Here is a 144,179-nt window from a genome sequence, read left to right on the forward strand (position 1 = left end):
TGTGTGTGACCTCCTGGAGGAGGAAGGTGCAGTGTGTGTGACCTCCTGGAGGAGAAGGTGCAGTGTGACCTCCTGGAGGAGGAAGGTGCAGTGTGACCTCCTGGAGGAGGAAGGTGCAGTGTGACCTCCTGGAGGAGGAAGGTGCAGTGTGTGTGACCTCCTGGAGGAGGAAGGTGCAGTGTGACCTCCTGGAGGAGGAAGGTGCAGTGTGGCCTCATGGAGGAGAGAAGTCAGGGAGCGTTCGTCAGTAACAAGTGCACTCCAGAGCCTCTGAGAGGGGAGCGGGACCGGCCTCCGCCTCTGGCATGTGCAGCCCTGAGAGCTGGACTTGAGGGAGGCGGCGGCCCCTCGGTGGCGGTGGCGGCAGCCACGCTGGCTCTGGGAAGTGCGCGGGGACAAGAGGAGGTCTATTCTGCCACGGCGGATCCCCCGGACCGGAGGAACAGCAAGTGCAGGATCAAATGAGTTTCACGTCCTCTAAAGTGCTCTGCTGACTGAAGATGTTTGAAGCAAAGGCCCAGAGGGCACATTTGTCAAGCTCTCAAAAAATAGAAACCAGGATCAAAGCAGAAGCACTTTCCAAATATAAACATTTGTCACCTACCTTCACTTTTGATGTGCCCCATTTTGAATACATTTCTCCTTTATAAGAAGGACAGCTTAATCTTTCCGTACACACACTTGGGGCCTTCAAACGGAGCCCAGGGACAGTTTGGGGTGGGTGGGGGAAGGTGGGAAAGGAAGTTCCAGCCAGGCAAAATAAAAGAGAGTGAAACAGGAAGGAAAAAAAGGAAATTAGCCCCTGGAATTTCATAGAATTCCAGGAAAGAGGGCATCATTACTCCCAATTGTAAAGGGTTTAATTCACATTTCTAAAATAGCTCAAGCTTGTGAGAGCAGAATCACAGGTCTTCCTAGCTGCCCCCAGTCCTTGCTGCCACCTGTCATAGGTGGTCAGCCAAAGAAAGGTAAGTGGCCTCAGGTTGGTGGAGGCCTGTTGGACACTCAGTGCCCACTGACATCTGGGTATCTGGAAACCATGTTAAGCCTGGAAGGCACCCCATGGTCCTCTAATCCCCCTCCTACCCAGCACCTGCTGCCCAGTTCCAGAAAGACAACACTTTATTTTTAATTTTTAAAAATCTTTATTGTTATATAATGAACCTAAAGCAGTCACATTTTAGTGCAAAAAAGTAAAATTTAAAAGCTATCAAGATTACAACATAAAATTTCCAAAAGCCTCCCAATATTTAAACCAAAAAAGGGGGGATAGTAGAAGAATATCATGTAAGGAAAAATATCCTGTAAATAAATTACATCTAGAAAATTTTTACTTTAGAAAATTAACTTTCACTTGTAATGCTAACAGCAAGACACCCAGGTAAAACATACATGCTGTCAAAACAAGCCAAAGGAAAATCGTTTGGGCAAAAAAATGAAAAAGGATCGCAAATCAAATTTATAGAAAATATTCCTTTATTAACTTTTGGTCGAGAATATGTTTGTATATTTTCAGAAAACAACTCCGAGACCATGTGGATTCCTGCAACAGAGAGGAATTGACAGGAATGCTCCAGCCATGAAGACAGAAGAGAAACAGTCCAGAGATGGAAGACGCTGACCATGCCTTGCCATACTAGCAGTCAGCAGATGTGCGTCACTGCAGATTGCCCAGGACCAAACCAGAGAGGGTCAGACCTGCATTACCACCATTTGTCCACCATCCAGAACTGAAATATCATTGCTGTTATGTACACATAAACAACTGTTGGACATAGAAATCGGGACTCAAAAGAACTGTTGGCCCAGAAAGAAACTCACTATAGACTGATTCATTTGCCTCTCAGCATAACCATTATTGCTTGTCTCATTTTCGGTTCCTATAAGTGTATTCCTAGTATCACATCAGCTCACTCATCTAGGGGAAATGATGAACAACATAGACTGAAGAACAAGAACAGCATTGATCAGACTGTCAGACCTCAGAGGGAAGGTAGGGGAGGGTGGGGACAAGGGAGATAGATCAACCAAAGAACTTGTGTGCTTGCATATGAGCCTAGCCAGTGATCACGGACAACAGGGGGATGGGGGCATGCATGTGGGGGGGTTTGGGATGGGAATGGGGGGGGGTTGATGACAAATATGTGATACCTTAATCAATAAAGTAATTTAAAAAATCTTTATTGTTGAAAGTATTACATATGCCCCCTTCCCCCCTCCCATTGACCCCTTCGAGGCTACCCCTATCCCTTGCCCCAGGCCTTCACCACGTATTGTCTATGTTCATGGGTTTGCAGATATGCATATAAGTTCCCTGGTTAGTCTCTTCCCACCCACCCACCCACCCACCCATGCCTTCCTTCTGAGATTCGACAGTCTGTTCCATGCTTCCATGTCTCTGGATCTACCTTGTTCATCAGTTTGTTTTGTTCATTAGATTCCACCTATGAGTGAGATCATGTGATACTTGCAGAAAGACAACATTTTAGCTCTACTTTTGAATCCTCCTAGCCCTGCCACATGTTTCTACAAATAGAGCAAAGGAGCTATTAAAATCTGCAAAATAAGCATGTACCTGCCATACGGATGACATGACATTTCTCCATCTAGAAGCCCCCCTCGTTGCCCATCTAAACCTATTGGCTCTTGAAGGCCCAGCTCAAGGATCAACCTTCTCCATAAAGCCTTTCAGACCATTTAGCACCCATGGACCACCCATGCTCATTTTGAATTCTGCTGTCTTGTATTTGTCCCCTAATGGTTTTAGCCCTTAGGATTGGTAAGCACCTTTGGGCAAGTAGAGGAGAGGGAACACAATTCAACATGGGAGGTAGGCCGTCCTCTGCTCAGACCAGGCCCTGTGGTTGGAAGCCACTGGGAGTTGGTATTTTAAGAAAGGACGAGCAAACAAGAGTAGAGGATGGGTGGTGAGGGGTCTGGCCTTCCCAGGAGTTCAGTGGAGTGACTACCAGTGACTGGCTTCTCCTACTGGCCCTGGCAAAGGAAGAAACTGATTTTCTCGATCATAAATCACAAACCTCGAGAGCTTCACTTCCTAAAAGAACTGGGCTCTTCAAGGAGGAATATGGCAGGGGGTGGGGGGTTGGGGGGCAGAGGCTGGGAGGAAGTTTCTTCCAACCTGTCTGTCTGGCCGGCACTGGCTCTGCTCACAGCCTTCCCCAAATGAGAAACCTTCCTCTCTTTGCTTCCCTCTAATTGGGAATCAGCCTGCAGATTCGTTTAAAGGCCAACCCAGAGAGATTTACACTCTCCTTGGTGATATATTCCTCTTAATGAGATTGTGAGATTCATAATTATAACAAGAGATCAGGTTTAATTTAGGAAATCTGGTCATTGTTGAGCATGGTTAATCATCTTTAAAGCAAACACACTTACAGTCTTTGAGATAAAGTCCATTCCCCTGTGATGAGGTCGTTTCATGGAATGCTACTAGTCCCGGGCAGGGTTTCAAAGCCGTTAAGTTTCCCTAGGTGAGATAGAGCTGCTGGGGTTTGTGGGAATGTTGGCACCCAGGTGACACGTTGGATAATCTTTAACAGAGGAAGTCTGTCTGGTGCCTGCTCTTTGTTCCAACTCCACTTTCCTATTTGAGAACTCTTGTGATACTCTTACTATTCACAGCCGCATTTTGGACGGTCACGAGCACGATCTGGCGTCGGATGCTGAGTACAGAAAGCACACACACCCCCGCCCGCCTGTGTCTCCCTCCCCGACAGCCAGCAAGCCAAGGGCAGAATTTGCTCTCCACCCAGTAATATTTTGCAGATGCAGCGGGACTTTCTAAAACATATTTCATATCACTTGCTTATTTGCTTAGGTAAAACAGAGTATGGTTGGGGCTCAGAACACGTTTTGCAAGTTTGCGTGCTGGTGTCACACAATGTGCCTTGTGAGGGGCAGTTTCTCCAGGAGGACATAAACCCTCATCCAGACAGTTTCCTGTGGATTGTTAGCAGAGAAGGATGCAGGAGACAAGTCGGTGTCTTCATGACCATTACAGGACCTTGGGAAAGACTGGGAAACACCAAGCAATTGGATTTGAAAGCTTTCAGTCTTCCTCTCTCCTGCAGGGATAAATTCTTAGAGATATGCGGAGTAAACACATGAATGGGTGGTTAAACCAAGAACAGATAGAGTAACCATTACTTTCCTCCTACAAGTTACCTCCTACCTGCTGGATCTTATTAATGGCAGAAACAATATCTGAGATGACACTGAGGCCCTTGACTTTCTGCCAATGCTCTTCTGGGGAAGATGAGGGCCTAGTCCCCATCCCGAGGCCACTGGTGGGCACCTCATGACTGAGCTGCTCTACTCTGTTGGTCATATTAGTTAACTGGAAGTCCTTGTAGAACAAGAGATGCATTTCCAGCACTTCTCTGGCACCCCTATTGTATGGGCTCACTGACTGCTTACTTAATAAATGATTGAAATGAAAGGCATGTGCTTTGTTTTTCTCACAGACTCAATGGCCATTTAGCAACAAACAGCTATTAAAGGACCACCCTGGGTTAAACACAGGGATGCAGAGATAAATGAGACACAGTTCCTGTCATCCAAGAGCTGGGGGCAGACAGACTGGGAAGCAGCTATGAAAGAATTGCTACAGAAAGTCCAGGCAAGGGACAGGGAGGATGGCTGAGCCCCTGTCCCTGGAGAGAGCACATGGCCCATTTCACTACTGGGTTCCTGAGCCTGAGGTGGGGGGTTGCTCCAGAGGATACACCGCCCCCCCTCACTCCCCTCCCTCTAGACAGCATAAACAGAGACTGAGGCCTGCGGCTGGGGCCAGTGGACAGAGCCAAATGCTGTCAGCAGCCACAGAGCCAAGTGGAGCAGGAGAAGTCAGACTGTCACACTGAGTGTGTGAGCCCTCAGACCTGTGCCCTCGGGACCCCTGCTGCACCACCGCCCCCTTTCTCACCACATGCTCACCTATTTGGGGGGCGGGGGGTGAGACTTTGGGAGATTAGGGGTCAGGGAGCAAAACCTAAAGATACAGATACCACTGAAGGACCAATAACACAGTAGAGTGAAAGCCAGCACAGCCCAATTTCACTAAACCTTAAACTAGATGCCTGGGGGGGAAATAACAACCCTCCCTATCAACGACTTCTCTATCAGCAAGTGACTTTGCTTCCAAAGAGAATAGAGGTCATTATGGCGATAACTTAAGGATTTGTTTCCTAAGGGGGTTCTCATTAGATCATCAGTTTGGTAGAAAAAGAAGTCTATTCCGTAAGGATCATGGTAGAGGTGACACAGTGTGTGATACACAGAGGTGACAGAGACTGACATTGCCGGAGTCGAGGCTTCGTGCTTCCTCAGACTGTCCACCTGCTGCGCGCAGAACCCTGATGTGTGAAATGAAGGATTGAACTGGGTGATCTCTGAGGTCTCACATTTAATGTATGAGCTTCTCTGCCCTAACAAATCGTTTCCCCAAAGTGCTCTATCAACAAAGCCCAACACTGGCTTTTCTTTCAATCACTATTTGTCTTCATCACTAAAGGCCTTTCTCAAAGGCAAAGAAAACTTATAGGAAAGGAAAAAGGGGAAAGACCCAGCAATCTCCTCACCCAGCTATGTATTCATCACAGTGCTTTATGTAGAGAGCGATTTTCCTGTTACATTTAGATTACAATCAAACTGCGAAAGAACTGTTATCTCCCTGTTCCTGCTTTTTACTTTAAACTCTGAGACCTTTGGCCTCCTATATTAGAGAAGCTGTAAATGCTACAAGAGAATGTTTACATTTTTAAACCCATTTTCCTTGATCATTTGTCGAAGTTAGAAAATAATCTTTGTACTAGCACACCAATTCATCGTGACTTTGTGAAACCTGTTCCCCACCGAACCCACACTGTGCTCAAAGTCACCTGAAGGCCGCCCTTCCATTCATCAGCATTTCCTTTCTCCCAGAGGCTACTCTCCCAGCCCGATAGCACTCTCCAAGGCGGGGAGGGGAAAGGCAGGACCTGCCCTTGTAAACTTGGGACAGACCTTGAAAAGAATGTGGGGCTTGGAAGTTAGTTGTGTTGTAAACATGTAATTAGTGTTAGCATGGAATTTCTAGCCTTTTAGAAAAATGGGTTTGGTAGTCTTTCTTGAGAATTGGAAAAAATCCCAACGTGGTGATCGAGAAACCTAATAGCAGCTCTCGCTGAGTCGCGGGGAAAGCAAACATCTTGCCAGAGAAGCCTCTGCTGGCCGGCAGGAGGTGAACTGAAAGACACACGGAGGATGGCCAGCGGAGATGTCTGGCAGGCGCGGGCAGGTGACGTTTGGCTGTCCCAGGATCAGAGTTGTGAAGGTCTGCACTAACTCTGCACTCGGCACACGCTCACAGCGGAACACTCCAGAGATTTTACACAGAGCACCAACCCTGTAGGAAACAACCACGTGCGAATCACACACCGTGAGTGGAGCCAGGGAAGGCAGGATGGCGGCAAAGTCATAACTCAGTTGCCAAACTACTCAGTGCCTCACTGCCGAGGAAGCATCTGAAGAAGGTGTTTCTTACCCATTATAAACCTAATTGGAAGAATTTGATGGTACCATGTGACAAGCCATAAAAATGGAGGCTTCCCTTCAGTCTAAAATCACTGCCCAACTCCCATAGATGTCATGACGTACAGATCATTGATAGGCCAGAAGAAACGTTGTGCCCAGTTTACATTACCAAGAATATTGTTAACACGACCCAATTCAGTCAACCACAGTATTGCATGTGACCCTATGAAAAGACCCTGTTCTTTGAGTGGAGAGCAGAGGAAAGAAAAAAAGACGAGTCAACCATGGCTCTCAAGAAGATAAAACAAAAATAATTGTAACATAGATTGAGACCATGGCTAAATGAGCCTGGAACATATTTCCTGCTCAACAAATATTTATAGAATGATGAGTGATTAAATGGTAAGAAAGTATTTTAGAAGCACAGAAGAGATAGGGGACGCCCAGAGGCTGACATCTGAATTTGACCTTGAATGGGGAGTGGGGTTTTCTCAGTGATAAGGTGAAATCCATTTTGGGTCAGGGAAGAATGTGAGGGAAGAATAGGGACTAAAGAATGTGCGCATTCATAGGAGAGTGGGTAGTGCTCTCTTGGGATGGAATACTTAACTTATAGGAAAGGAAAAAGGAAAAAAACTCCCAACAATCTCCTCACCCAGATATTTTTAAAATGACACCGAGGAGAGAAGCAGAGTGAAGTCCAAACTTTATCTTGGGCAGTGGGGGGTCAGCAAAGTTTTTAAAGAGGGAAATGACCTGATCAAGGTTTGTATTTTTAAAAAATGACTGTGTGAGGGGGGAAAATGACTGTGTGGTTTGGAGGATGGATGGAGAACTAGAGGGAGGGAGAGCAGAAGCCAGCCAGGGAGGAGAGAACTGGCAGCATCCACACACATCCATTCATTTGACCAATAGGGGTTAATTGAGCACTACGGCCCTGGATTCAGGGGTGGAGGGTGCATAAGACGGATGGGAACTACTTTTAGCAAGCATATATTTTGGAGGAAATTACTTAAAATATTAAACAAATGATTACACAAATAATTGATTACAATTATTATAAATGCTAGAAAGGAGAGGTACAGCATGCCAAAAAACGTAAAACATATAAGCAGGAAGACCCAGTCTGGTGTGGATCTTTCTTCGGTTAGAAAAGGCTTCCTAGGGAAGTGATATTTAAACTAAGACTAGAAGTTGGTTTGGCAAAAGTATGGGGGTGCAGAAGGAAGCAGAAGGGCCTGGGGATGAGGGGCAGTGAGGGCAGTGTTGTAGCAAAGAAAGCACATTGTACAAAAGACCTGGGGGAAAGGAGCCCAGGGCATGAGGGGCAAGTGGGCAAGATGAGTGTTGAAAGGGAGTTAAGAGCCTGATGGCAGGACCTCATGGGCATTTTTGAAATCTCTATATTTGTATTGATTTCAGAGAGGAAGAGAGGGAGAGATAGAAACATCAATGATGAGAGAGAAACATTGATTGGCTGCCTCCTGCACACATAAACACCCCACTGGGCATGTGCCCTAACCAGGAATCAATCTGTGACCTCTTGGTTCATGGGTTGACACTCAACCACTGAACCATACTGTCTGGGCTTCATGGGCATTTTTTATTTTTTTATTTTTTAAATATATTTTATTGAGTTTTTACAGAGAGGAAGGGAGAGGGATAGAGCTAGAAACATCAATGAGAGAGAAACATTGACAAGCTGCCTCCTGCACACCCTCTACTGGGAATGTGCCCGAAACCAGGGTACATGCCCTTGACGGGGATCGAACCTGGGACCCTTCAGTCCGCAGGGCAACGCTCTATCCACTGAGCCAAACAGAAAACAAAAACAAACAAAGGAGAGACTGAGACCTAGAAGCTAAGGGAAGAATGTTCATTGGGAAGTCAAGGTAAGATAGGGACAGAAAAGTATCCAATCGATTTTGCCCCATGCAGGCTGTAGGTGACCTTGGCCAGAACAGGTCCAAACTAGATTCCAGCAGTTTGAGGAGGAAATGGGAGTGAGGAAGCAAGACAATGAAAGGGATAAGGATGGTAAGGGAGGGCGGGTTTAAGAGATCAAAGGACTCGTAAGCATGCATATAAGCATAACCAATGGATACAGATAGTATGGGGTAAGGTTATGTGCTGAAGGTGGGAGCAGCCAGGGAGAGGTCAATGGGAGTGGGAGGGGGGAGAGAAAGGAGGCATATGTAACAGTTTCAACAATAAAGAATTTAAATTATTTTTAAAAGAATAAGGAGATTAGCGTGATGGCTCCTCTGAGGGTCAAGTGGGATAAGGCAATTGAAAGGGCCGAGGAAACTCTGGTGCTCGGAGACACACGTGTTCATTATTATTAGAGCACCGAGTGGTGTCCAGACCCACACCCACAGGCCCGCAGCCCTTCGTGCTTTACGTTCACCTGCTCCTGCTCCTTCATTCGTCACCACAGCCTTGTGCGAGCAGGACTGTTTTCCCACTTTATAAAAGGTAACACTGACGCTCAGAAGGCACTTGGTCAAGTCCTGGGTTAGAGTCAGGATTTAAGCCAGGTCTGTCAGCCCGCAGGTCTGTGCTCTCCATTTCCCCGAACTGCCTCTCTGTGCTGTGGAGGCGGCGTCAAGCAGATGCCTGAGCCCCTGAAGCCCCATGCGATTGTGGCTACAGTACCTGGACTCACTCTCTACTCCCTTAGGTTAGTGACGTTAGGCTGTGTGGTGTGATGTGCAGGAAATTTGGATTCAACCAGACCTGCCTTGATCATTTATTATCTGTAAACTTTAATTTTTTGTATTGGAGGTGGGGGGAGCCGATGAGAATTTTTTCTTTTAAATCTATAGGTGTTATGGAGAAAATGTAATCATGGGCTTAGTGGGGGGATGTTTGTAAAATGTTTGCCCACAATAAGCATTCAGCACATGGTAACTTTTTTTTTTAAATATATTTTTTTATTGATTTCAGAGGGTAAGAGAGAGGGAGAGAGAGAGATAGAAACATCAATGATGAGAGAGATTCATTGATGGGTTGCCTTCTGCATTCCCCCCCTGGGGATCAAGTCTGCAACCCAGGCACGTGCCCTGACTGGGAATCAAACCATGACCTTCTGGTTCATAGACAACGCTCAACCACTGAGCACACCAGCCGGGCCTTGGTAGCTATTAACATTTAAATTGTTCCACCACTTCTTCCCCAACACACGTCTGCATATGAACCAAAACCCAGACTTTCCCTCTGACAGCATAACTGATTAGAACAAAGTGCTGCTGTAGGTCCTGCCACACGTTAAACAGGAACTGTTTAGACTTGGACACACACTGACCACCTCATGGGTCATTTCAGGGAAGTCCCCTGATCAAGAGTCTCCTTAAGCATTGCCTTCCCCATTAGCAGGCCATGATGTTAGTTCTTGGAAAACCCTCCCCATCCTATTTAAATGCAGTGAAGGCAGGACAGTGACCTCTGATAGACAGGAAGCAGAGAAAAACAATGGTGTCACTGCTAATAATGCTAGACTTAAGGTCATGTACCCTAAGCCTACACTACCCCCATGACACAAGGCAATTCAGCACTCAAGCCACTCCCCAAAATATGTAAAATTGACAATTCCCTCTTTTGTATCCCATTCTCAGAAATGAACATAATCTTCCGTTTGATGTGTATGCTTCTCCTTCCAGACTTTTTTTTTAATAAATTTTTTAAAATATATTTTATTGATTTTTTTACAGAGAGGAAGGGAGAGAGATAGAGAGTTAGAAACATCGATGAGAGAGAAACATCGATCAGCTGCCTTCTGTACACCCCCTACCAAGGTACATGCCCTTGACCGGAATTGAACCTGGGACCCTTGAGTCCGCAGGCCAACGCTCTATCCACTGAGCTAAACCAGTTTCGGCAATAAATTTTTTTAAAATATATTTTTATTGATTTCAGAGAGAAAAGGAGAGGGAGAGTGGGGGAGAGAGATAGAAACATCAATGATGAGAGAGAATCATTGATCGGCTGCCTCCTGCACACCCCCCACTGTAAACTTTAATTTTTTATATTGGAGGTGGGGAAGCCAATGGAGCCCACAACCCGGGCATGTGCCCTTGACGGGAATACAACCTGGGACCTTTCAGTCTGCAGGCTGACGCTCTATCCACTGAGCTAAACCAGCTAAGGCCAGACTTTTTTTATACACAAAAAAAATTACACACAGATATTTGAGGATGATATTTTTCAAATTTTTCTCCAACTCACTTCCCTACCCAATACCATGGGTATCAACCATGTTGGAAACACAAATCTATTCCCTTTTTATTAATAGTTGTTACATCATTTTCTTTGGTGTAAATTTACCTGGGTCTTTTAATATATATATTTTTAATTGATTTCAGAGAGGAAGGGAGAAGGAGAGAGAGACTGAAATATCAATGATGAGAAGAGAATCATTGATCAGTTGCCTTCCGCACGCCTCCTGCTGGAATTGAGCCCGAAACCCAGGCATGTGCCCTTGGCCAGAATCAAACCCGGGACCCTTCAGCCCACAGGCCAATGCTCTATCCGCAAAGCCAAACCAACTAGGGCTTACCTGGGTCTTTTAACTATCAACTCCAATACATTGTTCTCAAGAAATGCATTTCTGTGACATAGAATACTAGAAGTAGAATTCTTTGGTGAAACTCATTTTGAAAAGCTGTTAGTTCACACAAGAGTGCCTTCTGAAAATGCTTTCCTATTCTTCCCAGGTCTGGAGCAGGAGGACTCCGGGCCCAGCGCCTTCTCCAAGACCCAACTGTAATCGAGCACAGTCTGTCTAGGAAAACAACAGAGCCAACCAAAAATGTTAAATATGGTTGAGAATACTGTTTAAGAAGGTGCATAATACATATCGGGAAGATTTCTATTTAAACGACTGAGCAAACAATTACTCTGCACCTGTATGTATCTTGCACCTCCGTAAGGTGCTGGGGATAGACAGATAGGACACCATGCCAGTTTTCATTTGTTCAGTCTGGGAGAAGGCAGACCTAGTCCCAGTGTAACACTCACATGGGAGCTGCAGGAAGGAGTGACTCAGCCAGAACCCACTTGAAGAAATTTGGCATGTCAGTGACAGGGGATAAGAAACAGAGAGAAAGGAAAGTGTCAGATCCTTAAGGACACTTTATATTTTCCCCAAAAACTATAAGAAATTACTAAAACCTTTTTCAGCTGGGCAATTACGTGGCAGACTTTCATTTTAGGAAATCCACTCTAGCTAAGGGATGGAGACTAGATTGAGGGAGGTCCGACTAGAGAGATGAGGAAGTTGGCTAAAATGTCACAGATTGTGCATACAGGGACCTGGGAAGGGACACTCCAACAAAACTGGACAGCTTTCAAGGCAGAAGAGTGGTGTGGATTTTGTGTCTTATTGGACTGGGAGGTGGGCAAGGGGTAGAAATGTGAGGGATAGTTTCTTAAAAGGGAACATTGGAGGTCACTGGGGAATATATTGATTTTAGTAATGTAGCAGATTGCCCTTGATGAAGCCTAATCAAAGAGGAGCAGTAATGGATCCCGTAGTCCCAGGAAAGAGAGTCTCCTAAGAATGTGATAGAGAGTACGCTCCAGGCAGAGCCCCGGGTGAGGATAGTCCTTGGAAGAAAGTGGATGGAGATTCAAATCTGACTAAGCTATTTGCCTTTGGGGAACTGGCCTTGGGTCCTCTCTGACCCGGGGCCCTACCTCCTGATCTAGCTGATGACTTCCCTTTACTCAATTTGTAATCCCTTTAGTAGGACAAAGGCCCTGAAATGCCCAAAGCATTTTTGGAAGGGGAACAAAAACCACAGCAAAACAACTGCTGAAGTTTTCAAACAATGAGGACATTGCTCGCTGAAGTTTTCAAACAATGAGGACATTGCTCCGATTAAAGTGATGTGATTTTGGAGAAAGATGTGTCTCAGCCCCACAGATTTCACTGTCCTATGTATGTTGGATGAACCCTTGGACCCCCAGTTTTCCAGGGACCCAACTCTAAAAAATACTGCCTTGGACACATCACAAGAAGACAATGGGCTTCTCAACAAATCTCATGCCTGAAGTTTCCCCTCTGCCCCAAACCTAGTCAGAAACTTGTTTTCTGAGGCCCAGGAATGAGCTCACCCTCCAGGGGTGTAATTCAGTATCACACCAACCAAGAAGGATCACAGGACACCCTCAAGCATTGGCCAAGCACTCCCAACACACTCTAGGGACTAACAGAGGCCAGCATTGTAGTTCCCATCCCCAGAAGACTCAATAGGAGCCAGTCAGCGTAAACAGATCCTCCTCTGCTCCGATGAAGCCACACAGGAGCATCTAAAGGAGCATTAACAACGCTGCTTTGTGAGGCTGCTGGCACAGCGCCACCTTGCTTCTCACTCCCAAGGGGCGGTGAACAGTGCCGGCTGCATTTTTGTGCATAAGCCTCACTGCACATTTGGGAAACGTCCACAAGCAATCTGAGTAGTTCGTTTTGGGCTGCAGGTTCACCCAGGCAGAGGCCCAAGTCCCACATCATGGCACGAGTATTTCACAGGGGCCACTCTCTTATACACGTGGGCCTATGTCTGGCCTCATCTGAATGAAGGGAAGCAAAAATAGATGAGCTGAGGCAGGGGGACTACCAGGTGGCATCATGTGTCCTTTTCTACCCTACAAGCCTGAGCCTCACACAAAGACCCTGCTTCAGGCAGCCAGTCTGTGCCAAGTCGGTTCTGTTTTCACACCTCTGTTTAGAGATAAGAGGTAATGCTTGGGGATCACATAACCAAGTTGCGAAATGAAACTGATCAGCTAAAATTGACCATTTTAGGTGCCAAAGTGGGAGCTAGCTTGGTAGGTCCTCAATGGGGCCCCTGTTTTCCCTCCTCCTCACCCAACAGCAGCACATTTCTATTAGCCTCCGGTGGCTGGCCCTCTCACTGGCTAAGGCTGGGACTTGTGCTCAGTCAAGCACACCGACGTTCACTCGCTGCCTTTTGGAAAGCACTGGTGTAGCGGACACCAGGAAGCCTGCCTCTGACCCCTCCAACAATGTAGGCAAATGCTCCGTTGGCAGGCAACACCTGTCAGGAACTCAATTACCTGGATGAAGGCTAGGTGTTGAAGGGCCCTTGGATCGCTGGTCTCCAGACTACTACGTGCTAGGACGCTCACAGTTCAAAAGAGCATGTGTAAGAATCTTGTACTCAGGACCCACGCTCAATTCATACTTGATTCATTCTCTGAAATAGGATTGGAGGTAGCCCATATCCACGTGTGTAAGCAGAAGCTATAGGGAGGTGCCCCTGGGAAACACCACTGTCTCAGTCTGACCCTGCCCAGACTGCTTCTTTGAATCTAGTCCTGGTTATAGACTTGCCTCCTCCTAGAGCCACAGCTGCCTGCCTACTCCAGCCTGGCTCCTCTCCTAGCCATTCGGGCTTAGGAGGTATCCAACCACCAGGCCAAACACCAGCTAGTTAAAGTTAACCACTGAAGTTACCAAGTGTCAGGGTCATCATCCCCATTACTGTCGTTGAGCTGGTATTGCAATGGTTAGGGAATTATCTGCTTTATAGAACTTGGGCTCAGAGATGGAGAGTCCTAAGTCCCCCCAACGCCTTATTTATTGAATGAATGGGTGGGAAAATGGACAGATGAAGAAAGAGTTGTTCCTATCATCAAAATCCAATGAGATTAAACACCAACTCCTGCACAGAGCTAACCTGAAGGTGCCTTCCCTGTGCTAGAGTGAGGTGGGGGCAGGAAAAGAGTGGTGGGTGTCAGGCTGCTTAGCGTGTCAAGTGACACTTCTTTGCAATCAGTGTAGATGACAAGTGTCACCACAAAGGACCTGACTTTCTTTAGCCTCTGCATCTTACCCCGGGTCAATACATTGATATTTGCCATTTGTAATATTAAAATGACTTCGAGAACTCACTATCCGCTCACCACCCACTCAATACTACCTAGCGATTCCAGGTTAGAATTAAAGACAATAAACTGAGCTCCTCTTAAAGGACTAAAGCTTTTGAAGCTGGCAGAATGGGAAGAATTCTTTTCTTCTGGTTTTCCAGAATAACAAAAGCTAATGCGCTCAAAGACAGATCTTGTGGAAAATCTCAACTCCCCGCCTCAGGGCTGACCCAACCAAGTTATTTTATATATCAGGCTACCTCCTCCCCATCCAACAAGTACTGAGTACTGGTTTGAGGAAGGGGGTGGGTCCCACAAAGTTGAACTCACTTCCCTCCTGTGTGCTCCCAAATGGCCTTCCTTTGCCCACCTCAAGTAAGAATTTGTGTCTCAGGTGGGGGTAGTTATGATAGCAGGGATATTAGCAACACTTAAGGCCCACTTATCTGGCCCTAACCTGCTTTCTGCGGGAGCTTACTCACCCCCCACCCCCCACCCACACACACTCTACTTATTTTGCAATCAATGATCTTGGGGGAAATCAAGGCCCAACGCTGGGGGTTAACTGTGGTGGTGGGGGGCGGATTAAAAACTTCCAGGGAGGGATGGGTGTAGCTTGAAAAGCATAGTTCATATGATAACTTTACACGTGGAAAATGAAAATAAATGCCTATTGCTGTTCCAATTAAATTACAAAAAGAAAATCTCCATAAAACCTTGGCTAATGGAGGTCACAGAAGATAACCAGGGACTAGCCAATTTTCAAGGTATAGATCAGTATCTCCAGCAGTGTGCATGCGTGTGTGCGTGTGTGTGTGTGTGTGTGTGTGTGTGTGTGTGTGTGCATGTGCGCATGTAGGGGGGAGGTATGAAATTCTTGTTTATCCAAAGTGGGCAGGGTTGAACAAGACCTCTTTCCCTGGCCAGGGGTCTACTCCTAGTCCCTGCCAGACCCTGCCTATCCCTCCCTCCCGCACTTACTCTGTTCATGCTTCCCTCCAGCCTCCACCCTTTCTACTAGCCCCCAAGCTATCTCAGTTCCCATCAGCCCAGTAAGACTTCTGCTCTTCTCTGAACACGGTTGGCCCTCAGCAAGTATGCACTTGCCACCTGGTGCCATCCCTCCCGCTTGCATTGAGGGTGTTGCGGAACATGGTTACAGAAGTGTTCATAGCTGGCCACCTCGATTTGACTTTATTCAATACCTTAGACATTTCTAAAGTCTTAACAATAAGCTCTAGAATACATTCAGAACTTTAAAAATGATCTCATAGCACCCTGTATCTTTTCCTTTGTGGCACTAATTTCGATAATTAAACTCTTTTGTACACCTGTTTGTCTCAGGTTATTTCTTCCACCAAACCACAGAGGCCGTCTTTGTTTTGATCACCAGTACAGTAGAGTTAGTAGTTACTATTTACCACGTGTTTGTTAGATACACTCTGGCTCAAGTACTGCATTCAAGGAGCTTTGCATATAGTGTTCACATCCACCCTACGAATTAGGTGCTATTTCCACTTTGCAGCCTAGGAAATTCAGTCTTCAGAGAGGTTACCCAAAGCAACGCAGCAGATGTACATGGAACTAGGTTTGGGACTCTAGTCTCCCTGACCCCGGAGCCCTTGCTCTTTCCCCTGTGCCACCTGCCTCTCATCCCTTGGCCATGAACCCTGCATTTGTTAGGTGAATGAGTGAGTGAATAAACAAGTGACATGGCATTTAACCATTTACCATCCACATTCCCAACAAGGACCATGTCACTTCCAGATTGTGTTTTTCTCCTCTCTTTTTAATTAATTTTGTTTTAGATTCTCATTCCCAATCTTCTCCCCTTCATAGGTACCCCAAGAATACTTAACTTTGTAAAATACATTGTGTTGTTTTGTGTACATATTTTTAAATTACCTTAATGGTAGCAGGACTAGAGACCTTGTCCTGTTTCTTGCCATTTCAAACACCACTATGCATTTTATTTTTTTTAAATATGCTTTTATTGATTTTAGAGAGAGGGACAGAGAGATGAAAATATCAATGAGAGAGAAACATCTATAGGCTACCTTCTGCACATGGCCCACTGGGGACCAAGCCTGCAACCCGGTCATGTGCCCTTACCGGGAATGGAACCAAGGATCTCTTGGTTCATGGGTCAATGTTCAACCACTGAGCACACTGGCCAGGCACCACTATGCATTTTAAATACATGTTGGTGCATCTACATCAAATTCCTTATTTCTGCCCTAACCGGTTTGGCTCAGTGGATAGAGCATCAGCCTGCAGACTAAAGGGTCCCAGGTTCGATTCCAGTCAAGGGCATGTACCGGTAGAGAGGAACCAAACATTTTTCCTTCTCCCCTAAGAAGGGACTGCATCCATTACTCTCAGATCTAGTGAGGACAACTTATCTAAACATAACCTGTGAACCAGGTAGCTGAGGCTGAGTAGACCAGGCAGCCATATTGAAAATTGCTCTTGGTATATCAGGTTCTGTGTCAGAAATCTGGTGGAAACCTTGACCTTTCTACCTACTAGTTGAAACTAGAAAGGGTGGAGGAGGAACCAAGATGGCGGCATAGTTAAACAACTAATCTGCTGCCTCACACAACAATTTCAAAAATACAACTAAAAGACAAAAACGTCTACCACCCAGAACCACGGGAAAGCTGGCTGAGTGGAAGATTTACAACTAAGAAGAGAAAGAAGCACAATCGCTGAAAAGCTGAGGTACGGAGGCACGCGAATCGGGCCGGCAGCGGGCGGCTGGGTGCGCGGCTTTTCTTCAACCCGCAGGGAGACAAGCTCCCGATCACTCTGAAATCCAGTTTCTGGGGACACTCGGGGGACCCAGGCACCTACGGGGAGAAGCTGGACTCTCGGCCATTGGGTCGGAAAGTGAGAGTGACTTTTTTGCAGAGGTGCGCCCAGCAATCATTGTTTACTGCGCTGGAGCACGGGGCGCAGGGACTTGGAAACGTGGAAAGGCAGAGACGGCTGACGGCAGCCATTGCCGTTGGCCACGCCCCAGCCTAGTGACGCCCTGAGACCCCGCCCTGCCCTGAGGCCCCGCCCCGCACATTCTACAAACCCGCCCAGGCTCCACACAGCAGCTTTTGCATATAAATGGCCTGTTCTGGGGCAGCTTAACCAACTGCAGCTCCAGTCAGACTGCTCCAAAACCGCCCAAGCAAAGGAGGAGAAAACTAGCCCTTGCTGTAGCTCCTGCTGGGGGACACACAGTACACAAGGGTACACCAAGAGTGTCCACCTCAAGTAACTGGGAGGCTGACCCGTTGAACCAATAGGACACCGAGTACACAAAGCTACCCTACCAACTCAGGGAAGCAGAGAATATGAGAAGGCAAGGAAACAGATCACAAACCAAAGAAATGGAGGAGAACAAGCGACTGGACATAGAGTTCAAAACCACGGTTATAAGGTTTTTCAAGAATTTCATGGAAAAGGCCGATAAATTCAATGAGGTCCAACTAGAAATTAAACATACACTGACTGAGATAAAAAATATTATACAGAGACCCAAAAGCAGACTAGAGGATTGCAAGAATCAACTCAAAGATTTGGAATACAAAGAGGCCAAGGACACTCCTCCAGAGAAGCATGAAGAGAAGAGAATTCAGAAAGTTGAAGATAGTGTAAGAAGCCTCTGGGACAACTTCAAGCGAACCAACATCAGAATTATGGGGGTACCAGAAGAAGAGAGAGAGCAAGATGCTGAAAACCTATTTGAAGAAATAATGAACGAAAACTTCCCCCACCTGATGAAAGAAATAGACTTACAAGTCCAGGAAGCGCACAGAACTCCAAACAAGAGGAATCCAAAGAGGACCACACCAAGACACATCATAATTAAAACACCAAGAGCAAAAGACAAAGAGAGAATCTTACAAGCAGCAAGAGAAAAACAGTTAGTTACCTACAAGGGAGCTCCCATACGATTGTCAGCTAATTTCTCAACAGAAACCATGCAGGCCAGACGGGAGTGGCAAGAAATATTCAAAGTGATGAATAGCAGGAACCTACAACCAAGACTACTCTACCCAGCAAAGTTATCATTCAGAATTGAAGGGCAGATAAAGAGCTTCACAGATAAGAAAAAGCTAAAGGAGTTCATCACCACCAAACCAGCATTATATGAAATGCTGAAAGGTATTCTTTAAAAAGAGGAAAAAGAAGAAGAAAGATAAAAATTATGAACAACAAATACATATCTATCAACAAGTGAATCTAAAAGTCAAGTGAATTAAAAATCTGAGGAACAGAATAAACTGGTGAACTTAATAGAATCAGGCATAGAATGGGAGTGGATTGATAATTCTCAGAGGGAAAGGGGTGTATATGTGGGGAGTATGGGAAGAGACTGGACAAAAATCATACACCTATGGATAAGGACAGCGGGGCGGGGGAAGGTAAGGGAAGAGGGGGGGGTTGGAACTGGGTGGTGGGGAGATATGTGGGGAAAAAGGAGAAACAATTGTAATCTGAACAATAAAGATTCATTAAAAAAAAAAAAAGGGGGCATGTACCTTGGTTGTGGGCACATCCCCAGTGGGGAGTGTGCAGGAGGCACACTGATCAATGTTTCCCTTTCATCGATGTTTTTAACTCTCTATCCCTCCCCCTTCCTCTCTGTAAAAAATCAATAAAATATATTTTTTTAAAAATTCCTTATTTCTTTTTTTAAAAATATGTTTTTATTGATTCTTAGAGAGAGAGAGAGAAACGTGGATGATGAGAGGGAAACATCAGTCAGCTGCCTCCTGCACGTCCTCCACTAGGGATTGAGCCTGCAACCGGGGCATGTGCCCTGATCTGGAATCAAACCAGTGACCTCTCAGTGCATGGGACAACATTTAACCAACTGAGCAACACCAGACAGTGCTCAAATGTCTTATTTCTAAATGCTGGGGAAATTCCATAGTTTATATCCACCAGCGTTCTTACGTCGTCCCTCAGTGTTTGACACCTCAGTTGCCTCTACTTCCACCACACACACAGCACCCAGTGCACTTCTAGTCCCATTTGAAGCAGGCTTCCTTCCTCCATGGGCATGTCAGGGGCTTCCAGCTGGGGATATGGTCTGAATGTCCTTCTGATATCTTGGACTATAACAGTCAAGATAAGAAATGGCCTATTAATCCCTTTGGCTTCATGCCCTCAGAATATCAATCTCCAAGGATACTTTCAAAATAATTTTTATTACATGGTTTGATTTTTGATTTTTTCTGCCTATGAACCTGCCCTATATACATTTAAGAGTCACTGCATCTTAATAGTTAAGTGGGCAGATTCTGAAGACATACAACCTGGTTTCAAATTCCAACTTCACTACTTACCAGCTCTAATGAATATCTCTTTGCCTCAGTTTTTCCGTCTGCAAAATGGGGATGCAATAATAATAGTGCCGCCCTAGCTGGTTTTGCTCAGTGGATAGAGCATCTGCAGACTGAAGGGTCCCGGGTTTGATTCCGGTCAAGGGCACATGCTGGGGTTGCAAGCTCGATCCCCAGTAGGGGGCATGCAGGAGGCAACCGGTCGATGATTCTCTCTCATTACTGATGTTTCTATCTCTCTCTTCCTCTACCTTCCTCTCTGAAATCAATAAAAATATTTAAAAAATTTTAAATAGTAATAATAATAATAGTACCTACCACATAGGGTTGTTGCATTTAGAACAGGGCCCTAAAATTTTTTAAATAGTAATAATAATAATAGTACCTACCACATAGGATTGTTGCATTTAGAACAGGGCCCTCACAGTTGTAAGCACTTAATACATGTTGGCCCTCATTGTTTAAAATACATATAGGGTCTGAGCACACAAAAACACATACATAGCTTCTGTTAATCCAGAATAGAAAAGTTAAGACATTTAAAAGAAAATAAAGAGAAACAGAAAATGAGTCTGGCTACACCAAAGTAGTTCTGTTTGTAATCTCTAATGACAAGGCCTTTACAGGGCCATTTTGGTCTTCTAAGACCAAACACTTAAGTATAAACAACCCCAAAGAAATCTGCTCCCTTCCCTCCGTCTGGCTCTGAGAGTTTTACAACTCACGAGTTCTGGCTCCAGAAAGATCCCGCTCCCTAGTTTGTAAAGGTGTCCTTGGCTGTCACCAGTGGTTTTCTACTTCTTTGTCACTTCCCGATACTGGAACCCTTGAGAGTTTAAGCTGGATTTGGAAGAGACGGGATGAGCCTCGGGGAGCGGGAGGGCTGACACTGGCTGTAAGGAAGAGCCCCTGTCTTTCATGTTGTGTGATTGGGAGTGGCTCCGTCCTGGCAGCGCTGACTTGGGCCGTATTTAGGAAGCCGCTCTGGTGGGGCTCAAGCCTGAAATTTATGGCTTGTTTGTCTCAGACCCATGCAATATTTTTTCTCGCCTTGAAGATGAAAGGGTTACTATTCCTCACACTCCCCCCTTCCCTCCCCCGCCCCCAGGTGCATTTGTCACATGTAGGCTTCTGCAGTGTCCCTTTTATTTATCTGGAGAATTAACTTCTAAAGAACCAGCTCATCTCCCTAACCAGCCATAGCTGAGGGTCCTGAAATACACCCTCCGTAGACAGTTGGGTGGCTTTCTGAGAAACGCCCTCACATTCACTCTGTCGTGGTTCTTCCCACTTATGACTATTATGTGTACTATAACCTCCATGGAAAGACCTTCAGTGGACAAAGAGAAGCCAATCCTTCCACAAAGTTATAAATTCCCTGAGAGAAGGGCTCGCCTCTTGTATTTCTTTGATCCCCTACAGCACCTAGCACAGTGTCTTGTACATAGTAGATACTCAAATATTTGTTGATTGATAAGGTTCCAAGGCTTAGATCGAAGTGAATGGACAACATTTGTCTAAGGAAAAATAAAGGGTTTCGTATACAAGACCTCTTAATTCTCCTTATCAGGAGCAGCCAAAATTTTAATTTACACTAAAATATTTAAGTGCAAAAATTGTAATGTCTGTAAGATACTTTGTACGTTTGGGGATCTGCCTAGTGAGGTGAATTTGATTGTTTGTTTGTTTGTTTGTTTCTTGACAGACATCAAGTTCCCCTACGTGTCAGACACTATGCTGGGTATCAGAGAATCAAAGAGTTTTTGCCCTAAGCTCACAGAGTGGAGACTGCAGGTCAGTAAGCCATTAAAAGATTATAAGGTAAGCACTCTGAATAGGGCCTCAGTAGATTTACCGAGAGAGGGGAGTGGAGGTTCTGAGGCTCAGAAGCTGGTCCAGCATTGACTTGGTATCGTGTACAGTTAAAACACCTCATTGTTGGCCCCTGAGCTGGGACTGAGAGCTGGGGTCCACACTGGACTGACTCGGAGCAACTGCAAACTTTGGGGAAGCCACTAAAACTTCAAATTGCAATTTGCTCATTTTAAAATTATAATGACAACACTAAGATTACTAATTTACTGACAGAATTAAAATTGCAGTTTGAACGTTGTAAAGCATGAATAACTTCTCTGAAAAAGATTAACAGGTTAACAATTCTCCCTCGAAGAATTGTCGTAAGGATACATTTATTTCATGCATGGGAGAGTGCTTAAACACCTGAAGGGCTACACAAATGTTGGTACAATTTCAAAATTAATTAACGGCCTACCTTCTCCTTGGTTAAAGCCAAAAGTCAAGGATGAAAAGTTGGACAACATGACTTTCAAAGTGCCTTATTTTTGCACAGGACAGTGTGATCCAGAGTTTGGCCAAATCTCAGGGAGATTTTGATGTGGCTGACTTTGGATGAATTGACAGCAGCTCTCATTAATATATGTAATCTGCTCATAATCCACGACGATAAAAAAATGTATGAACTATCTCAATGCCAATCAAGCTGGTTGGAATTTCATTTGACACAGGATGATTATTTGGCATATGCAGGAATCTACAAAAATAAAACAAGATAGCAAAGCAGAAAATGGCTTTAGATTCCAAGCTCACAGCTGTGAGTCAAAGTGACATACATTTTTTTCTCTGGATTGAGATTAAAAGAGTCCTTAGGGAAAGTGTTTTTTCCTAACCAGGGTCTTTCTTGTTATTCGGGCCACCTCCAAAGTGATTCTTTATTCACGTTTCTTTAGTATCATGACTGAAAGGATGAGCCCCTTAAAAGTAAGTTAGACATTAGCCAGCCAGAAATAGAGAAACTTAAACACAGGCAGGGAAGCCAATGAATTGTTTGTGCTCTCCACCCTAACCAGTTAAGAACAGAAAAGGATGAAAGGAAATGGACTTAAATTAAATCAAATGGGCTTGCTAACATGCCCCCATTTTCTCCATTTCCTAATCCTCTTATAAATTCCATTGAGGTGAGATTTGCTTTTAGACTGATTATGTGACTTAAAAATCAGCATAATGACAAGATATTTGTTGAAAGGAAGTTCCTCATCTTGTCTGTTTGGTTTCCTTTCCAGTATTGAATGGTGGATGACCTGGCTGCAACAGGGTCCATCTGGAACCTTCCCCACCTCAGAGGTAAAGAGAACCTTCCCGATAACCTTAAATGAGGAAACCAGGACCCAAAAGAAAGCAGATGATTTTCCCAGCAACTCAGTGGCAAAGCCAAGAAGGAGATTCCTGGGTGGTTTTTTTTGTTTGTTTTTTTTTGTGTGTGTGTGTGTGTGTGTGTGTGTGTGTGTGTGTGTTTTAATGAGTTCATTTACTAATTAATTATTGTTCATGTAAAGCTAGAAAATGGGATCTTGAAAAAACTAAGTTGAAAACTACAGAGCCAATTTTTCAACAGTAACATGAATCAGGTAAAAAATAGCTCCCTTTGATCAAGAATGGGGCTCTTGACCAAAGAATTTTTTGGATAGGGGAAGCACAGGCTTCCTCCTTATCGCCACCTCTCTTTTGGCCTCAGCGTGGATCTTCTGGGATGTTCCAGGCCAGGATTTTTCTTGGTGTTTTCTTTGGTCCTCCAAAAATGTTCCAGGGTTTTTAGCATCAATCATCTTTATATTATCAACAACTATCACTTGCTGATTATCATAAATGACCGTTGTAGGGGCCTGAATGAGGGGTGAGGTAAAGTTCCTGCTTTTCCAGAGCTTCAGTCTGGATAACATGATCTGAGATTAGGGGAAACATTTATAATAGTAACAATAATAATAATAATAATAATAATAATAAAATGTTATTGAGCCAAGTGTTAAGAGCTTTACTTGTTTGTCCTTTCTAGTCCTCATATTATACCTCACACCCATTTTACAGATGAGGAAACTGAGACTTGCTCAAAGTATTGAATGGTGGATATACATGTGTATCCACTCCAATCAGACCTTGATTGATGACACACGTGTATCTCACTCCAAAGCTCATGCACTTAAACACTAAATGTTCCCATGGGAGAATGGATGTGGGAGAGTGGGAATCCCTGAGAAAAAGGAATAAGGGCTCATTCCTCAAGGAGGAAAGTATATTTTATAGTTATGATTATAATTATAGTCTCATACCCCAGAAAAGCCCCTTTTCACAATACCCCTTCAAGTTAACTGGATATTTTAATGTATATATTAATGTTCCCTCTGTGTACACAGATTCATCAATTATTTTTTTTTAATATATTTTATTGATTTTTTACAGAGAGGAAGGGAGAGGGATAGAAAGCTAGAAACATCGATGAGAGAGAAACATCGACCAGCTGCCTCCTGCACGCCCCCTACCGGGGATGTGCCCGCAACCAATGTACATGCCCTTGACCGGAATCGAACCTGGGACCTTTCAGTCCACAGACCGATGCTCTATCCACAGAGCCAAACCGGTTTTGGCTCATCAATTATTTTTTTAATTTCTTCTTATTGTTAATTAATTTATTGGATACTTACAACATTTCTGAGTACCAAGCATACTTCTAATCATATAACTCTCACAATAACCCAAAGAGGAAGGTATTATTATTATTTCCATTTCACAGATGAATAAACTGAGACACAGAGTGGTTAGACAACTTGCCCAAAGTTACACAGCTCGTAAGCCATGATCCCAGATTCAAACCCAGGCAGGCAGGCTCTGAGTCCAGATGATAACCACTGGAAGATGTTGCCTCATACACACAGCACAGCGGCCTGGGAAATGTGAGATGCTAACCCATGCCTGTGGGAAATCAAATTGCTTTGCTTTACAGAATTGTGTAGCGTTGTGAGACTGCTTGTGAAAGTGGCATACAGGGGCTGTTTCCTAATCTCACTCCTGGCCCCTTATAGACTTTGGGTGTCTAGTTGGTTCTTTTTTTTTTTTTTAAGACACATTTAATCAGCGTCATGATCAGACTATTGCATTTATCGATCAACTCAACAGGATGTGTGCAAAACAAACAAAAAAAATCGACATTAGAACCCTTTGTTGGAATGCTTTACCCTTTTCATTGAATAGAAATGAAAATAACCTGTGATACAATTAGTCACAAATACAGTCCTCGAGGTTTTGGCTCATTCACATGAGTATTGTCTAACACATGTCTTTGTAGCAGAGAGGCCTGCCACCGCTGTGCTTGGCTGAGTTCACAAATCTGCTGTAACCTGTAGCTTCCCTGTCACTTCTCTGGCTCTCCTCTCCTGCTAAGCTTTGTTTCCTGGCAGTAATTAAAACCTTGTGCCACTGCTACTGATGCTGCTGGATGCACCATAGCCACCTTGATTTCATGGTTTGGCAAAGTATTGGCCTCCACCATCGCAGGGGCCAGAGCTTCTGCCTCCAGTTTCCTCTTTTTATGGGTCCAAGATTTGAAGATGGATAGTTGTAATTTCTAAAATCACTGTAGCTTCTACCTCCAAAATTGTGTTCGTCTTTACCAAATCCATTATAGCCATCCCCACTGCCACCATATCCACTGCCACAGCTGCCACCAAAGCCACCTCGACCACTGAGGTTCCCTCCTCGACCAAAGTTGTCATTCCCACCAAACTGCCTCCATGACCACCTCCGAAGTTTCCAGAACCACTCTGACCTCTTTGGTAGGACGAAGCACTAGCCACCTCCTGCTTGGATAGGGCTTTCCTTACTTCACAGTTGTGGGCCTTCACAGGGTGGTGTTTCTGAATGACAACCTTATCTACAGAGTCATGGTCATTAAAGGTTACAAAAGCAAAAGCTCTCTTCTTGCCACTGCCTCAGTCAGTCATGATTTCAATCACTTCGATTTTCTCATACTGTTCAAAACAATCTCTTAGGTGATGCTCTCCAGTGTCTTCTTTAACACCACCGACAAAAGTCTTCTTCAGAGTGAAGTGGGCACCAGGTCTTTGAGAATCTTCTCTTGAGACAGCCCTCTCAGGTTCTACAACTCTTCCAACCACTGGTGTGGCCCTGCATTCATGGCTGCATCCACCTCCTCCACAGTGGCATCGTGACAAACCCAAAGCCTTGGAGAACTTGGTGCTTGGATCTCTCACCACACAGTCTGTGAGCATTTCCATTGTGCAGCGTGGCTCCTCAAACCCTCATGGGTTGTTCAAAGCTCAAACCTCCCATAAATAGCTTCCGTAGCTGTCCGGGCCCTTTGGGAAACTCTGACTTAGACATGATGACCGTGGGAGGGGAGACTTTAGCGATGCTTTACTGGGCCGGTCCACCAGCAGAAAGGTTGTCCATTTGGTCCTTACCACAGTGAAGCTGAGCTGAGTTAAAATGTTTGTCAAGGTCAAAGTCAAAAGAGGTGTCCTTCAGTGTTTCCTTTTGCTTGCTTCTTCTGGGAGTAAACAGATGTTTGGATCACAAGAAAACATCTGGGGCCGGGCTGGCTTGGCTCAGTGGTTGAGCATTGACCTATGAATGGAGGTCAGGGTTGATTCCTGGTCAGGGCACATGGTTTCGGGCTCAATCTCCAGTATGGGGCATGCAGGAGACAGCCAATCAATGATTCTCTCTCATTACTGATGTTTCCATCTCTCTCTCCTTGTCCCTTCCTCTCTGAAATCAATATGTATGTGTATGTGTGTGTGTGTGTATATATATATATATATATATATATATATATATATATATATATATTTTAAGCAGCTGGGAATGTGGACCAAGAACAGTTAGGGTGCATAGAGAAACTCAGCATTATTGAGAAGGTTTGGGTTGAAAGTATTTGGGTTTTTTTTTTTTTAGGAAAATTACAAAATAGCTTAATCTATGGTCAAACGGGACAACGTTTTCGTTATTCCCTTGGAATGCTCCAAATTTCCCAGTTGATTTCTGATAACTTCTAAAGGTTTGAAATAATTTCATCCTTATGGAATAGGATTTTTTTTTATCAACATTTTAAATCATCACGACTAATGTATTCTTACACCTTCAGAAAATGGCTCCACAGTGCAAGCCAACTTTAATTACAACTGGTTGATTGAGCAATTTTGCAATTATGTCAGAATACCTATGAAACATTGAAGGAACAACTCAATATAGCATTTTATTCACATTCTAATTTGAGATGCACAGTGGGGATTCAGGTATGGCTGCTTTTCTTTCTTTTTTTAAAAATATATTTTATTGATTTTTTACAGAGAGCAAGGGAGAGGGATAGAGAGCTAGAAACATCGATGAGAGAGAAACATCGATCAGCTGCCTCCTGCACACCCACTACTGGGGATGTGCCCGCAACCAAGGTACATGCCCTTGACCGGAATCGAACCTGGGACCCTTGAGTCCGCAGGCCGATGCTCTATCCACTGAGCCAAACCGGTTTCAGCTGGCTGATTGTCTTTCTAACTAAGCCGCAGACTCGGCAGTATGTCAGGGCTAATAATTCTTACCTACTCCCCGCTTTATTCCCAGGATGCTGGAAATGACTAAGACATCAGACAGTAAACTATAATACCCAGGAAGTTAAACAGTGACTTGTGTATGGAGAGTCTCATGAAAAATGGACAGAAGCATCTGGGAAAATTTACTACAGCAAGGCCCCACCTTTTTATTGGCTTTTCGTGAGAAACGTGTGGAATGAGGAGAGACACGGGGGTTTGGCTTTAAGTTGATGCCTGAATACTTTGAGCCTAGCCAACCAATGGGGAATTGAGTAAGGAGGTGGGAGTGAAAGAAGCTCAGACAACGGTGTCCAATTTAATAAATATGAGGAGAAATAATATTTTCTCCACTATTCTGCACCATTCTACCCTAAACATATACTATGATGTTTTTTATTATGTACCAGTGGAACCTCATCCAATTCCCAGACTTCAAGCTTAATGCCCTAATGGGATGAGTCTTTGGGGGATAAGTGTGTTTTTTTAGAGAGAAGGGATGTGACTGATTATGGCAGAGGTGGACTTTGTAGATTATTTGGGGGGAAAAAATGGACACAATGGTTCCCTTTGTGGTAGGACGTGGCTGTGTTTCCCCCACAAGAGGTAGAGCCTACTTACCCGCATGTGGAATCTGAAGAGGACTTTAGTAGGCTGTGGCAGAAGTGCAACATCCCAGGCTAGGCTTTTAGGAGGCCTTGCAGCTTCTGCTCTTGCCTTCTTGGAATGCTGCCACCTTGGGAAGAGGCCCTGCTAGCCTCCCTGAGGATGAGAGAGCACATGAAGAGAGAGGCCTAGCCAACAGCCAGCACCAATTGCTGTACAAGTGAATGAAGCCATCTAAGACCCCTTGTTCCAGCTGACCCATCAGTGGACCAAGGCAAGACCAGCTGAACAGCCCAACTGAGCCTAATGCAAATTGCTGATCACACAGTGATGAGCAAAGAAAAATGCTTATTGCTTTAGGCCACTTGAGGTTGATTTATTACACAATCTATATATATAAAAGCCTAAGCAACTGTTATGACCAAATGATTGGAACGACCGATGGACCAGTCGCTATGATGCACACTGACCACCAGGGGGCAGATGCTCAATGCAGGAGCTGCCCCCTGGTGGTCAGCGTGTTCCCACAGCCAACATCCCATGCCCTCCCCCTCCCCGCTGGCCAACCTCCTGTGGCCCCTCCCCACCACCAGCCGGCCAATCTCCTGTGGCCCCTCCTCCCAGCTGGCTGGCCAACCTCCCGGGGTCTCTCCCCCCGGATGACCAGCCTCCTGATAGGCCTTGATCGCTGGTCAGGCTGAGGGACCCCAATCGTGCACGAATTCATGCACCGGGCCTCTAGTAGTAAATAACCAATATAAGGGAGAAATGGCTACCACATCAGTAAAAGACTTTTCTCACCTTCCTTCAGAAAAGTTCCTGGTTCACTATGAAGTGGGCAAAGTCAGGAGGGGCTCCAGCCTGGGCAGCAGGGCAATCACCGTGGTGTGTGTGGTTTGAGGTTCTCTGACTCTCCCTGGAGTAGGGAGGAACATGTGCACCTATAGCTCTCCATTAACTTACTTTGGACTCGGGACTTCCTCAGTAGTGAGTACTGATAATAACCATCTGAGCACTCACTGGTGTCAGACACAGCACCAAGCGTTTTCCTTGGGCCATCTACTTTAACAACAGGTCCTATTGTACCTATTTTTGATGGAAGTAACTGAGCCTTAGAAAAGTTATTTTGCTGGAATTCAAATCTAGTCTCACCCCACTGTGCTAAAGCTTTGCTGGGACATGGACATAAGCGTAAAGGCAGATAGGAAATAGTGATTGGTGTAGGGTGCAGAGGTGCTGAAGGTTTAATATGGAAAAGAAATGTTCAGATGGTTCTTAACTTAGTTCACCTCTTTTCTCCATACTACCAACCTGGCTGTTTTGCCAGTTTTCTGCAGCTGGGACATCTTTTGCAAATTACTCCTAAAGCTTCACTTTAAATATAGAAACTCTGGGGATCCCTATCATAACCACAAGGTAAAGAGAATTAAAATTAGCCTGAATTGTGGAAGAAACACAACTGCTCATATATTTCTCCAACACAACTCCCTGTCACACTTTTGGTTCTTTTGCTCCTTGCCAACTTATCAACAAGTAGAATGACAGCCACCTCTATTCGATTAACAACCATTAAAGTCATGATGTGAACTCAGAATTCAGAACAAAAGCAGAGACATGGGCACATGTACTACAGTGAACTCCACAAGTCTCTCATGCTGGCAGGCTTTGTTTTAAAGAAACATGATAAGAGTATAGATGATGCTTCTGGCTGTGCGCTGGGTCAAGTTCAAATTCTCTGACTTACAGCTCCAAGAGAGAGTAGCAAGAGAAAAGTGAATTGGAGGGAGGAAGTTTAATAGCAGAATTAGGAGAAAGAGAGAAAAAGTAAAATTTAGAAAATAGAAAAAAGGGAGATGATGGGGAAAATATCTAAGAAGATGGGAGCAGAAAGGATTCATTTTAGAACAAAAAGTGAAATAAAGAAATGAATGACATATGGAACACAAGAAAAATTGGGCTTCAGTAATGTGACAAGTAATACATTTTTTAAAAGAAGTCATGGTGACAATAATTAATAGTACTTTTATATTTGAAAAGTTGCTAAGAGAGTAGATCTTAAAATTTTTTTCATGAAAAAGAATTTTGTAACTATGTGTGATGATGGACATCAGTAGACTTATTGTGGTGAATATATATATATAATCATTATGCTCTACACTAAAAACCAATATGTCAATTATATCTAAATTTTAAAAATATTTTTAAAAACTGTTCTCCTCGCCGTGGCCGGTTTGGCATAGTGGATAGAGCATCAGCCTGAGTACTGAAGGGTCCCAAGTTTGATTCCTGTCAAGGGCATGTACCTCAGTTGCAGGTTGATACCCATCCCCAGTAGGGGCCCTTGTGGGAGGCAACCAATGGATGTGTCTCTCTCACATCGATGTTTCTCTCTCTGTGTCTCTCCCCCTCCCTTCCACTTTCTCTAAAAATCAATAGAAAAATAACCTCAGGTGAGGATTAACAAAAATAAAATAAAACAAACAAAAAAGCAAAACTGTTCTCATTTCTCTCTCCCAACACAAGGCACAAGACTAAGTGGAAATATACATCTCTGTAGACTCTTCCACTATCAACACACACACACACACACACACACACACACACACACCCCACATGCACCACACCACAACACATACACACATCAAACACCATACACCAAACACCACACACATGCCAAATAAACCACACACATCACACACACACCACACCACAAAATACACCATACATAAAACACACATACTACACCACAAACACATATTACACACAACAGACATACCCCATAACTACACACACCACAAACATACCACACACATAACACATAACTCACATACCACACACACTACAAATCACACATACGCCACACATGCCATACCACATCACACATACACACCAAGCACACATAGCACACATAGCACATACATGTCATATACACCACACATACACACATGCATGCCATACACACCACACACACATACACACACCACACACACACCATACTCACCATACCACACATATAACACACACACCACATACATCATACACACCACACCATACCCACATACCACATACACACCACACAAATCGCACACACACCGTATCACACACTAAACTCACCACACCACACACACCATACATACCATACCATACACACACACCACACTATACACACACTATACCACACACATACACCATACACACCTTACACATAACACACCACAAATCATACATACACAGTACACATACCACACCACACATACACACCAAGCACACATAGCAACACATCACACACACATCATACACACCACATACTACACACATACCATATACACAGCACACACACCCTACACACAAACCACACACTACATGCACACCACACAAAACACACACACAGTGCTAGGAAGGGGTCAGGGAGTCTGGGTTCTTGGCAAGCATATTTTGTGGCCTGTAATTCCCTGGCGTTCCCTTCCTCCCCAAGAGACCTATAGCCTTCTAGTCTCCTTAGCAAAAAGCAGACATGCTTGTCTCTGCTGAGCCATTTGATGTTGTCATCTTCCAAACATTTTCATAAGATAGCAAGCTAGAGACCAGTATGTTCAAAGGGAGGATTTAGTCTATTTACAGATTCATATCAGTGGGTGGCCAACTTAGTTTGAATCTTGATATAGGACAAGAAAACAAGAGGCTGGCTTGCTTAATCAAAGGTTTTCAAATATCCATTTGGAAAATATGTGTTTTGAGGAAAATCCCAAACATGTTTTCAGAGGAGTCTGCTCCTCCATCCTAATTTCCACACGGCCCACAATTAACACTGTGCATCCCTCAGATCTTCTGAGGCTTGGAACAAATGAGAAAAGATCCTACAATAGCTACAAATAAACTTTTAGTAATTTTTTTGGTAGTTTTAAAAAGCTATTTTTTTTTTTTTTTTTTTTTTTGCCCTGGACAGTGTGGTTTAGTTGGCTGGAGCATTGTCCTGTACACCGAAAGATGGCAGTTCGATTCCTGGTCAGAGCACATACCTAGGTTGCGAGTTAGATCCCAGTTGGGGCACATAGGAGAGGCAATGGATCTCTCTCTCTCTCTCTCTCTCTCTCTCTCTCTCTCTCTCCCTCTTTCTAAAATCAATTTTAAAAATAATTTTAAATCTATTTTTGTATTTTCTCCTTTAAAAAATGAATTTCCCAAAACTTAATAAAAAAGAAATACAAAGAGTTATAAACTAAATCAGAGCTAAATACAGTGCCTTCATCTTCTGATTTTTAATGTTGGCAAAGTTTATATACTTTAAAAAATATTTGTTATTGATTTTAGAGAGGAAGGGAGCAGGAAAGAGAGATAGAAACATCAATGATGAGAGAGAATCATTGATCAGCTGCCCCCTGCACACCCCCAATGGGGATTAAACTAGCAACCCAGGCATGTGCTCTGACCAAGTATCAAACCATGACCTCCTAGAAGATAGAGAAACCAAGATGGTGGCATAGGTAAACACTTGAACTTGCTGCCTCGTACAACCACTTCAAAACTACAAATAAAGACAAAACGGACATCATCCAGGACCAAAGGAAGGCTGGCTGAGTGGAAATTCTAGAACTAGAAGGAAAGAGAAAAGCACACTGAAATTCAGAGGAGGTGCGGAAGTAAAGTGCAGAGGTACGGAGGCGAACACGGAAAGGGCTGGCAACTGAGTACACAGCTGTCTTTCTCAATTCGGAGGGAGACACAAGCTCCCGACTGCTCTGAACTCCAGTTCCAGGCGAGACTCTGGGGACCCAGACTCGTATGGGGAGAAACTGGACTGTCTGGCATCAGGCGGAACTCAAGGGAGGCTTTCTCTCAGAGGTGCTTGCAATGATTACCAAGGGACACTGAGACCCGGGAGCCTCTTAGGGCAGGGCTGACAGAAAGCCATTGCTGTTTGCTCCACCCTGAGACCCCGCCCCACCCAAGCTGTGCGCAGAGGCTTTTGCATATGAATGGCCTGGTCCTTTGAAATCTAAAATTACCTAACAAACTGCAGCTGAGTCAGAGAGACTCAGAACATCCAAAAGAAGGCCCAAGGCCCCACAGCAGCTTGCATTGCTTCACAGCTGGGCCTCATCTGGGCACCTCCAAACCCCAAACAAAGAAGAGGAATCTGCAGATCTCTCTGTAGCTCCTGCTGGGTGGCCTCAGGGAGAGGCTAAAGTAGCACCTCCTTGGAGACCCAAGAGCCAGTGTACCCAGTGGTCAGAGTGGGACCATCCAGATTACAATGCCTCAGATCCATAAGGGACACACTCAGGGGGCAGACTCAGTGAGCACCAAAGTCCCACTGAAGCAAGTCTTGCCCCATAAGGGTGTCTCCAGCACAGAAGTTCTCCCATCGTAGACACAGCTGATCCTCACAGCCAATTGGCCTGGAGGTCAATTCCTCCCAGTGATACCAACAACAATCAAGGCTTAACTACAAGAAGACTGTGCATACAGCCCACAAAGGTGTGCACCAAGAGTGTCCACCTCAGGTAACTGGGTAGGCTGAGCCACTGGGCCCAATAGGAGACCTAGCACACAAAGTCACTCTATCAACTCAGAGAAGCAGCCAAAATGCGAAGACAAAGAAACAGGTCACAAATGAAAGAAATGGAGGAAAGCAAACGACTGGATATAGAGTTCAAAACCATGGTTATAAGGTTTTTTAAGAATTTTCTAGAAACCGCCGATAAATTTAGTGAGACCCTTGAGGATATGAAAAAGGACCAACTAGAAATTAAGCATTTCACTGACTAAAGTAAAGAATAATATACAGAGATCCAACAGCAGACTAGAGGATCGCAAGAATCAAGTCAAAGATTTGAAATACAAAGGAGTAAAAAACACCCAACCGGAAAAGAAAAAAGAATCCAAAAATATGAAGATAGTGTAAGGAGCCTCTGGGACAACTTCAAGCATACCAACATCTGAATTATGGGGTTCCCAGAAGAAGAGAGAGAGCAAGATATTGAAAACCTATTTGAAGAGCCAAAACCGGTTTGGCTCAGTGGATAGAGCATCGGCCTGCGGACTCAAGGGTCCCAGGTTCGATTCCGGTCAAGGGCATGTACCTTGGTTGCGGGCACATCCCCAGTAGGGGGTGTGCAAGAGGCAGCTGATCGATGTTTCTCTCTCATCAATGTTTCTAACTCTCTATCCCTCTCTCTTCCTCTCTGTAAAAAATCAATAAAATATATTTTTAAAAAAAAAAAGAAAACCTATTTGAAGAAATAATGACAGAAAACTTCCCCCACCTGGTGAAAGAAATAGACTTACAAGTCCAGGAAGCGCAGAGAATCCCAAACAAAAGGAATCCAAGAGGACCACACCAAGACATATAATTAAAATGACAAGAGCAAAAGACAAAGAAAGAATATTAAAAGCAGCAAGAGAAAAACAGTTAGTTACCTACAAGGGAGCACCCATACAATTGTCAGCTGTTTTCTCAACAGAAACTATGCAGGCCAGAAGGGAGTGGCAAGAAATATTCAAAGTGATGAATAGCAAGAACCTACAACCAAGAGTATTCTACCCAGCAAAGCTATCATTCAGAATTGAAGGGCAGCTAAAGAGCTTCACAGATAAGAAAAAGCTAAAGGAGTTCATCACCGCCAAACCAGTATTATATAAAATGCTGAAAGGTATTCTTTAAGAAGAGGAAGAAGAAGAAAAAGCTAAAGATAAAAATTATGAACAACAAATACATATCTATCAACAAGTGAATCTAAAAATCAAGTGAATAAAAAAATCTGATGAACAGAATAAACTGATGAATATAATAGAATCAGGGGCATAGAAAGGAAGTGGAATGAAAATCCTTGGGGGGAAAGGGGTGTGGGGGGGTGCGGGAAGAGACTGGACAAAAATCATGCCGAAACCGGTTTAGCTCAGTGGATAGAGCGTCGGTCTGCGGACTGAAAGGTCCCAGGTTCAATTCCGGTCAAGGGCATGTACCTTGGTTGCGGGCACATCCCCAGTATGGGGTGTGCAGGAGGCAGCTGGTTGATGTTTCTCTCTCATCGATGTTTCTAACTCTCTATCCCTCTCCCTTGCTCTCTGTAAAAAATCAATAAAATATATTTTAAAAATAAATAAATAAAATGACTCCCCCTCACCCCAGTGTTATCTCCACCCTGTTCTGTTAAAAAAAAAAACAACACAAAAATCATACATCTATGGCTGAGGACAGTGAGGGGCGGGGGGTAAGGGATGGGTGGGGTGGGAACCGAGTGAAGGGGAGCTATGGGGGGAAAAAAGAGGAACAACTGTAATAACCTGAACAATAAAGATTTATTTAAAAAAAACCATGACCTCCTGGTTCATAGGTCGACGCTCAACCACTGAGTCATGCCAGTCAGGCTAATCAAAGGGTAGGTTGATACCAAAGTTACATAAAGTTTTTAAACAAAATAAGAAATACCATTGTCCCCCACCTCCATCTCTAATCCGGGCTTCACTAGAGTAGACAAAGAGAGGGGTCTGGGTGGTGAGTGAGATTCTGCCTTTGTAATCAGAGCAAATAAAGAAACACCAGCACCATCTGGATTCTACCCAGAGTCATAACTTGAGGTGCTTGTGTGATGTCTAGGTTCCCATTGGCCTTCAGCAAACACCACCTACTCATTACCATGCTCCTGTGAGCAAAGGGGAAAGAACCGTGAGGATCCCTTTTCCATAGGTGGTAAGGAGCTGTGTCAAAGTCACACACACTGTTGGAAGCCCAAACAGGTGGTATTGGCAGTGAAACCTATGGGTCTGGAACCCCAGGGCACCTGGCACTGAAATGAGCAGTTGCTAGAAGCATCAAGGTCTCCTGTTACCTTATGACAAGTCCACACCTTGGGCCTCAGTGCTTGTTCCATCTCCTCAATGGTAAGGCAGTGTGACTTCAGAGTGTCCTTTAACTCAAAAGTACAAAAACAAATGGAGTGAAGGAGGGGGGAAGAAGGGAGGGAGGGAGGACATTGGCATTTTTCGGCAAGGCTTTCCAACTCTCCCCTGCCATCTGAAGCAAACGTCTTGTGTACTTTTCCAGTGGCCTTGACTAAAGATGTTATGTAATTTAATATAACTATAGCTTGGAGAAATTAAAGGCCATGCCAGGCTTATCAAATGTTTGGGCCCAGCTAGAGATACAGAAATATTAAGCACTCAAGACATGGCCTTTATGTGGAGTCTGTTCCTTCAGGGTCTCCCCTCCTTTGCCTGGTATACAATGCCTTTTATAACTTTCCCCGATCTATCTTCCTCACCATTCAGCCACTGCCTGCTGGCACACATCATTCACTCCAGCCAGCCTGCTGGTGCAAGCTCACCACAAAGCTTCTGTGCAGCCTTCCCACCCATTCCCAGCTCTCTCTCTCTCTCTCTCTCTCTCTCACTCACACACACACACACACACACACACACACACACACACATTCCCTGCTTATCTGAATCTGGCTGCTTCTTCAGAATCCAGTGGACACACCCATTCTTGTAGAAGTTTTCTGCACCACCCCAGTCCTCTGACTCTACACATTTGTCTCAGTCCACGTCAGTCCCTTGACACAGCAATAGATTCAGGCAGCACCCTCTTGCCTGGATGTGTCCTTGACCTCCGTGAGCCCCTTCTTCTATAACATGAAGTCACGATACCCCCCTCAATGGAGTCCACATAAAGTGCTAGCACAGTGTCTAGAACACAGGTAACCCTCCTCCCCCAACACATTTTCCCGTCCCCTGTGCCAGGCAGCAAGGGGATGAGTTCTCAGTATGTGCCCCACACTGCAGATGGGCAATGAGCAGAGTCCTGACTTTGAGCATGCTTTTTTCATTCCTCATCTTGAAATTGGGGAGTTTTACTTGAAATAGTCAGTTAGTCATATCTATAATGCAGATGTGGGCAGAGAGAATGTTGTGGTGAACAAGACAGATGTGGTTTCTGTCTTCATGGAGTGAGTAGAAGATAAGACACAAATATATTTGTTCTACAATACAACTCATTTGGCATTTGACATATGTTATCTTGAGTTGTTAGTTATCTATTTACATGTATGTCTTGTCTCCTATCAAGATGGTAAATTTATTGAGGGAGGAGGGCCTGGATCCAATTCTGCGGCATCCCTGGGCTGCACAGAGTGTCATGTACATGGCAGACATTCAATAATATTTATTGCTAATTACCTAAAAGATTGATCTTTCTCCCGCAATAAAAACTTTATTATGAAGATCCTATTCATCAATGAGGATCTATGGCTCTTCTCGGTGTGTTCAAAGCAATGGGTGGAAAATAAACACCTAACCACTGTCCTGTGGACATCAGCGCCTCCAGGTCCTCCTACCTGTAATTCATTGCCATTTGGTTGACAAGCATGGAGCTCAGACACCATCAATCTACAGCCAAGTTGACCATTGATCCTCCTCCTGAATTGCCCTTTCCAGTGAAGTAACAATAGCAACACATTATCACACTGATCCCTGAAATTGCTGTTCAGCAGGCCTGCACCATCCACACTTTATAGGTGGGCAAACCGAGGCTGAGAGACCTGAAGTTAATTTACTCAAACCACAAGCTGAGATTTGAACCCAGGAAGTCTGGCACACGGCAGGGAGCACACAACACTCTCCAGACTGTCTTACCTGGTGACAAAAAGGTAGCTTGGCCTCCTCTAACAAGAGGTAATGGCAAAGAAGAACCAATAACAGGCCACAGCCCCCCCTGCTAGTCCCCAGCAGAAGATCTTTATGGCAGAGACCTCTTTCCTCACAGCCATGGTGAGAAAGATAGCCTGTACCCACAGGTGGCCATTTTCTCATGGCCACATGGCAACTGGGCATCTTGTGCCTGTCTGAGAACATTGGCTCAGCCTCTCGCCCTGGGCCTTCCCCAAGGGCCCCCAAACTAAGGTCTCTTATCCAGTGTCCTCTACCCCTGGCCCCCACCCAAGGCCCTCATCCAAGGCCCTTCACCCAGGGCCTTCACCCAGTGCCTTTATCCAGGGCCTTTATTAAGGGTCCCTACCCAGAGTCCCCTATCCAGGACCCCTCACCCAGTGTGCCCCACCCAGGGCCTCTGCCCAGGAACCCCACCAAGGGCCCTCTGGAGCAAAGACCCTGACCCACTTCTTCCTTCCTTCCCCTTGCCCTGTATCTTGTTGGTGATTTTTTTTTTTTAAATTTATGATTTTCAGCCCAGCCGGTTGTTAGCCTGCTGTGTTTGGAAATGGTAGATGATTAAACCTCCTGGCCAGGTGTAAATGCAACCTTTGTCATCTGGAAGCTGAGAGAATTACCTTGTTGGGCTGCAACTCCCTCTGGCTTCGAACTTTCTGCTCCAGCAGACCCTCTTACAGGCCTCCCAGGTCTAAGCCCAGCCTAAAAGCCAGAAATTTCAGATGTACCGACATAGCCACAAAAACACTGGACAGATTCTAAAATTTAGAGGAAACATCAGCGCTCTCTCTCTCTCTCTCTCTTTCTCTCTGAAAGGAATTTTTACCAGGTAAATAATAAAAATATATAATCATTGACTAGGCTTTAAAACTGAACCAAAAATATGTTTTTATTTCTGTGTTGTTTTTTTCTGTTGACAATAAATATCCCCCCACCCTAGTTTCTTACTTTGCCTCAGTAGCCACCTTGTGGCCCTCAGAGTCCACTTGTCCACTCATCCACTCAGACATGGCTTGTGGGTTCAACCCTAGGGAGCTACAGCCAGGTAGAGGGGTGAGAACCAGCCCCAAGGCGGCAGCTGGAGGAGGCCACTTCTAGAAATGGGCTTCCCAGCGCCCTTCCTCAAGGAAGTCCCTACAGTTAGCACCAAGCCCTGACCAGACCCCGGCCTGTGAGAGGGAGAGGCGAGCCAGGATGCCCTGCGCTAGGAAATTGCTGGAGCTGGGACAGAAGCTCTGGATCAGCGCTCAGAGCCCCAGCAGCCCAGTGCTCCCTCAGAAGCAGCCAGAAACCTTCTGTTGACTTTTTCAGGCCGAGTTCTCACCAGCAGACGTGTGCTTCAGGAAGGGTATTGCTGAACAAACAGCATGCAGCAAGTGTGTTTTCCGTGCCTATTCCCAGCGTGCCGAGCTTGGCTGCTGCTCAAGGTGAGCTGAAGGCAGCGAAACCTGTTCTCCGGCTGCTTGAGGTTGTCCCAGTCCTCCTTCCGGGCTGGGTGCCTCTCACTGAATGTCAGTGTCCTTTGGGCAGACAAGTAAAAGTCTACTTGGGAGTTCTCTGTAGGCAGTAAATAAACGTTTTTCCGAAGACAGAATGAATAAATCAACAAATCAATACACAGGTGGTCAGTGAGCATCACCCTGAGCCCCCCTGAGTAACACTCTCTGAGAGTCTGATGACCCTCTGTGAATTTTACCCAGCAAAGGGTGGTGGTATTCCACCGCGGTGATGGGCACCTTCAATATACAAGCAAAGAAGGAGATCTGAGAATGGGCTGGATGGCTCATTAATGGATGGTAGAGTGCAGATACGCAGAGGGGAGACCCCAGCAGGGAGGTGGGGAGGGAGGCTGCCTGAGGCTGGAGGCAGCTTCAGAAGCTGCCGTAGAAGGTTTCTGTCAGGTTGGAGGAAGACACCAGTGTGTAGAGGAGGGAGGAAGTGCACCTGAAGGGCCTTGAGGATGCTGACGTTTCTTTAACTGGGAAGGGGCATCGTTCAAGATGTGCGTTTGGAGGACTGTACCGTGGCCATATGCTGAACAGATTGTAGAGGAGAGAGATCAGGAGGACGTAAAGGGATGGGGTGGAAAAGAAAGGGTCAATCTTAGAGATATTTTGAGGAAGACAGGTTGGTGAGAGAATGGGTGACAGGAAGATAGTGGTGAGGGGAAAGGAGATGGCACACTGAGAGATGGGGTGGGGGGGGACAGTAAGCAGGGTGGGAACTTCACTAGAGATCTATTGAAACCTTGGTCCCTGGGGTCCCCTAAGCAGTCAGTAGGACTCCCTAGTCTTGCTTTCCCTTATTTTTGGCCTCAGGATCTCCTTTCTCCTGGTTCTCAAATTAGCCCAATTTTACCCCAGAATACTGTTCTACTCAGGCTTTCCTCCTCTTCAAATGCCTGTTTATTTATTTTTGAGGAAGAAATGATATTGCTCAAAAAAAGAAATAGCTCTTGAGATTTGTTCTCAACATGGAAACCATGGATACCATGGGGAGGTTGATCTCTAATAGGTTCAACGATCTGTCTCCAAAAGGCCGCCCCTCAGAGCACACCAGATGTTCATACAGGAGAAATCCGAATAAAAGGACGGACAGGGTATTCTAGGGAGGAAAGAAGGGGGAACGAAACAACCTGAGGAGATGTTCAAGGAGGAATGGGGACACTGAGCAAGAGAAGGCCTGAGACATTAGGCTGGGACGGCCCCCAGAAATAATTTTTGTCCGTAAAGTTCCTGTATTGAGAGGAAGTAGGTTAAGAAACACAGACACCAGCCTGGTAGTGGCTGACTGAGTGGATGGATGAACGGATGGAGTGAAAGAGGTAGTGGCTTTAACACTAACATTTACACATTCAGTTATATTTGTGCCAAGCACTGTGCTAGGGTGGGTGGCACCTATCAAGAAAAAAACAACACAGTTCTTGTTCTTTGTGGACCCACAGTTTATGTGAAGAAACACCAAGACAGATAACCCCAACAATGTGAACTGTCCTGAAGGAGATGCGAAAATTCCATGGATGAGGAGACATTTAAGCAGGATCAAGGAGGGTAAATACACGTACACACAGACACATATGCACACCAATACACACATATACACACACATAATCCCACACACAGATGCACAACAGAGATGCACACACATGCATACAAACATAAACACACATGCACACATAAACACACACGCAACCAAGATGTAGAACACACCAATTATGGACTCACATTTCCGGCCATAAGCTTGGCACGTACAAAAGCAGGAAGGTATGTCAGTGTCTGTGGTGCTCTCAGAGAACTCAGAGAAGTCCTGAGAGGCTGGGACATTGAGTGTGATGAGAGGAAGCCAGGTAGGAGACTGATGGTCCCGTTGCCATTAACTGCTAATGGGAACAGTAGGGAAGCAACCTGGATGGGGCAGGGAGATGGTGGCAAAATGATGAATTACGTTTGAAATAGGCTTTCCCCAAAACAGCCTGGAAGAATCCCCCAAAGCTTTGTCACTCAAGATATCTCATTTTCCAGAGAGCAAAATAGATAATTGAGCATGACACAGGATTAATCTCACTGGAGAGTTTCAGATGCCAGCATTTTCATTTACAGCCATCCTTCACTTTGGAAAATGATTCCAAAGCAGTCAGTATTCTGTACTGACCTAAGGCGGCAGTTAAAATTGTTACTAGACTCTGGCAAAGGGACAACATGGCATTCTAATGTCTGCTATAAATTGGACAAGGGATGGTGGACATTAAACAAATGTTTGTCAAATGAATGACTGCAATGACTTCATGCCAGGCCCTGTGCGATAGGCCACAGCAAGCAAAATACGGGCCCTGCCCTCCAGCTCTTAGCAGTCTAGTGAGGAAGACAGGTGTGTAAACAAATTGTTACAGTGAGATTGCTGTCATAGAGGAGAAAAGCAGGCATAGAAGACCTTCTTTATTGCTAAAGTACAAGGGGCAAGGGGGCATGTGGCCTGGGCCACACAGGGACCAGCGTGCCAAGCTGAAGAGTCTGATCTTTATCTGGGAGGTGACACGGAGCCACGACGAGTTTTAGGCTGAGGAGTGACATTATCAAGACTGCATTCTGGAAGGATCACTTTGGCTGTGCAGGCAATAGCTCAGTTAAAGAAGATTGGGGAGAAGGTGGGCCAGCTGGGAGGACATTTCAAACGCGCAGATGATAGATGTTGACTTTCTGCACGGAGGGAGGACAGGGAGGGGCCGCAGCGGAAGGCACACATTTAAGAGGTGTTCGGAAGGTGTTTGAGCCTGGTGACTGATCTGGTACAGGAGGTGAAGGGCGAGGGCGTGTCTAGGGGCTCCCCTGGTTTCTTGTTTGGGTAACAGGGAGCTTGGTGAAACATTACCAAGAGCAGAGACCCAAGCCGAAAAGCAGTTTGAAAGGAGGAGGTGAAGGGCAGGAGGGAGAAGAAAAAATTGTGATTTGGACACGATGAATTCGAGGAGCTAAGAGCTAGTCACCCTGAGGCGGGTCAGAGCCCCTTCTCTTGGAAGGGACCTGAGACCAGCTGGGGAAAGAGGCCTCCAGAGTCACGGTGTCCGTGCCTGACTTCTGTGCAGAAGGATGTGGGCAAGGTCATCTCCATTCAAAAAATACCAAATCCATCAATTCAGGAGAATTCCTTTCTGACCAAAGATTCCAGCACAGATTCACAGTAGAGCTCCAGGGCCAGAGCAGCCTTCAAGACATTGAGATTGGCCCGTGGGATTAATGACTTCAAGAAGCGTTTGCCAGGAACTCTTCAAAGCTGGAAACAGAAGCCCTGGAGCATTAAATATAAATAAATACTTAGTCGATTGGTTTCTTCCTCGCTTTTCAAAGGGCAATTTACTTCCTGGATTATCATTACAGTAGTCTGCTCTCCGGAAACCAGGATTATTCAAGTGCCACAGCACAGGGTTGGGGCAAGAAAAAAAAAAAAAAATCTAAAGATCACCTTGTTCTGTAGATCCACTTCCTCCTGCTTAGCCTGCATCTGGAAGGGCAGAAGCAAAAGGCTTATTGTTGTGTGTCCCCACCGAAGGTATGTTGTTTTCCACTGCAGACCTGTATTTTTTTCCCTTTGAGGTATATTCATTCCATTTGAGAGGGAAAAAAAAAAGGAGGGGGGGCCAGTTTCTGTTAACAAGAAAGCATCTGTCCATATGGTGGTGTTTCAATTCAACAAATACTTAATGAGCTTCTAGAATGTCTGGGCCAGAAACTGTGTTGAGGCTGGGGGGATACCAAGATGATTTTAAATTGGTGCCCATCATCAAAATTTTTTCAATCCATTGTGCAAACATGAACAGTACGAGGCAGAGAAAATGGTTGTCACAGCAGCATGGGGTGTTAACTAAAACCAACAGATGGGCCCCTAGTCTGTGACCTGCAGACTTTGTTGGCAAAATTTGCATGTGTGTGCCTGGAGGTCTGCTCGGAGGAGAGGGCCCACAGGTTCCTAGGTTTTCAAAGTACAGTGGGACCTACGAGGTAAGCAACTATGGGAATAAAGGGTAGGGAAATGCATTCTGACACCACCCTTGCCTCTTACAGCATCTTGGTGGTAGAGTGAAGAATCACAAGGCAGGAGCGTGGAGTGGGTACTGTTCAATTCCATCACAGGAAGAGCACTTCTATGTTCTGACATTTGTCCCTGCATTATCACCTCCTCATGGGCTGTCTCAGAGCTGGCAACATTAGTTAGGTCTTGCCCTCCCCTGTTGATGATGAAAGACTGTGGAGAAAGTTTTTGTTGTTGTTGTTGTTGTTGTTTTTTAATATATTTTATTGATTTTTTTTCAGAGAGGAAGGGAGAGGGATAGAGAGCCAGAAATATCGATGAGAAACACCAATCAGCTGCCTCCTGCATACCCCACACTGGGGATGTGCCTGCAACCAAGGTACATGCCTTTGACCAGAATCGAACCTGGGACCCTTGAGTCCGCAGGCCGATGCACTATCCACTGAGCCAAACCGGTTAGGGCTGTGGGGAAGTTTTTAGAAGGTGTTCCACACTCCTCTGGCAACATCACTGCTGCTGTGAGAGGAAGGTGGCTAAGATCCTGGGAGTCTGCAGACTCAGCCTAGTAGAGAGCTTTTCATTTGTTTGAATTCTGTTCACTCCAATTGAATCTGTCCTTGCCATTATGTGCCCTGCTTAAAGCTCAAAAGGATGTTATGAAACTTAGAGACCTACAAGTTCATCCCATGCCCCAGGATTCTACATTCCCTGCTCTACCTTTTGCCATTTTCCACAGCAAGTATCTCTTTCTGGCATACTACGTAACTTCCTTATTCATTATGTTATTATTGTCTGTCTTCCCTTGCTAGCTTATCACCTCCATGAAGGCAGGAATCTTGGTTGGTTTTTTGTTGGGGGCGGGGGGTGTTCAATCCTCACCAGAGGATATTTTCCCCCCATTGATTTTAGAAAGAATGGGAGGGAGGGTTGGGGAGGAGAGAGAGAGAGAGAGAGAGAGAGAGAGAGAGAGAGAGAGAGAGAGAAGGAAACATTGATATGACACATTGATTGGTTGCCTCTGGCAAGTGCCCCAACCACAGCAGGGGATCGAACCATAACTGAGGTACACACCCTTGACTGGGAATCAAACCCAGGACCTTTGTCTAAGGGCCAATGCTCCAACCACTGAACCAAACCAGCCAGGGCTCTTGGTTGGTTTTATTCACTTATGGATCCTAAGTGGCTGCAATAGCATCTGACACATAGTAGGTACTCAATATATAAATTATAGATATATATATATATATGTTATATATGCTAATCTAGGGAAGACAGACAGGGATTCTGCCCGTCAATTGCACTAGCTCTCCCTTTCAGCAGAATTGAAAAATATGCCTTCCATATTTTCACTCAAATTGCTAATTAAGGTGTTGGAAAGCATAGAGCTGCTGGTATACTGATGCATGTGCTCCAAGAAGTATGTACAAGTATATGGTCACAAGGTTGGCCACAGTAAAAGGTTATAGAGGACTGGTACATTCATGTAATAGACTGTCATGCAGTCATTGTTTAAAAGAAGTGAGGCAGCACTGGCCAGGTGATTCAGTTGGTTGGAGTATCATCCCGTACATGTGCCCTGCAGATCCAATTCCGGGCACATACCTAGGTTTTGGGTTCAATCCACAGTCAGAGCGCATATGGAAGACAACCAATTGATTTCTCTCTCTCTCTCTCTCTCTTTCTCTCTCTCTCTCTCTCTCTCTCTCTCTTCTCTCTCTCTCTCTTTCTTAATTCAATAAAAATATATACTTGGATGAGGATTTTTAAAATAAAAGAAGTGAGGCAGATGTATAGGCACTAATACAATCTGATTACCAAGATGTTTTATTAGAGTGAAAATGAATTTCCCATAAAAAAAAAAAGAATAAAATCTTACATTTGTGACAGCATGGATGGACCTAGAGGGTATTATGCTAATTGGCATAAGTCATTCAGAAAAAGACAAATACCTTGTGATTTCATTTATATGTGGAATCTAAAGAATAATATAAACGAACAAGCAAGCAGAAATAGACTCTTAGATACAGAGAACAGACTGGACTGATAGTTGCCAGAGGGGAGAAGTGTTGGGGGCTGGGTGAAAAAAGTAAAGGGATTGAAAAGTACAGATCGGTAGTTACAGAATAGTCTTGGGATTTAAAGTACAGCATTGGAAATATAGTCAATAATGTTGTAATAACTATGAATGGTGCTAGATGGCTACTGGAAATATCAGGGGGAACCCTTTGTAAAGTATATGGTTGTCTAACCGCTATGCTTTACACCTAATACAAAAAAAAAAATACTGAATATAAACTGTAATTGAAAAAAAGAAAAAATGGATTTCCTTTTTTATATGGCTTATAAAATGCTGCCCTTTGCAACAACATGGATGGACCTTGAGGGCATTATGCTAAGAGAAGTAAGTCAGACAGAAAAGCAAATACAGGATGATTTCACTTCTCTGTGGAATCTAAAAGAGTAGAACTCACAGAAACAGAGAGTAGAGTGATGGTTACCAGGGGCTGGGGGTGGGGGCAGAGGGAACGGGAAGGAGCTGGTCAAAGGGTACAAACTTCCAGTTACAAGATGAATAAGTTCTGGGGATCTAACGCACAGCGTGGTGACTGTAGCTAAGAATACTGCATTATATACTCTAAAGTTGCTAAGAAAGTAGACCTTAAATGTTCGCACCACAAAATAAAAAAACAAAGGTAATTATGTGAAGTGAAGGAGATGTTAACTCACCTTATGGTGGTGATCTTTTCACAATATATACATGTATCAAATCATCATGTTCTATACCTTGAACTTAAGGTATAATGTTAGTAGGCATTATTATCACATGATGGTATATGTCAATTATATCTTAATAAAGCTGGGATGAAAATGGAAAGTACGTGACAGCATTTTTATGCTTTCGTGTGTGTTTTAAGAAGGAATTTCTACATCAGCCTTGCCCCTGCTTTTTCTTTTTGCTTTGATTTGGCTTTGGTGGTTGCAACAATATTAATTTAATGGTTGTTTTTTTGTTTGTTTGTTTTTTAGGAATAATTGAACAACCAAATATTCATTAAATACCAAGCAAGTGCTAGAACCTTTAAATACACTATTTCCTTTAACCCTCAGACATGGTGGTCACTTTTCCTATTTCACAGCTGAAGAAATTGAGACTCGGTGACTTGCCCAGAATCACACAACTCCTGGATTCACAGCGGCTTTACCCTCCATCCCAGCCCCTCTTGTCAAGGGCAGAGTTTGCCCCGGCATTTCTCTGTCTCCTGCTGGCACACAGACCATGCCAAGGGCCACTGCACTGGAGCCCCATGGACTTCAAGGTGCTCTGGCTTCGAGGGGCCTGGTCAGCTCATCCTTCTCCCCTGCAGAGGTGTGGAATGACGGGGTGTTGCCACAGCCTTGTCAGGGAGCTGGCGTCTGTCTGTCACCTGCCCAGGAAACAGAACCTTGCAGACGCGCACATCTGCCTGCCCAGGGGAGACAACTGCCACCAGCCTTGAGATGGCATGCAGGAGACCTGGTGCTGGCGGTGCCACGAGCCCCCCAGCAGCTGGGTTTCCCCTCAGACTTCAGGGCTGCAGGGAGGAGACATACCTCATTCTACCATGGCAGCCCCAATATCAAGGCGAGCTCTGTTATGTCTAAGGCAGAAGGCCGAAATTAAGTTAATTTTATCATTTTAGGTGATTCCACTGTTTAGTCAAAAGAGGAGACCTTGGGCTGGTGGCGTCACAGATAAGGAATGTGGACAGCGGCAGCAGATGGGTGACCTTGTTCTGCTTATTAACTCCTTTCCTTCCCCTCTGCCCCTCCACACCCCCTCCCTTGATTTCATTTTCAAGTCCAAGGTTTTAACACCAGGAGGGGAAGGAATAATTAGCACAGCCAAGCCTTGGGAAAATGCTGCTTCAGGGCAATCCACATGTGCTCAGCCGATCAGCGGCCTTCAAGCAGGGCCCGGCTGAACACTCTCCAGTGCCAGGCTAGGCATCACAGGAGGAAGAGTCTGCCAGCCTGCCCACCCCCTCCCCCCCCCCAACCTCACCCCGCCTCCAGGGTCGGAGGATAAGGCCATCTGCAAGGCCAGGCCTGCTGTCTAGGCTAAGGCACTCCAGGCAGTATGAACCCAGGTGGCTCAGGAAGTGAGGGAGCGATGCTAATTCTCAGCCATGCTAATCCAATCCCATCCAACAAACATTTATTGAGTGTCTAAGCTAGGAACTGGGGATTGGAAGGCTGTGGCAATACCTCATCATTCCACACCTCTGAAAAACCAATCTGTGAATGTTTGGGTTGACAGAGCCAACGGGTGACCAGCTTAGGGACCAGAAGGAAATTATTAGAATAAACTAAGAGAAAGAAATTAACCCAAGAAGCCAAATTAGAGGGACCACTTGGCGCTCAGAAACCCAAGGCCTGTCTGCTCAGATAATAGGGAAAGAGCTATACCAGGTGAGGACGTGGAGTTTTGGAGGGTCTAAGGAAGTTCTATATTATACATATTATATCCCTTTATCCCCTTGTGGACATCTATATTTCTCATCAGATAGGTCCTAATTTCCGGTTTGAAAACATTTTTTCCTGAGATAAATATCATGTGACAGGGTGTGTGTATTGTTAATATGCTTGAAAGCATACTGCCTCTAACCAGCTCCATCTCTGACTTACACCCCAAGAAGATTATTCACCACACACTTCCATCAATTCTAGCCATCGAATTGGAAACCTGCTGTGGGAAATGTTGAGAGTTCTGTACCTGACATTCTTAAAACACGAGACAACGTCATTGGCTTCTATGTATGATGATTATGATGTACTCTACATATATTTTTCTAAAAAACAATTATATCCCACAGGTAAGTAATTTTTCAAGTTGTCATTGGGGTAAATCCCTGCAAATTTTCAAATAAAGGAGTTTCATTACTTTGGCATTACTGGTTTACAATCTGTTCCACACAAATGCCTGCACAAAAACTTTGTTTTAGCTATATAGTGCCTTCTAAAATAGAGTGAGTAAAATAGTGTGCTGAACATTACCTCGGCAACTCAGGGTGGAATTAATTATACAATGATTGCACTTCAACATTGCACAATATGATGCCTCCACGTGCTATTAAAGTGCACCAAGTTGCTTTCCTTCACACTGACACTGAATTCATTATTTTTTAATTTTGTGCTTATGTGTTTTTTTAATATATTTTTATTGATTTCAGAGAGGAAGGGAGAGGGAAAGAGAAATAGAAAAGCAACGATGGGAGAGAATCATTGGTCGGCTGCCTCCTGCACACCCCACACAGGGGATCGAGCTTGCAACCCCAGCATGTGCCCCAACAGGTAATTGAACCGTGACCTCCTGGTTCATAGGTCAATGCTCAACCACTGAGCCACGCCCGCAGGGCTGTATTTATGTTTTTTACAGTTTTTTTGCCTCTTTCCCTCAATGCCAGGCTGTAACTTTTAAAAATTGCTTTGAGAATTCTAATTTATAGCATCTACTTTTCTGCTGATATTAATAATAACAATAATTCTTGTAGTAATAGCTATTTAACTGGCAGTTACCATGCACCTGGCACTGTGCTAAGAACATCAGGAATATTTTTTCACTTAGTCCTTATAAGCCCCCTTTGAAGCAGGTATGCTTATTATCCTCCATCTACAGATGAGGGCACAGAGGCTTAGAGAGAGAAATTAACGTGTCCTTCTTCACCCAGCTGGAGGCAAGAGGGGAAGTCCTGTGTCCGGATTCAGAGCTCATGCTGTTAACCGCTCTCCTGTACTGACTCCTGCTCTGGCCTGGCCTACCAGACAATCAAAATCAATTACAAATGTTTCTAAACTGAGTTCCTAGGGTCCACGTGAGAATCTATGAAGCGCTCCAATCTATAAAGTCCCTGAGCTTTTTTTTTATTATTATTATTTAATTTAGAGAGAGGAAGGGAAAGGGAGAGATAGAAACATCAATGATGAGAGAGAATCATTGATCGGCTGCCTCCTGCACACCCCTTACTGGGGATGGAGCCTGCAATCTGGGCATGTACCCCAACCAGGAATTGAACACAGGTCAAAGCTCAACCACTGAGCCACAGTAGCCGGGCAAGTCCCTGAGGTTTAGTGGATGTTTTTCTTTTCTGAATTCTTTGTTCTCATAGAAGTCATAGTTCAAATAGCTAAGATTGCTTTAAAAAGGGAAACTGGTTAATTAAGGTGTTTTGTTTTTCTAGAATAATACCTTGCTTTTATATATCATCTATCCTAGAATTTGTTCAGAAACATACATATCAAGCACCATATTTATCTTTATAATGTCTCGGTGATACGTTCTTGTTAGTAGGCATTATTATCACAGTTTTATAATGTTTTAAATGAAGTTGGAGAAACCAAATGCCATGAGAATGCGCATGGATGCTCGTGCTGACCCCAGCCTTTCCTTGACCCCTTGTCCTGTCCCAGACTTTAGGACCACTCAGAAGCCTAAGATCTGTTCAGATACCAGTAGACAAATGTTTGCTCTTTTTCTGTGTGTGTGTGTGTTTGTGTGTGTGTGTGTGTGTGTTTCACTTTTTCCCATTGCTTCCACTTTGCCTGCTAACAACGTGTGAGGCCCTGTGACAGGTGCCAAAGGCCACTTTCTTCCCTTCCACTCCATGAGCATAGCTACGGTAGAGTCAGAAGGGGGTGCAGACTTGGTGCATGAGATGACTGTGTATCTTCCCCTTTTCGGCAAATGGCTAGTCCATTCTTCCAGTTTCTCAAGCCAAGCCCTTGAAGTCGTTTCTGACTCCTCTTTTTGTCTTATGAACCACATCCAATCCACCAGAAAATTCTGCCAATCCTACCCTTCAAAATATAGCCAGAATCAGATGCCTTCTACCACATCCACGGCCACCACGTGGTCCAAGCCACCATCCCTCCCTACATTATGGCAATAGCCTCCCAGAGGGCTCCCTGCTCCCATTCACTACCTCCACCTCCAGTGTATTCTCCAACAACAGCCAGAGTAGCTCTTTTAAAGGTTAAGTCAGACTAAGTCACGCCTCTGCTCCAAACCTTCCCATGGAACCCAGTTCCTGCAGAACAAAAGACAAAGGCCTTCTGAATGCCTGCACCTCCCTCACCCTCAGGTTTTTGGGGTTTTTCTTTTTTTAATATCAAGCTTTTGATATGAAAATGGACACTGGGAAACTGTACAGAGCTGCCGGAGGTCCTCAGAGGCCTTGGCAGTGCTTGGCTTTCCTTAGACACCCAGCAAGGGGGTCGGACTGCCCCCCACCCGGGGTATTGGAGGGCTTGATCCTTCACAGGTGTGCTCGCCCAGCCAGGGCCCGCCCCTCCCCTGCAGGCCACAGCAAACATTGGTGGCGACAGTAAGGACACACTTTTTCTTTTTCTATTTGCTGTAGGTGGCAGAATGCCCAGGGTCAGCCCAGCACTGGCATTTTGGGGAGAAATTATAGGCTGAAGAGACACCTAGAGAAAAAAAGGAGCATGGAAATCCCTATGGGCTTGAACAGTTATCCTTTGAAGCAGGCTGAAAAAGGTGAGGTTAATAGCAGGCCTTGAGGGATAGTCAGGCCGAAACAAAGCCAAATCAAAAAACAAGAGCCAAGCATCTGGCTGGGGTCTCCTTCAAGGACAGCCCCCACCCCCTGGGTGCCCAGGCAGCTTTCTGCCTGGCAAGGCCAAGTTCCTTCTCCTGCCTCGACAGTTCTCAGTGTCCAGGGTTAGGAAGGGGTTGGTGGGCCAGCAGACCAGGTGTTCTCCAGTTTTGTAAACTGGCCACAACACGCAGCACCTGGCACACAGTAGCTGTTCCATGTGTGCCTGCTTGCGAAAGGGGTGAGTTAAAGCTGGCCCCATTTCCTGCCTCCCTAATCTAACCCCCTTCTCTTTTGATTAGGAACCCTGGGGACACACTCCCTCTGTGTTCTCAAAGCCCATTCCTCTGCCTATGCAAACGACCACTTCCCCTTCTTGCCTTCCTGTCCTTTTGGAGGGACAAAGGGGCCCTGCTCCCAGAAACACTGTTTCCTGGAGTCAGGAGAATTCCTGGAATGGGCAGGGACCTCGGCTGAAAAAGAGAAAGGAGAACTCTAGGTGAAGGCAGAGGAGAGCAGGAGCAGATCAAAGAGAGCCCGGACAGGGTCAGGAGTAGGGAGTGCTGGCAGGGAGACAAATGAGTCTCCCCGAGGGGTCAGCCGAGGGACAGGCGTGCCTACACTCAGATGCACAGTGACAGCGCAGGAGCGCCATTGGTCATTGCAAAGAGACAATAGATGGAAAAGATAAGGGAAGGTGTAAATTAATGGAGAAAAGGAGTCCTAGAGATAAGGGTGTCTCCCTGTAATTAAAAACGTACAGCCTGCCATCTCCAAGGTTGCTGGTGTCCCAGACTGTCCTGTGTCTGAGCTGGGGTGGGAGCTGAGGCGCACAGAGGCAGAAATCGGGCCGGTTAATGATTAGCTCCCAGCTGAAGGTTTAGAAGCTGACTCATCTTCATCCCAATCCCTGGCAGGAGGTGTGCATGAGCCAAAGTTACAGGAGATGAGGTGAGTGACCGGCCCAACTCAAAATGAGCCAATCCAGCTTTTGACAAGGATCCTCACTTTGAGGCCAGCCAGGGTAGGCCCCTTCCCATGTTCAGGCTTTTGTTGTTGTTTGGTTATTGGTGATGTTAATGGTGGTGATTGTTTTTCATTTTGGTTCTAAAATTCTAAGCTCTGTCTCAAATACTGATTGTATTTGAACTTGATCTTACTGGTTTCACAAACAAAAAGGTGGCTTGATGGCAGTTTCTAGCAAGATTCATCTGCTGACAGTCAGAGCTCATTAGAAAGAAGAATGGGAAAGACAATAGATCCTAGAGTTGGGCTGGCTGGGGTCATGTCCTACCTTGTCCATTTGCTACCTGTGTGACTTAAGACATGATACTTCATCTTTCATAGGGTTAGGGTTAGGGTTAGGGTTAGGGTTAGGGTTACGGTTAGGGTTCCTGACTCTATGCTTGGACATGTGGTTTGCTTTGGCCAATGGAACAAACATAATAATTGGTAAACATAATATAAGCAGAGGCTTGAAAGGTGCTTGTGCATTGAGACTTGCACCCTCTCTTTTGCTCCTCTTGGAACATAGTTACATATGGATAAGCCCAGGATAGCCTGCTGGAGGTACATGACTCAGTATGCAACTAGCACTAACCATGTGACATGTGAGTGAGGCTATCTTAGACAATCTAGCTCTAGCCAAGTTGATGAGTCATAGTGGGGGAGATCAGCAGAAGAACAGCCCTTTTGGACTCAGCAAAAAATTGTTGATGCACAGAATTGTGAGTAAATAAAATTATGGTCATTTTATGCCAATAAATTTGGCTGGTTAGTTGTGCCACAAGAGTTAACTGATACAAGTGGGATGATCTGACTATCACAGGAACCTAACAACATGTCTTTGGAGCCCCATCTTTTCTCTTAGAAGATTCCTCATACAAACTGAGCTATATGTGACTTCCTCAGCAATTTTATAGCAGCTTCAAATCCTCTTAACTGGTTTCAAACTATCCTTCTTCAGTGCATAACATGATCTGAATAGCAGGACTTGGTCTCTGACTTTTAAATCTCTTTAAGGTTTCATTTTAATTTTTGAATGGGTAATGTATGAACATGTTGAAAATCTCACAGTTCTGTATTAGGGTTCAATCAGAGAAGCAGAACCATTGGGGGATACATGCATGCATGCATGTGTGCGCACAGACACACACACACACACACACACACATATATACACATATATATATCTACACTAATAAAAGAGAAATATGCAAATTGACTTACTTTCACGACACCCACCAGCCAATCAGGAGTGAGTATGCAAATTAACCCAACAAATATGTTGGGTTAATTTGCATATGCAGGCGCCGAGTGGTTGGGGGTGGGGTGGGATGCCTGCGTCGTCGCCATGGTGACAACACAGTTGTCCCACCCCACCCCAGTCGCTCCGGGCCTCTGCGCAGCGGAAAGGCGGCTTTGGGCCAGAGCAAAGGTGGTGCTGGCAGCCAGGGGAAGGAAGGTCCATTCTTGCACGAATCTTCATGCATTGGGCCTCTAGTATATATATATATATATATATATATATATATATATATATATATATATATTGAATATATATATATATATATATATATATATAAGGGATTTGTTATGTGCAATTGCAGGAGCTAGTTATATAGTCTCTATAGTTATATAGTCACATCTGTTGTTGGAACTTGAAGTTGACAGGAAGATGGATGTAAAGTGGGGAAAGCAAGGACAAGTAGGAACCCACAAATATATGCTAGAACACATGAGAATGAACTGAAACATGTGTCAATCCTCATTGTCTCTGATGTTGGTGTCCTACGGGAGAAACCATGCCCTCATCATGCAGCTAAATACAGGATTCAGAGTTGGCCAAGAAATTTTTTTTAAACGCTGAAAAAGGAACTAAAGTTGCTGCCCTGTGCCAACAAGGACAACTAGATAAGCAACAACATGCTGAATTACAAAATAGCATCTACCCTCCAAAGCTCACATAGTAATCTCTTTGGAGGCCTACTGAAACAGACAGGAAAGGGAATTCTGGGAAATTTAGTTCAGCCTCCCCAAGTTGACACATGACAAAGCTGCCACCCAATCATAAAGGTTCTCACTGAAAAATGTCTCCCTACTCCCCTACTTTCTCAATTTTCCTCCCCTGAACAATCAGGTATCAGCATCAGTTTCTTGTGTTTTCTTTCTGAAATATTCTATGCACACATAAGTATACATAAAAATCTAGTACTTGGCATATTTTTCACAGATCACATATTAAATCCATTCATTAATATTTTGCTTTTTGTGTAACTAAACAGTATATCTTGAAAATGTTTTCATATCAATATAGAAATATTTGCTTTTTTTCTTTAGCAACTGCATAATATTTCACTATGTGGATTTACCATGATCTGTTTAACTAGACCCTTATCAATGGACATCTAGTTTTGTTCCTAAATTATCTGAAAAAAAAAAATAACCTTGTGCATTCATAAATGTTCTTATAATTAATGCTCATCAATCTGGTATGGTATCAACCAAAGCAGGCCAGAATGAGAGACTAATGATTTCAATCAGGGCACGTGGGCTGCAGTTGCAATGAAATGCGTTTCAGATACTCAGTCCACTTTAGTGTCTATCATCTGTAAATTCATTTTACACCTTCTGTGCATTCGTGCCTTTTTCCATCTCTGTCCTTGGTCATGGGCTGCATCTGAGACTGTTGTATGAAATCCTGGTAAAGTCATTTAACCAGTAATTTAATCTTTATGGGTTCACCATCTAAACTGTTCATCAATAAAAATTTTCTTAATGATATTGATGTAATTATCAAACACAAAGCAATGTAAAAATCTATTGACATATACAACAAGTGGTTGACAAAGCTGAAAAATAATTTATGGTTCTTCCATCTTTATGTTACATTTTGTAATGCAGACCTTGCAACTATCCGATGGAAGACAAGCTGTTTGAGCAAAGAAACGTGAGACCCACAAAGACAGATTGGCCAGTTTCTCTTCCTAAGAATATTTTCATTGATTTTTCCATTATTGAGTGTTGTTTAAAGACCCTTTCACCCAAGGGTTTTATTAATATCACATTTGCTTCATTCATACTTTAAAGATCTGGCATTCTCTGGAGAGGAAATATTTTTTAAGAGTCATTGTTTTAAAATATAAGCATAGAATGTCTTGACTCATAGCACAATGGTAGGGAGAAAAAGACACGTACACAAAAAAGAAAACACAGGGTTACTCATAACAGTACATTCCAAAGCAGTTTGTTGTGTTTGCCTAAGAAAATCCCTCACAGAGCAGTGAGAGACTTGATGAGGGTGACCTCACTGACCTAGAGCATTCACCTGACCTCCTTGAGCCTATTCTGATCCTCCAGGTTCCTTCTGTCTCCAGTAGCCTGTGGCTTGAAAAGGTTCAGATCCAGAGAGTCAAGAATTGGAGCCGAAAAGGAGAGAAGTCAAGAAATAGTATGAAGCCCCTTTTGGCCAGAAAAAAATATATAGAAGCATGAAAATAGGAAGAACTGGGGTGGAGTTGGGTTAGAAAGACCCTGAAATGCCAGATTTGTGAGACAAGAATATGGTTACTCCACACGCATAGTCCCCAAAGAGTGGCTCAGTAAGAAAATGCCTCATTAGGGACCTTGGGAAGGAACTAATATTAACAACCATTTTATAAATGATACACTTAAATCTGGATAAGGAATATTAGAATTAGTACTTGAGAGTGGCTGATTTCCAGGTCTCTGCTTAAGTGAGTTAGTGAGCTAAGCTACTTACAGAGCTCAAAGATTTACAAACACATTAGGAAGGCTCGGCAGAGCCAAAAGCCAGTGGTGCTGCCCAGTCCCAGGCTCAGACTCCTTCACAGGAAGGCCAAAGCAAAACTGAACCATTGGCCCCTGGCCATGTATTGAATCAACTAGAATGACAATGCTTCATGAGCAGGATCCAAACAAGCTCCCATCGGGGCCTACCCACCAGCTCTTAATTAATAGGCTCTTGGCCCACAAGTAAGAGTAAAAATGTTTGCAAAAGGAAGACAGTGATCACAATAGGGGAGGGGGATAACGAAGAAAGCAGAGGGAAAATTATGATGGGAAGATGGATCCAGGCCTAAAGTTAGCTGGCTGGGCAATAACTCATACCTTTATTTATTTGTTCAAGTTCAGATGTAGACACCTACATAAATTTGATTCCTAGTTTCAAAATTCAGTCTGCACAACAGAATATGAGAAAACAACAGTGCTGATAGAGTTCAAAAAGACAGACAAATCTCTGTCAAGTAATGTTTTGTGAGTGCCAGCCTGCCACACTACTATGCAGGGACTGGGAGCGTTCACTCAGAGGCTGGGGGGGGTGGGGGAGGAGCCATCAAATAGATTGAGAAGTAAGAAGTCATGTCACAACAAGATGGTTTCTGAGCTCCTGGAACACTAAGATTTCTAATGCCCAGGGCTTGTAGAAAATCTTTTCTCTTCTCACTTTTAGAGGATGCATGCCCACAGATCAGAGAAGACTTGGAGTTGGTGTTTAACGTGCTGATAGATTACAAGAGAGGAGAAGACAAGAGACTAATTTAGAATAATAAGGAACAAGACTTCAGAAAGTTTGGAATTCATTTGTGTTTTTTTGTTTTGTTTTTTAGTTTTTTTTTATTGATTTCAGAGAGGAAGGGAGAGAGAGATAGAAACATCAATGATGAGAGAGAATCATTGATTGGCTGACTCCTGCATGCCTCTTACTGGGGATCGAGCCCGAAACCCAGGCACGTGCCTTTGATGGGAATTGAACCCGGGACCCTTCAGTCCGAAGGCCGACGCTCTATCCACTGAGCCAAACCAGCTAGGGCAGAATCCATTTGTTTTTACATTTGATATGTTTTCCTGTTGCCCATCTTTAGAATAAATTGTAGCTAACCTCCAGCCCGAGAATACCCTTGCATACCAGAGAAATTTGTAATAAGAAATGTTAAGTCTTCAGAGACAGCAGGACAGCCTTCCGTCAACAAATGGTTGCTGATCTTAAAAGGTGTAAAGTTGGCTTTTTGGAACCTATAACACCTCTTGTAATAGAAACTGTTACAAATGGAGATTGGGTTCCTGCACTAGCTCATAAGTCCTGTTTAATAATGTTTCTAAATATTGTGTGTGCATTTGCAGTGAAAAAATACATAATATTGGAAATGACTTTTTGGCAAATGATGGGTTATACTTGAAGTGAAATTACAGAGGCTACCCTGGGAAATTAACTTGTGAAAGTGTTTTCAAGGTGAAAGGTGTTCTGAATTCCATCTTAGAACTTGAAACTTGGGAGAAAGTTACACACACCATGTGCTGCAGCAGAACACGCCCTTTCAGGGAACACTTCTTGTTCTGGGGAACTCCAGCGGGAGAGGAAAGCTGGTAGTTCTCATGTGTATGATGTTTCTAAGTCAGGGAGTTTTAATTTGGAATAAGAGCCTATTTAATTTCTTAAAGGGTAAAGGAACATTTCATTCAAATTCATAGCTGTCTTACATTTCCCCCTAAATTTTATATCATTGTCATATCATTCAGGCCGACCCATTAGGAAGGATGCGGGAACCCTGCCCCTTGGAGAGCAGGGTCCTACTTCCAGTTCAGTTGTGTGACTTTGGACGGGCGCCCTCACTGCCCTGCCTTCATTTACTCACATTAAAAACGAGGACAGTAACACCTGATGTGTCATCCTCACAGAGTTGTGCTAAGCACCAAGTGAAATAATACTACTGCCTTCTTTTTGTGTAATACTTTGGCTTTTTAAATGTGCTCACACGTTTTATTCTCTTGCCAACTCTGGAGGAAAACTAACTCTTTGGACTTCAACATCCTCGATGAGGCCAAAACAGAAGAAACTATATGAGTTGGAAGGTGCTTGGCACCTCACACAGCCACGACCACCACACCTCTGCCTGCTCCCACCCCTGGTTGCCCTAATACCAGCTGGTACCAGGAAAAACACTATTTTGTCTTTGTTCTTCATTCCTAGTGAAAGTTCACAAAGGAGCCCAAAGTTTTGATTGTGGAGAGAATTAAGCAGAATATTATCCTCACTCAAACACTTTTACAGATAAGCTTTCCTCCATCTCCAGTGTGTTCAATTGGTTTCTGTCAAATCAAAGGGCCCCTCTCCCTTCACCCAGGGACAACACGCAGGGCTGCCCTAACGCCCAGGCTTCGGTAATTGCTTGCCTGACTTTCTGTGTGGTCAACTCTACCCCTCGATGGGGACACGCCAACCACCACACAAAGGAGCCGTGACTCAAACAGCGGTCATTGAGACCAACCTCAACAGTGCAGCCACTTAGTTAATCATAAATCATCTTTATTCTCTCCTACTCTTTAAGACCAGAGTTCGCCCTTCCCAGAGCAAGTCCACGTCCTCGCTTTGAGTAATGGGTTTGAAAACCCCAACTCAAACACAAGCCTGCCCGGGGCACAGACTTATCAGGCTGCGTGGAAGGGACGGTGGAAGGGGCAGAGCCAGAGAACAATGGCACCCTGGCTGGAGGGGTGGCTTATCGGGCTGCCATCGGAACAGGGCCGGCTCTTGTTTTCCTTTCTGTTGAGTGCGAGCTGGTTCCAGTGTACAGTACCAGGCGGTGTAAAAGGCTGCTGTTGGGCCCCTCTGTTTGTGAGGGCTGTTGACACAAGGTGGAGTCCAGGTGATGCAGGCTGATTCCCACCCTATTTTTTCTGATAGCCACAAATGAGAGAAACTCTGAGGCGGGACCCTTCGCCCAGAACTTGGGAGTGGCATCTTTTGGGAGATGGAGGCTTTGTGCATCCTGGGAAGAGCTGTTCTTTCCCCTATCAGGTCACTGGAGAGAGCACCTTATGAAGAAAAGGTGTTTTAGTGCAGCATCACAGACAACTGGTACCAAAGAGAAAAGGAAGTAAGGACTTAAGAATTGCTACAGAACTTGAGGCCTGTGACTCACTCTCCAACCAAACTCTCACCTTGTCATGAGACCTGACAGCCTAACTCCCAACCTAGACTTTATCTTTCAGGCTAGAATATGCCTTGAAATATCCCCAATTTCCTACAGTCATTCACATGACCCGGGGATTTTGGGAAAGATCCCACAGGAAGCTGCTTGGATTTTTCTGCTGATAGTCCCTCTGGAAGCAATAATCCAGGACAATTAACGATGCCGTAAAGCCCACCCCACTTGATTCAGGGCCTTTTGACATATATTTTAGTGACTATCATTATTTCTAGCCTAAACTTCTCTTTCCTACCTCAATTCTCCATGTTCTGTTCAGTTGTGTATTTGTAAGCTACTTGTAATTCTTATTGAAAAGGGGTGAGCCGCCCTAACCGGTTTGGCTCAGTGGATAGAGTGTCAGCCTGTGGACTGAAGGGTCCCATGTTCGATTCTGGTCAAGGGCATGTATCTTGGTTGCGGGCACATCCCCAGTAGGGGTTGTTCAGGAGGCAGCTGATCGATGTTTCTCTCTCATCGATGTTTCTATCTCTCTATCTCTCTCCCTTCCTCTCTGTAAAAAAAATCAATAAAATATATTTTTAAAAAGAGAGAGAGAAAAGGAAAGGAAAGGAAAGGAAAGGAAAGGAAAGGAAAGGAGAGGAAAGGAAAGGAAAGGAAAGGAAAGGAAAGGAAAGGAAAGGAAAGGAAAGGAAAGGAGAGGAAAGGGGTGAGCCATGGTGAAAAATAAAATACTTAGAGAAGGGAGATATATGTGCCCTCCGGGATGAGATTTCAGACAAATCTATCTCTCTCTCCTTCTCCCTTCCTCTCTGAAGTCAATAAAAATATATTTTTAAAAAGAACAAAATGTTCTTTCCTTTTGGTGACAACATATGTGCTACATGTTTTCTGGCCTGATTCTATGATATATTTTAATATATTTTAATTGATTTCAGAGAGGAAGGGAGAGGTAGAGAGAGAAAGAGAAATATCAATGGTGAGAGAGAATCACTGAGTGGCTGCCTCCTGCATGCCCCACAGTGAGGATCAAGCTCGCAACCTCCTGGTTCATAGGTGGACACTCAAATCACTGAGCAACACCATCTGGGCACTGGTAGTAGTATTGATAATGATTTTCTCCTCTCTATCTTCTGTGAGTCATTACCAGTGGTAAAAGTATGTTATTATTTAATTGGGATCAGGCCTGTGCTAGGTACTTTCCATGCGTTACCTCATTGAGTCCTCAGAACAACTTATGAACGCAGGTACTTTTATTTTCCCATTTCATAGCCGAGAAAGAAAGGTTTAGTGAGAGAAGATTTAACTAGATCACACTGTAAGTGGCAGATATGAGAAGTCCTAAAACTAGCTGGGTTTCAGGAACCAAAAGGATTAGGACAACGATAATCCTTAAATTTTTCTTCCAGCTTCAACATCTATTATTCTAAACTGATCATAATTTTGCTTTATTACCATCTGCTGTGTATGAAAATATACTATATTGGATCAAATCTAATGTATAAAAAGCTATTGTGGCTTTTTTAAAAAGATTTTGCTCTAGTAAATTCTAAGTAAATAGACTCATTTTTGTCTATAGTTGTTCCCAAAGCTTTCAAAGAACTCTTCCTCCATCTCAGGTACCCTACCCATTCTCATACCCTTCCCACCTTTCCAACTTCTCCCTCCTGCCAGCAATCCACAATTTCCCCTCCTCCCTCCATCATACCCACTCCCACACCCGCCTCACATTCCTTCTGCCACCAAGTCCTAATGGCTATCTCTGAACATTATCAAGACCCAATTCCAACCAGTAACACCTCTCTGAGTCCACAGTCACTTTAAAAAGGCTGAAAAGAACTTTACAGATGCAAGTTACTGCTCTTATCCTCCCCACCTAGATCCATGCATCCTCCCCCCTTATCTGAGGGGAGACATTCCAAGACGCCCAGTGAATGCCTGAAACCATGGATAGTATCAAATCTTATATATACTATGTTTTCTCCTATATGTACATACCCATTTCAAAGTCTAATTAATAAATCAAGCATAGTAAGAGATTAAGAACAGTAACTAATAATAAAATAGAACAATTAAACCATATACTGTAATAAATGTTCACCCGGCTGGTGTGGCTTGGTGGTTGAGCATCAACCTGTGAACCAGGAGGTCAAGGTTCAATTCCTGGTCAGGGCACATACCAGGGTGAGAGGACCCAAGGTCCCAGATCAAGTGGGGTGTGCGGAAGGCAGCCGATCAATAATTCTTTTTCATCATTGATGTTTGTATCTCTCTCTCCCTCTCCTTTCCTCTCTGAAGCCAATAAAAATATATTTGAAAAATAAATAAATATTTTTTTAAAAAGCTACTAGTATGTTCTCTCTCAATATCTTATTGTACTGTATATACAGTGTGCATACTCTGGGCAAAGGGATGATTCACATCCCAGCTGGGATGGAGAAGGACAGGGTGATGTTTTAGCATGTTACTCAGAAAGGCATGCAATTTAAAACTTATGAATTGTGTATTTCTGGAATGTTCCATTTAATATATTTGACCTCCATTGACCACATGTCATTGAAAACAAAGAAAGTGAAACTGCAGATAAGGATAATTATTGTATTCCTTGGGAATCTTTGAGGACAGAGATTCTAAACTGTAAACATTGCATGCAAATTATCTGGGAATCTTGTTAAATGCAGATCCTATTAAATGCAGATTCTGATTCCTGACTCTGGGGTGGGACCTGAGATTCTGCATTTCTATAAGCTCCCTGGGGATGCTGCTGGTCCCTGCTGGTCCCTGACCACACACTTTATCTCAATCAGCCTCTCTGCATCCCTTCCAGGAAGGGGTATTGTTCACAACTTACAGATGAGAAATGGGCGAAGTGAGGTTAAGAGAGGACCCAAGGTCCCAGATCAAGTGAATAACAGGAGTGATCTGAAATTAGCGGGATCATTCTGACTCCATACAACAAAAAAGAAAAAAGAGTGTGTATGTGGGGTGTGTGTGTGTGTGTGTGTGTGTGTATGTAAAGATATTTAAGATAGTTATTGCCCATCTCATTTCAATAACATGAACACTCACAAATGACAGGAGAAAACTTTCAGTCCTGCACATTGTCAGCACTTAATAAACAATAAATCTGTAGGTGTGAGTAGGAATGTATGAGGACCTGTTACATGGGAGGCCTGTTCCTTTCATTATGAGCGGGCCACATGGAGGCCTTTCCAGAAGTTTCTCCTTGGAACTCCACATTTTACTTATGTTACTGATTAAACTTATTGACTCTAACACCTTTTTTCCTCTAGCAACCCAGTCCCATAGGGAACCTCACAAAGTCAGGCATTTCATAATTAATTTGATTAAGAAAGTAATAGTGTGAATAATAGAAATCATGAATGGTGAGTCACTGCCATCTCACAGAGTAGGAATGGGATGTTATGTCAGCAAAAAGGGGACAGAGCCTTTGCTTCTCCAAGGGAGAAACCTCTGCAGCAGCCATAAGCCAGTCTGGTGCTAGATGCCTTTTAGGGGCCCTGTAGTCTAGTTGGAATATGTGTGTCAGTTGGGAGGGAGGAACAAGAAGATACACAACCTATATAATAAAACCCTAATATGCAAATCGACCGAACAGCAGAACACTATGATGTGCACTGACCTACAGGGGGCAGATGCTCAATGCAGGAGCTGCACCCTGGTGGTCAGTGCACTCCCACAGGAGGAACACTGCTCAGCCAGAAGCCGGGCTCACAGCTGGCGAGAGCCTCTCCCGCCTCTGCTTCAGGCAGGTGGTAAGGAGTGAGGGGTCCCGGACTGCGAGAGGGTGCAGGCCGAGCTGAGAGACCCCCCACACACACCCCGCAGTGCACGAATTTCGTGCACTGGGCCTCTAGTTAAACAGAAAACACAGAGAATAAAGCAGCAAATACACAAGATTTCAATGGGCAGCACTCCTGTGAGGCCACAAAAGCCCAAAGGAGCAGCTCTTAGGAGCAAGCAGGATTCAGCTGGACTTGAAGGAAGAACGGGATTTGGGGGGAACAGCATTCCAGACAAAGGCCCAGGGACAAGCGAGTGACCCAGGTATTCTCAGGCAGAAGAGGAGAGGAAGGAGGAATCCCTGCCAGGAAACGGGGCAGAGAAATGGGAGTAGGGGGGACCCTGGAGGGAGGGGAGTGACTAAGGAGAGTCAACAGGCAGGCTAATAAATGGTAGACAGGCATCTAAAGTCAGCGGCTTGAAACCCAGGCTTCACCATTTACTAGGTAAAAAATGGGAAGAATCACACCTGTTTGAGCCTTAAATACCATCTTCTGTAACGTGGGCATAACAATTGTTTCTCATAGTATTCTTTCTGAAGGCCCTGGTTTATGTTTTTAAGGCCCTAGTTTATAAAAATAATAATAATAAATAAAAGAACTAGGTGAAGGGGATGGCACAGAGAAAGGGTGGGGAGATGGGAGGCTCTGACACGTAGGTCATTTTCAATTTGGCGACTCACGTCCTGGTCCAAGAACTGGTCAAGGGGCCACTCGGTCAGCTGCCCCTGCCTGACACTAGAGGGGAAGGAACCAAGTCCAACCAGACCTGAAGATGCCCTCTCCCCAGGCACCTGCCCACTCCCTGCCCAGCACCTTTCAGAGGGTCCAGAGAGGAACAAGGACAGGCCAAGCAACCAGCCACTGCAGGCAGGATACTTGTCTTTGTGGGTCCTGAGGCTGAGGTCCAGGAAGGGCAGTTTGTGTTTTTGCTAATAGATTAGGTGAACAAATAGCACAAGGCCTCTCAGAACAATGGGCCTAAGAAAGGGCCGGGCCAGAAAGGACACGAGTCTGGGGTTCCTGCTCCTAAAGCACAGGGACCAAAGGCCGCCGGGGTGGAAGGTCTGTGGCCGGGCTGGGAGTGACCTGGCAGCTCAGGCCTGCTCCTTTGCTCCCGGCTCCAGGTTCAGAGGACTGTACGCCTTCAATGACTCATTATTCAGTAAGAAGTCAGATTCTATTTAGAAAACAAACATTTCCTGCACATCCATCCAAGTGGGACACATTTGCATAATGACTCTGCTTATCACCACAGCAACCCTTTTACTTAGGTGTTTTTAATCCCCATTTTACAAATGAAGACATTATCCTTCAGAGAATTGACTCCTAGTTCCAGGATTCAACCACCAATTTCCTTCGTGCCCATCCCACCATTTTCACCAAGAGCTCCTGCTTCCCTTTTTTCATAGCCATAAACAAAGGTTGGGAACTTGTCCTAACATGTCCCTCTAACTGGGTTTGTCCGTCATGACGTACCTACCGTTACTTCTTTAGACTGTCCCCTCTGCTAGTCCCGAGGAGGAACAGTACTACCATTACCAATTTTACCAATAAAAATGGCTTTCATTTGTGAGTATATGGTGTGTGCTCAGCACATGAGTTTATAAATACAGTTGACCTTTGAACAGTGTACATAGCTTTGGACTCCCCCAAAATGTAATTTATACAACAGAATAACTTAAATGGTAGATTAACACGTATTTTGTCTGTTAAAAGTATTACAACCCTGCCTGGTTTGGCTCAGAGGCAGCTGAGGACCAAATGGTTGTGGGTTCAATTCCTGGTCAAGAGCACGCACCTTGGTTGCAGATTCCATCCCTGTGAGCAGGAGGCAACCATTGAGGTGTCTCTCTCACAACGATGTTTCTCTCTCTCTCTCTCTCTCTCTCTCTCTCTCTCTCTCTCTCTCCTCTCCCCACCTCTCTCCCTTCCACTCTTTCTAAAAATCAATGCAAAAATATATTCAGGTGAGGATTTTAAAAAAAGGTATTACATACTGTATTCTTACAACAAAATAAGCTAGAGAAAAGAAAACGTTATTAAGAAAATCATAAGAGAAAATACATTTACAGTATTGTACATACTTATTGAAAAAAAATCCATATGTAAGTGGATCCTCAAAGTTCAAATGCATGTTGTTTAAGGATCAACTGTATGCAATCTTCCTTAATTTTATAATTATATGTAAATTATATATGAGGAGACTGAAACACAGGAAGATAAATCCACTTGCCCAAGCTCACACAGAAAGAAAATGGTAAAGCTGGGATTGGCATTTAAACTCATGAACTTAGAGTCCAGAGCATGCAATTTCAAGCGTAGGACTTACACATAACACTCCAACCTGTCTTCCCTATTTTAGAAATGCTCAGAAATGACAGAAGAATGACATTTTGGAAATAATCAAAACACAGGGGAAATGTGACAAATAAACGTGTCCCAGGGCCTTTCTGTGACAAATGGCATCACCATCTACCCAGTTGTTGCAGCTGATACCTGAGTCATCTTGATTCAGTATGTTTTCATGTACTGATAATTATGAGACCGAGTCTTACTTAAACTAACCCATAATTATTCTATGCAACAGAATTTGAATCCAGTAAAATGGTGATTCTTTTTCCTGAGCTGCAGACATTAGTCTCTATTCGGTCTTTAGCCACAGAACACATTATTACACATCATGCTAAAACTAATTCTCTGCCCACGAGCTCTGTCCCTCCTCGAACAAGTGAGCTATCCAGCCTAAAATAAATAGCAACTTTTATGACTAGCCATATTGTTTTCACTCCTAAACAAACCTTCAGGGAAGAACGCCCATTACCAACGTATTTGTCAATTGTAAATTGCCATCATTAAAACAAACACAATTTAAACCTTTCAAGTGCTTGGCGTTTAGAATTTGGGGAATTGGGAAAAGGGTTGCAGGAGGAGGTAGCATCTTTAAAAAGAGTAGGGAAGGAACATCCATCTAATCGAAGAAAAATATCCTAACATTTAAAGGATCCATGTATACCTTAGAGAGAGAACAGCAAAATGCAAAATAGGTGAACTTATGTGTATGTGTGTGTGTGTGTGTGTGTGTGTGTGTGTATAAATTCATGCAAGAGTAGGCCTTCCTTCCCCTGGCTGCTGGCACCCACCTGCTTCCCTCTGGCACCCAGGACCCGGGCTTCCCTCTGGCCGCCAGCCCTGGCTTCATCCAGAAGGACATCCAGTTTAATTAGCATATTATGCTTTTATATATATATATATATATATATATATATATATATATATAATTTATCCACTTGACATTTTCTCAAGGGGAAATGAAATAGAAACCCTGGCTCCCTGATCACCAGCTCAGATCCCCAGCGTGGCCAGAGGGAGGTGCACTCCCAGTATCTATGTGATCTCCATGGCATGGCTTGAAGCTAGCAGTGTCCACCCAACAGCAGCTCATGTCCTCTTAGGTCCCCAAGACTCGCCCTCTACATCCTCTATGAACTGTACAGATGGATAAAAAGAAACTGTCTGGCTCTCCAGCACTCTACCACCAGCCTTGCAGTGTTTGCTTTTATCCGCATTGTAAATATGCCCTTGACTCAGCAGAGACCTTCCATTTTAAAGTGTTTGGAGCCAGGCAGCCGTCCAGTGCCACAGACCTGAAGTGCTCGAAGAAGCTACCAGCTTTCTCTGAAACAAGCGTGGTCACGGTCTGATTTTGAAAAGCTCTTGGGCTCATAGCGTGAGAAGCCCTCAGAGCCTAGGAGAATGGAGTTGCCAAATGGAATATAAAAACAGTGACTGTTCTGTGCTGTCACTGTGTGCTTTGGGGTTCACTGTGCTCATGAAATGACACCCGTCACCCAGAGCAGCAAAAGGAGCCAACTCTAAAGCCTGCACAAAACTGAGCTGCTCAGGAAGTACATAAAGCCCTTTTCTCGGAAAGCCATGTTTTACGGAGTCATCAAAATACTCGTGAATTTTTTAAACTTTGCAAAGCTTTTTTCACATGACAGAGATGGTCATGTTAACATCGAAAGAGTAGTGTACCCTGTAAATTGTTGCCCCATTAAACCTCTTACAAAATAGTTGACTATAACTGTATTTTAAGGACATAAAAGGGGCAATCTCAAGCACCATAGATATCTTAAAATAAATATGAGAAACACCCTCTCTACAATCAGAAAATCAGTAGGTTTTACGGATATTAGCATTTCTATCCTTTCCTTAATGCTTGTTTATTTAGCTGAAGGCCTATTTGTGGTGTTTCATTAGCATTTCAAAAGAGGATTGTTTGTTTTTTAGGTTGCACGTTGATGAAGCCCACATTTTCATTATTTTGAGTGGGGGTAGTTTGAGTACCAAATAGTGGAAAGAGGAAGAGTCTTGAAAACAGAGGAGGATCTTAATTGAAATTCAGATTTGATGATTTCGCTCTTTGTGGTCTGGGCTAGTTAATTCCACCCCTCTGAGCCACATTCTATTTTTCTACAAATCGCAGGTTTGTATTGGCAATAAAATAAAACACCGTTCGTTGGGGCCTGGCATGCAATGGAGCCCCATACTTTTGCGCATTCTTCCTTGTGGTTAAGCATCCCTAATTAGTAGTCACACCTGGTTTCGGAGTCTCCCATCACGTGAGGCCTGATCACTCAGGGCGGCACTGGCCAGGCCCAGCATTGCCGAGATTCCTCCTGCTATTCCCAAATTCTTCTCATTTTTAAACACTCTCTGTCCTTTTCCCCAGGTCAAAGGAAAGGGAATGATCTCTACAATAAAAAACAGACTTATTTTTTCCATCAACCTGTTGAATATTTTCTAATTACCCCTCTGTGTCCTGAGCAATGATGTAAGCACTCCGAAGGAATTTCTCACCCAGCATTCTTACCTTTCCTTGCTGAAACCTAGACTGGTCATTGCTACTATTTTTTGCGGGATTTTTAAAAACAAACAAGTATCTCTGTGTTTTTGCTGTCCTTGAATTGTTCTGTATGGTTAAAAAGAGAGCGTTGATTTTAAGTTACATAGTCCTCGTATCCTATCAACCCCTAAGTCTAGCTTTGATATTTTATAGACTCCAGGGCCTGACCTATTGGCCAGGTCCTGATGTGCCCACAGTCAAGCCTGAAGGGCCGACCTTCCCACTGGTTTGCAATCAGGAAGCTGACAACCTCCCAGCCAGCCACCCGTCAAAGTTCCTGCTGGTGACTCTCTCCCCCAGCAAGCCGTCTCCCTTCCCCCACTTTCCCAAACATCTTGGACATCTCAAATAATCCCAATTACACTCAGGTTGTTTAAACAAACAGCAGCACAATTCCCCAGCCCTGAGCCCCAGCTGAGCGATCCCCTGGGCCCATTCTCACCATCACCACCACCCCACTCCCCACCCCAAGCCACTTTCAGGCAAGAGCAGCCCCAGCAGAGACAATGGCTCTGCGTTCACAGTGGGCAGTTTTCCGTGTCTAAATGTTTGCAGACACTTGGTAAAGTGTCCCAGGCCAAGTTTCCAAAGGACAATACCTCCACGCTGCGTTTGTTTAAGCAGGCAATCCCAGATAAGAGGGTGGCTGCCTCCCTCCTTCAAAAGCCAAGAATGCAAGACGGGCTGGAGGCAATGCTGTTGGGAGATTGGGGCAAATTCCACTGGAACCGGAATACCTGAGTCCCTCTCTCCACTTCAAAGACTGGATTTACCCTATGGAAAATCTGAAATCAGGGAATTGGTGGGGTTTTCAAGAATCTCTGAAATAAGATAATGGAGCAGGAAAAGGTTCCGTTTTCAATTCTGTAGCTGGGTTGGACATAGGAGACAAGACCACAGGGCCCTGCAGAAGGACTGACTACACCTTCCCCATGGGGCAGCCCACGTCTTGTGAAATCCCAGTCAGCATCCAGCACCTTACATTTTCTGCTGGCATGTTAAAAAGAAAAGGAACCCATTTTTCTGACCTCTGGGTCTCTTCAGGCCATTTCTGCAAGGGCTGCCACCAAACCTGTAAGGGTCAACAGTTTGATGGGCACCATCCACAATTCATTTATGCACCCAACAAATATTTATAGGTTATCTACTTAGACCAAACCCATAATAGTACAGGGGTTGGGAACCATGTTGAAGTCAAGACTCTCACATATGATAGAAAGTGATAAGCATCTTAAGCGGAGCAAAGACACTGGGAGTTCAGAGAAGAAATGACTTCTGGTGGGTGGAGGAAAGCTGATGGGAGTAAGCATCTCAAGAGGAGCTATTTGAGTCAGTCCTTGAACAGCTGCCATCAGCAGAGATGGGAACAAGCTCTGAAGTCAGGCTATGGATGGGCTCTTCCCCACATATTTCTAGTTCTCGCTACTTCTGCCTGATTCTGCATCCATTAAGATAGAAGTACTTACATTTTCTGAGTCACAGACTTAAGAGAATCTCTTGACTCTCTCTCCAGAAAAATGTAGGTCACCAAAATATGGCACGCAATTGCAGAGCATTTGGGCATCCTCATTCAGGAATCTCAGTTAAAAATCCTTAAGTTTGGCCCTGACTGGGTAGCTCAGTTGGTTAGAGCATCATCCTGATACGCCAAGTTTGTGAGTTCCATCCTTAGGACACATATAAGAATCAACCCAATGAATGCATAAATAAGTGGAGTGACAAATTGATGTCTCTCTCTCTCTCTCTCTCTCTCTCTCTCTCTCTCTCTCTCTCTCAAAACAAATAAATAAATTTAAAAATAAAAGAGAATCCTTGGGCCTTAACTGGTTTGGCTCAGTGAATAGAGTGTGAGCCTGAAGACTGAAAGGTCCCTAGTTAGATTCTGGTCAAGGGCACAAGCCAGGTTGCAGGCTCAATCCCCAGTAGGGGGCGTGCATGAGACAGCCAACCAATGATTCTCTCTCATTATTGTCTCTCTCTCTCTCCCTCTCCCTTCTTCTATGAAATAAATAATAATAAAAAAACTATTAAAAAAAATCCTTGGGTTTGAATGTTGGTGTCAGCAGACCCATTTTTATAGCATTGAAAGAAAAACAAAATTTCCATTTACCTATCCTTTACATTTTCATCCATATTTTTTGAGTTAAATAATATATGTGGTCTACAAACCCTAAAGGAGAAAAGGAGGGTTTCTTCACTTTTCATGTCATTTGAAAAACCCATTTACCTAAAGAGCAATACCTTGTACCGCCACCCAGGTACAAGGCTGTCATATTTCACCTACGATAGCCTGTCTGACCTACTGTACCTTGTTTGGGTTGCAACTTTTGAAGCAGGTCTTTCAAAAGCCCCAAAACTGACACTCTGAAGTGTCTTTCACAAAGGAATCTAAATCAGACTTCAGCATTTCCTTCTACAATCCCTGAGAGCCATGAATCCAGGTGGAGGGATTCTGACTTAATGTCATTCCACCAAGATGGGACAGAGTGTGTTTCTGAGCTTTGCACAAGTCTGCACACCATACCTGCTGTGTGAATGAAAAAAGAAAAAAAAAAAAAGAATGATTGAGGGAGTAAATGAGAGGTTTTATAATAGAACAGATGGGGCAAATATACATGGGGTTTTGGTGAGAGCAAAATTTAGGTCACTTTATAATATTGTTCATTCCAGAACACTGTGTCCAAATAAAATAGATATTTTAAAATTAATATGATTAGCTCATAATTTAAGAATATTAGGCTACAAATCCTAAAAATACAGAAACGTATTTCAATTTGACATTTAAGATCATTGTAAATTCACCTGCAGTTGTAAGAAAAAAGACAAAAAGATCCTATGTACCTTCTACCCAGTTTACCTGAATGACAACATCTTGCAAAAACGATAGCGCAATATACAACCAGAATATTGACAACATTACAGTGAAGATACAGAATAGACCCACCCCACAAGGGGAACTCCTGTTGTCCTTTTAGAGCCACAACCATCTCCCCTCTACCCCATCACCTCCTTCATGCCTGGTAATTACTAATTTGTTCATTTCTATAATTTTGTCACTTTAAGAATGTTATATAAATGGAATCATATAGTATGTATATGTATATTGAGGGGGGGGTTGGCTTTTTTTCCTACTCAAGATAATGCCTTTGAGATTCATCCAAGTTGTTGCATGTATCAATCAACTGTGTAGGGTGTTGTTGTTGTTTTTGTTACTGCTAAGTACCATTCCATGGTGTAACCATTGTTCAATCATTCACCCATTAAAGGACATTGGAGTTGTGTCCAGTTTGGGACTATTAGAAGTAAAGCTGCTATAAACATCCATGTACAGGCTTTTGTTGAGCATGAGTTTTCATTCCTCTGAGATACATACCCAGGGGTGTAATTGCTGGGTCACATCATAGTTGCATATTTAGTTTTTTAGGAAACTGACAAACTGTTTTCCAGAGTGACTGTAACCATATTACATTCCTGCCAGCAATGTAGGCTGGTCTTCTGCCATCTCCACAAGCAGAAATAGTGTTGTCACTACTTCGCTTACTTAGCCATTCTGACAGGTAGCTAGTGATATCTCATTGTGGTTTTAATTTGCACATCCTTACTAGCTAATGATATTGACCACCTTTTCATGTGCTGATTTGCCATATGTATATTCTCTTCAGTGGAATGTCTTTTTTTTTTTTGCCCATTTTCTGATTGGATTGTTTATTTTTACTGTGGGGTTTTGAGGGTTCTTTATATAATCTAGATACCAGTCCTTTGTCAGACATATACATTGCAAATATTTTGTCCCAGTATTTTTTTAAAATATGTTTTTATTGATTTCAGAGAGGAAGGGAGAGATAGAAACATCAATGAGAGAGAATCATTGATTGGCTGCCTCCTGCATGCCCCCTACTGGGGATAGAGCCCCCAACCTGAGCATGTGCCCTTGACTGGAATCAAACCTGGGACCCTTCAGTCCGCAGCTTGACACTTTATCCATTGAGCCAAACCAGCTAGGGCTGGTGTCAGGGTAATATTAGCTCATAAAATAACTTGGGAAGTGTTTCCTCTTCTATTTTCTGGGAAAATTATGTAGAATTGGTGAGAATTCTTGTTTAAACATTTGATAGAATTCTCCTCTGAAATCATCTAAGCCTAAAGATTTCTTTTTGTAGGAGGATTAATTATTAATTCAATTTCCTTAATAATTATAGGACTATTTAAATTATTTATTTCCTATTGGATGAGTTGTGATAGTTTGTGTTTTTCAAAGAATTAGTCATTTCACCTAAGTTATTGCAAATCTAAATTTATGGGTTGATTATAGTGTTTCCTATTGTCCTTTTGATATCTTTAGGGTATATAGTGATAGGCCCTATTTACTCCTGATATTGAAAATTTGTGTCGCCCAGCCAGCGTAGCTCAGTGGTTAAGCGTTGACCTATGAACCAGGAGGTCAGGGTTTGATTCCCTGTCAGGGCACATGACCAGGTTGTAAGCTCAATCCCCAGTGTGGGGTGTGTAGGAAGCAGCCTATCAATAAATCTCTCTCATCATTGATGTTTCTATCTCTCTCTCCCTCTCCCTTTCTCTCTGAAACCAATAAAAACATATTTAAAAAAAAAAAAAAAAACTTGTGTCTTCTCTCTTCTTTGTCTCTCTTGCTAGTCATTTGTCAATGTTATTGATTATTTTAAAGAACCAGCTCTTTGGTCCATTGATTTTTCTCTATTGCAGTTTTGTTTTCCATTGCATTGTTTTCTGCTCTTTATTATTTCCTTTCTTCTGCTTGTCATGGGTTTATTTTCTCTTCTTGTTCTAGTTTCTTGAGGTGGGAACTTAGCTTATTAATCTCAGACTTTCCTTTTTTTCTAATGTAAGCATTTAATGCTACAAATTTCCTTCTCAGCACTGCTTTGGCTGTATCCCACAAATTTTCATTTATATATATTTTCACCTTGAGACTTAAGTGTTTAGCTTCTCTTTGTGTTTAGTTTCCGAATGTTTGGAGATTCTCCTGTTACCTTTCAGGATTGATTCCTGGTTTGATTCCATTGTTGTCATAGACACTAAGTAGATTTTCAGTTCTTCTAATGATATCTATATATGCTTTCTTCATGTATGTATAAATGCATCTTTACACATACCTATGATTGCAACTGTAATGTATTATATATTTTGTAAATCGAATTTGTTTAAAATTGGTCTGCCAATATCCCCAAGAACTTATTTGAGACACTAGCTTTCTGTTTATCTGAAGACACTAGCCCCTTTAGTCTTTCTATTAAATAAGGCTATTTTTCAGAGCAAGTAAGTGAATCTTGCATTAAAAAGTCTTTTTTTTTTATCAGTAATCTTGAAACAAAAAATACCAGCAGCTCTAAATGTCCATTATTTGATGTCACACCTTCCTGAATCGGACTGTCTTCCAAATGAGAGAGACATGGGAGGTGGATAAAAAGAAGGTCCATGGGAAGATGAAGGTCTTTATTTTGCTAAATATCAATTAAGGAGGTCGATAACACATACCCTACTTTTACCTCTCTATCAAATTTAAAGAGCCGTGTGTAGAATAAAAGAAAGTTTAGGATCATTCTCCCAAAAAAAGCCCCTAGTTGATAAGGAATGTAAAACTGAGGAAGTAACTGGTAAGATAAAAAAAAAAGGATAGGACAGGAAAAGTTTTCCATTCCTTCAATTGGCTTTTCTAATTTTGACTGCCACAATTTTATAATAATAATCTATTAAATCACTCTGGGCTCTGAAAATCCCTTGATTGAGTCTGCACCCCAAGGGAGCCAGCCCCTCATACCTGATAATCTATATTTTTAGAAGAATTTGTTTATTAACACCAATAAAAAACATAAGCCTGCGCCCATACCCTTTACTGGATTACTCAGAGTGGGATGGGTGCTGATTCACTTCCAAAGGCTCTGATGAGCAGGCCAGGAAGGTTTTCCCAGTAGAGACCTGCCCCTTCTTCCCAGGATAAACACAAAGCAGAGACTAAGCTCCCAGCGGGATGACCTATAAGTGACCCTTGGACTGACCTAACACTCTGGTCACTCTCACCGACAGATTTGTTTATCTTGGAACCTTGGAGCCTCTGCACCCAAAAGCTTCAGCTCTAGACTCCTGGTCCTCCCAAGTGAGCTGTCAGTCACAGCTTAAGTGCGTGTGGGACAGTTGCATGATAGCCTGAGTTTATTTACCAAAACCTGATGTTTATGCTGTCCAGCAACAAGTAGGGGCCACGGGCTGCTGATTTAGCAATTGGGGAGCCAACTAACTGTCTCCATCAGGCATTAGCTTTCACACTACAGAATTATCAGCGGTCCCTGCTGGCACATCTCTCCCTTAGAAATTAAACGTCCTGGGTGATCCGGATTTGACATCTCCAAAGGTGGGGTCTGTGGCCAGGCCATTCCTCTAGAGCTTATGTTTCTGAATGAAACATCAGGGGCACAGCCACCACTGATGCGAAGGGGAAGCTTGGTTTTCTAATCCAAGCCCATCACATTGTGGCTCATCTAAGAAGACTACCGTTTCTTCGTTTACACGTGATAGTGATATCTTGATATTTACAAAAAGAAAAATATAGATGCTGTCCCTAGTTTGGGCCCTGAATGAAGTGATGATCAAAATATCAACAAAAAAAGACAACGATGAATGTAAAAATTTTACTAAATTATTTTTTTAATAGATTTTATTTTCTCAGACACTATCACTTAAGGAACCTCAGCTGCCACATAGAATTCTGTACTCAAAATATGAGTAGTAACCCCAAGGGGCTTAAGCCGATTCAGAGGATTGAATTCATTCTTACTCAGACCCATCCCTATAGTTTCTTTAAGGAGGCTGTTTCCAATGGCTAAGTAAGGCAAACAAGGACATTTAGATAAATGAGGCCAAACCAAGAAAGATGACAAGGTTGATTACAGAAATGGGCTTTATTCCCCCCTCCGAGCAGAAGATTTCAAATAGATCTGAATCTTTAAGGAATGCTTTTATTTGGCAGTCCAGATGAGGAGAGTGAGAACTGTCCCTTCAGAGGGCAGTGTAGAAAGAGGGCTGTCCTCCCCTTTCATCCTATTAAAGACCTGCTGGTTAGTGACTGAGAAGGCCCCTCTATTATCAGCCATGGCTTAAATAAACCTTCTGCCTCTGCACCCAGCCGCCCCTCCAAGCTGCAGGCTCATCCATCACTGTCACCTTTGCAGAGTGGCTGCCATGACAGTTCATGATCATTAACCAGCCCTGGTGTGCTTTGTGTTAAAGTTAAGACACATCAAACGCAGAAACTCCATAGTTTCTTAAAGTTACTGGAGACAGGGATGCGCTAGGGCCAGCGTCGGCCAAACTTGACACACAGCTTTGACAAAAGGTGAAAAATGAGCCCTGGGTAAAGGTGCCTCAGTGTCTCTTCTAACCCCATCCCCCAACTCCACTCTCAGGGGTTAGACACCGAGTGGAAAGGAGCAGTGTGAGAACTGGGCCACAGAGCCACGCCAAAGGGAATGTGAGCCCAGGACACAGCAACACTGCTTCTTACACCGCCCTCCCCGGGCCTTCCCCATGATGTTCCCTACCCACCCCCCCCACCACCACCCCCGCCCCAGAGCCTTGCTTCTAAAGTGTGACCACCCTCAAGAGAGCATATAGTCTTAACTATCCTGTAATGCAATCACCTCCTGGCTTTCTCTCACCTTCCTATAATTCTTTCCTCCTTAATTTCAAAGGCATTAAAGAAACTGCAAAACCGTAATTCTCCTGAACATTTAAGATCTTTTTTTAAAATTATTTTATTAATTTTTTTACAGAGAGGAAGGGAGAGAGATAGAGAGTTAGAAACATTGATCAGCTGCCTCCTGCACACCCCCTACTGGGGATCAAGTCAGAAACCCGGACATGTGCCTTGACCGTGGAATCAAACTGGTGACCTCTCGGTGCATGGGACAATGCTCAACCAACTGAGCCACACTGGCCAGGACTCGACAAAAATCTCTTTAATCTTTCCGACAGCCGTATGAGTTTTGTACCTTCATTTTTCAAATGAGAAACTGAAGGCCTGGCAGAGTTTACTGTGCCTACAGCACACAGCTGGTAAGCAGCAGGAAAGAGGAAGCTTTCAAGGGGTTAGTGCATCTGGCAGTTCCCAGGGTTGGAGCATTTGATGTGGAGCTAGAAGGGTAGGGAAGGAAGCAAGAAAGAGGAGAGTAAAGCGGCTTCACTCAATATGTTTATATGTGTTTGTTGTCTACAAAATCAAACAACATAAAGGAATAGAGTGACATGTAAGGATCCCTCCATCCAGACCCTTGCCACCATTTTCTTGGTTTCCCTGAGAGGTACTCAAGACGTAACAAGTATATAAATATATAAAATATATATGTTATATATTTTATAAATTATATTATATTATAATCTACTAGTATATTTATGTTATACACACACACATACAATCGCCCATCTTGTACAGATCATCTGACTCCTTTTTCAACCACTTTATAGGTGGGACTAGTAAGATTTTGCTGAAAAAAGGATTCCTCTGCTTTAAAAACAATTGATTTCAGAGAGGAAGGGAGAGAGAGAGATAGAGAATTATTGACTGGCTGCCTCCTGCACGCTCCCTTCTGGGGATCGAGCCCAAAACCTAGGTATATGCCCTTGGCCAGAATCGAACCCAGAATCCTTCAGTCCGCAGGCCAACACTCTATCCACTGAGCCAAACTGGCGAGGGCTGTGCCCAAATCTTAATAAAAAGTCTAAGAGAGAAAAACTCCATGATTGGTGTAATATATGGGCCTTGATGAAACTGGTGAAAGGTGGCACAAAGGGAAATATCCTTTTCTTTTCTTTTGTGACATTGCAAACAGGCCGAACAAATGAACGTGGGCTTTGGGTGAAAAGACTTGAAAGCAAAGTCTTGGGAAGTCTGAATCCCAAAGGAGAGCTGTCAAGTTTCTGAGTGAGTGACATGGTTTCTATCGGCATTGTGACATTCTGTGTTGTGTGCCATTATTGATGGAGTTGTACTTTTAAGTGCAGACTTATGTATGGTTGTACCTTTCCTTCTACAGGGATTTTCACAAATCCTAAGAGCACCCCCCTGAGGCGGTGGGGAGAAGTGCTCTTACCCTATCCCAGCATTAAGGCTCTGTGGCTAGCAGGGGCAGTGTGGAGGCACAGGGGAGACAGTTCCCCTACTGTGGCCAAAGGGAAGCACCCCACCTCTGCTTATCAACTAGGACGCAGAGGGGAGAGGTGAAAGGTCAGGATGTGAACAATACCCCCACCCCCGCTCACAGAACCATTCCTCCTACCGGGCTAACTCAAGTAAATGAAGGACGCCGTGAAAAGGTGGCTTACGTACATAGCCAATCACATCCACTGTGACACATTTCTGGTGGGTCTGAAAACAGGCATAACCATTTTGGAGGCAATTTGGCAGTGACTACCAAAATGTAAATACAGATGCTCCTCAGCTTATGATGGGGTTCTGTCCTGAAAAACCCATGATCAGTTGAAAATGCCTTTAATACACCTAACCTACTAAACATCATGGCTTAGCCTCGCCTACCTTAAACATGCTCAGAACACTTACTTTAGCCCTCAATTGGGCAAAATCATCTAATACAAAGCCCGTTTTATAATAAAGTGTTGAATACCTGATGTAATTTATTGAATACAGTCTCCAAAATTCACTGGCAACACAGTGCACTGTGGAGCATGGGTTGTTTGCTCTCGTGATCACGCGGCTGACTGGGAGCTGAGGTTCACCACCGCTGCCCAGCATCCTGAGAGGGTATCTTAGCGCCGATCACCAGCCGGGAAAAGATCAAAATGCACAGGACCGTTTCTACTGAATGCATATCGCTTTCGCACCATCGTAAAGTCCTAAGTTGAACCATCGTTTAAGTCGGAGACCGTCTGTATGTATTTCTTCGGACTCAGCAACTCCAGGAATTCACTCTTCCAGCGTACTCACCTAAATGTATAAGACTATTCCCTCCAACGTGTTTATAGTTATTGAACATCTTTTTGTAAAAGCAAACACTAGGAACAATCTAAATGTCTATCAATAAAAGATTCGTGTTAAATAAACTATGGTGCAGATAAATCTGCCACTGTGACAGGAATGGAATAAATCTAGAGAGAAAGACATGGAGGGATAGTTGAGCTTGTTCTAAAAACACAGTCAAGATTCATAAAACATACTCTGCTACTCCTGTAGTTACACTATTTGCATGTTAATAGAGGCAAGGATGCCTGAAGCAAAAAGAATCGAATTTTGATGCATGGAATTTGCAGATATCCTCAGGCAATAGGAGAGGCTTTAGGGAGGGTAAGACACTCCCAAGGGAGACAGAAACCGCCTGGTAGAGGGAACCCCTGTACTGCTGGCCCTAAGTGAGGCTTCTTTGGTTTCCTGGGGATTTGAGGGTAAAGGGACATCAGGAGCATAGTATCAGATTATAAATGAATTAAAACCTTGCTTCATCTGCACATGCACCTGTTGTTATTTGGTTAGTTATTTTTTAAAAATATATTTTTATTGATTTCAGAGAGGAAGGGAGAGGGAGAGAGAGAAGAAACATCAATGATGGGAGAGAATCATTGATTGGCTGCCTCCTGCATGCCCCCTACTGGGGATAGAGCCCCAGCCCGAAACCCAGGCATGTGCCCTTGACCGGAATTGAACCCGGGACCCTTCAGTTCACAGGCCGATGCTCTATCCGCTGAGTCAAACCAGCCAGGGCTGGTTAGTTTTTTTAACAATGTAATAAGGACCACCCAAAATAAAAACCAAAGGACAATAAACCTTATTTAACTATCTGACCTCATCCTGGCCCCCTTCTTGCCCACCTGAATCCCCTGTTCCCCATGCTCTCACTCTCCTTTAAAAACAGTTGATTGACTCTATGTGTATATATATATATATATTTTTTTTAATTTAAATTCTTTATTGTTTAAAGTATTCCATAAGTCTCCTTTTTCCCCCATTGACCTCTCCCTGGCCACCCCCCCTCCATGTGTATATTTTAAAGTATATTTTTATTTTGGTTGTTTTCATTATAAAAGGGGTATTATGCTGTTTGTAATCTTTTAGAACTTATTTCTTCACTACACACATGTTAAGATTCATTTACATTGTTATAGTTTAGTTTGTAATGTTAGTTTGGTTTATGGTTGATATTGCTTATTTCATACATTTGCCTGCTTTATTTATTTATTTATTTATTTGTTTATTCATTCATTTATTTATTTAATATTTATTCATCCACTCTCCAGGTGTCTCCAGGCTTTTGCTATTGTGAACAGTACTGTTTGATCGTTCTTGAGCATGCCTTTTATTGTATTACTAGAGGCCCAGTGCATGAAACGTGTGTGTGTGTGTGTGTGGGGGGGTGTTCCTCAGCCTGGCCTGCACCCTCTCCAATCTGGACCCCTTGGGGGATGTCCGACTGCCGGTTTAGGCCCGATCCCTATGGGCCTACGGGATCGGGTCTAAACCGGCAGTCAGACATCCCTCTAGCAATCCAGGACCACTGGCTCCTGACCACTCACCTGCCTGCCTGCTTGATTGCCCCTAAACACTCTGCTGGCCTGATCGCCCCTAACTGCCTCTGCCTACTGGCCTGATCGCCCCTAACCACCCTCCTCTGCTGGCCTGATTGCCCCTAACCACCTCTGCCTCAGCCCCCGCCACCATGGCTTTGTCCAGAAGGAGGACCAGATGACCAGAAGATGTCTGGTTGACCCGGTCTAATTAGCATATTACCCTTTTATTAGTATAGATTATTATTATGCAAGAACCACTTTATATACCATGGAGTGGAACTGCTTGGTCATAAAGTTTGTAAATGTTCCACTTGAGGAAATAATGTCAGTCAACTTTTAACATGGTTGTCCCAAATCACACTCCCAGTGGTCACATGTTAGAGATATTTCTTTAGATCTGCACCGTGTCCAACATTCGGTATTGCCAGACTTTTATGTTTACCAATTGAAAGGATGTGAGCTGTGGACTTGATTTGCATTTTGCTGACCACTGAGAACAGTGGGTATCTCTTTACCTCTGAATTGACCACAGGTATTTTCTTTTTTGTGACATACCTGCTTGTGTCTTTTGCATACTCCTCTGTCCTGCTGTTTGTAGCCAAGTAAGTCTTGGTGCCTGAAATGGAAATTCCAGGGAAACATTTTTAAATGCAACTCATTTTCACCTGCCAGGAGATGGGGCCGGAGGGACGCAGAATCTTAAGAGTTTCATTTTAATAGAGTTCAGCAAATGTGTGAGCATGACATCCTAAGCAGTCAGAGACTCCAGGAGGTGAGTGGGGCAGGGGGTGGGTGTGGGGGTGGGAGGCTGGAAGGTTAGACCAGCCATGTCAAATTCTTCCCCTTGCCTGCACCTACAGCAGCGGCAAATTCCCAGTACCGTGTGCCAGGTGCTTCCCTGCACTTTCCACAGCACCCTGCCAGCAGCCCTCAGCACCTACACGTTTGGTGTTCCTTCCGCTGAGAGCAGAACAGCGAGTTCAGATTTCTACCCAAATAATTTGGCAGTTGAAATGATAACTTCAGCTCTGTTCTCCAGCCCTTAGAAAACGAATGCCCAGAAGTTTCTGAGTGGTGAAGGAAGAACAACATACTCAAGACACCAATTTTCCAGTTCATACACAGAAAACATCAGGCTCAGTAGATTGACATTCAGGAGGAGATAAATAAATAGGAAGCATGGAGTGCATTGCTCCCAGGAATGGCCACTTCCACCTCTGCTCTAGACCAAACCATTAAAGGCATCACAAATCACCCCCTCGCCTCATTATGAAGCTGCAGCTTATTCATGCTTCCAGGAACCACGCACAGCCTCCCAGAGCAGCCCTCATCCACTTCCTGTCCTTCCCAAGATCTCCTGCAGTCATGTCTACCAGCTGTCACCTTTCTTTAATTACCAATTAATTTCTTCCTTATGACTGTGTAGGTCTTTCTCCCATCTCAGCACCACAGATTCCCATTCTCATTCCTCCCCGTTTTGGCAACACCTGACATCAGCTTGCTTTCTCTGGCCACAGGCGAGGTGAGGTCAAGCTGACCTGCTCTTAGTTCCTGTGCTCTGGGTCAAAGACAGCCCAGGAGAGACACAAGCCACTGAGAGGCAAAGGAAAGGTGACCAATGAAGTCTTTGGTTTTCCTAACTTTAAATGGAAATCATAAAAGAAAATGCTTTGAGTGGTGATGGTGGTGGTGGTGGTGGTGGTGGTGGTGGTGGTGGTGGTGGTGGTGTGTGCATACTCTTTTTTATTATGGTAAAATATGCATAACACAAAATTTACCATTTTAACCATTTTTAAGTGTACAGTTCAGTGGCATTAAGTACCTTCACATTGTTGCAACTATCACAACCATTCATCTCCAGAAATTTTTCATCATCCCAAACTGAAACTCTGTCCCCATTAATGAACAATTCCCCATCCCCACCCCTCCCCACCTCCAGTCCCTAGCAATCACCATTCCACTTCCTGTCTCTGTGAATTTGACTACTTTAGGTACCTCATATAAGTGGAATCATTTAATATCTGTCCTTTTGTGCCTGGCTTATTTCACTCAGTAAAATGTTTCCCAGATTCATCTATGTTGTCGCACATATCAGAATTTCATCCCTTTTTAAGGTGGAATGATACTCCACTGTGCATCTATACCACATCTTGTTTATCCATTTATCTGTCGATGGACATTTGGGTTGTTGCCATCTTCTGGCTATTTTGCACAATGCTGCTATGAACCTGGATGTACAAATATGTTTGATGAGTACTGTTTTAAAACATTTAAAATTATGTTTTCTTCCAATATACAAACTACCCTGTGCCTAACTGAAAAGCTAGTAAGAACTGATTAACAGGATAGTCACCCCATTATAATGAGGTCAGTTTCAGCATAGGAGCCAATGAATGTGCATTTTGGGGGTTCTGCACATACATGCAATAAATATGGACTGTTGGCGACACAGGCAACGCATATCACATGAGTACCTGTCAAAGCCAGACCCCACAAAGGGCCAGTGAGGCCCAGGTTATCAGTTCTTGCCATAGCCCAGTCTTATCAAAGGGTTATTTAGCCCTCATTTTGATTAGCCAAGTACTTTATAATCATTAACTAATAGATCTTTTCCATCATCAACAGCCATCACCCCATATGTGGAAATGGAGTATTTGGTTAGGGAGGGAGCCAATTTCATGTGGGATTTATGTGCAAATATGGGTGCAATCATAGAGACCAAACTTGCTTTGCTATTAGGAAATAATGTTTCAATTTAGCTAAGCAAGAATACTAAATTTGATGTTCTGTTAGTGAAGCCATTGTCCTGAGGCTGGCATGAGGCTGTGCCTAACTATCCAAAAGGATGGCGTTAAGAGCCATGACCTGCGCTGACTTCTCCCCATGCCCTCCCCTGACCTCCTTAGAGCTTAGAGCTTGTAGTGGTAAGAGGACAATGCAGTGAGAACATGACCCAGAACGGCTGATCTCCAACAAGGTGAACCCAGGTGATATAGCTATTGAGCAATCTGCCACAATAACCTCATAATACTACCCTATTATTCAATAATGCAACACATGGGGCTTTCAAATCCCATTCCAAGCTGCAATTTTTATAGTTTTTTAGAGACCCTTGGCATGTGGGATTATACGGACCTTTAAATCCCATTTTGTAAACTGAGATTATGTTATACAGTGGAATCTTAATTCATTCTGGAAGGCTGGTCTAGAAGCGATTTGTTAAAAAACTGAATCATTTTTTCCCATTAGAAATAATGTAAGTTGGTGAAAGTGGGTCTTCTGTATTCATCAAATATCCTTTCTAAAGGGAATCAAATATATGGTAACAGAAGGACACTTGACTTTGGGTGGTGAACACATAATGCAATATACAGATGATGTATTATAGAATTTTACACTTGAAACAAATTATCTTATTAACCAGTGTCACCCCAATAAATTTATTAAAATTAAATATATATATATATATACATATATATATATACACACACACACATATATATATACACATATACACACATGTCCTTTGTTAGACTCTACCTCAGGCATGTATGTCTCTTCCTAGGGACCATAGCAGTACCTCATGAGGTACAAAGAGATTAACTCTGGATCTATACTGTCCAATACCATAGCCACCAACCACATATGGCTATTGTGTGCTGGACATGTGGCTAGTCCAAATTGAGATGTACACACCAGATTTCAAGGATTTTTTTATTTTTTTTTTATTTTTTTTTTTATTTTTATTTTTTTTTATTTTTAAATTTCTTTATTGATTAAGGTGTCACATATTTGTCCTCATCCCCCCATTCCCATCCCACCCCTCTCCCCACGCATGCCCCAATCCCCTGTTGAATTTAACCGTTGGATAGGCTTATATGCATGCATACAGGTCCTTTGGTTGAACTCTCCCCCTCCCCCCACCCTCCCCCCACCCTCCCCCTACCCTCCCCTATCCTCCCTCTGAGGCCCAATAGTCCGATCGATGCCTCCTTGCTTCTGGTTCTGTTCTTGTTCCTCAGTCTATGTTGTTCATCATTTCCCCTAGATGAGCGAGATCATATGTCACTAGATATATACTAATAAGAACTGAATGTGAGACGAGCAATAATAGTTATGCTGACAGGCAAATGAATCAATCTGTAGCGAGCTTCCCCCTGGACCAACAGTTCTTTTGAGACCCAATTTCAATGTCCAGTAGTTCCTTATGTGTACATGTCAGCACTGACCCCTCAGCTCTGGATGGTGGACAAATGGTGGTAATGGAGGTCCGACTCCCTCTGGTTTGGTCTTGGCCGAACCCAGGGGCACGGCGTCACCCGGACTAAGGGGCACGTGGCCTCACCCATACCCAAGGGGCGCGTGGTCTCACCCGGGCCTGGGACCCAGCCTCACCCGGATGGATCCAGGGGCGCATGGCCTCACCCGAACCCAGGATCTGGCTTCACCCGTACCCAGGGACGCTTGGCCTCTCCCAGACCCAGGGGCACGTGGCCTCACCCGGGCCTAGGTGCACGAGGCCTCATCCGGATCCAGGGACACATGGTCACACCCGGACCCAGGGACGCTTGGCCTCTCCAAGACCCAGGGCCACTTGTGCTCACCCGGGCCTAGGTGTACGAGGCCTCACCCGGATCCAGGGACACATGGTCTCACCCGGACCCAGGGACGCTTGGCCTCTCCCAGACCCAGGGCCACTTGGGCTCACCCGGGCCTAGGTGCACGAGGCCTCAACCGGCTCCAGGGACACATGGTCGCACCCGGACCCAGGGACGCTTGGCCTCTCCCAGACCCAGGGCCACTTGGGCTCACCCGGGCCTAGGTGCACGCGGCCTCACCCGGATCCAGGGACACATGGTCTCACCCGGACCCAGGTACGTTTGGCCTCTCCCAGACCCAGGGCCACTTGGGCTCACCCGGGCCTAGGTGCACGAGGCCTCACCCGGATCCAGGGACACATGGTCTCACCCGGACCGAGGGACGCTTGGCCTCTCCCAGACCCAGGGCCACTTGGGCTCACCCGGGCCTAGGTGCACGAGGCCTCATCCGGATCCAGGGACACATGGTCGCACCCGGACCCAGGGACGCTTGGCCTCTCCCAGACCCAGGGCCACTTGGGCTCACCCGGGCCTAGGTGCACGCGGCCTCACCCGGATCCAGGGACACATGGTCTCACCCGGACCCAGGGATGCTTGGCCTCTCCCAGACCCAGGGCCACTTGGGCTCACCCGGGCCTAGGTGCACGAGGCCTCACCCGGATCCAGGGACACATGGTCTCACCCGGACCGAGGGATGCTTGGCCTCTCCCAGACCCAGGGCCACTTGGGCTCACCCGGGCCTAGGTGCACGAGGCCTCACCCGGATCCAGGGACACATGGTCTCACCTGGACCGAGGGACGCTTGGCCTCTCCCAGACCCAGGGCCACTTGGGCTCACCCGGGCCTAGGTGCACGAGGCCTCACCCGGATCCTGGGACGCTTGGCCTCTCCCAGACCCAGGGCCACTTGGGCTCACCCGGGCCTAGGTGCACGAGGCCTCACCCGGATCCAGGGACACATGGTCTCACCCGGATCCAGGGACGCTTGGCCTCTCCCAGACCCAGGGCCACTTGGGCTCACCCGGGCCTAGGTGCACGAGGCCTCATCCGGATCCAGGGACGCATGGTCTCACCCGGACCCAGGGACGCTTGGCCTCTCCCAGACCCAGGGGCACGTGGCCTCACCCGGGCCTAGGTGCACGAGGCCTCATCCGGCTCCAGGGACACATGGTCGCACCCGGACCCAGGGACGCTTGGCCTCTCCCAGACCCAGGGCCACTTGGGCTCACCCGGGCCTAGGTGCACGCGGCCTCACCCGGATCCAGGGACACATGGTCTCACCCGGACCCAGGGACGTTTGGCCTCTCCCAGACCCAGGGCCACTTGGGCTCACCCGGGCCTAGGTGCACGAGGCCTCACCCGGATCCAGGGACACATGGTCTCACCCGGACCCAGGGACGCTTGGCCTCTCCCAGACCCAGGGCCACTTGGGCTCACCCGGGCCTAGGTGCACGAGGCCTCATCCGGATCCAGGGACACATGGTCGCACCCGGACCCAGGGACGCTTGGCCTCTCCCAGACCCAGGGCCACTTGGGCTCACCCGGGCCTAGGTGCACGCGGCCTCACCCGGATCCAGGGACACATGGTCTCACCCGGACCCAGGGATGCTTGGCCTCTCCCAGACCCAGGGCCACTTGGGCTCACCCGGGCCTAGGTGCACGAGGACTCACCCGGATCCAGGGACACATGGTCTCACCCGGACCGAGGGATGCTTGGCCTCTCCCAGACCCAGGGCCACTTGGGCTCACCCGGGCCTAGGTGCACGAGGCCTCACCCGGATCCAGGGACACATGGTCTCACCCGGACCGAGGGACGCTTGGCCTCTCCCAGACCCAGGGCCACTTGGGCTCACCCGGGCCTAGGTGCACGAGGCCTCACCCGGATCCTGGGACGCTTGGCCTCTCCCAGACCCAGGGCCACTTGGGCTCACCCGGGCCTAGGTGCACGAGGCCTCACCCGGATCCAGGGACACATGGTCTCACCCGGATCCAGGGACGCTTGGCCTCTCCCAGACCCAGGGCCACTTGGGCTCACCCGGGCCTAGGTGCACGAGGCCTCATCCGGATCCAGGGACGCATGGTCTCACCCGGACCCAGGGACGCTTGGCCTCTCCCAGACCCAGGGGCACGTGGCCTCACCCGGGCCTAGGTGCACGAGGCCTCACCCGGATCCAGGGACACATGGTCTCACCCGGACCCAGGGACGCTTGGCCTCTTCCAGACCCAGGGCCACTTGGGCTCACCTGGGCCTAGGTACACGAGGCCTCACCCGGATCCAGGGACACACGGTCTCACCCGGACCCAGGGACGCTTGGCCTCTCCCAGACCCAGGGGCACGTGGCCTCACCCGGGCCTAGGTGCACGAGGCCTCATCCGGCTCCAGGGACACATGGTCGCACCCGGACCCAGGGACGCTTGGCCTCTCCCAGACCCAGGGCCACTTGGGCTCACCCGGGTCTAGGTGCACGCGGCCTCACCCGGATCCAGGGACACATGGTCTCACCCGGACCCAGGGACGCTTGGCCTCTCAGACCCCGGGGCAAGTGACCTCACCCATGCCTAGGTGCACGAGGTCTCACCCGGATCCAGGGACACACGGTCTCACCCGGACCCAGGGACGCCTGGCCTCCCCCAGACCCAGGGGCACGTGGCCTCACCCGGGCCTAGGCGCATGAGGCCTCACCCGGATCCAGGGACACACGGTCTCACCCGGACCCAGGGACGCCTGGCCTCCCCCAGACCCAGGGGCACGTGGCCTCACCCGGGCCCAGGCGCACGAGGCCTCACCCGGATCCAGGGACACATGGTCTCGCCCGGACCTAGGGGTGCGTGGCCTCTCTCAGACCCAGGGGCACGTGGCCTCACCTGGACCTAGGTGCACGAAGCCACCCGGACCCAGGGGCGCGTTACCTCTCTCAGACCCCTGGTCGCGTGGTCTCACCCGGATCCAGGGGCTCACGGCCTCACCCGTACTCGGGACCCAGCCTTACCCGGATCCAGGGGCCCACGGCCTCACCCGGACCCAGGGTTCAGATTCGCCCAGACCCAGGGGCACATGGCCTCACCCGAACCCGGAATCCAGCTTCACCTGGACCCAGGGGCGTGTGGCCTCACCCAAACCCAGGGGCGTGAGGCCTCACCTAGACCCAGAGGCGTGTGACCACATCTGAGCCCAGAGGCTCGCAGGCTCGCCTGGACTTGGGTCTCAGCGGGGTTTCGTCTTCTTGATCCCAATTCCTGTTGGTCAATTCTCTCTCAGCAATTCCTTCGGTCATTTTCTCAGAGCTCCAGGGCGGCTGCCGCAGAACTCGTTGGGCGGCGGGCTCAGCAAGGCTCCGGTGTGCCCGGTGCCCGGCGGTGGGCTGGTCCGGTGTCGCTGCGTCGGCCCTTGGGTCTGCAACGGTGGCCAGTCGCTGAGCGTGCGCACCTGGCCACTTCGGGGCATTGAGATTCTTGAAGGACTCGGAGGTCAGCAAGCACGGAGTCTCCCACCCCATGTCTCCCAGGGGCTCGTCTGTCCGTGCTCGGCAGCGAGTGGAGCCGTCCCCTCAGCCGGAGACCGCCGGGGGAACTGCGCCGAGCACGTTCCAGGCCACCATTGTGTCGCCTGAGCCATAGTTCTTAAAGTGTGGACTTTGGGTCACCGGCATCAGCATCATCCTGCGTACCCCTCTCTTTTATTCTAGTTGTAGAGCATCTGCTCAGCCAGCCCCCTGGTCTTTCTGGCTGGTGTCTGCTCTGCTCTCCCGTCGTAGTCTCATTATTGTTGTGGTAGGCAACGATCAGGCTGCCGCCCTATCTTGGTCCTCCTTTGTACAGTTAAGTCTTGATTGTTGTTGGTGTCACTGGGAGGAATTGTCCTCCAGGCCAATTGGCCGTGAGGACCCTCTTTGTCCATATAGGAAGAGTTGCTGTGCAGGAGACATGTTTGTGGGCCGGGTCTTGATGCAGCAATGCCTTGGCGCTCACTGAGTCTGCCTCTAGAATGCCTCCCTTATGCAAGTGATTGAAATCTGGTGTCATCTCCCACCAACCACTAGATGCCCTCGTTTCTGGGTCTCCAATGCAGTGTGGGTCAGCCACTACCTGAGGCACTCAGCAGGAAAAAGCTTCTGCTCAGCTTGGCTGGGGCGGAGCTACAGGGTGGAGCCTACAACCTTGGCTTCCTGTCAGCCCCGCCCTATGAGGCTCCTGTGTCTGTGTCCCTCTGCATTCCTTGCAAACACCTCTGAGAGAAACGCGCCCTGGAATTTCGCCCACTGCCAAACAGTCCAGTCCCTCCCCTAATGAATCTGGACTCCCAGATTCTCGCCTGGAACTGGGTTTCAGTGCAGTTGGAACTGGGTCTCAGCACAGTCTGGCGTCCCTGTCTCCTTCCCAGCAGGGCCACCCAGTGGCGCAGGCAAAAGTCCGTCCTCTGCGCACCTTCCAGTGCGCGCGTCTGGAGCCGCCGCTTCTCTGTGCCTCCGCCACCACAGCCCAAATTCATTCCCCCAGCGTGCGCCTGGCTTCCCAGGGTTTCGCCCGGAACTGGGGTTCAGTGCAGTCGGAACTGGGGTTCAGCACGGTCCTGAGCTTATTTCTCCTTCCCGCTAGGGCAGTTCAGTGGTGCAGGCAACAGTCCGTCCTTTGCGCCCCTTCCCGTGCGTGCCTCTGGAGCTCTGCCTTCCACCGCTCCTCTGTGCCTGCGCCCCACAGCCCAGATTCATTCCCCCAGCCTGCGCCTGGCTTCCCAGGGTTTCGCCCGGAACTGGCTCAGTGCAGTCGGAGCCGGCGCTTAGCGCACTCCGGAGCCTTTATCTCCTTCCTGCCAGTGAACGCCGGCCAGGCCGTCAGCCGCCCCCTCCTCTCCGGCTCCATCCTCCCCGCAGGCGCGCGCGCTCGTGTCTCCGCCAGTTTCTCCATACCTCAGGCTTTTACGGCTCCCCCGATTGTCCCCGTGGCCCTCTCCTTCCCCCCAGCTGTGGGCATTTCAGTCCGCCAGCTCTCCTGTGGTTCTGGACGATGTCCGTTCTGACCTCTAGTTGTGCCTTTGAAATTGTTGTGCCCGGCTGCAGGTTAGGTGTTTCACCTATGCCGCCATCTTGGTTTCTCTCGGATTTTTTTATTTTAAAACTCAATATTTTTTATATAGATTATATGATGAAATGATATAATTTTAAGTAAATAAAATAGATTATTAAAATTAACATCATTTATTTTTAAAATATATATATTTATTGATTTCAGAGAGGAAGGAAGAGGGAGAAAGAGATAGAAACATTAATGATGAGAGAGAATCATTGATTGGCTGCCTCCTGCATGCTCTCCACTGGGGATGGAGCCACAACTCAGGCATGTGCCTTGGCCAGGAATCAAACCGTGATTTCCCGGTTCATAGGTCGATGCTCAACCACTGAGCCATGCCGGCTGGGCTCACTTATTTCTTTTTTACTTTTTTAAATGTGGCTACTGGGAATTTTTTAATTATATATGTGACTCTCATGACATTTCTATGACCAGAGATGCACTAGACCCGTGGTCGGCAAACTGCGGCTCGCGAGCCACATGCGGCTCTTTGGCCCCTTGAGTGTGGTTCTTCCACAAAATACCATGGCCTGGGCGAGTCTATTTTGAAGAAGTGGTGTTAGAAGAAGTTTAAGTTTAAAAAAATTGGCTCTCAAAAACTTCAATCGTTGTACTGTTGATATTTGGCTCTGTTGACGAGTGAGTTTGCCGACCACTGCACTAGACCTTTACTACTTTTTTTTTAAAACCTTTACTACTTATTTTAGACTCAGTTGTGTTTCCCCAAAAATGTATACATGGAAGCTCTAACCCCCAGTGTGACTGACTGTATTTGGAGACAGGGCCTTCAAGAAGTAATTACAGTGAAATGAGATCATGTGGGTGGCTCTCTGATTCAACAGGACTGGTGTCCTTAAAAGAAGAGGAAGAGACACTAGAAATTTGGGCACACAGAGAAAAAGCCACGTGAGGACACAGTGAGAAGACAGCTAGGATAGAGTTCTCACCAGAAACCAAACCCTGCTGACATCTTGAACTTGGACTTCCAGTCTCCATTACTGTGAGGAAATAAATTTCTGTTGTCTAAGCCACCCAGCCCATGATCTTTTGTTATAGCAGCCCTAGGACTCTAATAGGCCTCTTAAGTGTGGTCCATGGACCAGCAACCACCATCACTGGGAGCTTGTTAGAAATGCAGAATCTCAGCACCGCCACCCCACCCCCACCCCCCCCCCACCCCCTGCACCACCACCACCATTGGAACCAGAATCTACATTTTTACAAGGTCCCTGGGTGCCTTGAGGAGCCCTGTTCTGAAGCACAGGCCAGCTTTCAAGAGGATGGAGGCCTTTTATCAGGGACTTCTAGAAGGGTGGGAGACTGAATGTGGGAGAGGTGTGCTGTGGAATGGAGAAGTCAAAAAACAAACAAACAAAAACGCGGCCTTCCTTAGTGGCCTGTCTCCTCAGGGAGATCAAACATCTGAAGCTAATGTTGGGGAAGATCCCTAGAATTTGAATACCCAGCCCAGGGAGCTTTTTCTGATCTAATGATTGGAATCACTGCTTTTCAGAGCTGGAGGTGATCCTTCAAAAAAATACCTAGTTCACACTCTTGAGGGGGACACTATAGCTGACCCAAGGCCACTCGGTGGGGATGAGAACCTGGCCTCCTTATTCCCAGTCTAAAGCATGTTGCTACCATTTAATTTAATTCAGCATAAAAATTACAACAGATAGCTACAATTTCAAGGGCCCTATGGGTTGAGGGGTGTGTGTGTGTGTGTGTGTGTGTGTGTGTGTGTGTGTGTGTTTTTTTTTTTTTTTTTAATTTCTTTATTGATTAAGGTGTCACATATTTGTCCTCATCCCCCCATTTCCATCCCACCCCTCTCCCCACGCATGCCCCAATCCCCTGTTGAACTTAACCGTTGGATAGGCTTATATGCATGCATACAGGTCCTTTGGTTGAACTCTCCCCCTCCCCCGACCCTCCCCCTACCCTCCCCTATCCTCCCTCTGAGGCCCGATAGTCCGATCGATGCCTCCTTGCTTCTGGTTCTGTTCTTGTTCCTCAGTCTATGTTGTTCATCATTTCCTCTAGATGAATGAGATCAAATGTCACTAGATATATACTAATAAGAACTGAATGTGAGACGAGCAATAATATTTATGCTGACAGGCAAATGAATCAATCTGTAGCGAGCTTCCCCCTGGACCAACAGTTCTTTTGAGACCCAATTTCGATGTCCAGTAGTTCCTTATGTGTACATGTCAGCACTGACCCCTCAGCTCTGGATGGTGGACAAATGGTGGTAATGGAGGTCCGACTCCCTCTGGTTTGGTCTCGGCCGAACCCAGGGGCACGGCGTCACCCGGACTAAGGGGCACGTGGCCTCACCCATACCCAAGGGGCGCGTGGCCTCACCCGGGCTTAGTTGCACAAGGCCTCACCTGGATCCAGGGACACATGGTCTCACCCAGACCCAGGAACGTTTGGCCACTCCCAGACCCAGGGCCACTTGGGCTCACCCGGGCCTAGGTGCACGAGGCCTCATCCGGATCCAGGGACGCATGGTCTCACCCGGACCCAGGGACGCTTGGCCTCTCCCAGACCCAGGGCCACTTGGGCTCACCCGGGCCTAGGTGCACGAGGCCTCACCCGGATCCAGGGACACATGGTCTCTCCCGGACCCAGGGACGCTTGGCCTCTCCCCGACCCAGGGCCACTTGGGCTCACCCGGGCCTAGGTGCACGAGGCCTCACCCGGATCCAGGGACACATGGTCTCACCTGGACCCAGGGACGCTTGGCCTCTCCCAGACCCAGGGCCACTTGGGCTCACCCGGGCCTAGGTGCACGAGGCCTCACCCGGATCCAGGGACACATGGTCTCACCCGGACCCAGGGACGCTTGGCCTCTCCCAGACCCAGGGCCACTTGGGCTCACCCGGGCCTAGGTGCACGAGGCCTCACCCGGATCCAGGGACACATGGTCTCACCCGGACCCAGGGACGCTTGGCCTCTCCCAGACCCAGGGCCACTTGGGCTCACCCGGGCCTAGGTGCACGAGGCCTCACCCGGATCCTGGGACACATGGTCTCACCCGGACCCAGGGATGCTTGGCCTCTCCCAGACCCAGGGCCACTTGGGCTCACCCGGGCCTAGGTGCACGAGGCCTCACCCGGATCCAGGGACACATGGTCTCACCCGGACCCAGGGACGCTTGGCCTCTCCCCGACCCAGGGCCACTTGGGCTCACCCGGGCCTAGGTGCACGAGGCCTCACCCGGATCCAGGGACACATGGTCTCACCCGGACCCAGGGACGCTTGGCCTCTCCCAGACCCAGGGCCACTTGGGCTCACCCGGGCCTAGGTGCACGAGGCCTCACCCGGATCCAGGGACACATGGTCTCACCCGGACCCAGGGACGCTTGGCCTCTCCCAGACCCAGGGCCACTTGGGCTCACCCGGGCCTAGGTGCACGAGGCCTCACCCGGATCCAGGGACACATGGTCTCACCCGGACCCAGGGACGCTTGGCCTCTCCCAGACCCAGGGCCACTTGGGCTCACCCGGGCCTAGGTGCACGAGGCCTCACCCGGATCCAGGGACACATGGTCTCACCCAGACCCAGGGACGCTTGGCCTCTCCCCGACCCAGGGCCACTTGGGCTCACCCGGGCCTAGGTGCACGAGGCCTCACCCAGATCCTGGGACACATGGTCTCGCCCGGACCCAGGGACGCTTGGCCTCTCCCAGACCCAGGGCCACTTGGGCTCACCCGGGCCTAGGTGCACGAGGCCTCATCCGGATCCAGGGACGCATGGTCTCACCCGGACCCAGGGACGCTTGGCCTCTCCCAGACCCAGGGCCACTTGTGCTCACCCGGGCCTAGGTGCACGAGGCCTCACCCGGATCCAGGGACGCATGGTCTCGCCCGGACCCAGGGACGCTTGGCCTCTCCCAGAACTAGGGGCACGTGGCCTCACCCGGGCCTAGGTGCCCGAGGCCTCCCCCGGATCCAGGGACACATGGTCTCACCCGGACCCAGGGACGCTTGGCCTCTCCCAGACCCAGGGCCACTTGGGCTCACCCGGGCCTAGGTGCACGCGGCCTCACCCGGATCCAGGGACACATGGTCTCGCCTGGACCCAGGGGTGTGTGGGCTCTCCCTGACCCAGGGGCGCTTGGCCTCGCCCGGGCACGGGATCCAGCGTCATCCGGGTCCAGGGGCACTTGGCCTCACCCGGACCCGGAGTCCGGCCTCACCTGGACCCAGGGGCATGTGGCCTCACCTAGACCCAGGGACGTGAGGCCTCACTTATACCCAGAGGCGTGTGACCACACCCGAGCCCAGAGGCGCGCAACCACGCCCGCACCCAGGTCTCAGCGGGGCCCCGTCTTCCCGATCCCAATTCCTGCCGGTCAATCCCCCCTCAGCAATTCCCCTGGCCTTCCTTCCGGAGCTCCAGTATGGCTGCTGCAGAACTCGTCGGGCGGCGGCTCGGCGAAGCTCCGGTGCACCCGGTGCATGGCGGTGGGCCAGTCTGGCGTCGCTGTGTCGGCCCTTGGGTCTGCATCGGTGGCCGGTCGCCGAGCATGCGCACCTGGCCGCTTCCGGGGCGTTGAGATTCTTGACGGACTCAGAGGTCAGCAAGCGCGGAGTCTCCCACCCCATGTCTCATAGGGGCTCGTCTGTCCGTGCTTGGCTGCCAGTGGAGCCGTCCCCTCAGCCGGAGACCGCCGGGGGAACTGCGCCGAGCACGTTCCAGGCCGCTGTTGTATCGCCTGAGCCATAGTTCTTTTGTGTCGCCTGAGCTGTAGTTCTTAAAGTGTGGTCTTTGGGTCACCGGCATCAGCATCATCCCACATCCCCCTCTTTTATTCTAGTTGTAGAGCATCTACTCAGCCAGCCCTATGGTGGTCTTGGATGGTGTCTGCTCTGCTCTCTTGTCGTAGTCTCAAAGTTGTTGTGGTAGGCAACAATCAGGCTTCCGCCCTATGCCTCCATCTTGGTCCTCCTTTGTATAGTTAAGTCTTGATTGGTGTTGGTGTCACTGGGGGGGCTCTCTTTGTCTATAAAGGAAGAGTTGCTGTGCAGGAGATACGTTTATGGGCCGGGTCTTGGTGCAGCAAAACTTTGGCGCTCACTGAATATTCCCGTTGAATGTGTCCCTTATGCACGTGGTTGAAATCTGGTGTCATCTCCCACAGACCACTAGATGCCCTCGTTTCTGGGTCTCCAATGGGGTGTAGATCAGCTACTGCCTTAGGCACTCAGCAAGGATTTCAGCAAAAACTGTAGTTTCTTCCTCCTGTCTGAGTGGCCCTGGAGCAGTCCGACTAGAACAGCAGATCATCTGGTCCGCTGCCAGAGGGCAGTCCACCCACATGCATAAGCCGTTGCTTGGGGCGCAGGTGTGCCTGCAAGACTTTCGGGGCAGGTCTTCAAGACGTGCGGGGCGGGTCCCAGGGCGGGGCGGGGTCTCAGGGTGCCAACAGGCCATGGTGCGGCGAGCCTCGATGGCTGTGAGTCTGGTCCTTCTGCCTTCCATGTATCTAAGTCCCCTCGTTCCGCACTCCAGCGCAGCAAACACTGATTGCTGGGCGCACCTCTGCAAGAGTCCCGCCTCTCCCCGCAGGCATCTGGGTCTCCCGGGGTTCGCCAGAAGATGGGTTTCAGGGTGATGGAGAGCTAATCTCCCTTAGGTTTGGAACAAAAGCCCCTTTCCCCCGCCACCAGCCAGACCCACGCACCTCCACACCTCATCCCCTCCGATTTCGCTGGGTGCGAGGCAACAGAACAGCCTTTAACCTCCGCCGCCATCTTTTTCAAACTTCTCAATTTGTACTTCTTAATCCCTTCATTTCAGTCAACTTTACTGAAGTCTAGCGCCGCCGGGAGGTGCACGGAAAGGGCGCCCGGGCCTCCGTCCAGTGTGCGGTGCGCGCGTCCCGCGGAACCAGGCGCGCGAGGGCCGCGCGGCTGGGATGGGCGCTGGGCGGCCGCCGAGCTCCAGGCACCGCCATCGCTGCGTTCCGGACGTCGCCGCCGCGGCGTCCCCCCAATTTATACTTCTTAATCCCTTGAATTCAGTCAACTCTACTGAAGTCTAGCGCCGCCGGGAGGTGCACGGAGAGGGCGCCCGGGCCTCCGTCCGGTGTGCGGGGCGCGCGGCCCGCGGCACCAGGTGCGCGGGGGCTGCGGGGCGGGGACGGGTGCTGGGAGGCCGCCGGGCTCCGGGCGCCGCCGCTGCGGCGGCGTCCCCAGCGTCCCGGGCCGGGCAGCCTGCGGGGGCGGCGGAGTTGCAAAAGTGAGTGAGTTTCCCAGGGTTTCGCCCGGAATGGGGTTCAGTGCAATCGGAGCCGGTGCTCAGCGCACTCCGGAGCCTTTATCTCCTTCCTGCCAGTGAACTCCGGCCAGGTCATCAGCCGCCCCCTCCTCTCCGGTTCCATCCTCCCCGCAGGCTCGTGTGCTCGTGTCTCCGCCCGTTTCTCCATACCTCAGGCTTTTACGGCTTCCCCGACTGTCCCCGTGGCCTTCTCCTTCCCCCCAGCTGTGGGCATTTCAGTCCGCCAGCTCTCCTGTGGTTCTGGACGATGTCCGTTCTGACCTCTAGTTGTATTTTTGAAATTGTTGTGCCCGGCTGCAGGTTAGGTGTTTAACCTATGCCGCCATCTTGGTTTCCCATCAACCTTTTTCTGTGTGTGTGTTTTAATGCGGAGAAGCCTGCTTAGCTGGTCTTGGGAAAGAAGGAGAGAAAACGGGCCAGTCCCACGGACCTGAAGGGTGAGTGCACACTCTAATATCAACCACATGTTCTTTGCGCATCTGATAGGGATCCCACACTTCTCACTGCAAGTTTTCTACTAAAGGTTACCATATGCCGTAGGAATGTTTCACCACCACGAACTAGCTATATAAGCTGAGAGCTTTAAATTACTGCACAGGCAGAGCGAGTTAATCTATGCCTTGATTATCTGTGTGTCTGGTTATCTAAAGACGTCCCTGGCATGGAGTTGTAACTCATGACTGACTTGCTAATTTGAGATATAGGTGTGTGCCTTCCCTCCTTTCTCCCTTCTTGTGCGCACACACATGCACACACTTAGCTGTTGATTACAGTGAAGTTTGCAAATGGCTTGAATGTATTCTCAAGTCTGTCCTCCATTAATTCCTATAGGTATATTGCTTCCTGGGAGTTGGGGAATTACCACGCAATTGAAAGTCACAGAGGAGAAGGGTGTAGAAGGGAAAAGGGGTGGAGAAGATATTGCAGAGGAGTAAGTGAGAAATAGGTGTAAATCAAATATTCACTGCTTCAGTTGAAAACTATTGCTGCCTGAGAGTTGGACCGAAAGTATGTTTTAGAGTGGTGACTTAGATACAAATCTCAGCTTTGCTTCTTTTTTTAAATAATATATTTTTATTGATTTCAGAGAGAAAGGGAGAAGAAAAGAGGGATAGAAACATCAATGATGAGAGAGAATCACTGATTGGCTGCCTCCTGCATGCCCCCTACTGTACATCAAGCCTGCAATCCTGGCATGTGCCCTTGACCGGAATCGAAACTGGGACCCTTCAGACCTCAAGCTAACACTCTATCCACTGAGCCAAACCAGCTAGGGCTCAGCTTTGCTTCTTGATGGGTGAGTAAATCTGGGCAAGTCATTTTAATCTGAGCCTCAGTTTACTCACCTATAAAAAGGAGAACAATAAGACTTTTCTTGTGGGATTTTCTTACAAATTACATGAGAAGATATAGAAAATGCACATGGTAGGGTCTCAGTCAATGTTGATTTTCTTTCTTTCTTTCCTTCCATCCTTCCTTCTCCTCCTAGTGAAACTGAGATGTTTTCTACACATGATACTGGCAAGATGAGGCTTTTACCTGCCCAGTAAGAGGAGAGATTGTGAACAGATACAATGAGGTCATCTTCAGGGACACTTATTGTTTTGCTTTGATTGTTTTATTAAGCTACTCCATATTTTTCACAGCTACCAGAGAACATAATGACCACAGTAGCAAACAATGGAGATTTATTAATTAAAAAAAAAGTAGCAGAAGGAACAACAATCATAATATCGTCATTGCTGTATACAAGAGGTAAGCTAGTGATCTTGGTAGTTGAATGTTTGATATACTTTAAATGGCCATCTCAAAGTCTGGCTATATCTGTTGACATAAATTTAAATTTGCAGAGACTGTTAAAATCAGCAGGAGATCTTTTTTTTTTTTTTTACATCTCAATACAATATTTTAGAATGTCCTTGGCAAATAGGACTTGTCTAGGTATAGCATGTAAAATATTGCCCTATTATTTCAGGTGTCAAAGACACTTAGTTGAGAAATAAAGTCCCTCCCTGTATAAAAGGATCATGCTGCCTTTTGGTCATTTTTGTGGCTCTTCGAGTAAAGTCATCCAACTGTACCAATAGCTATGGCCAAAGCCAGAGGAGGAACACTGGCCTGTCAGCCCATCCCTGGACTTCGGGACTTGGGAATCCAGAGGCTCTCTCTCCAAGGAGCTGGAAACAATAAAGAACCAAATGCAATATACACATATCTCTTTTCATCTACTTCTTCAGACTCATTCCCTGAATCACCAGAAAAGTAAAAATAATACTACTTATTGGGTCACTAACTACATGCTAGAAATGTATTAACTCATTTTATCTTCAAACAATCCTATGAAGTAAAAAGAGTGTGTCCATTATACTGAAAATTGAGACTCAGAGAGGTTAATTAACTTACCCAAATTCACCCAGAAAATGGTGAGCTAGGAATTGAATTCAAGTTTGGCAAGATGATGCTGCCTCTTAGATCAGAGGCATTTCTTCAGCAACTTATAGTTTTAGTTTATATCTGTTTTGCAACTTATATTTATAATATAATATTACAAACTTACTATATTACCCTGGTATCTCCTTTTCCTTCAGATAAGAAAACATCCAACATGGTTTTCAAAATGGTATCAACATCTTCCCCTAAATCAGAAATGACTACTCTCTTTATGTATATATTTCAGATATTTTTTATTTCTTCAAATTTGTTGTTTATCAGGAGTAACAAAAATAAAATATAAGTCCTGGCCGGTTTGGCTCAGTGGATGGAGCGTCGGCCTGTGGACTCAAGGGTCCCAGGTTTGATTCCGGTCGGGGGCATGTGCCTTGGTTGCGGGCACATCCCCAATGGGGGGTGTGCAGGAGGCAGCTGATTGATGTTTCTCTCTCATCGATGTTTCTAATTCTCTATCCCTCTCCCTTCCTCTCTGTAAAAAATCAATAAGATATATTTTAAAAATTAAAAAAATAAAATAAATATAAAATTGAGTCCCATAATCATCATGGAAATGGCTTTAAGAGAAAACTGGTCAGATGAGTATTATTGCTTCCCATTATATATATATATATTTTTATTTATATCAGAGATAAAGGGAGAGGGAGAGAGAGAGAGAAATATCAATGATGAGAGAGAATCATTGATTAGCTGCCTCCTCCATGCTCCCTACTGGGGATCGAGCCTGCAACCCAGTTGTGTGCCCTTGACCAGAACCAAACCAAGGACCCTTCAGTCCACAGGTCAATGCTCTATCCACTGAGCCAAAGTGGCTAGGGCTTGCTTCCCATTTTCAACCAGTAAATAGTTGCCATTGATAAATAGACAGCCAACAGTCTGTCAAGAATGCTCAAGATATGTTACATAATACAACATGCCTGTTCACAGGGGGTAGGGGAGGGAAGACTAGGAAATAATTTATGTGAACTTTTTTTGTTGTTGTTAATCCTCACCCGAGGATATTTTTCCTTTTTTTAGGGAGAGTGGAAGAAGAGAGGGAAAGACAGAAACATTGATGTGAGAGAAACACATCTATTGGTTGCCTCCTGCACGAGCCCTGACCAGGGCCAGGGCGGGGAGGAGCCTGCAACCAAGGTACATGCCTTTGACCAGAATCGAACCCAGGACCCTTTGGTCTGCAGGCCTACACTCTATCCACTGAGCCAAACCAGCTAGGGCTAATTTATGTGAACTTCTTGATTTCATCACACAAGACAAGCGCAAAAACACCAGCCATGCCTCTGAGAACATTGGACCACGCACCCTTGAAAAAAGCTCTGTCTCCTTCATGACGAGCAATCTTCCTCCACAGTCCAGTGTGCATTGTGTACGTGATAGCAGTTCCTTTGCTCCCTGACTGCATCATCATGTGACCACGAACAATGTCAAATGGCTAGGAAGTCAACCCAGCCACCGCTGTGACGGACTGTGCAGTCATCCAGCTGATTAAGATGTCAGTATTCTTGGGATCTGGAAACATTCCCTTGCAGTGTCATAGACACTGAAACAGGCAGCTCAGTAGATGCTAATACTCTGCACAGACACATTACAGCCTTCTCACAGGCCCTTGATCCCATCAGATTTTAACTAGGCAGTCACCAAGGCCTTTGAATTCCCTTTCACCTCCAGTTTTGCCCACATCAGTTGCTAGACAGCTATGGGCAAAATCAAGAGGATACAAAACACAAGGGGGTGGCCCCAGTGGCACCACCTGATGCCATGATCCCCGGCAAAGTTCTTGTCCACACCACCCAGGAAGATCTGCCTGTATTTATCTTTGAAGGCGAAGTTGAGGGTCTGGGTGGGGAAATATCTGATGACATTGGCCAGGTTACCACACCAGGACAGGACTCCCTGCTCCTTGGGGATATGAACCATGCAGTCTAAAATGCACTTGTATTGCTTACCTGCAGTGGTTTGCTTGCTGGCATGCTGCACCTGCAGCAGCAGCTTGACCTGCTCCATGGGTGTTACACTGTCTTGGAGTTGGCTGCGGCCACTTCATCTTCCCAGAAGTCCTTGGTGAAGAACATAGCAGCATCTTTTTTCTTTTTTAAAAAATATATTTTTATTGATTTCAGAGAGGAAGGGAGAGAAAGAGAGAGATGGAAACATCAATGATGAGAGAATCATTGAGTGGCTGCCTCCTGCACACCCCACTGGGGATTGAGCCTGAAACCCAGGCATGTGCCCTGACCGGAAATTGAACCATGACCTCCTGGTTCATAGGTCAATGCTCAATCACTGAGCCACGCTGGCCAGACCTTTTTCACTTCTCTAATCTCACAAAACTGCTGTCTTGGCCACCAGCTGCTATATAGGGTAGGGCAAAAGTAGGTTTACAGTTGTTTGTATGGAAAATAATATAATTAATAAATACTGATATAAGAATAAACTCTGTTTTGCATGCTCACAAATGTAAACCTACTTTTGTCCTGCCCTATATTAATTTGTTTGAATGTCCATTGCGGTCTGCTCTGAGTCAGGCACTGTGTTCTTCTATGGAAAGACAAATATTAATAAGTTCCCACTTTCAAGGTGTTCCCAGACTAGTGGGGACTACAGTCATGCAAATAGACAGTTTCAGTGGAATGTGTGACCACTGTTATACACTTTTATACTAGTACACTCTAACACACTTATAGTCAAAGCTGGAGAAATAGAGGATTAGCAATGACACCAGGTTGGAAGCACTGGCAAGTGGTTAATATTTTAGTTGATTGTGGAGGCTGGAAGGTAATGGCCAGGCATCAAGGTAGGGGTGAGCATTTCAGTCGGAGCAAGAATGAGAAGGCATGATTGGGCCTGGAGTATTTCAGGACTCATCTGTGGGACTTTGGGATGTGGGGAGCAGAGGAGCACATGCAATGGGAGGGAAGTTAGGAGAAGTCCAGGCCAGGTAAGGCAGGCTTCATGTCCCTTGCTCAGGGGTTTAGGCTCTATACTGTGGGCAAGGAGGTCCCACAAAGGTTTTACAAGGGGCATAATACAATCAGATTCTTCTTTTAGGAAAACCCCCTGGCAGCAGTGAGAACTATTGCCAAAAAGAGAGAAACCAGTGAGAGGGAAACCGATGACATGGCTGTCAGTAAACCAGATGCAAGACTGGCTTGATTCAATGGAATGGAGATGGGGACCACATATGAAGACATTTCTGAATTAGCATTAACAGAATGGAGAATGGCCTAAATGTGAAGGATTCGGGATCAGAGTTCAAGCGAACTCTGACATGTCTTACTTGGTGACAGTATTAAATAATATAAGGCATTTATAGGAAGACCAGGTTTGAAGGATTGGGGAGTGGGGCAAGAGTGTGAAATATAAAAAATAAAAATAAATAAGTACTCTTGCCTGGGTCCTGCTCCCAGAGATGCTGGTTTAATTTGTCTCGGGTGTAGCCTGGCATTCTGATATTTATTTAATCTCTTCAGGTGATTATAATGAGGAGCCAAGTTGAGAACCACTGTTATGAAGAGATGAGAGAAGACTGATAACAGAACTCTCAGAACCACAATTTTCAGGCACGAAGAATAGCCCAAGTGTCCATTAATAGAATATTGATCAAATTAACTATATGATTCAAAACTTAGCCTTAGGCTCCAAGTAAAGGGGAATAAGCATACTCCACCCTGTCTCTCCCACTGAATGCAGCTATAAACCTGGGCACAATGCATGGAGCAGCAATTTGAGGACTCTGTAAAGTAAATAATAGCAGATGGATTGGGAAGGAAACCAGAGTTCAAAGTACCTCTGAACCAACAGTGAGTTCACCATGTCGTTTGCTTCAGTTTTGCGCAGACTAGACATAAGGTAGCCTGAACTGCAGTGGGCCCCAGGAGAAACCCTCTGGTTCTGGCTCAAGAAACAGAAAATGGGTCTCCTAATGCTCAAAGAGAATGGGGGAAATCCCACTTTCTTTTTTGTTGTTGTTTTTCTTCTGACTGGAGGACTGAAAAGGGGATCCCAGGAACCAGGAAATATTGGGGACATTGTAAAGAGGAAAGTATTTGGAAAAGTGACCTGGTAATGTTGTTTATAAAGCCCTGGGCTCACCCTAAACAGCACATATGTGAATCTGACCCTAAACAGTGTACCAAAAGCTTTGAGATGGAACTATAAATGGAGATAGACCACCACCCACATCCTACCCTGGCCACGAGGGGGCACACATGTAAGACAGATCTGAAGGGCATTGCAAAGACTTTAAAAGTGGAATTGACATTGGCACCCCCACCCACAAAAGTGTGGTTGAAACTTGCAGCCTGAAGACTGGGTTAACTGCTTACTAAAGTATATATATATTTTTTTTTCCATAGGATTTAAAAAAGACCCAGAGACCCACAATATTCAAAATGTCCAAAATGCAATACAAATTTACTCCTCATAGGAAGAACCAGCAAAATCTCAACTTACATACTAAGATGACACAGATGTTGGAATCACCTGACAAATACTTTAAAGCAGCTATCATAAAAATGATCCAACAAGTAAAGACAAACTTTCTTTAAATGAATGGAAGATAGTCCCAGCAAAAAAGAAAATATAAAGAAAAATCAAATGGAAGTTTGAGAACTGAAAAATACAATAACTACCATTATAAAAATCACTGATGGGCTTCAATGGCAGAATGGAGATGAAAGAGGAAGGAGTCAGTGAATGTGAAGATGTGTCTGTCCAGCTGCCCACTGGTTTTATCCTAATGCCTTGTACCTGGACCTTGATTACCATTTCACATTAGCTCTTGTACTTTCCAATATATTTTCATAATGAGTTATATTATCATTTAGATCTTCTAACAACTCTGGGAAATAAAGTCAGAAGACTAAGGTAATTTAAAAAATTTAGCTCGTGTTATAATAAAAAGACAAATTGAAACAAAACAAAACAAACAAAAGAAATTATCTAATCTCAACAGCAAAAAGAATAAAAATTTGGAGCAAAAATGAACAAGCCTTGGGAACTTGTGGGACAATACCAAAGGCCTATCATTTGAGTTATCAGAGTCCCAGAAGTAGAGGAAAAAGTGCAGCACAAAAAAAAAGAAGAAAAAGGAAGAGGAGGAGGAGGAGGAGGAGGAGGAGGAGGAGAAGAAATAATGAGTAAAAGCATTCCAAATTTGGCAAAGCACATAAAACCTACAGATTTGAAAAGCTCATCAAATCATAAACAGGAAAAACAAAAAGAAGCCATGGCCAGAATTATTATAATCAAACTACTTAGACCTACTTAGACCTAAAGTAATAATGAAATCTTACAGGCAACTAGAGAAAAGTGGCATATTACTTATAGAGAACAATGACCCAAATAATTGCAGATATCTCATCAGAAATCATTGAAGCCAGAAGGAACCAGAACAGTATTTTGAAACTACTGAAAGGAAAAAACTATCAACCCAGGATTCTATGTCCAGCAAAAATATACTTCAAGAATGCGGGTGAAATAAAAATCTTCTCAGAACAAAGAAAGTAGAATTTGTTGCCAGCATACCTGCTTTATATAAAAGTACATTCTTCAAACAGATGGCAATGATACCAGATGGAAACTCAGACTATCGGGAATGAAGGAAGAGTAACAGAAATGGTGGAATGTATGGGTAAATATAATAGACTTTCTCTCAAATTTTTAAAATTCTGCTTTATGGTTGAAGACAAGAAGTGTAACACTGACACAATGTTTGTAGATGTAAAACATAAACAACTACCAAATGAAGCAGGAAGAGCAAAGGCCCTGTGTGGTGGTAAGTTTTCTACATTCCTCTCAAAGTGGTAAAATATCATGAAAAGATAAAGATGTGTTTTGTAATTCCTAGAGCAACCACTAAAAATGTTATACAAAGAGATATAATAACACACACACACATATACACACACAATAAATAAAATAGAATACTAAAAGGATTCAGATAACCCCAAAGATAGCATGAGGTGGGAAACAAAAATCAGAGGGAACAAACAAAATAAAATGGTAGGTTTAAAACCAAACATAAATAAGTCTATAAAACGCAAATAGTCTAAACAAATCAACTGAAAGGCATTGGCAGACCGCTTTTTCATGACGCCTCAGAGGCTGTCGGCGGCTTTAGGAGGAAGCTGAACCTCTCTTTCCCAGCCACTGGCTGCCAGAAACTCATTGAAGTGGACAATGAATGCAAATTCTCTGCCTTTAGTAAGAAGTGTATGGCCCCAGACGTTGTTCCTGATGCTCTGGGTGAAGAATGGAAGGATTATATGGTTCTAATCAATGTTGGAAATGACAAACAAGGTTTCCCCATGAAGCAGGTGTCTCAACCCATGGCCATGTCTGCCTGCTGCTGAGTAAGGGACATTCCTTTGATAGACCAAGGAGGACTGGAGAAAGAAAGCACAAATCTGCTTGGGATGGCATCATGGATGCATCTCAGTGCTCTCAAACTGGTCATTGTAAAAAAGGGGGGGAGGAAGATATTCCTGGTCTCACTGATACTACTGTGCCTCATCACTTGAGACTCAAAAGGGCTAGAAGAATCCACACATTTTTCAATCTTTCTAAAAAAAAATGAGAGCCCCTAAACAAAGAAGGACCAACGCACCCAAGAGTTAGCATTTTGTTACTCCGTGTGTCCTGCAATACAAATGTTGGCATATTGCTCTGTACAAAGTACTAAGAAAAATTAGGAAGTGGTCGCAGAATATGCTAAACTTTTGACTAAGAGGATAAAGGAAGCCAAGGAAAAAATGCCAGGAACAGATTTCCAAATGATGTAGTTGCCCTCTTTGAAAGCTTCTACCTCTAAGTCTGAGTCCAGTCAAAATGAGTCCAGTTCTAAGAGTAACAAATAAATAAGAACAGACATCACAAAAGAAAAAGAGAGCCCTAACCAGTTTGGCTCTGTGGATAGAGCATCGGTCTGCGGACTGAGGGGTCCCAGGTTTGATTCCGGTCAAGGGCATGTGCATTGGTTGCGGGCACATCCCCGGTAGGGGGCGTGCAGGAGGCAGCTGATCGATGTTTCTCTCTCATCGATTTTCTGGCTTTCTATCCCTCTCTCTTCCTCTCTGTAAAAAAATCAATAAAATATATTTTTTTTTTTTAAAAAGAGCAGTACAAAGGATCTTTGTGATGGAGTTGTTTTTTATCTTGACTGTTGTGGTGGTCACACGAATTTTATCTACATACGATAAAATTTTGCCCGGCTAGTGTGCCTCAGTGGCTGAGCATCTGTCTATGAACCAGAAGGTCAGGGTTTGATTCCCAGTCAGGGCACATGCCCAGGTTGTGGCTCAATCCCCAGTGTGGGGTGTGCAGGAGGCAGCCAATCAATGATTCTCTCATCATTGACCTTTCTCTCCCCCCCCCCCCTTCCTCTTTGAAATCAATTTTTAAAAAAAGAAAAAATTTCACTGAACTAAATACAAACATATACTTAAGTACATGTAAAACTAGTGAAATTAGAATAAGGTATATGGGTTATATTAATGTCAATTTTTCTTTTGCAGTTGTACTATTGTTATGTATGATTTGAAGATGTTACCATTGGGTAGAACTGAGTTAAGATTACTAGTTTGCTAGGCTGCCATAACAAAGAACCACAGGTGGGTGGCTTAAACAATGGACATTTATTGTGTCCTAATTCTGGAGGCTGAAAGTCCAAAACCAAGTTGTCAACAGGGTTGTTTCCTTCTGAGGGCTGTGAGGAAGACTCTGTCCCAGGTCTCTCTCTTTGGCTTATACACTGAGTGGCCAGATTATTATGATCTCTGAACGCATAATAATCTGGCCACTCAGTGTATTTGTATCTCAAATGGGTACCAAAAGTATTCTAGACTTTTGCTGGAGATCAACCACCTATTTGCCCTGAGCTTTCTATCAGCCAGTGCAAAGGGGAAAACTGATCAGGTGCATGATTTATAGTATCTTTGATATCAAATAAATTAGGTACTCAAGAGAATTACACTGAGTGGCCAGATTATTATGCATTCAGAGATCATAATAATCTGGCCACTCAGTGTATATGGCTATCTTCTCTCTGTGTCTTCACATCATTTTCCCTCTACATATGTCATTATATCCAAATTTCCCTGTTTTATAAGGACACTGGATTAGGAACCACTTTAATGGCCTTAGTTAAACTTGATTACTTCTGCAAACACCCTGTCTCCAAATCTCACATTTTGAGGTTTTGGGGGTTAGGACTTCAACATATGAATTTGGAAAGGACACAATTCAATCCAGAACAGCTCTATGGATCTTTCTGTACTCTTTCTTACAACTACATGACAATCTACAATTATTTCAAAATAAAAAGTTTTTAAAGAGATAAAGAAGGAAAAAGATGGGGGGAAAATCAAGTCACAAAGTTTTCTCTGATCATAATAAAATAAGACTAGACATCAATAACAGAAAAATCTTCAAGTACTTGGAAATTAAGCAGCGTACTTCTACATAAATCTTTGATCAAAGTGACAGTCTCAGGGAAAATAAAAATATATATTGAATTACATCAAAATAAAAATACAGCATATCAAAATTTGTGGGATGTAACTAAAGCAGTGCTTAGAGGGAACTTTAAAACATTAAATGCTTATATTAAATAAATTATGTTATATCTGAACTGTAATGTATTGAATTTATAGAAAGAATTTAAGAATGTATTATTAGATGTAAAACAGTAATAATTACATATAGCATGCTACCCTTGATGAAATAGAAATAGTCAGAAAAACTTACATCTGCTTATATATGCATAAAGAAACACTGATAGGATATACAATAAATGAATTTAAATGGTTATCTATATGGGTGGAGGAAAATTGGGCAGACAGGACAGAAGTAAGAATAAGGTTTCTCAATGTATACCTTGCTTATTGTTTTACTTTTTTAAATTGAGGAGAACTTTACATAGCATTAAATTAACCATTTTAAAGTATACAACTTGGTGGCATTTAGTATATTTACAATATTGTGCAACGACCTACTTTTATCGAGTTCCAAAACATTTCATCACTCCGAAGAAAACATTGAACCCATTAAGCAGTCACTCCCCATTTCCCTTTGCTCCAGATCCTGGTAACCACCCATCTGCTTCTATCTCTCTGCATTTACTGGTTCTGGATATTTCATTTAAATGGAACCATACAATGGTTTTTTTTATGTGTCTCTAGCTTCTTTCACTTAGTATAATGTTTTCAAGGTTCATCCATACTATGGCATGCATCAGCACTTCATTCTTTTTTATGACTGAATAATATTCAATTGTATGTATAAACCGTATTTTGTTTACCCATTCATTTGTTGATGGACCTTGAGGCTATTATGAATAATGAATGCTACTATGAATATTCATGTCCATCAAACATCTCTTTGAGTCCCTGCTCTCAATTCTTTGGGTATATATCTAGGCATTGTTGGTCATTTGGCAGTTCTATGTTTAACTTTTTCAGGAACCACCATACTATTGCTTTCCATGGTGGTGTATCATATTACATTCCCACAGCAATGTACCAGGGTTTCAATTTATTTCACATCCTTACCAAAACTTGTAATTTTTCATATTTTTTATTATAGCCATCCTAATGGGTATAAAGTGTTATCTCATGTTTTTTATTTGCATTTTCCTAATGATTAATAATGTTGAGCATCTTTTCATGTGCTTATTAATCATCTGCGTATCTTCTTTGGTATTGTTTTCTTTCTGTGAACCCTATGAATATATTATCTATTTGAAACAAAAAATAAATCAACTTTAAAAGGGGAAAAAAAGTAAAGATCAGATAAGAGAAGACCCCTATGGTAACAGAATAATGGCCCCCAAAGATGTCAATATTCTAATTCCTGGAACCTATGAATATGTCTCCTTACCTGGACTTTGAAGATGTGTTTAGGGTAGGTATCCTAAAATGGGGAGATGATCCTGGATTATCGGGGTGGGCTTAATGCAATCAGAAGGACTCTTATGAGAGTGAGGCAGGAGGTTAAACTTAGAAAAGGAGATATGATGATGGAAGAAGAGATCAGAGAGAGACAGAGAGACTTGAAGATGCTACACGGTGGGCCTTAAAGATGAAGGGAGGGGGCCATGAGACAAGGAATGTAGGCATCTTCTAGAAGTGGAAAAGACAAGGGAACAGTTCTCCCCTAGAGCCTCCTGAAGGAATGCAATCCTGCCAACACACTGATTTTGAGACTTCTATCTTTAAGAATTATAAGATGATAAACTTGTGTTGTTTTAAGCCACTAAATTTTTGGTAATTGGTTACAGCAGCAGTAGGAAACTAATATGACTACAAATGTTCTGCTCCCTCCAGAACAAAGCACTACCTACTAACTTCCTCATCAATACTTCACTCTTACGAAACACAAGTGAGTCTCACATGTCTTCTAAATCCCTGATGGGGGGGAAAAGGAAACAGAGAAGGCAAAGTTGTGTTGTCCTGTGAGGTGTTAAAGATGTCGGCCAAGCAACCCAAGATCTTTCTTCTACACATCTCCAGAGGGAATACTGAGTTAAGCCTTGTTGAATAAAAAGGACTAGAAAGTCTTGCTTAAAAAATCTAAGAGCTCATTACCCCTCACAGCGATTGAGCAAGATCTGTAGGAACCAAAGCCCATGGACTTCTTTTTTATCCCCACTGGCAATGTTATTACCTTCAGGTGGCAGTTTCTAGGCCAAGAAGTTTAAAAGCTGCCCTCCTTACCCCTTTCCCAGAGCTCAGCTGTAACTGGCAGCACCTGCCCATCCACAGGTCATCCATCAGCTGAAATGTCTGCATGTGGTTTGCTTCATGTCCATCCTCTTAAAAAGCCCCCAATATGCTTCGAATCTAATGCGTGTAATATGTTCATTTCATGGAATTGGCCCACAGAGGGAACTCATGTGATAGAAGACCCAATAGCAGGTTGGATGGCAGGTCCAGCTAATGACCTATAAATTTTTTCCAGCTCTTTCTACTTCAGATGGATAAGGATAACACAATCACTATCACCACCTTCACAGAAAAGACAGCTTTGGATCTGGGCCAACTATGACCTAAAAACCCACTTAAAACTCATTGAAGAAGCACTTGAAGAATGTGGATCTATGTCTAGGAGATAGGCCTGAATAAAATAATGTAATATTTCTTATAACCCAAAAGACAATGGTTACCATTTAAAGGGGGGGGAACTACTTGATATTGGCCCTAAGGAAACTTAATCTCCAGAATGTGGAATTTTATTATTGATAAGAACAATAACAATATTATTGAGCATCTGTTGCAGTAATCCTGTGGTTATTTTGCTAACAGGAATTCCACCTCCTTCCAGGCACAATGTTTGGGTAGGATTTACCTGCCACCAGCTCAATGTGTGAGCCCTGGTTGGTCAGAGCCAATCCTTTATTTCATCCCTCTTGCCACAGTGATTAGCTCAGGGATTAGCACCCAATGAAGACCTGAGCCAATCAGCACTTGGCATTTCAAAGCCAACTGGTCCAGAGTGTGACAGCGCATGACCAAACATAGCTTCACTAGAAGAAGCCCAGGATTTTTGATCCAAGGCGGGAGAGACATTCTCTCTTTTTTGCTATGATGAGGTGCATGCAGTCCTGCACAGAGAGAGTATCCATCTTGCAAGAAGGAAGGAGGCTGTCTGGGATGAGGCCAACATCCTGAAGGACCTTGTGGCTTCACTGGGCAACTGAATTAAACCAACCCTGAAGCCTGCCCTCTGGGTATTCAGTGACATGAAGCAATAAACTCCCTTGTTATTTAGGTCAGTGTGAGTTTGTTTTTTTCTGCTTGCAACTGACCAAATCTTAACTGATGCACCAACTGTATGTCAGGCACTGTGTGAGTGGCTTTCACACATTCTATCTCAATCTTCAACGTGGCCCGGTGATGAATGTGTTATCATCCCTTGTTTACAGATGCCAGGTGTTCTGTCTAACTTCAAAATGCTGTGAAGTGGAAGAGCCAGAATGCAGCCTCAGATGTCCATCCCTCGGACCTCTGCTTTCCACCAGAATCTGTTGGGAGAGAACCCTCCTCAGTGCCACCCTCTGCAGTAATTCAGCAGATAAGCCCCTAGAGAGATTTTCCCTATAGTCATACAAACTGCTGTATTTCATATCTGGCATCCTGTTTCAGGAGTTAGATATTTCTTACAAGTGTTGATGAATCATTGTAAAAAATAGTAATTAACAAATTCATCATTATAAAGACACTAGAGGCCCAGTGCATGAAATTCGTTCATGGGTGGGGGGTTGTCCCTCAGCCCAACATGCACCCTCTTGCAATCCGGGACCCCTCGGGGGATGTCTGACTGCCAGTTTAGGCCCAATCCCACAGGGATTCCTCCCTCTCGCAATCCAGGACTGCTAGCTCCTAACTGCTCGCCTACCTGCCTCATTGCCCCTAACAGCTCGCCTGCCTGCCTCATTGCCCCTAACTGCTCACCTGCTTACCTGATCTCCCCTAATCGCCTCTGTCTCGGCCTCTGCTGCCGCAGCTTCGTCCAGAAGGAAATCTGGAATGACATCCAGAAGGTCGTTCGGCTGTCTGGTCTAATTAGCATATTACACGTTTATTATTATAGATTGCAGAAAGATCTTATAGAGTTCTTGTTGGCATTTTAGACAGAATTTAATTCCAAGATCCCAAAGGTAACCTAAGTATGCATGTATCTAATCTTAAATACAAACCTGCTATAGAAGAAGTGATTGAAAATTGTTTTGACATTTGAAAATAGGGCGTTATTGCCATGCATCTATTTCAAACTCAGAAAGGTTCGCCAGTAGGATCAGATTTTGAGAAAAAATAACTGGAATAGTAGCTAAGGACTCTGTTCTTTACCAAACCAGACTCTGAAATAATACTACATTCATGATGAAACCAGCACTTCTCCTGATGGGGCTGATTCTGTCTCTGGATTGTTTAGCCAGAGTTCCCAATGGCAAAATAAACAAACAAACAAATAAATAACTCCCACTGCAAAATGCACACATGTATGTATAATTCCTTGAACAACACCTGAGGGGTTTTTCAGCCTGCATAGAAAGGGAAGGCTTCAAAGGACATCCATCCAAACCTGAGGCCCACTGCTGAAGAACCCTACAACAGCCCCTCTCCTGGCTTCTGCTTGGCCACCACAGGTAGGAGACGCACTGCATTTCATGATGCCCAACCCTATTTCAGACATTTTTATCTCGTCCAAATGCCCTGTATGTGTATCTCCACAAGAAATAGGCTTTGAAGTTAGATTTGAGTTCAAATGGCTGTGTTACAGGTTCCTCTTAGTGACCCTGAGCAGTTGCTCAACCCCTGCAAGCCCCAGGCTTCGATAAAATTGGACGTGATGATTCCTACCTGTGACCATTAATATAAGATTTGTAAGATATTTTGTGTGTAACGTACATGGCAAGCAACTATTCCTGGCACAAAGTTAGCCTCAACAATTGATGACTATTAGCTATCAGGGAGAGCACTCCTGAGGCTGAGTAGGGTTGCCAGGTGTAGCAAATAAAAATACAAGCAACCCAATGAAATTTGAATTTCAGGTAATAACCAGTAAGTTGTTGGTATGTGTGTTTTATGTAATTTTGGGGACATACACTAAAATTTTATTCATTGTTTATCTGGTATTCTAGTGTCACAGGGTGTCTGGCACTTTATCTGGCAACCCCACTATTGAGCCTGCAGGATCAGCAAGGTTGAAGCAGGGATGGGACAATGGGGGAGTAAATCATGAGGTCGGAGGGGAGGATATGACAGAAAACCCACAAGCCATGTGCAGAGACACCTGGCGTACCCGTTGCCTGATGTGGAACCAGCCCCAGTTGCTTCAATGGATACCTAGTCATATGGAGAAGTCCATAATTCACAATGGTTCATTTCCTCTCCCTTTGAAGATTTTTATTCTTGTAAAACATGAACCTTAATAATCACCACTTAAGTTGTATGACTATCTAATTTACTATTTATAACTCTTATATTAAGGAAACTCCAGTGCAAACACTTACCAACTACCTACTTTTTCTAATCCCTTTCATTCAACCTTTCAAATATTTATCAGGCACATATCTTGTCTCAGCTACAGTGATAGTGGTGGAGGATATAACTTGAGGCTAAAACAGGACCCTACCTTCAAAGACTCCACTCATTGTCTGGTACAATGGCCTTCCACATTTTTTTTTAATCATCTGCCCCATCAGTTAAAAAAAAATTGAACAGATCTCAGCTTTGGTAAATTTACTTATTTATTAGTCATATACATATTCTATCATATATAACAGTGATCTATTATTTATGTGTGTGTATGCGTAAGTATACATACATACACATATAATACTTAAATACTTAAATAATACATACTTATATAAATGAAACTATGGCAATAAGCACTATAAATAGAAATTATAACATTTTTATTTTCTCTTCCTTACCAAGAATCCTCTTAAGATCTTGCATGCTTGAATTCCAATGTGGAAGCCATAGGACTAGTGGATAAGAAAGTCCTGTTAGTAAATAATTTGGGTACAATGTGATAAGTCCTGTGATTGGAATGTAACTGGGAAGTTAAAAGAGCACAAAAGAGGAATGGGAGCTCAGCTGGGAAAGAGAAGATGGAAAGCTGTATGAAGGCCGGACCTCTGGAAGAGACTTAAAGGATAAGAGGGACTTTGCCAGGAGACTTGAGGATGGGGAATGCTTTTCAGTGGAAGAAAATCACTTTTTATAAAGCATATTAGTATGAAAGAGGATGACATACCCAAAGAACCAGAAGCACCTGGTTATGGTTTAAGAGAGTTAAAGGAAGCGAGATGGGTCATTCTAGAGCACGCAGGATAGATGAAGTCTAGGAAACAGTGCAAACCTGAACTCTGAAGCAACTCGCTCACATGTGCATATTAGAAAGATCACTTTGATAGAGATGAGAAGTTCTAGATGAAATCTTAGAAAACTGAATTAAGGCAGTATATTACATAATCGTTTATTATGCCCAAATAACATTTATCCCAGGATAACCCAGATGGTTTAATATTGGAAAATCTATTAACATAGACTTAGATTACATTTTAATAAAAAATATTTATCCCAATAGATACAAAGAATCTATTCAATATATTTCCAACTTAGAAAACTAGGACTCTCTTAAACAATAAAGAATATCTATCTTAAATATATAGCTAACATCATATTAAAAGTATTTTAATGAAAGTCAGATATAAAACAAAAATACCAAATACTAGCATTCTCATGTCCTATTGTGCTAATCATTCTAGTCAATGCAAAAGACATTAGTGTAAACAAGATTACATAGGTAGTACTAGTAAGTAGAAAAGCTGGGCTGTAAATGCAGAGCCTTTCTTCCTAACCACTACAACTGGCTGCCTCAGTGGTAGACTTGTGCTGGGAGCTGGGAGGATAGTGAGAAGCTTAAGGCTACAGCCTCAAAACCTTAAAATATGGACAGGCAAAAGGGTGGAAAATAGCTTAGCTCACTAAATGCCACTAGGCTTAGCATGATACCTAGGACCTTGTAAGCAGGCATTCATCCATCCATTCACTCCTTGAACAAATATTTATTGAGCACCCACTCTGTGCCAAGCACAGTGCTGGGCCCTGGCTAGAATCTGAACAACACAGACATGGTCTCCACCATGGAGCTGCGTCTGAAAAGGGGAATCAGACAGTAAATCTACATAAAGAGAAGTTAATTACAAATTGAGGTGATACAGAGGGAGGAGCAGGGGAGGAGTGCCGGGTACAGGAAGCCTAGGAGGATTCAAAGGGCAAGAGATCAACCTGCCAAATTCTGCCACTCAGATGGAGACCTGAACCTGCCCCTGGATTTGGCCACTCAGCTGTCCTGGAGGCCTGTATTAGAGCAGTTTTAGGGGCATGACATGTAGAACCAGCATTCCTGCCGTCTGGAAAGGTATTATGGGATAGTTAGAGGAAGCGTAGACACTCCAAAAAATACAGCAAAATCAAAGAAGACACCCCTTGCAGAGGGGAGAAATTTTGGGGGTTTTTTCCGGTGGGTGCAGTGGGCAGGTGGGTCTGCTCACTTTGTTACCTTGTTTGAACTTCCCAAGACTGACAGGTGGATATTTTCCACCTCCTCATACATTCCAGGGGAAGGCCCAGGGACTGGGAGACCCCTGCCCAGGCTTCTGGAGGCCCTGGCCTTCACCCTCTCAGTTCTGCAAGGTCTGCCAGTCCCCTCCCCCACCCCACCCCCAGTACAGGTCCCTTCTGCTGCCTTGTTGGCCAAGGCTCCCATCTCCTTTGCAGAGGGTGGCACCATCATCGGCAGTGCCCACTGCAAGGCCTTCACCACGCGTGAGGGATGCCTGGCAGCAGCCTACAACCTGGTCCATCGCGGCATCACCAACTTGTGCGTCATTGGGAGGGATGGCAGCCTCCCAGGGGGAGACGTCTTTTTGAGCTAAGCCTCAGATCCAAACCAAGTAAAGATGGCATCAGCTCAGCTCATCTGCCAGCCCTCAAACTCCACCCCTGGATACTGTCCCCGGGGACCAAGTCTCTAGCTGTGGCCTTTGGGTTGGGGGCTTGAAATAGGCATCAGAGTGCACACAGGCAGTTCTTCACGAGCCTGAACACATTAGTCGGAGGGTCAGGAACCAAGCTACTCTCTGCTGTCTCCTGTCATTGAGGGGATGGCATTGGGATTGCACCCCCTCACTTTTTTTAAACCAGCCGCAGCATCTGGCACAATAACCCGGGCGGGGGTGGGGGTGGGGCTTCCAAACCCACCTCAGCCCATCTCAAAGGCCCCATCTGGGCTACATCCCAGTCATTTCTGGTTAATTCTGAGTCAGTATTTGAAACTACCTCTTTGCTGTGGGGCTCCAGTAGCACACTCTGGAAATGATTTGTGTTCTCTCCGGGTCCTCTATCTGGGGGTGTGAAGACCTTGGGATTCTAACACCCTAGACGCAGCCTGTGCACCCTTGAGTAGGATTCCTGCGTGTGAAACAGCAGCAGGATGTGTCTTAAGAGAGGCAGTTCCCGCCGCACCACACACACCCCCACCACCGCCACCCCCAAAATATCCAGTGCTTCCCCTGCAGGTCAGTAGAACGCCTTGACATTTGAGGTGGAGGAAGTGGGATGACAGGAAGCAGAGTGACAGCGCCTAAAGGAGGCCAGAGGCCGCTGGAGATGGGACTTATCTGTGCTTCTCTCCAGGCGATTAGGTCTGGGCCAGCTCCGTCTGTGTGGGTGTCGGACCCCAGCGCCAGACTCTCCTCTGGAAGGTCAGTGGGAATAATGGATGAGCTGACACCTGGAGCCCAGGGTGACAGCCCTGCGGGCGGGGTGGGGGGGGGAGGCGGGGGGAGATGGGGGAGCAGGCTGAATCCCGCAGGAGGGAGCCTGGGTGACAGACACCTTCTCAGAGAATTATCATCAACAGGCGCTGACGAACACCGTTCCCAGAGAAGGCCTCGAACCCTGGAATTAGGAGGCTGGAGAGAGGCAGGAAACCCAAGGCCTCTCATGAATTATGAGCTGAAAAGGCTCGCCACTCCCCAGCCCTCTCCCTTTCAGACACTGGCTCCATTGTTGACAAGCAATTTGGCAGTTACTCTAAAGTGGCTAAAATTTGGCACATCCTCCAAGGCCTTTCCTGGTCCGATCAGGTGACCGTTTTCCTGAGAGCTTAGAGAAAGAAAGGATTACCTGCCGCCTCCCCTCCCCTCGGAGGCAGGTGAGAGTAAATCCACTAACTGACCAGTGCCGTCAGTTTACAAATACAACATAAACTGTAAAAGCCGCCTTTGTTCTGCTGGGGCAGCCGTCCTGGCGAGGAGGTTAGATTAGCAATTTGTCCTTTGTCAGAGGATTAGCAGAGCCTCATTGTTTTAATGTTTATTTATTAATTTGCTTCTTCTAGCAGATTCCACCCAACTCAAGGCCCCAGCTCCCCACTTCCCTGCTCATTTTACCTCCTCTGCCAAGGGGCTAACAAAGCTGGGTTGGAGCGAACCCAGCATGAAACTCATGCAAACCCCCTACCTTTCCTTCTGCTCAGGTTCAAACTCTGGCCTTCCCCCGCCACAGAGCGGAAATCGCAGCCTGGCAGAGGGGAGAAAAGACAGTTCGTCCAGACGAAGGGACTCTTCTCCACACCTGTAAAGTTGCCTCTCTACCACAGAACTCCACACTCCATCAGTATTGTGGGAAACCTACAATCCTAATTGTGATGTCAGTTCATCCTCAGGCAGGGGCCAGGTCTCACCACACCTGGGGGGTTCCTTTTAATTTTGCCATGGTTATGGGGGATCTGAATGGGGTGGAGATGACTTCCTCAAAGCTGACAACGGGATAGACAGTTATCACATTCTGACCAATTGTTATCACATTCCTCCCAAAAGAAAACAATGTAATAAGCACCTAATTGCACATGATTCCCTACAAGAACTATACCATCCCATTACCTTCTCAGGTGTTTTGACCTAAGACTTTAGCTTACTCCTTTGCTTTAAAGAAATAAAATTATTTTTAAAGCTCTACTATTTTTTCTTTAATCCTCACCCAAGGATATGTTCTTTAAATACACATACACACACACTAGGGGCCCAGTGCACAAATTCATGCACCTTGAAAGGAACTGTGGGCTGCAAGGTTGTGGTGGGCACAGGGGTGGGTCTCAGCCTATCCTCCATGACCCTGCCCGGCCCCTCCCACCACTGTCCCTGATCCTCTGTCTGCCAGCTGCCCCACTCCCACCGCCACCACGCTGTGGAGCAATTGTGGCCGGCGCCAGCAGCGGGTGTGAGCAGGGCCAGCATCGCCAGCGGGTGCGAGTGTGACCATCGCTGGCAGGGGGTGCAAGTGGTGGCTGCTGGCCCTGATCACCCCTCAGAAGCAGGGGGAGGTGGAGAAGCCCTGAGGGGAGATCGGGGCCAGCGCTGGGCACCAGGTGCGAGCAGTGGCTCCAGCTCCAGCATCGGGTGCAAGCGCCCAGCAGGATCATGGCATACGGGAGCAAAGAATTTTCAGTAACCACCAGAGGCTCTCCCTGATGACAGCGACAAGGGCCCCCTTGGTCTGGCACCGCCGCTCACCTGCTCCACCATCACGCTGCGGCAGATGCCCGCCATGTTCTGCGCTCTGCCACCTGCTGCCAACGCCCACCATGTTCCGCGCACACCCCCTGGTGGTCAGCGCATATCATAGCGACCAGTTGTTTAGTTGTTCTGCTGTTCGGTCTATTTGCATATTAGGGTTATATATATATGTATATGTATATGTATATGTATATGTATATGTATATGTATATGTATATGTATATGTACATAATTTATTTCAGAGAGGAAGGGAGAGGGAGAGAGAGAAAGAAACATCAGTGATGATGAGAGAGAATCATTGATCGGCTGCCTCCTGCATGCCCCATACTGGGGATCGAGCCCACACCCTGGGCACATGCCCCTGACCAGAATCTAACCCGGGACCCTTCAGTCCGAAGGCCGATGCTCTATTCACTAAGCCAAGCCAGGTAGGACAAGGATATGTTTTTATTGATTTCAGAGAGAGAGAGAGGAAAGGAGAGAAAGAGAGAGACAGAGTCAGAGAGACAGAAACATTGCTATGAGAGAGAAACATTGGCCTGCTGTCTTCCTTTGTACCCTGACTGTGGATCAATCCTACAACCTGGGTATGTGACCTAACCAGGAATGGAACCCGCGATCTTTCGGTGCATGGGACGACTCTCCAACCAACTGAGTAACACTGGCCAGAGCTTAAGGCTCTACTATTTCTTCAAAGCTGCAAAATTATTTTTCCAAATGAAAGCTTTTAGGGCCAAATGGCATGAAATAAAATAAGCACACTGTTCTTTCACATTGGCACCCCCTGAAGCATCTCAGAGTGCTCTGACTCTGCAGGACACAATTAGAAACTCTGGGTTAAATAAAAGGGGTCTGTATGCTTTCCTCCAGCTCTTACAGGTCAGGCTATTTCTTCCCCTGTCATTTTCCTGATCTGCCATGTGACCTGTGCACCAAAAGGATGCTGGTTCGATTCCTGGTGAGGGCACATACCTAGGTTGTGGGTTCAATCCCTGGTCAGGACATGTACGAAAAGCAACCCATTGATATTTCTCTCTCACATTAATGTCTCTCTCTCTCTCTCTCTCTCTCTCTCTCTCTCTCTCTCTCTCTCTCTCCCACTCTCTAAGCATGTCCTCAGGTAAGTCTTAAAAGTTAAATAAATAAATAGCAAGTATACTACCAATAATAATAAACACCAGAAATTTTAAGAACTTTACATCTATTAACTCATAATTCACAACATCCCTATGAAATAGAGACTATTATCCCTGTTTTGCAAATGAGAAACCAAGGTACAGAGCGGGCAGGCAACTTGCCCAGGGTCACACAAGTAGTAAGCAGCACAGACAGAATGTAAACCTAGGTAGTTTGCCTGCAGAATCCATACTATGCTATGCTGCCTATCAGTTCTCTTGATGCCATTATCATGATCATTATCAGTGTCAATACCATTAACTGGTGGTGAAACTGGAGGAGGCAAAGACAGGTAATTAAACAGGCAAAGAAAAGCAGAGTTTATCTGCTGGGGTGTCCTCAGACTGAGCCAGGAGACCAGAGTCGTGGGGATGAAAATCTGGACATAAGCAGCCAAGCTTTACAGCTGGGGAAGGCACCTACCTGCCAACAAATTAAATCTATGCCCCCCAAAAAGTGAAGTAGCTCCCAGCTTCAGCAGGACTGCAGAACAGTCTCCAAGTATTTGTGAGCAAATATACGTGTTAGGTATTATGCTAAGCACCATGTGAGGTTTCCAAAGATAGTTCACAAGGAGCTTAAATGCACTCCTTGGCAAAGACAGCATTAAGCTGGCCTTGAGATGGAGAAGATGGTGGATGAGTAAGGTGGATACTTAGCAGATCCCTTTTGAGCTGCCATCTCACTGGCTTAGTTGAAAAAACTTTGGTTCCCAGAGTGGCCCACTCAAGGCAGCAGTTGCAAGAGAATTACCTTTGACCTCTCTTGGGTCAGACAAGTCACCTGGTCTGAAACAAACCAAATTTCTAACTTCCTTAAGAACGTCACTGGGAAACACTAGGGTGAAAGGTTGATTTGGAAATAGCTAGGTTCCTGGCCTTGATTTTTTTTTGACAAGATGGATTCAGGAAAAATAAATTAATCTGTGCATCAGGGTCAGCTGTGGAATTGTGAAAGAATGCTGGCCTTCATTGCAGGAAGGGAAAGTGCTCGAAAACCGCCTCCATGAGGGCTAGGGGCTCCAGGAAACGCTGTGTCTTGGCCTCTGCCCCCTCCTCCCCCCCCCCCCCCCCCCCCCCCCCCCCCCCGCCAGCATGTCATTAAACCGGGAGGGGGTGGTAAGGAGGCCCATCTGCTTTCTCTTCTGTGCTTCCCTAGACAGCAAATACTCTTGCTTACTCTCACCGAGAAATCTTGGTTCTGTTTTAATGTAGAAAGAATTAAGTTTGGAGAGATGATACCATTAGAGCATGAGCTCACTCTTCTCCATTCCTTGATCAAAGAATAAAGTTTCTGCTCTGCTTTACAAAAAAAAGAAAAGAAAGCAAGAAAAGAAAAAAGAATTAAGATTGGAAATACTTTGTTTCAGTAGAACTAAATCCAGATGCATCTTGGGAAATTCTAAAATTTAGCTTGGAGAAAATAGACTAAAATTATACTTGAATTAAAGCAAGAAAATTAAAACAAAAAAAAAAATAACTTAGAGTCCAAGAACTAGCCCCCTTCTCTTTTCATCTTGAGAAAGAGCCCAGGAAATGTGGGAAATGTTTATGTTTTACCAATGTATTTATCTACGTTAGAACTACATTTTCATTCATTTAGTATTGGGTTCTTCACATTTGGTATATTCAAACCCTACACCAGAAAACAGGAAACATATTCAAGGAAGAAGCAAATCAGCTGCTTGCTCTGGAATCAAGACAACACCTGAACCATTTACTAAGCCCTACAGCCAAAAGGGCTGTGGGCCGCAGGATCATTCCCTGAAGCAAAACTCAGGCCCAGCATCTGGCAGTGGGACAGAAGAGTGAAGCAGTAACTCTCCTACCAGTTACATCTTCATGCTTCCCTGGAATCATCAGTAGAGACTAGAAACCCCAGAGAAAAGAAAGGAAACCCAAAAGGAACAGTGAAGGATGTTCTAAACTAAGGGCTTGGAGACACTCACTCCTTTCCTTTGGAAAAGTCATTAGTATGGGAAAGAGAGAAACTGTGATCCCTAAAATGCATCTGAATTACTAATTTAAGGAGATTAAAGAAAAACGACCTATTAGTTTGAGTGGATAAAAGTTGGGTAGGAATATGTGGGCTCACTTTGAAAGGTTCTCTCAGATGGCTGAGTGTGCTGCTGCCCCAGGGTTGCTATGGTTGGAACCCATAGCAACCCTACAACCAACGTTATCCCAACGCTGCAACACAGCCCAGTGGGAGTGTCAGACAGAGGAACTGACGAGAAGCTGAAACTGCACAGATACAGCTCATTGGTTCTCCTATCTAAACAAGATTTTTTTTTTCACTGAGATAAAACTTACATACATTAAGAATTACTCTTCTTATTGTACAGTTCTGTGACTTGCCAAATAAATATAGTCATGTAACCACTCTCACAGTCAAAATATAAACTGTTCTATCAACTCAGAATACTTCCCCAGGCCCTTGTAGTCAACCACTCCTCCCTCCCCCAGCGCCTGGCAACCACTGATCGGCTTTCTGTCTCTGTAGTTTTACCTTTCCCAGAAAGTCATAAAAATGGACCACACAATACATGGCTTTGAAGCCTGGCTTTTCTCATTTAGCATAATGCACTTGAGAGTCATCCATGTTGTTTTGTATATCAGGAGTTCATTCCTTTTACTTACTGAGTAGAATTCCATGGTATTGGTGTACCACAGTCTGTATACCGTTCACCAATTGAAGAACATTTGGGCTTTTTTTTTTTTCCTTTTAGGACAATCACAAATCAAGCTCTTATAAACACTTACATACAGGTTTTTGTGTGAATGTAAGTTTTCACTTTACCTAGGTAAATACTTAGAAGTGTACCCAGCCAGAGTAGTTCAGTGGTTGAGCATCGATCTATGAACCAGGAGGTCATGACTCAATTCCCGGTCAGGGCACATGTCCGGGTTGTGGGCTCAATCCCCAGGAGCGGGAATGCAGGAGGCAGATGATCAATGATTCTCTCTCATCATTGATGTTTCTATCTCTCTCTCTCTCTCCCTTCCTCTCTGAAATCAATAAAAATATAGTTTTTTAAAAAAAGAAGTATGATTGCTGAGTTTTATGGTAAATATGCTTTATTTTATGAGAAACTGCAAGACTGGTTTTCAGTCTCTACACGGTTTTGCAACTCTCCAGCAATGTGTGAAATTTCCAGTTGCTTCTCATTCTCACCAGCAGTTTGATACTGTTGAGGTTTTTGTTTTGTTTAGTTTTCTAATCTTAGCCATTCCAATAGGTGTGATATCTCATTGTGGTTTTAATCTTTATTTTCTTAATAACTAATGGTGATGAACATCTTTTCATGAGTTCATTTGCCATTGTATATCTTCTTTGGTGAAGTGTCTATTCAAGCTTTTGCTCATTTTTCAATTGGTTTGTTTGTTTTCTTATCATTGAGCTTTGAGACTTTGTCAAAAATTCTGGGTACAAGTTCTTTCTCTGACATGTGATTTGTAATCTTTTTCCCAGTCTGTGACTTGTCTTTTCATTCTCTTAGCTGTGTAAAACAAGGATCCTTTTACTTCTAATTAAACTACATTATGATTTGGTGTGAACAATTAATCATATGAGGATGCCTGGTTTGGGTTTATTCTACTATGTTTACTACAGAGACCAGCAGAGTCAGCACGAATGATTATGGCAAGTGTGATCCCCTGTTAGGACACTTTCTCATACCCATCATATCTTAGGATCCAGCACACCCTCTGGTACATAGTGGACACTCAGTAAGAAGTTATTGAATGAATGATTAAGTGAAATATGGGGCCAATAGAAGGAGTGCAACAAGAGATATAGGTGGAGAGGGAGGTAGTAGCCAATACCTAACTATAAGGCTGAGAATTTTAAACCTTATCCTGTAGGCAGTTGGAGGCCCTGAAAGGTTTCTGCGGGGGCCTGATGCGGCGGGGGCCAAACATGGTGGGGATCTCCCTTTTCCGCGTCCCGCGCGGGAAGAGAGATGAACGAACCGGTTCTAAAGGGAGGCGGCCAGGGATTGAGAAATATTAGAAATAAAGAGAGGAGACACAGAAATAGATTTGAAAGCTGGTGCTGGGTGGGACGCCATCTTTCCTCTCTGATGGAGAGGCTGCAACGACGACCCTGAGCCACCCAGCAGGTTTATCTTATATCCCAAAAGTCCAGAAAGTAACACCAAAACTTAGGATCAAAGGAGCTTATTTGCATTCTTAACTAGGCCCCAGCATTACTGGATTTACATATCTAGACCCGCCCCTGCTGACACCTGGGCTGCTATGAAGTCAGAACTGATTAACATGTCCAGCCTCATTGGGGAAGCATGTTCCCAGGGCGTGGCTCTGCCTAAGCCCGGAGTTCAGCTGACGATAATTAAAAGAAATGCCCAGGTGCCTCCCAGGCGGCCCTCTACAGGTTTCAAACAAGGAAGTAATGGAATAGAATTTGCGTATTTTTGAATGATCATACTTGAAGTAGCATAGAAAATAAGAAGCAGAATGATACTAGTCATGAGACTAATGAGAAGACCATTAAAAGTTTCCAAGCAAGAGATGATGAATGGCTAAAATACAGATGTAACTGCAGGTACAGAAAGCACAGGGCAAATACAAGAAATATTAATGAATCAGCAGAATATCATTTTGCCTCAACATTATGTGAATTTGAAAACCTCTGACCAATATACTAGTATATCATCATAGGAAAGAATGGAACAATTTATCAGGAACCCAATGTGCATCATATAATTCTTTCTCCCATACCCCTTGCAAACTTATACATACCTTCTCCTAATTATCCCCCCACTAGTCTTCACAGCCAAATCTTTTTTCTAAAAACGTGACCACTTGCTTTCTCACCTCCTCATTTCCATTTTATGCCCCTTGACTTGATGTGTGAGTAAATCACAATTTACCTTGAATCAGAAGCCCAAGAACATTCAACCAGGAAAACAATATTATTGAAATTAAATAGATAATTTCATGACCTATGTAGAACAGATTAACATGAATGTATAAAAAACAAGCAATCCTGTCCGTGTATGTGTGTGTGTGTGTGTGTGTGTGTGTGTGTGTGTGTATTTTAATATACTTGTATTGATTTCAGAGAGGAAGGGAGAGAGAGAGAAATAGAAACATCAATGATGAGAAAGAATCATTGATAGACTGCCTCCTGCATGCCCCCTACTGGGAATGGAGCCCACAACCCAGGCATGAGCCCTTGACCAGAATGGAACCTGGGATCCTTCAGTCTGCAGGCTGACAATCTATCCACTGAGCCAAACTGGCTAGGGCCAATCTCTTCTTTTTGTGCTGCCCAATCAAATCCTATAAGTCACTTCTCCTTACCTTTATCTGCTCACTTATCAATTTTTCAAATGCAGACAAATATTGACATTTGAAGTGTCAGGACTCGGAGCATATATAGTCAGGATGTTGCCCTGCGGACATCCGCTTTCAATAGACTCTCCAAGAAAGCAACAGAAAGTGTCAGGAAGCAGGTATTGTCCATAAAATACCATATGCTAGGACAGTAAGAAGTCTTTAGGGAGACCATTGTTATATTTCCAATTTAAGTGCCTTTGAGACAATGCTTTTGGCAGTGGTCTTTTTCTGCCACCTATTGTTGGCAGTGATTCACTGTCAAGATAACAACAGCTAAGAACTTCTAGAGCATGCTCTGCTATTCATAACTCTAAGAAGTTACTTAATCCCTCTTACCCCAGTGTCCTCATCTACAAATGAGACTGGTCTAGAACTAGATCTTTAAGGTTCCTGATTAAATGAGATCTTGGTTATAAACCTAACTTCGGAGGAAACATCTTAATGTATAACCATTGATCTTAGTGAATTAGGGCATTAAATGTCTTTCTAAAGATTTTTTTAAATTACTTTATTGATTAAGGTATCACATAGTTGTCATCAACCCCCCCCCCATTCCCATCCTAAACCCCCCCACACGCATGCCCCCATCCCCCTGTTGTCTGTGATCACTAGTTAGGCTCATATGCAAGCACACAAGTCCTTTGGTTGATCTATCTCCCTTGTCCCCACCCTCCCCCACCTTCCCTCTTCTAAAGATTTTAAAAAGCCAATGCTCCTTTATTGTGCCAGTGGGGCAAATCAATACTTTTGTTGATACATTTACAAGCAAACCTCCAGAACAAAGAAAAAAAGTCTGGTGTCTGTTAACAAAGTCACTTTTTTAAAAATGGGTTTTTTAAATTGATTTCAGAGAAGAAGGGAGAAGGAGAGATAGAAACATCAATGATGAGAGAGAATCATTGATTGGCTGCCTCCCCACTGGGGGTTGAGCCCAAAACCCAGGCATGTGTCCTGACCAGGAGTCAAACTGTGACTTCCTGGTTCATAGCTCGACGCTCAACCACTGAGCCATGCCAGCTGGGCAACAAAGGCACCTTTTTATTTTATTTTTTCAAGTCCCCTTTTTAAAAGAGATATCCAAATATATATTTGCATGCCAGCCACAGCTAAACAATTTGCTACCTAAAAGCCAAACAAAAAAATTCTAATTACTTTCTCTTTTTTTTATTGAATTTATTGGGGTAACACTGGCTCACAAACCATACAGGTTTCAAGTCTACAACTCAACAAAACATCATTTGCACACTGCATCATGTGCCCATCATCCAAAGCAAAGTCTCTTTCTGTCCCCATTTAATTCTAATTACTCTTAAATTCTCTTTAGTCATTATACCATCCCCATCACTTCCTGAATTAAATTTCCAAAATCTCCTCTAAAAGAAACTTCAATACAAACACACATATATACAAATGTTTTAGAACTCTGAGTACTATGAACTGTGTAAATTTTTTCCTCAGAGTAATCTCCAATAAAGAATTATATTATAGGGTCTGTTCAATTTCCAGACTTTACAGATATGATTTCGAGAGACATATCATGAGAACAAAATCCTATTACAACTACATCGGATATAGTTATACTGATATATATGCTTAGGTATAGTCATATATGGATATAGTTATGTAGACTTCATATTAATAAGATTTCACCAGTCCTCATCAGACAAAATCCAGGACCTAAACTTTAATTTGACCTTAAGATGACACATAGAAAAAAAATTAGTTATCTGTGTCATATGGAGACATAAAACATTTAAAAATTTTTTATAGATTCAAATATGTTCTTTTTTCCCCTTATTATTTCCAGGTTTCCAAAATTTCTTTTAAAAATTTTCCCAACTCTGAAATTATATAAATATTCTTCCAATATTTTTACTTTTTTACATCATTGTATCTGGAGCTCATTTCTGTACATGATGTAAGAAAGAAAGAAAACTATTTGTTCCATATGGAAATTGTTAGTTATGCCAGCATTATTTATTAAATAAATCACCTTTTCCCCACTGAATTGAAATATTACTTTTATGATAGATAAAGTTGCTATATCTTCTTTGGATTATTTCTGGACTCCATCCATTGTGACTGATCCAAGGATATTTATAGCAGTGTTGTTTGTATTTATAAAAACGGGAAAAAACTAAAATGTCTATCAATAGGAGAACTGATAAACAAATTATGGAACATCATATCATAGAATATTATTTACCCAGGAGAGAGAATGAGTTAAATTATAAACATTAGTCTGGACAGATAGCTATGAAATACTATATTTTCTTTTCTTAAAGTTTAGGATTATGATTTGAGAGATAGAATCATTTATAATTGAATATTTGGGGGAGAAAAGTGTTCATATCAATTTTTTTTCAGATAGTGATGATGGGGAAGGGGAAGAATATTAACTTTATAGGTGTCTGAATTGCTTAACTCATTGAAATAAGCAAGTATGAACTTTTTATATATACATACCTACAAACATACCATAAATTAAAATGTTATAATTTCATTTTAAATATATGTTAGAATAAAAATTTATATTTCATCCATCTCCAAAGAAATTGACAGCAAAAGCCCCATGTTAGAATAGCAAACGGGGACAACACAAATGTCCTGCTGGAGTGAGGTACTGACGAGAACGGGTCCGGACTGACTCCACGGCAGGAATCCTACCAACTGAGGAAACTGGCTTCTCCCAGTGCTGTCATTTCTGAGTTTAAAGAAGAATTCCTGAAGCAGAGTTGCCTGGTGGAGATTATTCCTGAAAAAGGAATGATCAACAGTGGTTTTATGGTGCCTGGATCTCTCTGCTCTAGAGCTTACTATTTCCCTCTCCTTAATACGCACATGGAGGGATTTAGCACAGGGTCTGTCCTTCATTCTTTTCTCCCAATCCCATTACCAGAAAGACCAGCTGTTATTCTCAGGTGAACATGAATTCACAAGTATAAATAACCAGATCCCTGAGGAGAACTACCTTAACTGACAAACAGTAAGCTGAACAATATAGACATGTGAAGCAGAATTGAAACAAATGGATCAAGAATTTAAAATATGCATTATACATATACATAAGGAAATAGTAGGTTATATAAGAGCCAAAAAGTGAGAATTAAATATAATAAAAAGTAGAAAAATTGAATATGAAACACATAAAAATTGAAATAAGGAACACAATTGATTTTTTTAAAATAACAGAAGAAAGAATTAGCAAAATTAGATAGAGGAACTTTCCCAACAGGCAACAGGAAGGGATGTGTACTATGTGCCGTTGCTGAGTCAGCTCCTACTCCTGGCGACCCTGTGAATGAGTGATGTCCATAATATCCTGCCCTCAACAGCCCTGCCCAGCTCCTGTAGACGCATGCATATGGCTTCTTTTATAGCATCAATCCGTCCCATATTTTGGTCTTTTCCTTTCCCTGCTGCCTTCTATTATAGCATCAATCCGTCCCATATTTTGGTCTTTTCCTTTCCCTGCTGCCTTCTATTTTTCCCAGGATTTTTGTCTTTTCCTAAGAATGTTGCCTTCTCATGATGTGCCCAAAAAGGACAATGTCCGTCTTGTCAGTTTTAGCTCCAGCAATGTTTCAGGCTTAAGACTGTAAAGTGGTACAGTCACCATGGAAAATAGTATGATGGTTCCTTTAAAAAGTAAAAATCGAACAATAATGTGATACTGCAATTCCACTTCTGGGTGCCCCCCAAAATTAAAAATAGCATCTAGAACAGATATTTGTACACCCATATTCATAGCAGCATTAGTCACAATAGCCAAACCATGGAACCAACACAAATGCCCATCGATGGATGATTGGATAAACAAAATGTGGTGTACACATACATTGGAATATTATTCAGTCCTAAGAATGGAAATCCTGGAGGCTTTCTCAACAGAGCACGTCCACACCTTTCCCACCCACTGCCCCCAGGCGTGGACTTCCTTGCCTCTGTTTCTTAAATCCAAGGGTCCTTCTTTTGCCTCTGTAACTTAGTTCCTGAGCCCATGCCCAGCTGGCTCACTTTTCCTACCTTTGTTATTTTCTAAATAAACGTTTGCTTGTTGAAGAAGAAGAAGAAGAAGAAGAAGAAGAAGAAGAAGAAGAAGAAGAAGAAGAAGAAGAAGAAGAAGAAGAAGAAGAAGAAGAAGAAGGGAAATCCTGTCACATGCTACAGCATGGATGAACCTTGAAGACATTTGTTAAGTGAAATAAGCCAGTCACAGAGGGACAAATACCTGCATGATTCCACTTTTTTGAGGCATCTAAAGCAGTCAAACTCAGAATCAAGGATAGCATGGTGGGTACCAGGGGCTGGGCAGGGGGAGTAGAGACTTGTTGTTTAATGGGTATAGAATTTCAGATTTGCAAAATGAAAAAGTTCTGGAGATTGGTTGCACAACAGTGTGATATACTAAACACTACTGAACTGTACACTTAAAAATGGTTAAGGTGGTACATTTTATGTTACCACAATTTAAAATAAAAATTAAGAAGCTATGGTGCCTTTTGAACTCGAAGTGTGGGAGGAACTTTTCTCTATTCTGCAATTCTGGGTGAATAAAATACACAATTGTTTATACACAATTATGGGTGAATAAAAATAACCTGGGCTATTTTTGCTTTTTTTCTCTTTCAATAGAAAAAGAAAAACTCATAAGAAGAGGGACTATGTCAAACACATTTAGTTAGAAATCTCTTACTAAAATAAAAGACTAAAGCAAATACCTTTTTTGTTATAATGATCCCATAATATTAAAAGGCACAAAATTAAAAGCACACAATGGCTTATTGTTGCACTTAAACTAAGGGTAGTGCTGTTCATTGAATTATTAAATAAGCAATTATGATAACCTACGATATTAAAGATGGTGTTGTGTCGGTGAGACCTAATGTATTGTTCTCAGGGGATGTGCCCCAGAGGACCGCCCTCACTCCCTTTTTGACAGCACAGATGGATTTCACTACACAGATGAGCTTGTCCACAAGTGTCATATCTAACAAGAGAACAACATGTACATAGTCCCAAAATTTTGTTTAAAAAAAAATTAAACAAATACCTTTGCTTTTCCATCCCACCGGGGAATAGTTTTAATGAACACACTAGGTGACATCTTTATCAGCCCTCATAAACCTTGATTGAACACACAGCGATAAGGCCTGTTTAAACTGTCCTCCTGATAACAGGCCTGGAGTCAGCGCCGGCCTTAGCAACCAGCCTGGAAAAGAGGCCTCCCCAAAACCCAGAGTGCCGGCTACTAGGCGCAGGCAGCTGGCTTATTTGGGGGTGAGGCTATGGTGGTGGGTAGGTGGGTGTGGGCCCTTCCCTCTGGTTTTCTTGCAAGGAGACTTTTCACAAGCAAGTTTGGCACCTGGGAGTGAGGAAGAGGCTGGAGCAAGAACGTGCTTTCAGCCCCAGGGACCTTTAGCATTTACATCTACAAACACCGAGAACGCCAGGCAGGCGGTTTGAAAGGATTTGGGAATGGCCAGCTCTGGTTTTCTTTCTACCAGCATCATAAATGAGTGAAAGGTACCGACATCTACAAAGAAAAGGGAGCCATGGATTTTTCTAGTAAGCTTTAAGTCTAATACTGCAGCCCTTTCCTTTGATGCTCTCGTGCAATCACTACTTGCATCTTCAAATCCCATTCCCTTGCCTTTCAGCCCTCCCAGTCCAGAGCCACAGCAACCCCCACGGGCTGCAGCAGCCAGTGCCCTTTGGTGGGAGAGGCTATCATTCTGGGGCGCAGCGGAGGGCTGCTCTCAGCAGCCACAGCCAGCAAAGGAAGACATTGGTCCATGAGGCAGGCTGAAGATCGGCTTCACGTGCAACCCTGGAAAATGCTCTGAGCTGAGATGGATGGCCTCTGATTCTAGCTAGTCCCAGCCTTCTCCGACTCACTGGCGGCCCTTGGGTACAGCTTGTACCTTTTCTAGGTCTCATTTTCTTCAGTAGAAAGGAGAGATGGTTGGACTGAAAGATCTTTTAGATCTCTTTCAGGTCTAAAATTAAATGATTCTCTTTAAAAAGCATTTTTCCATATCCTCCTAATCTCCTTTCCCCCAATTTTAAAAGAACATTTAATTACCACAGTAGGGTTATCTTAGAGGTCAGGACAGAATACCCCGTAGGTTATTCCCTTCATCACTAAGATATCAGTTTTCACAATAACCTCCAACACATGATGACAGTAAAATTTCCCCTCATCTCTCCCCGCCCCACCCAAAATTGGACATGCCTCCAATGAGGGCAAAGGCAGACCCCTAAATTGCCTTCCTGAAGGTCAGTAACTTAGATCTTTGCCAAAACAGTAGTGAAAGGAAGTTTTACAGCTGGGAAATTCCACTGATCTATGGAAAACACCTGGCCTATGTGATGTTCAGGGACTTGTATCTTCAGATGAGTTTGCAAAAGAACTCAAGCTCTTTTGACCCAGGAGGTAAATAGGAAGCAAGGTCATCTCCAGGGAGACTGGGCTTTAGGACCTGTCTTTTGAGCTATACCCAGCACAGGTTCCACGACAGCAATGTCCCTTGAACATTTACATGGACTTTTATATTTGCAAAGTGGTTTCCCAACACTTTGCTATAAGTCTACACCCCCACAACAACATTATATTACTTGTGAGTTAATATTACTTGTGATTTTCTATAAAGAAGGGGTTTTACGCCAAGTGAGAGAGAAAAAAAAAATGAAGTGACAAAACTAATAAATACTGAGCCAAGGATTCTAATTTTTCAGTGCTAATTTTACACACATCCATTCAATGTGTGTATTTTCCAAACCTAAAACTAGCACATGAGAGGCGATGAGCAGGCATGTGCTTTTGAGGGTGATGTGGCAGAATAGCTGGAACCCCATGTAGTCACCAAACCTACAGGAACTCCTGGGAAACTGGATGCTGGGATCCATTCTGCAGAGCAAAGACCTAGGTTCTGAACCATCATAATAGTCATGCATTAAATACAGAGAGAAGCAGGCTTCTGGTCAAGATGGCTGAGTAGGTAAATGTGGTACTTGCATCCTCCCATGACCACATCAAAATTACAACTAAACTATAGAACACCCATCATTCATAACCACCTGCAATCTAGCTGAACAGAAGTCCTACAATTAAGGATCTAAAGAAGAAGGCACGTCAAGACTGGTGGGAAGGGCAGAGATGCGGAATGGGTTGACCCCATACCCATGAGTGGTGGATAAAAATTGGGAGGGAAATCTCCCCTGGGTAGGTTCACCCCTGAGGAATGAGGGGTCCCAACCCCACACCAGGCCCCCAGCCCATGGTTCCAGTGCCAGTAAGAGAACTCCCTATAACTTCTGGCTGTAAAAACTAGCAGTGATTGTTGGCTGAGTGAGATGGAAGGCTGCTGGAGTCCCAGGCATTCCTCTTAAAGGGCCAGCACACAGACTTATGTGGACTCACTCACTTTGAGCTTCAGCACTGGGGCAACAGCTCGAAAGGCACCAGGGGCATACAGGGAGGAACTGAATTGTTTGGTATCAGGGCACGAGCTGAAGAGGCATCTTTCTCCCAGACAGAAGTGCTGGCAAAGACCACTGTTCCTTTGATGAGCCCTGCTCCAACAGAGCTAGCATGCAGGTGCCACATCTGAGTCTCCATCAACCTGGTTCACACTGTTCACCTTGCCCTGATGATTCCCTGAGATTCTGCCTTACCCAACTTGTAGGCCCACTGAAGCTGTTTCCAGTGGATTTTTCATATGAATGGCCTGTCTTGGCTAATGCTTCAGACTTGCCTAAAATTTCTCAAACAAGCAGCAGCGAGTCTCAGTGTGCCCAAAACCTTATGCTAAATGGCCCCAGGCCTGGCACTAGTGGCAGCAGGCCTTGGTTCACAGCTTGGTCTCTCCTGGGCACTTCCAAGCTCAGAACAAGTAGCAGCCATCTGCAGATCACTTTGTAGCTCATGCCAGGTGGCCCTGGGCAGGACACAGGAGGCAACTGACCTTGGACTGCATCTCCAAGGAGGCCCTAGAGCCAGTGCACCTAGTGGATAGCTTCAGACCACATGGAAGCACCACCCAATGATCTCCCCAAGTGGCATGTTCAAGGGGCTGGCTCAGCAGGCACAAGAGCCCCGCTCTGTGGAGTGGGCACCTACACAGCTGATCCTCCATGGTGGTTGCAGCCAGTCCTTGCAGCCAATTAGCCTGGGAGTAAATCCCTTCCATTGACATGCCAACAGCTATCAAGGCTCAACTACAACAGAAGGGTGTACACAGTACACAAAGTGTGGGGGCACCTGGAGTGTACAGCTCAGATGAAAGGAGAGGCTATGCCACTGGATCCTACAGGACACCTACTATATAAGCCATTCTATCAAGCCCAGAAGACATAGTACCTCAACCTAATACTTAGAAACAAACACAGGGAGGTTGAAAAAATGAGGAGACAAAGAAAAATGTCTCAAATAAAAGAACAGAACAAAACTCCAGAAAAAGAACTAAACAAAATGGAGATAAGCAATCTATAAGATTCAGAGGTCAAACACTGGTTATAAAGATGCTCAATAAACTTTGGGAAGAGTAGATGAACTTCCTGAGAATTTCAAGAGTACCCTCCAGCAAAGCTATCATTTAGAATTCTAATAAAGAGATAGGAAATGTAAAAATGCAACTAGAAAACATAAAAAAGGACTAGTCAGAAATGAAGGATAGATTAACTGAAATGAAGAACACATTACATGGAATTAATAGTGAAGTAGATGAAGCAAAGGATTAAATCAGAGATTTGGAAGATAAGAAAGCAGAAAATATCGACAGAATAGCAAAAAATATCTAATAATAATAATAAAAAAGAATCCAAAAAAATGAAGATAGTGTAAGGAGCCTCTGGGATAACTTCGAATATACCAACATTTGCATCATAGTGGTGTCAGAAAGAGAAGAGAGCAAAAATTTAAAATCTATTTGGAAATAACAGACAACTTCCCTAAGCTGGTGAAGAAAATAGACATATAAGACCAGGAAACACAGAGAGTCCCAAACAAGATGAAACCAAAGAGGTCTGTATCAAGACACATCATAATTAAAATGCAAAAGGTTAAAAACAAAGAGAACCTTAAAAGCAGCAAGAGAAAAGCAGTTCATTACCTACAAGGGAACTTCCATAAAACTGTCAGCTGATTTCTCAACAGAAACTTTGGAGGCCAGAAGGGATTAGCAAAATATATTCAAAGTGATGAAAAGCAAGGACCTATAACCAAGATTACCCTCCAGCAAAGCTATCATTTAGAATCAAAGGACATATAAAGAGCTTCCCAGACAATAAAAAACTAAAGGAGTTCATCACCACCAAACCAGTATTGGATGAAATGTTAAAGGGTCTTCTTTAAAAATAATAAGAAGAAAAAGATAAAAAATACATTATATATCAACAATTGAATCTAAAAAAACAAAGTGAATGAACAAGCAGAACAGAAATAAATTCGTAGACACAGAGAACATTTTGACGGTTGCCAGATGGGAGATGCCATGCTTCACACAACTCAACCTAGATTATTTTTTCAGATTTTCCTCTTCTCTATGAAAATTCAGTATGTCCAGTTCTGGAGTATTATAACTTTTATTCATTCCTTCCTTTAGCTAATGTTTATTGATCCCCTACTGTATGGCAGGTAGCATGGTATCTGCTGGATCCTTCCAAGCACTTGTAGTATAGTGACACATTAATTGGGATTAAAGTCCTGGTTTCCCTTTGAGCACAGACCTCAGTTCCTTGAGCCTCAAGTCTCCTAATCTGTCAGGTGGGGACAATAAAGTAACTACCACAGAGGATCACTGTGAGAATTAAATGTAAAGTGCATGTAAGTGTCTGGCACAGAGGAAGTGCTTTGTAAATGTTACTGTAATCAATGGAGTGGCCTGTTTCTGAATTAACTATTTCATTTATAGTGGTTTTTCTCCCTAGAGATATAGCTCAGTCCTCAAAATACTCATTCATTCATCTCACTAAGTGGCCACCAGATGTAGGACACTGGAAATGACACAAGCAAGCATAAACAATGTCAATCTCTGCCTCTTGGGAATTTTACAGTGACTGGAAGAGGGAAGACGATCACAATTGGAAATGAAAACAACCACATGAGAATTAAAAATTATCAGTGCTTAGTAACTCTGACTATACATTAGAATTATATGAAGAGATTTATTTTTTAAGTCGGGGACTTACCACTTACCAACTGAATGAGCCCTTTCACAGGTAACGAAAATAACACAGAACATTGATAAAAGTGTTTCACCTGTCAGCGAATGGGACATGGATAAGCTGTGAATCCTTTGCAATACTCACTGAGAGAGTAGCGGTTTTGAGTGTTTATTATGTTGTACCAAGGTCTCCATGAGTTAGTTTGGTCCAAGGTGGCTTCAGTGGGGGAAGAAGTTGAGCCAGGCTGGGAAGGATGCTGGGATTCAGATCAAGAGAAAGAAGCTGGGGTTTCCATGATGCAAAGGAGATGGAGTTTGCATTTTTGGATTAGGGATAAATAGAATGAGCAATTTTAATGTTAGTATTTGTGCTGCCAAAGCAATCACTGAACAAATTTAAAAGTAAAGCAAATATATATTATCCACACCTGAGGATATATTTTATTGATTTTAGAAAGAGAGGAAGGGGGAGAGAGAGAGAAACATCAATATGGGAGAGAAACCTTGATCGGTTGCCTCCCATATGCACCCTGACTGGGGATCAAACCCACAGCCTGGGTATGTGCCCTGACCGGGAATTGAACCTGCAACTCTTTGGTGTACGGGATGACACTCCAATGAATTGAGCCACCCAGCCAGGGTGCAAATATTTTTTATTTTATGCGTAGTTTACATGTCCTCTGTAGCCTGTAGGTATTATTGAAACAGAACATTCATTCTCAAAAAGGGAAAATTTTTATCTTAAACTGAAAAATGTATGGCTTCCAAGGCATAAACCAGCAGGCTGACCTACACTCTCACTTCATGGAGTCTTGTGTAACTGACTATATTCATAACACGAGCTACAGTGAAACTTCATGGAAAATAAAACAAGAGTAGGTCTGTGTAAATTCCTTTCACTTTGCCCTTCCTATCTCCTGACCTCTGCTGTGTTCCCTGCAAAACCAGCAGCACGTTCTCAGGGATCAGCCTGGAGGCAGCACTTTGGAGTCTTCAGTTTGACTTTCGGGTAAACATGAATAAAAGAACAACAATCAGAGAGAGACAAAGACACACACAGAGAGAGATTATTAGATTTTAGTTACAAAAATAAAATTAAAACATGGCCTCATGCAATGCAGACTCTCTCTCTCCCTAAGAGAGAACTGAACTGTGATGTTAGAAATGGAACAACTCTGAGAAAGCCAAGATTAAACAGGCAGAAAATAAACCCATCATGTCACACCAGAGGATTTTTAAGATAAAAATTCTTCATTCAGCCTTATTCCAGGGAAACCCAAATCTCCCTCTTCACCCCCACACAAGGCTGGATTAGACAGGTAGGCATTTCTTGATTTGTTAGACAACTATTTTCCAGGCTTCTACAACGTGAAAGACCCTATTCAACGCAAGAAGTGAAGAGGGGGCGGCCAGCATATGACCCCTGTGAGACACTCTCAATTAGGAATTTGAATTTCTTCTACCGTCTTCTGTTGCTGTCTGCATTTTTTTTCTGTCATCTCACTTTGATTACAGTACTCAGGGTTACCCATTGGTACAATCCCTTATGATTGTGCAAAGTCTGTGCTAATTTGTAGACCAGCCTGAAACCCCAATTAATAACTAACCCTGGAATTTCACATCACAGACTACAGTGTCTCCACATGATCCTCCAGCAACTTTATGGATTAACCATCATCATTCTCATCCCCATTTTATCTATAGGAAGACTGAGGATCACAGAGGTTAAGTGGATGACTGAAGGTCACAGGTCATTTGGCACAAAGTTCCAATTCTAAATCCCATTTCTTTCTACTAAACTATTTTTTTTCTGCATCTTTGGGTATTTAATTATCTCTCTCATGCTGAGGTAAGCAGGATAGAGAAAGACGCCACATTTCAGAAAGTTCATTTTATTGGCTTCAACTGACATCTCTGACACCAGTACTAACAACACAAGGCGTCTGAAAACTTCACCTCTGCTTTCATACATCCATTCCCTCCCTTGCTAACGTGCAGGATTGTGTGGGCTCTGCTTGCTAATCTCCAATACTCGAGCTCCCCGGACTGGACCCTGCCGAGGTGATCCCTTGCCTCTCCCTACATGTTGATGAATGGTCCCAGAAGTGCAATGGACCAATTTCAGGAGCCAAAAGAACAAAAACCCAGAGAACTCAGTAATCCTGCAACAACACAAAAAAAAAAGCGAACTCCAAGTATTATCAAGGGTCAGGCCCAAGCATGGAGACACTCCAGACTCTTGTGTGTGTTGGAATTCCCATCGGGACCTTCAGCCGTCCTCGCTGGGTTCTCAGTCTGTAATGCCTTACAGATTTCAGGGCCGGCCTCTGACAGCTCTGACATATCTGAACTAAGCCTAACCTCAGCTAGTTACTTGAAAGCCTGATAAGTTGTACTGTACCTGTCAAAGCCTCTCTCCACCGAGATTCCCTCTCCTTCTCCAATGGGGCAACAAAACAAAACAAGAACAGAAGAAGAAGGAAAAGAAGAAAGTGCATCTTCTTCATTTGACTGGCATAACCTCCTCTGCAGTTTGTAATTACTACTATATTATTTCAAATCCTAATTTATAACCAAAAGAAAATACAGACTGCTTAGTTGAGAGGGCAAACCTATCAACTCAATTTTCTACAACTTTATAAGGCCTCTTTTAAAATACAAATTCCAGATCCAAGCTGTATAGGATAGAGAAGTCATGTCCACATTGTCAAAAATGAGACACATCAATTTGCCCCTTCCGACATTCAACAGGTTCTCTCTAGCATTCTGCACAGTGGAAGTCAGTTCTGCATATTGTCACCCACTGTCATCCATGAGAGACAACAAAAACACTGGCCCCTGCCCCACACCCCACCCTGGAGGTGGTGCTTCTTGCTAGCCCCCGAGTCAGCATCCGGTAAGGAGCTCAGAAAAGATCACAGGGAACCTCTCAGGAAGGCCCTGGAAGAAGGGAAGACCCACTTCTCCACTCATTTGGCCCAGTCCTGACTAGTGAAGAGATTTCACTTTGGACTATGGAACAGTTAGGAAATTAAAGACGTACCCAGGTCCAGTCTGGCTTTACAACAATCATTCATTGGTCAGATCACTAAAGACTTTAGAAAAAGGAATACGTCATAAAAAAACCGAAATCATAAACAATTTCTATCCTTTACCCATCGCTGTTATGAGACCTTGAAGTGATATTTTTCATCTTTTTGCCACAATTCTCTACCTATTATAAAGAGTGAAGCCTACACCTTTCTTTCAAGAGTACTGAAACAGGAAGTAATTTTAAAGTGTTATCATAATATAAGAACTGCATAAATGTTAGAGCACAAATGATACTGCAAACGATTTATTTCTTAGCAAATAAAATTACCCCAGCTAGATAAATACAATTACAAAAAGAAACTGGTAGAGTGCTTTCTGGTGAGGTCAGCACAAATATATTGATGTGTTAGGGACATGGGGCCACCGAAGACATCTGTGCCCTCTAGATACAGTTGACCCTTGAACAAAATGGGTTTGAACTTGTGGGTTTTTAAAAATAAATATTGTAAATATATTTCTCTTCCTTATGATTTTATTCACATTTTTTGTCTCTAGCTTACTTTATTGTAAGAATTCAGTATATATAATGCGTGTAACATTACAAAATATGTGTTAATAGACTGGGGTTTTTGTTTGTTTGTTTGTTTGTTTTAATGTTTTTTCTGAAATTTTTTTTTAAAGAGAGAGGGATAGAGAGATAGAAACATCAATGAAAGAGAAACATTACCTATCGGCTGCCTTACCCAACTTGTGGGCCCACTGAAGCTGTTTCCAGTGGTTTTTTCATCCGAATGGCCTATCTTGGCTTAGGTTTCAAACTTGCCTAAAATTTCTCAAACAAGCAGCAGCGAGTCTCAGTGTGTTCTAAACCTCATGCTAAGTGGCCCCAGGCCTGGCACTAGCGGCAGCTGGCCTTGGTTCACAACCTGGGCAAGTGCCCTGATCCCAAATCAAACCAGTGACCTCTTGGTTCCTGGGTCGATGCTCAACAGCTGAGCCACACAGTCTGGGCAATAGACAGTTTAAGTTATCAGTAACAGTAGGCTTCCAGTCAACAGTAGGCTATTAGTAGTTAGTTGGGGGGAGTCAAAGTTATATGCAGATTTTCGACTGCACTGGGAAGTCAACACCCCTAACCCCTGTGTTGTTCAAGGGTCAACTGCACTTTCCTTTCATAATGATTTTATTTAATGTTTCTTACATGAATATATTCTCATTTTAAAATTTAAACAAAAAATATTTTTAAAGCACGTCCTCCCACTCCTTTTCTCCACCAGCCCCACCTGTCCTCCCAAATGTAACTCCTATTAGCTACTTGCTGTGTGTCTGCTGGGCTATGTTTGGGCCATTTACCTGCATGTGTACTAGTACTAGTATATATAGTATCTGATTTTTACATACACAGTTTCTTACCCAAGGATTATTTGACCTGAGGAACTTTAATATCAATACAAACCCTGGGTAAGAATTTAATCTCTACAGCTGGCTTGTGCCTTTTATACAGTAGAAGCTAGCTCCAGGGTAATCACAAAAGAAATCAGTACTACAGCTAATTCTCAATCATGCGAGGATTCATTTCCCAGTCTGAGAACTCCTGAGCCTCTGCTTTTAAAATATATATATTTTTATTGATTTCAGAGAGGGAGAGAGAGATAGAAACATCAATGATGAGAGAAAATCATTCATTGGCTGCCTCCTGCACGCCCCACAATGGGGATAGAGCCTGCAACCTGGGCATGTGCCCTGACCAGGAATCTAGCCGTGACCTTCTGGTTCATAGGTCAAGGCTCAATCATGAGCGACGCCGGCCGGGCCTGAGCCTCTGCTTTTCCAACTCTACGTGAGTACCCATGTTTTGCCCATTTTCTCTCTCATCAGCACCTCATCCAGAAAATAAACTGGTTGCATTCAAAAGACTTCTAATATAATCATTGTTACTTGTTACCCCTTTCATCAGTGTGTTCAAAAGCAGAGAATTTGGATTTTTTTCCCCTTATTGTCTAAAATAAAACGAGTTTATCTGCAAATTCTACTTACACCCCACGGCACCTTCCTCCGCTGCCCACAAACACCAGGACAATCCAGATTTGGCTTTGGCTGAGATTTATAGGGGCGCGGAGCTGGATTTCCTTCTCTACCCTGGTCTGCTAATGTCCAGTTGGCGGGCGTTCAGGGCAAAGCGCCAGGCCTGTGTTTTGGGGAAGAATCATCCAGAGAGATAGGGGCAGATGTGATTTGGCAGCTGTGTGAGATCTGGCATGTGATTTTACGTGCTGCGGTGTTATGTTTCTTAAACTCAGTACACGCACTTAGAAGGCTGTTTATCATCATCACGGAATATCCAGGCAGCCCCTACTTGGCACCAGAGGCAAATATGTCTTACTACAGTAATATTTCAGAGAGAGGCCCAGGAAATGCATAAGAGAGTGGCACTGCGTGGTACTAACATGTTATGCTGATACTGGCATTTCATGGGAAATTTGGACATTTTCCTGTTTCTGACAATCAGAAAGAATTCTGGAAAGACCTAAGATGCATACCCGGGTTTATGATTGTTTTCATTTATTCAGTGAAAACAATGGCAAGCACATAGTTTGAATTAAAGCATTATTTCTTGAGCTAATAAAAATGAAATTAATATTAAAACTTCGTCTTCTCTCTGCCTTTCTTGCTTTCCTATGTAATTCACAAATGAGGAAGAAAAACACTTTTTCGCCACTCTTCTGAACAAAGCTGTCTTGCCTGCTGCTTACAAGTTTTTCAGGACTATTTCCCACCCCAGGTTAAGACTCCTGATTTGTGATGATAGGTTCTGGCAGCAGGATTTTGGAAGAGGTATCTCGAGACTGCACGGTGAAACCCCAGCACTTCATTTAGCCAAGCCTGCTATTATTTTGCTGTCAGCAGAACAGATGCCCGTGTATCACTCAAGAATAATGGGGTCCCACACATTTTTAAAGGATCCAAGTAAAACACGTGGGGCCAGTTTTTCAGGAAGAAGTCAGTGAAAACAAAGCAAGTGCGGCCCCTTGTCCCATCAAGTAGCTTATGAAGTTCAAGGTAGGTTGATGAAGTGTAGGGATCATCTTCTGACTTTGGACAAGGAGTTTGGTTAAGGCAGAAACACCATCCCGTCAGGAGAGTGCCTCCCTGAGGCTGAATTCCCTCTTGTGTCGGAAGAAAGGGGCAGGCTGATGCCCTCAAAAGCCCCTTCAGATCAAGAATTCTCAGGCTGCCACCAGGGTTTGCCATACTTGGCCTTTTCCCCAGCAATAAAGTTATTAGAAGATGAGGAGGGAGAAGGGCGAGTGAAACGAGTCAGCATATTTTCGATGGGACCATTCACTTTACCTAGTGTCTTGTCCTCACGCAGAACCCAACCTAGTCCATAGAAGCTGGTTTGGGGAAACAGACAGCAGGCTGACCCCACAATGCCATGTTTATTTTATAAAGACGTCACTCCAGGTGTGTGGGTTTGTAGTGTTTTAACCAGCCGGTAACCCCTTTTCCCCTCTTCCTCATCAATAGCTAAGTTACTGACACCAAGCTTTGGGTCTGGTAATAGGAAGGTAGAGTTGCCTTCTGTCAGGCAGGTATCATGAATATGCCCGTTTTACAGGCGAGGAAGCTGAGACACAGAGAGGTTACCTGACTAGCCCCAGATAAAGGCATCCTCATTGACTTAAGACAGAGAGAAGAACCCAGCAAATGGCAGAGCCTCATAAGCTCAGATCTTAAATTAAGTTAGCAAAACAAAAGATTCTTTAAAGTTTCATAAAAATCAGGTAATGTCACTATTCCTGAAGGCTGCTCATGGTGTCAGACGCCCAGCCCTGCGCCCGAGGGGATGAGGACTTCCTGGAGGTCTCGGCACCCCCAGGTCTCCTGGCAGGACCACTGCTGCACCATGGAGCGTCTCCTTCCTAGAAAACTGAGCTCCTTCCTAAACCCAGCCAACCTGCTGCTGGACCCCATGCAAGCCCCATCCCTGGGGTAAGAGAAGATAGTTCAATAGCTCTGGAGCCGGGGCGGGGGGGGGGGGGGGGGGGGGTTGTCGGGGGGAGGACATCTCCAGGGACAGGCCAGGGGAGACAGAGAAGAGAAACTGCAGCAACAGAGAACAAACTCATCAACTGAACCCACAGGTGCCCAGAATCATCACATGTCACCCCTCCAGCCCCCCAGCCTGTCATTGTCCCCGTTTCAGTGGAGGAAAAGCGGGGCTCTTTCTTATGATACAAGGGGGGGGAGGGGACATAGCCAAAGGCCCCCAAGGCCTAAAAAGGAGAGCCTGCACTGAAGCCAGGTGGCAGCGGTCAGGGGGAGACTGGAATCTGCTCTTCCCACTTGTTATGCTGCCCCCAGGACAGAAGCAAGGCGTGTGACGGTCGGAGGGCCCAGCACATGGCACGACTGCTTGCAGGAGGGAACACTGAGTTTGCTCTGGCTCCAAGTGCCCCCAAACCTCACTGCCTCACAAAGTAAGACATTTGAGGTGGGGGTGGGGACAGCAGTAACTAGATTTGACTACCATCTTGTTAAAAATCAAAGTTTCTGACCAGGTTTGCTTCAAAGTTGCTTCAAATAAAGAGCTGCGACATATCCAAGAGCCCATTAGCAAGGTTGGGGGAACTCTACCAGGATTTCTTCAAGATCCAACTCTACCTTCTCCACCCCAGTTAGTCTCCAGTCCACTTAGGAGGAAGCTGCCAAGAGTTTGGTCCTCAGAGAGGAGACAGAACTGCATCAATCAAGTAAGTATTTATTCAGTGCTGACATGGCCAGGACGGTGATAGGCCAGCAAGAAATCCTGGTCCCTGTCACCAATTTGTTTATAATCTGACTAAACAGAGATGGACTCACATAAAATGCTTTGTAAGCAATCTGCTAAGATTTCACTGAAGGCTAGCCCAGAGTGGGTACTTAACAAATATTTGTTGTGGGAATTGTTTGTTAAAACTTGTAGTTTAGCTAGAGGAGAGGTCCAGGCCTTGGCGTTGCTGGGAAGGCTCCGTGGCCCAGGGTCAGAATGAGATGTGTGCTGGGTGGAGAAGGTTTTAGGCCGAGGGCGAAGTGGTTTATCATCACTGAGTCCTGGTAAAAGTAGATAATGGACCCAAGATGGCTGTATATTCTTAAGTCTCAGTTGAACACTCACTGTGCCGTGCTATGGATGTCCCCTGATCTTTCTAACTGATACAATGACCTGTGGCCAAAAATAAAAAATAACAGCAGTTTTTCCAAAGTAGAGACTGCATTAGGGGACATCAAGAAATCCTGTGGCCATGGCCGGTTTTGCTCAGAGGTAAGAGTGTTGGCCCTCAGACCCAAGGGTCCAGGGTTTGATTCCCTGTCAAGGACATGTACCTGGGTTGCAGGTTTGATCCCAGGCCCCCCAGCCCCCTATCCCCCCACCGGGAAGGGGGGATGGAAGGGGATGAGGGTGTGTGCAGGAGGAAACCAATCTATGTGTCTCTCTCACATCAATGTTTCTCTCTCTCTGTGTCTCTCTCTCTCTCTCTCCACCACCTCCTCCCTCCCTTCCACTCTCTCTAGGATCAATGGAGTAAATGTCCTCAGGTGAGGATTAACAAAAAAGAAAGAAATCCTGATTTGCCTGCATATCATTGGAGAGGCACTGTCACTAGATGGGGACTAGGTCCTTTTTGGCAGCAGGCTATGGTTGTTTCTTAGCTGTGTGCTTCGAGCTGTCGGTAAAGCTGTGGTGAGTTAGTTCTCTGGGGATCTATGCAGGGGGGTTTACCCTAAAGATAAAGAAGCTTCAGCTGGGCCCACACCTCCCCCTTTACTAGACAGGCTGCTTCCAAGGCTTGGGAAGGGCCCAGGACTATGTTCATGCATTCACTGTTTGTAAAATGGGCAAAAACAAGACGTTTTATAGTTAATTGGTTAAGACCACTTCCTGTTTCCACTCCCACTCTTCTTTTGCTTCCCTTTGTCAGGTGGCCCTGCATTTGTGAGAGGAGGCAGATGAGGGTACATGAAGGATACCTTTATTTGGGGTTTAGTTGGACACACTGGTGTGGCTTACAGTTCCTTCTGTGTCTGCTTAAGGTATTGCTAAGCCATCCTGGTATAGAAATGGCTTCTAGGAACACTGCCGGGTGCCATGATGGAAAGAAGCAGGGCCAAAGGGGGAATTGCAATATGCTGTGTCCAAGGGCACCTGAAGGACATGGTTGTGAAGGAGAAAGAAGATTTGAAATCAGTGAAGTCAGAAGCTGGTTTGTGGAAATCCTTTCAATCATCAGACATGTAAATGTGAGCCAAAGATTAGGTTCTCATTAACGCTTAGTCCAAATGGAACTTCCCTCTTGTCAAGGGGGCGAAGAGGGAGGGAATTGGATACGTAGGGAGTTTCTTAATAAAAATATGTTTATTCAGATATAATAACTGCAAGATATAGAAAATTAAAAATTAATTTGTAACCATATTTTATGTACAGCAATTTGTAACTAAATCATCATTTTAAGTTAAAAGAATGAATTGAGACTTTGTGCTCATTCCATTTGTTTCATTCCACATGGTAACGTGAGGATGGCATACAGATGCCAGATGAATTCAGCTTGAATAAAGCAGCGTGAGGAGAAAGAGCACGTACAGGTCAGAGGTCTGTTCAATAATAGAATGATCCTCCCTTGTCCCAATGCTAAGCCCAGAGTGGTTATGTAGTAACAGGTCTTTAATTCACTAAGAGGATTCTACTGACCCCTTGTGGAAGAGAGAGGTTGGTGCACTCAATAAAGATCACAGTTTGGGAACTTACTTTCATACCAGAAATCCTTTTGGGGGGAGAAAAAAAATCAAGGAGCAGAAAGGTGAGGTAGGTTACTACCACTTCCCATTCAACTTGAAATTCTTATATACTGTTACTCCTCGCATCAACTTTCCTCCTGACACACATCAGAGCTCTCATCAAAGGCAGATGTGTGATGTTGAGATTATGGCCTTTGCCTGTTTTAAAAAAAAAAAATAAGGGAGGGAGGGAGGAAGGGAAGATGAAAAAAAGACCAATTTTTGGACACCAGCACAGCTACTAACTAAAGACTATAAGCAATTTGTTTAAGCTCTCTGAGTCTCCTCCTCCTCATAGGTAAAATGAAACTTGGATGATGTCTATAAATTGCCTGTGCATGGCACATAGTAGGTGCTAAGTGTTTATGTTGCTATCATTAAACATAACGATGTCATATTTACTCATTGCCCTGATGTTCATTACAGTTACTTCACACTCCTGCATAGAACATCTTTCAAAAAGAGAGAGAAAGAAGAAAAAAAAGAAGCTTCTCTTCAATGAACAATTTCCTCATTTAAGACCAGGTTTGACACAGTCTCTGATAATGCACACTTCTTATTAAAGAAGCTTGGTTTCCCTTGTGCAAGCAGAATTCCATGTGAGGAAGGGGTGAGGGGGCACAGAGAACACCACCTCCCCTCCCCGTTGGAGCAGCAGAACGGTCCTGGGCTCTGGTGTGCCTTCATTTAGCTTTCCATAAGAAAAGCCTGCTCACCCTAGCCAGTCTGGCTCAGTGGTTGGAGTGTCAGCCAGCGGACTGATTCTGGTTAAGGGCATGTACCTTGGTTGCAGGTTTGATCCCCAGCCCGTCAGGACGAGTGTGGGAAGCAACCAATTGATGTGTTTCTCACACATCGATGTACCTCAGCATTCCTGGGAGGACGGGCTCTCCCAAGCAGGGAGGCAGTAAGATGTAGAGAAGGGGCATTGCAGACAGCCTTCTGGGGTCCTATGATTAGTTTCAGTCTTTTAGTGAATCTGTCCCTGTGCTGTCACCTTCCCGAGTGCTTCTCAGTATTCTCCCCCTTAGATGAGACAGGAAGGCTACGGGGGCGGGGGCTGGATTCGGTATTGGCCTTCCCCAAATAGAAGCCTAAAGTGGGCTGGACTTGGGTGTTTTGCCAGTTGGGCCCTGGCAGAATAGTTTTCCTTCAGGGCAGGCCTTGTTCAGGCGCACAGAATGCTCTGGGTGTGTCAGAACGGCTGCTTTTCCCTCCTCAGGCCAGAAGCACAGGGGATTTGCCTCTGATCTTCACTGTAAGAACCTGGTAGGCCTCCTAGTGGTAAAATTCAGGGTGGGGGGGCCCCCTGGAGTTTTTAACTCTCATTTGTTCACACTGAGCCTCTAGCATTTGGTCAATTAATTGAGG

The 144,179-nt window shown here is 44.8% G+C and overlaps 2 pseudogenes; both read right to left on the reverse strand.

Annotated features, from left to right (window-relative positions):
* Nucleotides 1-24,831: 24,831 nt before the first annotated feature.
* On the reverse strand, nucleotides 24,832-115,322 carry LOC114230022 (heterogeneous nuclear ribonucleoprotein A1-like; annotated as a pseudogene).
* On the reverse strand, nucleotides 98,367-116,290 carry LOC103304749 (ADP/ATP translocase 2-like; annotated as a pseudogene).
* Between the last annotated feature and the right edge of the window lie 27,889 nt (nucleotides 116,291-144,179).

This window comes from Eptesicus fuscus, chromosome 12 (assembly GCF_027574615.1).
Source record: "Eptesicus fuscus isolate TK198812 chromosome 12, DD_ASM_mEF_20220401, whole genome shotgun sequence".
NCBI lineage: Eukaryota > Metazoa > Chordata > Mammalia > Chiroptera > Vespertilionidae > Eptesicus > Eptesicus fuscus.